Consider the following 141,456-nt stretch of genomic DNA (forward strand, 5'->3'; position numbering starts at 1 on the left):
CTTTGGGAATCAGAGGGTTTAGTTAAATCCCTGCTGGTCTCTATTCCAGCCAGGCTTGGCCTCAAGGATCTGGGTTGGCTATGGGGAGAGGGAATGTTGGTAGGGAGGTCGGCCTGCTGTTGGGAGGGAGACAGGAGCTGGTACGGGGCTGGGAAAGGCCATGGGTGAGCTGGGCATTGTGGAACTGTGCCATGCTAGACAGGTTCCTTTCTAGGCTCTGGACTTGAACTCCAAGGATTAGGCCGAACAGGCCCACAGAACAGATGAAAAGAAGTTTCAATTGTCTTGATTTCTTTCCACTGCTGCTTTACTGGTGGGAGGGGTGGAGGTGGGGCGGGGAGAGAAGGCGTATATAAGGTGTTCCAAATTGGACATGAAAATCCCCAAGAGAAAGCTGTCACTTTGCTTATTTATTCAGCCCACAGAAGTTACCAGGGTGGGACCCTGGGTCCCAAATGCCAGAGTTCGAATCCTGATTCAGCCACTTAAAATATGACCTCAGGCAACTTAAATCACATTTCTTGCTTCAGTTTTCTCATCTGTAAGTAGGGCTATTAATAGTACCTACACCATGGAGTTGTAAGAATTAAAGGAACATCAAAACATATCTCACCACAAAGTTGCCTACTTTATTTTTGCCAGTGACAAAGGCTGACGTCTGGGTTGGTCACGTTACCTTGGCAATGTTCCTAGTCCCCGTCCTCTGTGTGGCATCTGTCACCAACATCTTGCTGATCTATCTTTACAGTGCCTCTAACAGCCACCGCCTTCATCCATACCCACCATCTCCTGTTTGGGGCCCTCACTGTCTTTGGCCGAGACTGTTACAACAGTCTTCTATCTGGTCCCCCATCTCCATCCTTCACAGGGTTGTCAGATCATCTTCCCGGAACACCGTTCTTGTCCTGTCACTCACCTGCTGTAACACCTTCAGTGGCTCCTAGGGGAGCAAGTCCCAGGCCTTCAGTGCTTGTCCTCTGTCCTTTGCTGTACATCCCAGACCTTCCGGACCCTCTCTCCTCAGGCCCCTTACACCTGTGCACGTGGTTCCTCCTAACTCTTGACTGTTTCTCAAACCCTTCTTGCCGCTGTGTATTTGCCTAGGCTGCCTCCTTCCCAGACTGCCCTCCTCTGTGCTCAGCCACGTTCTACCATCCTTTTGGGTCTAGCTTAGCTTCAGCCTTCCCTGCAAGTCTGCCTGAAACCCAGCGTGCCCTGGGATTGCTCACTCTTTTCACGTGTAGCTAACCTAATTCTATATGTACATACTTCTGTGGCAGGGACAGGCCTGCTGAGGGCATATTCCCTATAGCCCTGGTACTGTGCCGGGGACAGAGAAAGGATCCAATAAATTTGTGTTGTTTGGTTGATGGTGAGATGCCATGCTGTCCTATGGTCCCATGCTGTCCGCTTGCCAGGTCCCTGAGCATGTCTTAGTTGGCACCTTCTTTTTATTTCTGGTTGGTTTTTTAAATTTATTTTTAAATCTCTGGGGCAAGGGAACCCTCAGCCTTTCTCCCTCTGATGAAGGAAGGGAAAGGATGAGATTTTGCTGGGAGTGGCACACATCTGGTCAGTGAGCCATGCACCTAATGCCTGTATGTGTGTGCTTGTGCATACTGGAGTAAGGCTGCAACCCTCTCCCCTTTGGTCCTTCTTCTTTTCTCTGCTTCTCTACTGCTCTTACCCTCCTGAGACTCCATCCCATAAGATGAGTAGGCAGGTCTAGAGAGATGAGGGCAAGGAAAGAAACGAAAGGCCTATAGTCTGTCCTCTTTCCTGGTCTTGCACATGACAACTCCTGGGTCTGTGATGGGGAAGGGCTGTCTTGGGTGGGCAGAGGCTCATCTGCTGGTGAGCTCAGGAGCAGCTGGGATGGGCTCTTGAAGGTGTTTTGAAGGATGTAGTACCTGAGGGCCTGAGAAAGTGTATCAGGGAACCTAGAGCTTTTGTTCACACCTCTTGACCCTCTCTTCTCCAGTGACTCCCTCTTGTAAGACCTCTTAAACTTGATCTTCTACCAAGTAGTCTCTATTTCTCTTGAACCCCTATAGCTTTTTCTCTCTGCCTCTTGGTTGTCACTTAGGTTATATGCTTTGTCATGGGTTCCCAATTTTTCTGGATTCAGGGGAAAGAGGAGGCATTTAATTTTTTTTTTTTTGTATTTTTCTGAAGCTGGAAACAGGGAGAGACAGTCAGACTCCCGCATGCGCCCGACCGGGATCCACCCGGCACGCCCACCAGGGGCGAGGCTCTGCCCACCAGGGGGCGATGCTCTGCCCCTCCGGGGCGTGGCTCTGTCGCAACCAGAGCCACTACAGCACCTGGGGCAGAGGCCAAGGAGCCATCCCCAGCGCCCGGGCCATCTTTGCTTTAATGGAGCCTCGCTGCGGGAGGGGAAGAGAGAGACAGAGAGGAAGGAGAGGGGGAGGGGTGGAGAAGCAGATGGGCACTTCTCCTATGTGCCCTGGCCAGGAATCGAACCCAGGACTTCTGCACGCCAGGCCGACGCTCTACCACTGAGCCAACCGGCCAGGGCCCAAGAGGAGGCATTTTATGAACAACTATTTATGAATAGGTGTAGCTGCTCACTGTAGAGTATTTAATCTAATCTCTACAAGGTTGGGGTTTTTCTAAAATCCCCATTTTATAGCCATGACAACTGAGGTTCAGCAAGATTAAATTGCCCATGACTAGTAGGTTTTTACCTGTGTTTCCTCCACATATCTTGGCATGGGCGGGGAGGAGCTTACACACAGATGCTCAGATATGGACTCTGCCATATCTAAGGGCAGCTCAGGTTGAGGGTTGAGGTTAGTAAAGAAGGGGGTATAGGGGAAAGCTTGTATAGACAGGTGGAAAGAAAGGGCCAAAGGTCACAGTGCCCCTGAGCCACAACATGATCAGTGTTGGTCTGGTTGGCATTGTCTACCATCCTTGTGAAGGCTGAGTGACCTCCAGTCCCTGAAGGGCCTCAGCCAGTCACTTTCTGCTACCAGATTCCTTCCCCCTCCACCAGGAGAAATGAATGAGAGCCGCTCCTGGGTGTCCCCTGCTGGTTTCTCAGCCCTTTCACTGGAAAAGGCTGGGGACTGGGCAAAGCTCCCATATATTTTTAGAGGGTTTTCCTCCTTATGCACTGCAAGGGTTAAAAGACATTTAAAACATTTTTGGAGGAGGGAGAGGAATGTGCTGAGCAGTAATTTTTGACCCTGGAGTAAGATCCTTGGAGAGAGAAGAGCTGTCTGGGATACAAAGTGTGGGGGTGGTGGGGCCACCAGGAGGTCCCAGAAGTAGCAGAGGGGAGGGAGAAAGTGTATATAGGGCAGGGTCTCAGCCTCTGGCCAGACTACTCAAGTGTAATTCTTGTCTGGTTCTAATCATTTAACCTACACTTTTCTGAATTTTCTGAACCCAGTTCCTTAAGTCGTCCAATGTTTGGAAAGAAGCCAAGAGACCTTGTCAGATGTGAACTCATTTCCTAGAACCAGAAAGAAATGATAGGAAGGCAGCCCGAGGGGGACTCTTCCCAGCTCCAATCCCCAAGCCCTCTTTTGTATCGGGCCAGAGCGGTTCCTTGGGTGGACACCATTCAGTGGCCTGATACAGAATGGAGCGCGGGCCAACGCCCCAGGATGCGCCAAAGGAGAAGAGGCGTTCAGCGGAGGAGACCCGCACCCGGCGCTTCCAAGGCTGGAGAAGCCGCGTTCCCGCCTAAATCCGCAAGATGAAAGTTGCTCCCTCTAGCTTTCCCACAAGCAAAGGCTGCTGATTTTGTGAGTGACTCCTGCCTTCACGCCCAGGTCGATTTCTAGCATTTACTCTTTGCCAGAGTCTTGCTCATTTTTAAAAATGCATTTAAAAAGGCACAGCTTAGATAGAGTTCAGATCGGGTTTTGGGGAGGGCGGAAAGTTTACAGGTACTACGCGTCCCCCACGGCAGCACACGGGGTGCGCGCGGAGCTGCAGGCAGGAGGGTGTGCGCCAGGGCCGAGGGATGCGGGCAGCGCTAACCGAACTGAGGCTGTCAGGAGGGAGCGTGAACCCGGCTGCCTGGCGTGCGTGGGTGTGTGCCCCCGTGTGTCCACCACCCCGCCGCCACGCCTTTTTGCCAGGGTGTGTCAGCAACCTCACCTCTCCTTAAGCCCTTTCCCAACCAGACGCTTCTTTTCTGACGTTTCTGCACGTTTACTGTAAATTCCGTGACTAAAATTTGCCCGTAAGCCTGGACCATTGACAGATGGATCAATCGCTCCCTTCCCGACTGAGGGGAAGGGGACCCCACTCGGAGTCTCGGAAGCGGGGAGCTGCCGGCTGCCTCGAGAGAGCTACCCAGGGCCCATCGGCCGCCTTGCGCGGGCCGCGAGCGTGGGGCCGAGTCCTGGACGGGACAGTCTCGGGGCACTCCCGCCAGGGTCAAGTGCCAGCCCTCGCCTGACCTCTTCAGCACGGTTCCAGCAGATTCGCCGGCCTCGGGGCGGCGGCGAGGGCGCCCGGGCTCGGCAGCCTTCTGCTCGCGCCGTGGAGGGGAGACATTAGGAAGGGGTCTCAAAGGGCTGTAACGATGGGTATACGAGGGGCGAGCGCGCCGCGGGGGTGCAGGGAAAATTCTCGAACTCCGCACGTGTATGCGTGCGAGGGGCTAGACCCGGCCCGGTGGCTGCTGGCGCCCAAAGGGGTCCTTCTTTTCCCTGGCGCCTTTGGGCAGACGCAAGCCTTCGATTTCCCGGTTAAGTACGCATTCGCCCACGAAGGGTACAGCCCCTTCCCCAGCCCCGGGCCACCAAGATGGGATTTTTCTGGCGCCCCTCCCCCAGCCCTTGGGATAGCTTGGGCGCCCTGGAGTACACGCCCTCCGGCCTCGGCTCAGCCTCCCCCGGCGTCCGAGGTCAGGTGGCCGAGGGGGCGGGACAGGGGCAGTAGGATTTGGTGGGCGCAGCCTTCCCGCCGCAGATGGCAGGGGTACGCAGCGGGGTGGGGGTGGGGAGGCGCGGAGTCGTTGGGGGGTTTGCGCCGCAGCCTAGGGAGCCGGTCAGTTTCTGGCTCAGGCAGCAGGTCAGTCCGAGAAAGGGCGAGCGGCCGAGCTCTCCTCCCAGCCAGCGTTTCCCGGCGCCACCGCCTTGCCACTGCCGCGCTGTCGCCGCCGCTGCAGAGTCGCTGCTCTGCCGCGCGCCCCGCGCCGCCAGCCGCCTGGGAGCCCGAGCGCCGAGCCCTAGGCGGAGTAGAGGGGCGCGGGCGCGAGAGCCGCGGCAAGGGAGCCGCGAAGGGGGAAGGGGGCGGGCGGAGGGAGGAGCGGGAGAGAGGGAGAGAGGAGGGAGAGAGGCGAGCGAGGGAGAGCTGGGGAGAGCGAGCAAAGAGCAAGAGCCGGGAGTGGGAGGAAGACAGACGCACGCCGAGACTCGGGCACCGGAATTCCATTAGAAAAAAGTGAGCCGGCCAAGGGGTAGCGGGAGAAAGGTTTTTGAATTTTTCCTTCGTCTTGGAGCGAAAGAAGCGACTCCGGTCTCTCGTCCTCCAAGATCCCGTTGGATTGTTCCCTGGCGCTTCCCCCCGTCGGTGGATTGCTTTCCTTTTTGCGTGTTTTTTTTTCTCCCTGACCCCCACCCTCGCTGCTTCCTTCCAACCCTCCACCCTTCGTCGCCTCTCCTTACCTCCCCAGGCCCCTCCGGAGGAGCGCAAGGGGATCGGACCTGCTGGGACCTGCGCCTCCCCGACCAGCGGAGGGACGGAAGAGCTCAGGACTGCTGTCGGTTGGGAAACAGACATCCACAGATATACCTGTGTATTTGGTTTTAGTGGGCAAGGGGGCGTCGAGAGGCGTCCATCGCCCTCCTTCCTTAACCCCCTCCAGCCAGAGGCGAGAATCGCAGGACTCAGGATCTTCATTGGGTGGACCAGCTGAGATCTCCGCATTGGATTTGGGGCTGATTATCACTGCTTGGCTATTATTATTGTTATTATTATTATTTTACCCAAGGGTGAAAGACAAACAACAATAATAACAACAACAACAAAACTGTGGGATTTATTTAACATGATCTTGGCAAAAGCCTTCTGCCTCTTCTTCTTTCTAGGTGAGTACCTGCGGGCGGCGAGGGAAGCGGGTCCACCAGCGCCGGGGACAGGGCGGCGAGGGCGGTGCGTTCGGGCGCATGCGAGCAGCCAGGGGCGCAGGGGGCGAGCGGGGCGCGGGAGAAACCAGAGGGGCGGCGGGCGGGAGAGCGCGCCGCGGAGCGAGCCAGCCGGGGCGCTGTCAGCCGAGTGGGCCGGGCGCGAGCCGCGGCTGTCTGGTTACGAGAGGGAACTGGGAAGGAGACTTAGAACACCGAAGCCATCCTTGCACACAGGCACTCACACACTCACACTCGTCATTCACACGCAGTGATTAACACTCATGTACCTCAAAATAATGGGTTCCAATTGCGGCAATTTAAGAAGAAAAAAATCCAACTCTTGATCTGGAAGAGGAGGGAGGAGAAAGGCTCAGGATTGGGAGAGAAAAATCCAGTCTCACCTTTCCTGGCTCCTAGAGTGGATTGTGGTGGAGGGTATGGGTTTCTCTAGGAGCTTATTGTTGGACATCTTTGTGGGGAGCACTGGCAGCCATCCCCACCTGCCAATCAACCCCTGTGAAATGCACCCGGTTCCAGCTCCCTGAACCCCTCCCCGCAGCTTTGCTCCCTGGAACACTTTTCAAGTTTTCCCCTCATCCTTTGCCCTCCCTGGCGCCCAGGCCCAGCCTGATGGGTAGGCGGGAGTAGAAGGTTGTGAGCAGTGTTCACTGTGTTTCCTTCCTCACCTCTGGGGGCCGGAACCCTGTCACAAGCTGGTGAGAAGAGAGGGAAAGGAGTCCAAAGTTTGTTTCCTTGGGTAATGGAGGAGAGAGGGGTGATGGAAAAAAAAGCAGATCTGAACCAAGATCAGTATTCTACTATAAGCCCCTTTCCCCAAGGGCAGGGAGGAAGGGCTGCCTGGTGCCACAAACCCTGGGCAGGCTCTTTCCCACCAAGACTTTCCAATCCTTGCCTCCTTGTATGCTATGTGGCAGCTCAGCTGCTTGGGAAATGGGTATAGAGAGAGCATTCTGGGAATGGAGGTATGGAAAAAAGGTATTTGTGAGACTGTGCTGACCTGGAGTCCTAGGCAAGGCTGCTGTCCCGGAGTAGGTGCTCCAGAGAGGGAGCTAGTGACTTGTGTGTGTGTTTGTGTGTCATATCTGCCTCAGTGCGGGTGCCATTGCTGCCACTCAAGCCTGCTGTGTAGATTGTGCTGAGACAGGCTGCCCAGCTGGGTCATGAGCGCACCCTGTTCCTACTGAAGGAGGGGAGAGGGGAAGGCCTGGGGAGAAGGGATGGTCTCAGGAAGACGTGGGTGGTTTAGTAAGTGCCTCCTGACTAGGAAGGGGTTTCAGTCAGTTGGCTCTGGGCCTTTTGTTCACCCTCCCACTTCTGCCCCCTCCCCTAAACATCAGTTCCTAGGGGCCCCTGGTCCTGCTCTAGGGTGTGGCTTTTACCATCCTGCTGCCCAAAGCCAGAGACAGTTTCTCTCCAGGATATGGGAGGGGCTGAGGTAAGAAGGTGGGAGCTGCTCTGGGCCCACTGAGGTCCTGCAGCTCGTCCCTGCAGCCCTCTCTAAGTGGACTTTGGTTCTGAAGGGGCTGTTATAAAACCTACCTTTTCTCCTACTAGTTTGGGAGAAATCCCAGCTTTCTGGGGCCAAGAAGAAACTGTATTTTATGGAAAAGCAGTCAGATTGCACACTGCCAAGCTGCACACACCCCAGGCTCCCAGGACTCCCAGAAGTGAGAGCCCTCGGAGGTCCTGGAATGGAGGAGAGTAATATTGTCCCCTCAGTCAGTCACCTTCAGGCCCAGACCCCCATGTTGCAGGCAAGCCTTGCCCAGCTGGGAGGGCTGAGGAGTTCACTCTGTTTTCATGGTACCCGTGTGGGTACGAGAGGGTGTGTTGGTCAGAGATGCCCGCCCTAGTGTCCTTGATGCTGGGGGCTAAGTGGTGAGAGGAGGGCATGAGAGCAGTCAGAGAGCAGGGAAAGCAGCCCCATCGGTCAGAGCCCTTCAGTTCCCTTCCCTCGAGAAGCCCCTTTCCAAAGTTGGGTGAGGAGTTAACTGAAGGACCACAGAACATTGCAAAGCTCTGGGCTAAGCTAGCCAAGGAGGAAGGGGTAGGTTGGTGTTAAGGAAACTTCAGCCCCTGGGCCCCTTTTCTGGCAAGGAGCCCACAGTTGGGAGTTGGTTGGAAATTCCACCGGGGGAGAGGTTTTCCTGGAATTTTGGTTGGGGGCATGGTAAAGTGTGTTCCCAGGAGCAGAGTCCTAAGGTTCCAAGTGAGGTCTGAGGATGGGGAGGCCTTACAGGCCCAGCCATCCTGCCCTCCAGTGCTGACATGCCCAGGGAGACAATGAGATGGGGAATGCCACTTGAGGGAGGGGGATCTGACCAGAGGGCCAGCTTCACATCAGCATCTTAGCTGTAGCAGGGACAGTCGATGCAATAGAGTGGTTGTGGTTCTGTGTAGTCACCTAGTCCCGTGTCTCTAGAAGCTGTTCCACACGTCTTTTCTTGATGGATCTGAGTTTCCTTCCGATCTAGAACTTGGATACGCCACCTGGATACCTTCTGACCTTTATTCTCCTAGAATTCTTGGCCCCGAGTTGCCACAATTTCTTTCTCTGGCTGGGCTTGGTTGCTTTTGGGAGTCATGACGTCAACTAGAAGAGTCAGAGACAGGTAACAGTTGGGCAGTTGCCCTGCCCTCTGCTAAGCCTCTCTTGCCTGGTCTCATGTGCTGGCTGGCAGGATGGGGAAGCCCTTGCTTTTGGCACAGGAGTCAGGGTTCTGTAAGGATCATCCCTGGGACTCTAGACCCCACCTGTAGAGCAGGCAGGGTAAATGTCCACATTGCCCCAACCCTCTGGGCAAATGTCCTGATCACCAAACCTGCTGAGGGTGCCCTTTTCTCAGTCCACCTCAAATACAGTCACGGTGGGGTGGGGGAAGCTGCCGGGATGCTGGGGTGATCAAAGTCAGTGGAAGGCCAAGAGCTGGGTTGGTCTTAAGGCTCCAGCTGGCTGGCTGGCTGGCTAGGTGGGGGCAGCAGGTGCAGGTGAGGCCATGTCAGCTCAGCTGCTCCTGGGTGGCCCAGATGCACCAAATCCTGTTTAGGGACCATGGAATTTGCTGAAACCGGGAAATAAAGCTTATGCTCCACTATCCACACGGACACTCCATGCTGGTTTCTTTTCTGATCTATCTCAGCCTGGCCACAACCTTCAGCTCTTCTTGTCCTGAGGCAGGAGTATAGTCAACGGGCAAAGGAAATGTCTATTGCTCTTGTCCTGGAGACCTTCTCCACTCCAGGCCCACACCCTGCTCCTCTTTTTGGGCTGGTGGGTAGGCCTGGTCCCTCCAGGAGCATCCCTTTCTCCTCCGTGGCTCTGTTGGGAGGGACCAGCTCTCAGCGCAGCATTCTGCCTCTAGGTGTCGCTGTCTCCCTGCGGTAGCTCCCCCCCTGAGCAGGGCCTCCTGCGGGGAAGGAGTGAGACCTGGCAGTCTGGGTAGAGATGGGAGGATTCTTTGGGATTCCAAGGAAGGGACATCTGCCACAGGATCATATTATGTTTTGGGGAAGGGTGAAGTGGAGGAAAACTCCCAGATCACTCCTTGGGTCTTGGAAATGGCCATCTTGGCTCTGAGCTTTTTCTAGGGCAGGATCTGAGAGGCTTGGAGGGGACAGGGAGACCCAGAAGATGTCTATGATAGGTGAAACCATTTTGGGAGTGTCACTTTGAAAGGATCAAGTGGACCTCTACCTGCCCTTCACCTCTGAATCTTCTTCCCTGATGCTCTCCCTCCTGAGGACTGTGAGTTTGGACCCTCTGGATGATGGATAGAGTGGGCCACCAGATTCCTACCTGTTCACTTTTGGAGAAGCTGGCCTCCATGTGTGAGACGAGGGCCTAGGAGGGACGCTCTTTCCCTTTTGCAATTGGCTTATTTGGCTTTTGGAAAGAAGAAAAGAAAGGAGAGACAGAGGGGGAGAAGGTTTCAGAGGAGGGGTGGGGAGAAAAGAAAAAGAAATAGGAAGGGGAAAAGAGATAGAGAGGTGAAAGAAAAGTGTTTGCTTAGAGTATTTTCTTTGTGGGGGGCTGGGGTGGAGCTTGTCCTTGGAAGGTGCCGTTTTAGGCTGTGGGTGCTGTGAAGTTGGACTGGGTGTGTGGAGGGGCTGGGCTGGGAACGGGGAGCTCTGGGCACCCCCAGCCCGGGGTCAGGCTTGTCTCCCAGTCATCTCTCTCTCTCTTTAAAAAAAATTAATTTTTTTTTCAATTAAGAACTCAGAATAAATGAGCTAGGGGTTTGAGGAGCCTTTTCAGCCTGTGTGTGACCTTGAGTTGTCATCTCCCTTCTTTGGGCCTCAGTTTCCTCGGTAAAATCTGGGGGCTGGACTCCGTGATGTGTAAGGTTCTAACAGGCTGTGGAAGTTAAATTCTTTTCTGCTGCTTTCCTGGCTTAAGCAGTGCTTTGTGGCCCTCTGGCCGGCACTGGAGCCGATAGGAGGACTGGGGGTGCGAATGGGCCCCCTCTGTTACCACAGCCGGCCCTCCAGCCCGCTGCCCGCCACGCTCTGCTCGCCACGCTCTGCTGACGCTGTTACGTATTTCTTGGGCCTTTCGGCATCTTCGACAGCCCGTGGTCTTGCTTGAGGGCCTTCTGGCTGGGCCTGGTGCTGAGGGTGACAGGTGGAACCGGAAGACAGCGTGATAGAGCCAGGGCAGAGTGGCACTTTGAGTGCTCCGTGGGGTTTGAGGAGGGATGTTGGTGTTTTGGGACCAGCAGCCTTCCCTCTGACCTGCTCTGTTGGAAGGTAGCATTGAGTGAGCCTCGATGTGCTTCGGAGGAAATGGGTGTGAGGTTTCAGAAGGGCCTGACCCGCAGCCCTGCATCCTGTGTGGGAGACCATGGTGGCCCTCACTTATGCTTGTCTTCCCTCCCCACCACCCAGACAAGACCCTCCGCTCTTTGGCCAGCCCTTCCTCCCTGCAGGGCCCTGAGCTGCATGGCTGGCGCCCCCCAGTGGACTGTGTCCGGGCCAATGAGCTGTGTGCTGCCGAATCCAACTGCAGCTCCCGCTACCGCACGCTGCGGCAGTGCCTGGCTGGCCGGGACCGCAACACCATGCTGGCCAACAAGGAGTGCCAGGCGGCCCTGGAGGTCCTGCAGGAGAGCCCGCTGTATGACTGTCGCTGCAAGCGGGGCATGAAGAAGGAGCTGCAATGCCTGCAGATCTACTGGAGCATCCACCTGGGGCTGACCGAGGGTAAGCCTGGTGGGGAGGGAGGGACAGGGGTGGTGGGGAGGGGTGCGGGGGGCCCAGGCTCAGGAGCAGACTCGGTGGTATGGCGGGAACTCACCAGCTTTCTGTCCCTCTTGGCTGGGGGAAACATGAACCCAGAGGAAGTAGCCCCTGCCCCAGGAGGGTAGCCAAGGAGGAGAGAAGGTGCGGCGGTGGGAGGGGAACAAGGCTGAGCAGGGGTGGGGGGACAGGAAATAAACCAGGAACAGAAGGACCTGGTCACAGGAGAAGGTGAGGCAGGTGGCCCAGGCAGATGGAGAAGTGAGAAGAGAGGAGAGAGGAGGACCGGTCGTGTGCAGAGCAGAGCTGTGAGTACATTGACTCCTGCTGCTCCCGCTGCCTGGGCACCGAGTAAGGGCTGGCCCCTTCCTGCTCCTCCTGTTCCCAGGAGGCCCCCTCTTCAGTGGCTTCCGGACCCTGTGGATGGCCTCGGTGCCTTTTATAGGGCTTGGAGCAGTGTTAGGGCAGCAGGTGCACATTCCTCAACAGGCCTGCCCCCAAGACCCAAGGCAGAATCTGCGATACTCTCTCCCTAAGAATATCCCTCCATTTCTTCTTCCTGCAGAGAGTGTGGACAATTTGCATATACTGTAGGAGGGCTGGCCACCTGGGTCAGATGTTTATTTTTTTAGTTCAACAGCAGTTTAGTGAGAGTTTACCGTCTGTTAGGCATTGTGGGAACAGTCAATAACAAGCTGGGGTAGCCTCTGCTCTCATGGAGCTCATAGTCTGGGATGCAGATAAATGAGGGCTCTCTGTCACTTGAGGGTATGAGTGCTGTGGGAAGCACTGGGTGCTGTCTAACCCCTTGCTGCAAAACCTTGAGAGCCTTCCTGGAGGAGGCAGCCTCTCAGCTGAGACTAAAGAGTGAGCTGCAGCTACGTGGTAAAGGACCATGGGAACATGGGAGGAGCAGGGAGGCTGGGTGGAGGCCTGCATGGGAGCAAGCTGAAGTTGCCTGGGGACCCGCAGGTAACTCAGTATGGAGGGGTGGAGTTGGGAGTGGGGTGGGGTGAGGACAGTGGGGCTACGTGATCTATTGGGCAGCAGGGGACTGGTGAGACCGCCCTTGAGCTCTGCATTAGGACAGTGTTCATGTGGTTCTATCATGGGAGCAGACTGAGAGATGGGAAGGCACATGTGACACAGGCCAGGGATCATGGTGGCTGAAGGAGAGGGCAGGAAAGGAGGAGGAGCTAAGGGCTGTACAGGAGGTGGAATGCACAAGTCTTGGTGAAGGGAGCAAAGAGTCAAGGAGAGCTCCCAGTTTTCTGTCTTGGAGACTGGCTGGGTGGTGGATCTGGTCACAAGAAGCAGCAAAGGTTTTGAGTGGGGGGAGGGCAGGGAGATGATGAATTTATTTGGGGACATGTGCCTCTCATGGGCTGTGCCCTGTGGACAGCTGAGTGTGCAGGGCTGGAGCTCAGGTGACAGATCTGAGCTGCTGTCAGCCTGTAGGTGGTAACCGGGCCAAGGGAGTGGGTGCATGGCCATGAGAGGAGGGCAGGGGCAGAGTCCCAGGACTGCCCACACTGACAACTGTGCAGGGGACGAAGGGGCCCTGCCAAGGTGTGACTGAGGAGGCCTGGCTAGGGACTCGCGATAGCGGAGATTGGGGGCAGGAGCTCAGCGTGCCAGCCTCCAGTACTTTAGGTCCAGCAGAAGTGGGTGGACAGAGGGTTCTCAGTGCCCTAGGGTGAGCTTTTGAGGCAGCTTTGGGAAGCGGAAATCTGGCTGGGGAGCGAATGGGAGCTGCAGAGCTAGTGGACAGCAGCTTTTAGAGCTCTGATGTGAAGAGGAGAGCAGAACAAAGGATGAATTTTTTTTAAATTTTTAAAGATGAGAGAAGGTTGGACAGCTTAGATTCTAAAGCAGGACAGTAGTGATGGACATGTTGAGGTGAAGGAGAGAGAGGGGGTGCTCTGTGGACAGTGCCTGGGTGAAGGGAGAGGGTGGGTCCAGGGCCTGGAGCGAGAGGAGCAATCCCTCCTCCGGGTGCTGGAAGGAAGGTGGACATGGATACAGGTGCGGAGGCCGGAGAGGATAGGAATAAGTTGTGCGTATAATTACTAATACCGTTACCACCATTAATAACAAAGTGATTCCTCATGAATCAGGTGGTCATTCCTCTTATTTCTAGCAACCTCGAGTTCTAGAATGAGAAGCTAGCAGAGAGAGAGGCCCACACGCTGTGTTTCCCGGGACAGGAGCTGTCTGTGCCCCGGGCCGGCTGTAGTGCACAAAGGTTAAGGTCCCGGATTCAGTGAGCTGGCGTGTTAGCTTCTCGCGTTCTCTCCAGCAGCCTTCCATTTCAGCCCAGGAGCCTGGGCAGCGGGGCGGGGTGGGCTTGCTGCGGCATGCACAGCGGGGGTGGGGGGGATGGGGGTGGGGACAGAACTGCCAGCCAGAGAGCCAGCAGGTGGCTGCCCGAGAACCTTCCCGTGTGAAGGGCTCCCTCTGACGTCACTGAAACTGGGGACTTTCTGATTGGCAGTGACATGTTTGGAGGGCAACAATAAACTAATGTGTTTCTGTCTCGGATTGCCCTGTGGTCTTCTAGGTCATTTTACCCAGAAATGCCTGGCTGGAGACAGTTTGGTTCCAAATCTTGAGCTGCTTTGTTGGTTCATTTAGTCACCAAACATCTGTTGAGCACCCACTGGTACTTCAGCTTACAGGAACCATGGTTGGTCTCTGTGCTGGCCAGTGTGTGGGTTGGGAGAACCTTGTCACTCCCCTTAACCCACCCCCAGGATTCCACAGCCCCTTCCCCCTGGCACTGGGGGGCCAGAGGTAGTTTTTGCTGAAGGCTGACCAGGGGAAGCCTGGAGGCCTTCTAACAGCAGGTAATGTTCCAGTGAGTAAGAGGAGCTACCTGACAGTTAATTATTCATGGTGTAGAGAAGAGGTCTCTGGGCACTTCCTCCCTGTTCCTTATAATATCCAATAATCTGGCTTGCACCTGGGGCCGGCTGGGAGGATTGGGAGGTGAGAGACCAGGGTAGGTCTGGACTTCCATTCTTGTCTTCTCCTTGGCCCCTGCTGCTGATGACAGTCCCCTGGAGACTTGGTCCCACTTTCTCCGTCTGCCTGAGGCTGAGGCCCTCAGCCAATGGAAAGAGCTGGCGGTGGCAGGAATGTGGCCTCTGCTGAGCTCCTGGATAGCCCCAACTGCAAGGATCTGGAGGTAGTCAGCCCCACCCCCATTCTGGTGGGAAAGCTGATGTGCAGGGAGGAGGGGTGGGACCCCAGGGTGCACAGCAAGCTAATGGTGGCCCAGGCCCTGGCTCCTTATCCAACCCCTTCCCACTGCCTCTGGGGAGGGCCTGTGGCATTGGACCTACCTTCCCCTTCCATCGTCACCACCACCATCACTGCTGGTATTTACAGGGTGGGATTGTTGCTGCTGGCTGCATAGGGGACTTGAGACCAGGCTCCTTGTCTTTTTCAAAGGTGACGGCGAAGTTCCGGGTCACCCTGGTCCTTCAGATGTGAAAAGCCAAGGCCTGTCCTATGAATCCTCTCCCAGGTCATGGCCCAGCAACCTGATGTCCTGATTTGGTTTCAGTCTTGTTCCTGGGGATGCCCGAGTAACCAGGCCTCAGGCTTCCTCTGGTGAATTCTGTTGACCTAAATAGATTGGACCCCTCCCAGCCAGTGCTGGGAGAGGCTGTTTCCCCAGAGACTCCTTAGTCAATCATACTGGCTGATGGTACCCAGGTGCAGAGCTGTACCAGATGCAGTAGTGAAGGACAGACCCTGCTTGGGATGACCAGTCCCGCTGGCAGAAGACTGGTCCATGAAGGGTTAAACCAGAGCAGTGCTTGCTTCAACGGTTTAGCTTCAGTATCATTATTTTTGCAGACTGCATTCTTAAGAGTTAAGTACCTGGACCCTGCCACCAACTGCCTGGGTTGGAAGCCTGGTTCTGCCGCTTACGCTTACCAGCTGTGTGGCCTTGGGCAAATTACTTAGCGTCTCTGTGCTCCAGTTCCTTATCAGTAAAATAGGGAGACTAACGGTAGCTACCTTATAGATAAATTAAGAGGATTAGATGAGTTAGTATATCTATAACACTTTTAGTAGGGGTGAGCACGTGGAAAGCACAGTATAGCATCATTTTTATTACAAAATTACTTTCTAAGTTTTTATGTTATTTGGCCACAACAACTAGCATTGGCTGGCAACACCTCCCCCCTCCCCCACCCACAGGGAGCTTCTCCAGGGCTGGTGGGTAGAGTGGAGGACACAGATCCCCCAGGCCCCAGGGGGAAGGCGGGGTCGGAGGCAGGCCTGAAGGGATGAGTAACATTTGGCTCAGGTCAAAGGGCAAATGCTAGTTAGGCACCCGCTATGCTTAAGGCTGTGCACTGGGTGTTGCAGGGCACGAGGGGAGTTCCTACGAGTTGAAGTGAAGAGACGGGCCGTTTCTCTAGCAGGACTGCGCTTCCCGTGTTATCTGGGGGTCTGCTAGTGCAGCAGACAGGAGGCCTTGCTCCGGGTACCAGCCTCGCTCTAGCCTCTGGGTGATCTCATGGGCCAGCCGACAGGGCCCCTCACAGGGGTTTCCCAGGCCCACATCTGGATGGCTGGCACCTCCCTGCAGGTAGCTCCCGGGGATGCTGCCGACATGGAGTCTCCCTAGGCAGGAGGTGCCTGCCCAGAACGCTGGGTCCTGGGTGGATGACGGTCACTATCTACCCCGCCCCTGAACACACTCGAACAGCCTGAGTGATTGGTCATTCAATGATTGCATCTCACGAAAATGTCTCGAGAGGATATGTCCTCTCTTGCCAGGCGCTGGCAGCGGGGCGGGAGTCTGGTGAGGTGGTCGAGTCTCGAGGGCAGCCCTGTGCCGTTTCTCTCCCGTCACTCCCTTTCTCTTCCTCTCACTCAGTCTCTGATGCACCTGGAGGTCTGAGAAGCCAGCAGGTGGTGGGGAGCCTAGGAGGGGGTCGGCCAACAGGAGTTGGGGGTCAGCAGGTCTTCGGTTTTCCAGCCAGATTCTTCTGGTGTCATGATGAGGAACGAGGAGGACCTTCTATCCCTTCAGGTGGCCTGGGGAGAGCCAGCCTGGTGTGATGGAGGGAATGCTGGTGTGGGGGCTGGGCGTCCAGGCGCAGTGCCGCCATGAGTAGTTGTGTGATCTCGGGCAGGTTGCTTCACCTCTCTGGGCCACCTCCAAGCCCCGTCTTGTGAAATAAGGATGCTGTACTGAATGATGGGACCCGGCCTTTCTCAGCCTACCATGTTTCCACCTTCCAGAAGCATTTAGAAGTCCTTAGAAGAGGGCAGGTCATGCTGGGATGTCACAAGGGATGGCTGTCAGGCAGCCTGTCCTGTTCTGGGGGCTTTCTGGTCTAGTTGCAGGAAATAACTCATCCATGTGACTGGCCAGCATCTCACTCATGACTTGCCCCTTCACTTTCCAAAGGGCACGTGTGCCTGATGGTGTTCTCTTTTCCAGGTGAGGAGTTTTACGAGGCCTCGCCCTACGAGCCAGTGACCTCCCGCCTCTCGGACATCTTCAGGCTTGCCTCAATCTTCTCAGGTAAGTGGGTTTGTGCTGGGATCTCGCGATTCTCCTCTGGTCCTGGCTTGGCAGACAGAGCCCTGGGCCTGGGTCAGGCATCCTGGCCTTGAGCCCAGCAAGCCCCCTAACGCCTCTGGGCATCAGATCCTGTCTCGTCTGTGAACACGGAGATGGCACGTTGACCCTGAGGTTGTGCATAGAGTGAAGCATGTATGGGAGTTGCCTGGCATGAGCCTGCCAGGCTGCAAGCCTTGAATCTGAAACTTGATGTCACTCTCCTCGTCTGTCACCCGTCTCGCCCTGATGGGTCCTTCCTTCTAGCTCCTCAGCTCTTCCATTCCAGTTGTTCAAGCTCTTTGTGCCTCAGTTTCCTTAGCTGTGCAGTGGGGAACATGCCTGCTCCGTGGACGGTCGTGAGGTCTGACTGAGGCAGTGGTTGCTGCAGGTTCAGCGTGCTACCGGGTGGGCATTCAGAGAGTACCAGCTGTGGTTGTTGGCATTCGTGTTGCTGCTGCCCATTCTGTTCTGGGTTCCCTCTCTGCTGAGGGCCTGCTCCTTGCAGCCCACTGAGGGGGCCTCTGAGGGTGCGCTCTGAGCCCCCACCACTCATACCTGCCTGCCCCAGGGATGGGGAGGCCCAGGCTGAACTCCAGCTTTGCTTGCCGTGGTCAACGTATAGGAGCCCGATGAGTTTTTTGGTTCATTCCTCTTGGCCTTGTGTTTGGGCCCTGGGTGGTCTGTGCCTGCTTGGACACTGGTGGGTGGTGGGGGGACGCTTCTGGCCTTGGAACCGCTCTGTGGGGGCTGGGGACCTCTTCCTGGAGCGGGGTGGGCTCATTCCCTGGGGTCCCTGTGCACAGGCCCTGGGTTCCCAGATGGTTTCATGGGCAGTAGGTGCAACCTCTCAGTTTCTTTTGCTCTAAACTGGGGTTTCTCAACAGCACCACTATTGATATTTTGGCCTGGGTAAATCTGTGGGAGGAATGGTCCACCCTGTGCAGTATAAGCAGCATCCCTGGCCTCTGACCACTAGATGCCAGGAGCATCCTCTCCCCAAGTTATGACAACCCCAAATGTCTCCAGACGTTGCCCGGGGTCCCAGTTGCTGTCAGTGGAGAAGCGGTGCTCTAAACTGAGACACGAGGCACTCTAGGGAGCCCCTGAGCCCTTTCGAATGAAGAATTCTCTAAGGACAGTGTTGCTCAAACTTTTTTCTCATTATTACTCCCTAAGGAGAAAAATTAATACTCTCTAGAGAAATACCGTCTTATTCTTCTTGGGCTGCCACAATGAAATAGCACAGAGTGAAGTGGCTTGAACAGTGTAAGTTTATTGTCTCACAGTTCCAGGGGCTGAAGTTCCAGGAGGAGCTGTGACAGGGTTCAGTTCCTGGTGAGGGCACTCTCTCTGACTTGTAGCTGGCCGCCTTCTCACTGTGTCCTCGCAGGCCGGGTGGGACAGGAGGTTGGTGAGGGGTGAGGGGAGGAAGAGAGATCTCTTTTTATAAGGCCACAGTCCTCTCGGTTTAGGACCCTGGCCATATAACTCATTCAACCTTAATTACCTCCTAAAAACCCTCTCTTCAAATAGAGTCACATGAGGGGTTCCAGCTCTCTGAGGGCCACAATCTGGTCCGTAGCCAATGTGAAGAGTCAAGTTTTGTTAGGTAGGGTTGAGTTTTGGAAGGCCACAAACCATGGTAATATCTACCTTTGTGCCGAGCCAGTTTTTGTTTCCTTGTGGGTGACCCGTCAGGCACTGGCTGAGTGCTGCTGTGTCGGCGGAGCCCCTGGGGTTAGCTCCAGTAAAGAAACAGCTTTGGCTTACTCACTGAAGGTCGAAGGTCAGAAATCTCCATTTTAGTCAGGCCCTTTGCTGCTTCCCGGACTCACATGAAGGTCCTTCTTAGCCGAAAATCTTTACATAATGGACTTGACACTCTGTGGGACAAGGATGTTGACAAGACGAATGAAGAAATGACTGGGTCTGTGGCTCACTGTCTCGGCTTCCTTCACCTGCTGCCCAGCCGTGACTGGGCGCACACGACCCTGGCTGCCTAGGCTCTGAGAGCTGCTCTTTGCTGTGAAGGCGAGGCTGCCGGGTCCGTGACAGTGCTGTCCTCATCAACCCTGTTGACCCTGCTCTACCCACAGCAGCCCTAGAGTTTGTGCATGGGAGGCTCTGGCTGGGGACACTTGGGCACAGAGCTGGGTGAGGAGGCTCTAGCCTGGCTGCCAAGAAAGCAAGTAGGCCACGGTGGGCTCACCAGAGAAGGCTGGACGGGGAGTCGGGACGCCCAGGTCCCGGTGCATTCTCTGCCACAAGTCAGCTGAAGGGCTTGAGAGGGTCACATCCTGCTCCAAACCTTACGTTTTCTGTCTGGAGGAAAGAGACACGAACTAAGAGCAGTGTTCCCCAAGCGCTCCCCATCAGGGCACCCAGATAACAGTGGCATTGTTTGGCATACTAGGATGAGCAGAGCAGCTTGGAGCTCAGGAGACTGTAGCACATGCCAGGGTGCCCTGCCAGCTGAGGGGTCAGCATCTGGGCACATGTGTCACCCCTGCAGCTTGCTGGTGGGAAGGCCTGGCCTGGATGACCCGAGATCTTACACTAATGATGCTTTGGGATGATAAGGGTGCTGCCCTGTTGGGCGTGGGAAGCCCCTCCCACTTGTACATACCTTTATTTGGCTGTATTCTTCCCCCTTTCTTGGTGGCCCTCCTGTAGGCCCCCCCCAGTGGGGGCCTCAGGGACTCTGAGGGGCGTGCTGCTGTGTCTGTGGGACTCAGTTTCTATTTTCTCTTTACTGTATGAAAATTCAGGGTCCCAGAGCATGTGTTCTCTTCACCTCTCGCCTTCTCTCTCTGGGGGGGGGGGGTTCTTGGAAAGTTCTGCTGGGGTTCTGTTGGCCAAGAAAGCTGCCAGGATTCCCCAATACTCTCTGATGCCAGAAGCCCTGAGGGAGGGCAAGCCCTCCTCTCCTCGCTGCCCAAATCAGACGCAGGCCCTGGGCTCAGGGATTGGGTCTGAAGTTCCTCATGTTCATGTAGTTCCAAGTCCAAGACCAGGAAGAAAGCAGTCTGGTTCTGCCCTGGACCAGGACCAGATGCTGCTGGAGGCAGCCAGTGTCCTGCCGTAGCCCTGTCGATGGGAAGGGAGATTTCATGGAGAAGAAGTGAGATAGACCTTATTTCTAACAATGCAAATTGCCCTTGGGAACATGAAGCGAGTGTTCAATGCACCAGCTGCACTGGAGCGTGGGAAGAGTGTGCGGGCCTTGAGCCACACAGTGTTGGGTTTGAAGCCTGACCCGTCCTCCTGGGGCTGTGTGGTTGCGGGCTTCATGTGGCCTTTTGGAGCTCTGGTGCCCATGTTTGCCAGATGGGAGTGTGATACCTGCTCCAAGGGCTGATGAGGAGGATTCAGCGAGGATGGACACAGGGAGAGGGGCAGCGAGTCATCCTCGAGGCCGGGTGCCTTCTAGGGGGATGCAGGGCTGGAGCGAAAGGTGAGTCCCCCTGTCCCTGAGTATCTGTGACCTTGTACCTGCTGCATCCCAGCTGGTTTTATCTGGGGAGATGGGAGAGAATGGAATAAGGTAGAGAGGAAGGAGAAAGGTAGAGAGGAAGGAGGAAGGCTTCTTAGGGAAGACTAGATTATCCAGGCAGAAAAAGGTCACTGAGGGGCCATGTGGAGAGTGAGGGAGCAGAGGTGCTCTGTCCACCTGGAGGGAGGTCTTCAAAGTGGGGATGAAGGACCTGTGTGGGCCAGGCAGTGGTTTTCCTCATAGCCACAGACCGTGCCTAAGGGACAGGGGTATCGACAGGCAGGTGGCCTGGGCTGGACCTTCAGCAGGCGCTGCTGGGTCCTCTTGGTGAGGGGTGGACCTCCAGGCCTCTGGCATGCTCTGTTGCAGGAACATGGAGCATGTTTATACGAACACGACCTCTTTTCTGTAGCTGGAAAGGAACCTAGAGATCATCTAGGCCCACCCCTTCCCCTGACGGAAAAGGAAACTGAGGCGCAGAGAGAAGGTACAGATGTAGATCAAAGTTCCAGACCAGCTCTGCCGCTGCCTCTTGTGTACCCCCGCGGGCATCTCACGTCTGAGCCCTGGCTTCCTCTTCCACAGTGTGGGGCTGATAGGAACGCTGCCTGCCGGGGTGTTGTCAGGATGCAGAGAGACCCTGCAGGGAGGTGCCTGGCCTGTATCTGGTGCATTGCACTAAAACGTGCAGCTATGCAGACTTTGTTCAGTGACTTCTCCCCGGTAGAATGGCAGGCTGTGGCAGTGCTGAACCCAGCACTTAGGAAAGGCATGTCTTCAGCTATGTGAGAGTGCTGGGTGGGGGCAGGAGTGGGAGGCTGTTGGGCGGTTTTCAGGGGACAGAGGGGCCCCAGGGCTCCTGCTGAGCTGCGGTGGCCTTTGTTGCTTTACTGTGAGTGGGTGGGGACACATGAAAGTTGACGTGAGGCCAGGCTCAGTTTTCTCGGTTGGAGGAAGTAGACAGGTGGTGTCTGCCTCAGTTGGCCCGCAGGCTCCTGGAGTGGGCCATCTTGCTTGGATGGAACTAGGAGAGGCCAGAGGTATTCTTGTTGGAGGCTCTGGTGGTCTCCTTTGTGGGGGCACAGGGCAGGAGGGAGCCCGACCCCTGTCTGGAAGCCCTGCAGATGGCCCCTTGAGAGGTGAGCCCTGCCCTGCCTCTTGGTGCCGTGGCACTTTGTCCTTTATCACAGTTCTCGCTGTCACCCGCTGGGGCGTGTGGGATTGCAGGTGCTGGTATCTGGGTCAGGGCTGTGCCCCTAACATAGCTCCATGGAGAATCTGGGAATAGTGGGGAGGATGTGGGCTTTGTGGCCTGCTGATCCCAGTTTTGAATCCCCGCCTGCCCTACCGCTGTGTGACCACAGGGTGGGTCACTCAAGCCCTCTGCATCTCATTCTTCTCATCTGTAAAATGGAGCAGTTCAGCCTGCCCAGCAAGGACTGGCGACAGTGTGTGCACAGCAGCTCACATGGAGGGGAAGCACAGGACTGCCAACACGGTGGCTGCAGTAGCATCGTCTGGCTGGGGGGTGGGGAGGGCTAACAGTTTAGTGTGAGAGTTAGCCTGCACTGGGAAGGTGACAGGAGGCCCGAGAAGGTGTGGGTGTCTGTGTGTGCCACCTCATAGGAGCATCTGAGGTTTAGAGAGGGGTCCTGACCATGTGCTCACAAGTGCCCACGGCGGGGCTGCAGCCGTTTCTGCAGGCACACGCTCTGTTCAGTAAACGCGGAGCACTCAGGGCATCCCACCTGAGATGCAGCCTTCTGTGGGTCAGACCCACATGCCCCTGTCCAGTGGGGCTGGCAGACACCTGCCAGGTGGCTGATTGGCGGTGTAGACGGAGTGCTGCCTCAAGAGTCCGGGGGAGGCTGCCGTGGGCCAGGCCCAGGGACATCAGGAAAGTCTTGGAAGAGGAAAGACTGGGATCTGGGATGACGTTGCTGGCAGCACCCTGGTGTGGAGCCAGACCGTGCTCCGGGTGCTGAAGGAGCCACACGTCCTCTGAACCTGGTGGGCGCAGGGCTCACTGAATACAGACCCTGTGGCAGGTGGGAGATAGGCCTCCCTGGGATCTCCTCCCTGGGGACTCCTGCCCAGGATTACCCAGAGGACAGAGCTCAGAGAGCACCTGGCCCTGGAGAGCAGTCGAGCTGCCCTTGGCTGGGGGAGGGCTTCAGTCCTCCATTAGAGTCATCTCCGTGGCTCTGGCAAGGGCTGGGTGGGAAGGGCTGGGTCTGGCTGAGCTCTGCTGGATGGCTAGGGGGCCCAGCCCTTCTGTGGCTTTCTTACAGGGGTGTCTGAGCCTGTGAGCCCCGGCTCCTCCTCCCTCTGGGTTGCTGAGCAGCCCGTGAGTGAAGTGAGTGAAAGCATTACCAGTTCAGCAGGTTGGTGGAGCCTATGGGAGACCCCTTTCTGGAGCAGCCCCCGCTGAGGAGGAGGTGGGGGGTTAGGGATGGAGGGAAGGGGAGAAGTGAAGGAACAGGCGGCTGCTCTCCCTGCCCCCTGCATTGTGGCTCCGGCGATAAACTGCTTATCCTCAGGTTGTCTCCCTGAGCTGAATGCAGAAACATGTTATTTAAATTTCAAAATCTCATTCTTCTTCGAACAGCTGTCAGAGACTCTGAGTGTCAATGAAAATTGGGCTTTGGCTGCAGCTCTGTCACCTCTTACACCTCCTCTTTCAGAGAATTTGTCCGATGGCCAAGGAGAGGTTGTGGCCTGGGGGAGAGGATTGTGGGGAAAGGAAAAGTAAGGTGTCTGGCTGAGTGGCCTCAGGGGACCAGTGACTCTCACCCTGCTGGCCAGCAGTTGGGACCAGCTGGGAGGAGGCCAGCTTTCCCATCCTGGGGTGCTCAGGCGTCTGGGGGAAACTGGAGAAATCTGCCTCCCCTTCTTCCATGCCGCGTCCCCTGCCCCGCTCTCATCAATGGCAGGACCTCTGCTCCTGTCAGTGGGCAGAAGAATCTGCTCCCACTAAGGTGTGAACAGGTGTTGGTGAGCTCATGTCTGTTTGTCATTATGTATAAGGGACAAATTGCTATAAAAAAAAGGAAAAGAGCAAAATTTAACCCCAAACAAGGCTTTTTAATAGTAAAATTTCAGGTGTCGTCATTGGGGTGAGGTTTTTGGGGTGAAGGTATTTTTGAGTACCCTTTAGATAACGTCAAGGGGCACCTGCTTGCTTGCCTGTGGCACATGGGACTGGCCGTACCGGCAGTGGGCGTGGGTGTTCTGAGCTGGGTGTTCTGCTCTTTGTAGCTCCTGACATGGCTCTGCAGGGTCTGTCCCCCTGAGCATGTGAGCGTGCTCCCGGCTCAGCCATGAACTGTGTTCCCCTATTTATCCAGATAGGAGGCAGGGTAAAATAACAGACCTGGGAAGACCCCTCCTCACCCTATCTGTCAGCATAACATCAGGGTGGGTATAGCGAGGAGTGTGTGTGAGAAAGGTCATAGTGTGTGTGTGTGTGTGGACTGTGTAGGTGGGCAGTGTAAGTGTGCTTGGTACATGCTTCTCTAGTGTGTGTGTGTGGTGGTGTATATGTGGTGGTGTAAGTGTGTAGGCGATGTCATGTGTGTATGTATGGAGGTGCTGTGTTTATGTGAGGGTGTATGTGGGGGTGGTGTGTGCGCTGTGTGTATGGAGTGGTATGTATGGTTTTTGTGTGTGTTGGGTGGTGTGTGTGGTGGGGTATGTGTATAGTGTGCCTGTGTTGGGTGGATGGCGTGTGTGTGTGGGTAAGGGTGTTTGGTAGGGCCCCCGCCGCGTGTGGATAGGGAAGGACAAGGGGCAGGTTGGAGAAGAACTGAGTGGTGAGATGCTGGAAGGAGCTATGGCCCTTCCGTCACGCAGCAGCTGTTGCCCTTCGCCCCTGTCTCACCTCTCAGGGAAGCCCTGGGAACAAGGCGAGGGGTGAGTTCCGGGGGGCATGAGAAGACCTGACGGCCATCTGCATCTGACCAAAGCATGAGGGCACTGAGCTCCCTGCGATCTGGGGCTACGTAACTGAACACTGAGTCTTAGACCCCCTCTCTGTAGAAGCAGTGTGTGCGTGCATGGGGCACCACATATCCACTGAGCGTCCCTCTCATGCCGTGTGCTGACCTGGATGCTGGGGACACGTCCACACACAGGACAGAGCAGTCTGTTGTGCTCATGGAGCTTATGTTCGATTAGCCTGAGACAGAGAAAACCAGAAAACAAGCCAACAAACAAAAGAACAACAATATAGATGTAACGTAGAGATGAATGCTAAGCAGGGAAATAAAATTAGGTGATAAGACAGAGGTGGCTGGTGCCGTCCTAGATGAGGAGTCCCAGCCTGTGACCTTGGGGAAGCGTCCAGCTATGGGAAGATCTGGGGAATGTCAGAAGGAACAGCCAGGAAAAGACCCCCAAGAGGGGTTGTGCGTGGTGGAGGGAGGGACTTCAGGTAGACCGTGTGGCTGGGGCCTGGGGAGTGCAGCCGAGGCCATGGTTTGGGCGGCGGGCACAGAGCCAGGTGGGCCGGCCAGATCACGGGTCTTGGGCCAGATGTTGCAGGCACGTGACAGAGTTTGAAGTTCACTCTAAGAGTGATGAGAGACCTTTGGCGGATTTAGACGCTCAAATAGCACTGTACGATTTATGAATTTGGAAAGATTACACCTGTACCATGGAGAGTGGCCCATGGGGCGTGAGGGCACGGCAAGCTGGGAAGCAGGAGAGCAGGTAGAGGCCGTCGCAGTGGTGACATCCCCGGGCAGCGGGAGAGGTGGAGAGGGGGCTTGGGTCTAGGCCGAGGGGAGAGGAGATGGGCTGCAGTTAAGAATAACTGATCATTTAGACTTGAACAACAATGGCACTGCTGAAAACTGGGATGGGGTGGATGAGAGAAGGAACCCGAGGGTTGATGCTAGTTAGATCCCCACCTGGAAGTGCCTAGTGGGCAGTTGGCGGTGAACCCGGAGTTTTGAGGAGAGGTCAGGGTTGATGGGTAGATTGAGAGTTGTTAGTATGCAGGTGGTGTTTAGAGTCATGAAACCATAAGGTCACCTACAGAGTGTGTAGAGAGAGAGAGGGAGACTGGGGCTCTCTATGCAAAGGAGCTTGTGTTTGATTAGCCCGAGACAGAGAAAATCAGAGAACAAGCCAAGACGAGGGCCAGTGAGGAAGGGGAAACTGAGACAAAGGTACTAAGGAAGGGCGCAGGAGAAGCATGGGTCTCCAGACAGGGAGGTGGTTGGCTGTGTCAGTGTGGCCCCAGAGGGTCAAGTAGGAGAAGTTTAGAGAAGTGACCATTGGATTCGGTACCATGTAGGTCACGGATGACCTTGACTGGAATGTCCCTTAGGGAGGTGGTGGGTCGGAAGCTTGATCTGTGTGGGATGGAGGAGAGAAGGTGAGGTGAGAAGGTAAAGATAGCAACCATAGATGGCTCTTTGGAATTTCTCTGTGAAGAGGACCATGAAAGAGGAGGATGTGGGGTCACAGGAAAGCTTTGCTGTCTTTGGTGTGTTCTGAGATGGGCAATGATGGTGGCTTGGTGGATGCTGTTGGGAATGTCCCACTGGTAAGGGAGAAGTTGAAGGGGCAGAGAAAATGGGTAATTTCAGGAGTGATGTCCTTGAGAAGGAGGATGTATGGAGCCCAGAGTACATGGGGCAAGGGTCCGGGGTCCTTCCTTCCCAGGAACAGAGGAGTAGGAGCCACTGAGAATGGGAGGAGAGGGGGAGGACAGGTGTGAGGTCATTCTTGAGGGCAGACAGTGGGTGTGCTGAGGTCAGTAGTGACAGTCTCAAGGAGTAGTAAGGTGGTGGACTAGTGGCAGGAATCCTGCCAGAGGAGAAATGTCACAGAGATGTTTGGTGAGGGCCAAGTGGGTCTCCTACCAGCCCTGGGCCCAGAGGGCAGCTGTTCGTAATTTTCCCAGTGGTCATTGCTTTTCAACTCGGTATGCTAAGTGACCAGGTCACCAATTTTACCAAATTTATTGATTCACCAAAACTTGTTTCTTTTGTTATTTTAAAAGCTTTCAGAAATGCACATGGAATGGTATTCATGGCTTCTAAAGATCTTTGCAAAAGGTTTTCATAACTGTATTTTAGGGTATATTGAGTGTTTGAGACCTAAGAGTCATGATTGATGTAGACTTCTTACGGCAAGTAAAGTGTATTGATTATCAGCAAACAACTTTTATATGATTGGTGCCCCAGTGCTACATCCATCCACACACGAAATGCAGATGAGGGGTTTAGTATCACATCAATATCAAGTGCCTCAATTTTGGTTTTTTTTTTCTTTTTTTCTTTTTCTTTTTTTTTTTTTTTTTGCATTTTTCTGAAGCTGGAAACAGGGAGAGACAGTCAGACAGACTCCCGCATGCGCCCGACCGGGATCCACCCGGCACGCCCACCAGGGGCGATGCTCTGCCCATCCTGGGGGTCGCCATGTTGCAACCAGAGCCACTCTAGCGCCTGAGGCAGAGGCCACAGAGCCATCCCCAGCGCCCGGGCCATCTTTGCTCCAATGGAGCCTTGGCTGCAGGAGGGGAAGAGAGAGACAGAGAGGAAGGTGCGGCGGAGGGGTGGAGAAGCAAATGGGCGCTTCTCCTGTGTGCCCTGGCCAGGAATCGAACCCGGGTCCTCCGCACACTAGGCCGACGCTCTAATGCTGAGCCAACCGGCCAGGGCCTCAATTTTGGTTTTGATGAATTGTTATAAATACAAAATTAATGTTGATATACCATTGTGGGAATTGGTGTGAAGATGGTAAAAATCCTATATCTTAAAAAGCCCCACCTAAACTATATTTAAAAAGACACAGAGCCCTCAAAAATGGCTGTGGAAGTTCCTTTGAATGTGAAATAATGATATTCTAATTGCTAAAAACACAAAATTAAGATGAATTAAGAACCCAGAAAGAGAAAGTAGGAGACAATTTCTTTTTCCTAATTCACTAGAATTGAAATACATTCTTTATAGAATTAAAAAAAAAAAAGAGATGAATACCCTTTTTGAAGAATTGGAAAAAGAATTTCGACAGTGGTTAAAATTTGACAAAATAGTGCTCACTTCGGCAGCACATATACTAAAATTTGACAAAATATAAAATGATGTTCAATAGTAATTTTTTTTCCCAAATTGATTTTCAAGGAATTTTCTATGTATTAGATTGACTTTTGGTGGGTTGGCCTGCTTCCAAAATGCAGGTGCCCCGGAGAGAGCTGGGGAGGCTGGGGGTGGGGCTGAGGGCGGGGCGAGCTCTAGAGGAGGTCCAGAACAGAGGGAGTCTGGGCTGCGGAGCCTTAGGGGTGAAGGCTGGGGTCTGTCGGGAGGGGCCCCTGTGCCTTGAGTGACTACAGAGGCCTAGTGGGCACAGCGTGCTGGGGCTGGCTGGCCACTCCTGGGGAAGCTGAGGCACCGCCTGATGATGCCTGGGGTTTTGGCCATCCAAGCTGAGAGAGGCCCCTAACACTCTGCTCTCTTAGGTTTCTTGGATGAACAGAGGGAGCTCCAAAGATTACCTCCTGCTCACGGATGGGGGGAGACAAGGGACCTTGTTATCTTTTGGGGTGTGGTATGTGAGGCTGCAGCGGCAGGTGTGTGGGACTGGCCTCTGCTAGCATGGCTGTGTGAAAACCAAGAGGTGGAAGGGAGGACCTTCTAGCCAGGAAACATGCTCTTAAACAAGCGTTTAGTGCACATGCTATGAGCTGGAACCCGTGTGAGTCTTTTTACCTACATCTTCCTGTGTAGTCTTTAGCATGGTCCCGTGTATAGGCAGGGCGCATGTTGTATCCCCATTTTGCATACGAGAAAACCGAGGCTCAAATAAAAAGTCACATACCTGTGTGTGCTTGCTTTGCTCCTCCGTGGCCCAGCCAGGTTCTCCGTCTCCCTGGCCGCTCCTGGGCCAGAGTCCCTGCTCTTAATCACAAGCCCAGTGCAGAGCAGGGCAGCAGGGATGCTTGTGAGGCCAGGCAAGTGAGCTGCAGGACCAGGGGAGTTTCCATTTGTTACTTGATTATACTGTCACTTACCCTGGAATGTAAGCTCTGGGAGGGCAGGGCATTGGCGGTTCCATTTGTGCCCCCCTGAGGGCAGGTGCAGTTGGGCAGCTACAGCCCAGCAGGGAGGGCAGGGCCCTCGCCCTTCCTCCCCAGCCTTCCTGCCTCAGTTCAGCCCTGTTAGGGTGTGCTCCGTCTGTACCCTATTGTTGATTGCTCCTCTGCTAACCCTTATGACCCTCATTATCAGGACTCAGTTGACTGTCCTTTCTGAAGCTCTTGTCTTGGTTTTCACAACACCGGTGGGTCCTGACTTCTACCACCTACCTCATGGTCCACTCCTTCTCGTCTAACTGGTGTCACCTGGAGCTCTGTCCTGACCCCTGCCCTCTTGCTCACCCTTGGCCGCTCATTTAGTCAGGTGGCTTTAAATAGCCCTTAGTCGGTTAGGCTCAGCCCTCTCTCCTGAACTTCAGAGTCGTTTGTCCTTCTGCCTTTCAACACCTCCTCTTGGACACCCAATGGGCGTCTCAGCCCTCATTCAGAATGGAATTCTCCATTTAGTCCTGCTCCTCCTTCCCAGATTTTTCTGTTTCACAAAAACGATTCCAGCATCCTGGTGCTCGGGCCCCAAACTGGGGACTTTTCCTTGAGTTCTCTCTTTTCATTCAGCATCTAAACCATTCTGTTGGCTTTATCTCTAAATACAAGGTGGGGCAAAAGTAGGTTTACAGTTGATGGTATGGGAAGTAATACAATGATTAATAAGCAATAATGCAAAGATACACTCTGTTTCGCACTCACGCTGTGAACGTGATTTTGCCCCGCTCTGTAGATGCAGAACGGGCCTGTGTCTACCCTCCCTGTAGTCAGCACTGCACGAAGCCATCGCCGTCTCCCCCCACTGCCACACAGCCCATGGATGCTTTCCTCTTAAGCCTGGATGCCTCGTGTGTCCTCAGCCTTCCAAATGGCAGCCAAAGTAAATGAGGTCAGGAGCTTCTCTTCCTTAAAATCCTTCAGGAACATTGCATCTTAGAATAAAACCTGAAGTTCTTACTCCACCCTGCCAGGTCCCCCATGATCTCCCCGACTGTTCTTCCTCTTCCTTTTGCTCCATTCAGGAAGCTCCAGCCACCTTACCCTTCCTTTTGCTTGTGAGCATGTTGGGCTCATAGCTGTCTCAGGACTTTTGCACCTGCTCTTCCTGTTGCTTGGGACTATCCTACCTTGATGTTTTGCGTGATTCACTCCTGCCCGTCATTCTGTCTTAACTTGAATGTCATCTCCTAGGATAGGCCCGCCTTCATTCCTCCCCCTGCCCTACCTCCAGTCATTCTCTTATGAATTTCCCTATTTTATTTTCTTCATAGCACTTATCACATTTTAAATCACCTTATTTATTTGTTATGTGTACATTGCCAGGCTTCTTCTCATGGAAATATGAGAGAGCAGGGACTCTGTCTTTCTAGCTCACAGCTTGGGTTTCTAGGGCACATAGTCAGCACATGAGAATATTTGCTGACCGACCGCTGGTTGACTGGCTGATAATCAGCAGGGACATGGATGCTGTGTATGGAGGAGACAGGTGTGATTGTGAGTGCTGCATGTATGTGTGTGTTGGCTGTATTTGCACAGGGCCAAGCTAGACTGAGCCTGCTCGTAGGAATGGGGTGGGACAAGGAACTTTCTCCCTGTAGCCGACAAAGTCTTGCACATGTGTGTGTGTATGTGTGTTTGTGTGTGTAGGGGAGGCAGGTGGGCAGAGAGTCACAGAATGTAGGAAGCTGTATAATTTCAGGGGAGGAAGTGAGATGCAGAGGGGGTTGGGCTTTGTCCGGGGTCTTGCACAGCCGGGAGAGGCAGAGGTAGATTTTGGGCCCTGGTCTCTGACTCCCACTCCAGTGGAAGAGCTATAGAGAGTATGGCCTGGGGGCCAGGTGGGCTCGGGGGTGGGCATTGCAGGTGGGAGTGTGATGAGGGCAGGCGGCCAGGTTGGAGGCTCCTGGAAGGCCAGAGGGGGGCTGAAATACCTGGGGCCCTGTGGGTTAGAAATGTCACAGATGAACTATTTTTGCTCCTGTAGGGAGAGGCCTGCTTGATGACCTTCTCAGTTGGGCGAGGGGCATGCTCTGGTGACAACATAGGCCACAAACTGCCCCTTTCAGAGGGTGGATTTGGAAAATTGTGTGCTGGGTAGGGTGTGTGCATGTTTGAGGAGTGGGCCTTGGGTAACTCAGCCTCTCCTCTAAGTCACTGGTTCTCCAGCTTTGGAGGGCAGCCTCAGTATCGTGGGGAGCTTGGGAAAGCCACGTTCCTGGGAACTGTCATGGAGCTTGGGTATGGTTACAGTGGGTCTGGGTGGGACCTGTGTGTCTGTGTGTGATTGACAGCTCTAGTGTGTCTCAATGCAGCCAACTTTGAGAGCCTCAACTTAAAACCAGTTACGTTTCTTCAAGTGCACGCCCACTGCTGCTGGGATGGACTGTGAGCACAGGAGTAAATTGTACTATAATAGCAGTGCATTTGAATACATAGAAAAATTCAGAACTAACATAGATTTTATCATTTAGGACAAATCTAGGTGGGGGTACTGAAAGATTTAAAAAGTGAGTCAATTGAAGATATTTAAATATTTCATTTAACTTAAGAAGTAAGGGATTTAGGCCCTGGCTGATTGGCTCAGTGGTAGAGTGTCATTCTGGTGTGTGGAAGTCCCGGGTTCGATTCCCGGCCAGAGCACACAGGAGAAGTGCCCATCTGCTTCTCTACCCTTCCCCCTCTCCTTTTTCTCTGTCTCTCTCTTTTTCTCCCGCAGCCAAGGCTCCACTGGAGCAAAGTTGGCCCGGGCACTGAGGATGGCTCCATGGCCTCTGCCTCAGGCTCTAGAATGGTTCCTATTGTAGTGGAGCAATGCCCCAGAGGGGCCAAGCATTGCCCCCTGGTGGGCATGCCAGGTGGATCCTGGTCGGGCACATGCGGGAGTCTGTCTGCCTCCCCACTTCTCACTTTGGAAAAATACCCCCCCCCCCAAAAAAAGTAAGGGATTTAAAGAAGAATATAATTAAATGCTAGTACAGGTGGTTCTGGAAATATGGCCAAAATGATACAGATAGTTAGTATCTGAGGGGCTGAAGCTCTATATATGTCAAACAAATATCCCGAGGATATCCAGTCTGAAGCTCTGGGGAAAGATGGTTCATTGGCTCAGGATAGCAGCCCAGGAGGGAAGAGGGGAACTGGATGAGGGTTGGCTGGGGTGAGGCTGGACCGCCCCCACTCTGATCACCAAGGGAGGAGAAGGGAGGGGATGAAGAAGCCAGAATGTGTCCCCAGGGACTGGAGCTGGCAGGTTTCGGGAAGTGCCAGGCGTGGTTGAATCCTACCTCACTCTCCTGGGGCAGCTGTTAGCCTTTACTCTTTGGTTGAAAGTGTCTGTCCATCTGGCTCCTGTCAGCAGACCTGGGAGGCCCACGTGGGTAGAAGTGGGAATGAGTCTGGAGGGTGGGTCTGCCCAGGTCTGGGATGAATTTGCGGCTCCTGAGTCCCTGGGAGCTTTCTGTGTGGTCTCCTTTGTTTACATAAGGACAGGGTGGAGTGAAGGAGGGTGTATGGGGGTTGGCAGGGGTCTCCATCCTGATCTTTGGACATTCTGGTTTAGGGGCTGGGGCCTATGTTGAGTGAGGCTGGTGTTTAGAATCCAGCACCTCCTCCTTGCTCCCCAGTGGGGCCTCTTGAAGAAGAAAACCAAGCTTGAGGGAGGCACCTTAGTGGGAAAGAGGCAGTGACAGGCTGGGGAGGGGCTGTCTGGGCCGCCTACCTGCCCCCCGGCACATGGCTCCTAACTTAGAAGGCTAGCCAGTGCCGAGGCTAGCTCCCTGGTAGAGTGGGGGCCCTGTCATTGGGCCCACTCACTCCCTGTACCACCCTGGGAGGATCAGAAAGGACATCTTCCTGGTAACTAGGCAATTACTGTTACTATTGCCACATTTTTTTTTGTTTGTTTCTTATATTTCTTTTCTCTAGGAAATTTACCAAGTTTTGGCCCAGGGATTTACATCTGCCACCCCCTAGCAGAAGCTTTCACTATTTAAGCTCCAAATGGAAGCCACTAAAGCTATAATTACACCGGGTTAGCTCAGAAACATGCTGAGAGGAGTGGCACGGAGCACCTGGGGAACCTAAGAGCAGCCGCGGGCCCAAATTAGCTGCTGTTCTGTTCGTGGCTGTCGCCCTGTCCCCCTCTGGGGCCCTTTCTGTCCTTGCTGTCCTCCACCCAGGCCGTGTTGCCTTTTCTTTCTACCAGTGTCCTGACAGGTGCACTGAATGTGGAAGGACCTCCTAGAGGCAGGGAGGTCCATGCCCGGGAGTCCATGCTCCCAGAATAGCCTTTGTGTAGACAGGCGCGTCCTCAGGTCCTTGGCTGGCCAGGGACAGAATGGTTTGACAGCAGCTCAGGGTAGGGGGGCCATGTGACACACCCCACTGTGGCGGCAAGTTGCTCAGCCTCTGAAGTCATCGCTGCTGGGTCCCTCTTCCAGTCTCCACCTCCAGGCCTGCTGAGTGCTGTCGACTCCTCCCCTGCCGTTAGTGCCCATGTCTGGGGCTCCCTCGCCACTCTCTTCTCCTTTGCTCATCCTGCAGGTCTCAACAGAGATCCCATGGCTTCTCTGGCCTGGTCTGGTCTGGGTAGGATGCTCTCCTCTCTGCTCCCACAGCACTTTGCCTTCCTCTGTGCACGGCCTGCTCTGTGTCCCCAGCTGTGTCTCTGGGGGAAATGCCCACACAGAGTAGGCCCTCAGTAAAGATTTGCTAATCGAATGAGTAGGAAAACAAACCTTGTTTTCCTTTCTGCTTTAATTCTCCTTTTGGTTTTACAAGAAGAGAGGGAGTTTGTTCTTTCTGCCCTGACAGGGCTGTTGTTGGCAAGGCAGGGTGTTGAGGTGATGGCTCAGTCATCATCCATTGACTCCGGCTGTCACTTCTGAGCACTTCAGGCTGGACTGCACACTGATAATTTGATTAGACATGGACTCGTATTGACCCCTGTTACCGACCCTCTGTCAACTTGGCTTCCTTAATAATGTTAACCAACACTTTTTGATCACTTATTATGAGCTGGATACTCTTTGTTATTATGAACTAGATACTGTTCTAAGTATATTTATTCTTTCACTCATCAAATGCTTGTTCAACACCCAGCATGCGTCAGGTGCTGGGAAATACGGATACAGCACAGTGAACACAACAACAAAGCCTTTGCCTCTATGGAGCTTATATTTGATACAAACTAAGGATGAGTAAGTGTATACAGTACTATGTATGGCAGATGGGGGCGAGTGCTGTGGGAGAAACCAATCAGAGTGGAGGGAAAGGGAGTGACTTGTTATTATGTATAGGGTGGTCAGGAAGGACTCACAGATAAAGTAACATTTGAGCAGAGAACTTAAAGAAGTGAGGAATGGAACTGTGTGGTCATGGGGGTGGAGGAGAGCCTTTCAGGCAGAGGAAGCAGCAAGTGCAAAGGTCTTGAGGTTAGGGCATGTTCCAGGAAGACCGAGGAGACTACAGTAAGTGAGCAGGGCACGGCGAGATGAGGTCATACAGAGTACTGCCAGCTGATAGAAGTATCGGGTGGGGCAAACGTAGGTTTATAGTCGTAAGTACTCAGAACAGAGTTTATTCTTCTACAATTTATTAATTATTATTTCCCATAAAAAGACAATTATAAACCTACTTTTTCCCTATCCTGTATGTCACATAGGTAATTTAAAATTTTCTAGTAGTCACATTAGAAAAAAAAAAAAAAAAAACAAGTGAAATTGACTTTAATAATATATTTATTTAACACAATATCTCCAAAATACCATCAATTCGACACGTGATCAAAGTAAAATATTGTTAGTGAAATGCTTTACATTATTTTCTTATTAAGTACTCAAAGTCTGGTGTGTATTTTCAAAACTGGCGTGAACATCTCCTTTTAGGCTGACCGCGTTTCAAGCCCAGTGGCCGTGTGTAGCTAGTATTGGACAGCGTAGCTATAGAGGGCCCATGGGTCATGCCAAGCCTCTGAATGAGATGGGAAGTCACTGAAAACTTGGGCCGCAAGATCCCTATCTCTCCACCTTAAGTTCTAGGAGGCTTGCTTTGTCTGTGATGAGAGAACTGTTTTGAGATGAGGGTTCGGTTCAAGGATGGAGCAGGGAGCCTGGCAGGAGGCCAGACCCAGTGATGGTGGCTTAGACCATGGTGGCAGCAGTAGTGGTGAGCAATGCTTGGACGCTGGATGTATTTTCAAGGTAGAACTGCCAGGTCTTCTGACGTGGCGTGTCAGTGAGAGAGAAGCCAAAGAAGCACCCAGATTTGTGGCCTTGAGATCTGGAAGGGTGTGGCTGTTCTCAGAAGGATGAGGAGACCAGGAGAGGGCACAGACACTAGGGGTGGGGGTATGAGGTTTAAGTCTGAGAGAGGGTGCCAGCCTTTCAGGTGGAGGGGTCTGTGGGGAGGTCTGGTTTGGGATATACATTTGGGAGTCATTGATGGCAGAAGGGGGGGCCAAGGGCCCTGGGGAGTGGGTGCATATAGAGAAGGGGCTGAGCCCTGGAGGGGAAGGCAGAGCCAGCGGAGCACAGGGTGGCAGAGGAGGACCAGCAGCCACAGGGAAGGGTGGAGAGAGTGCCCAGCTGTGTGCAGCGTGCCTGTGGCCCCCTGACCACTGACACGGGCGGGGGCAGACACCAGGCAGCGGCGGGCCCAGGAGAGAACTGGAAGGGAGAGAGACTGCTGAAACAGATGAGTTGTTTGAGGGGCTTTGCTTTAAATGGGAGCAGCAAAATAGGGTGACAGCTTAGCCACGAAGAGGTGGAGAGATCTCGGAGGGAGCCACCGACAGGGAAACTGAGGCAAAGAATGGTTCAGTAACTTGCACAAAGCCACACAGCTAATGAGCAGCAGGGCGAGAAGTGAATGGAGGTGGCGTATTTCTAGGACTACTGGTCTTCACCACTTTGCTCTTCTGCCTCTTGCTTTCCTGGCTTGATTTACGGGTGCCTGAGAATGGGATCTTCTCTTACCCCTCCTCATCCAACACAGCAAGCCCTCTGTCCACTCAGCACCTCCGTTTCCTTACCTGTGAAATGAGAAGGTAGGGTTAGATGATTGCCCATCCTTCTCACCAGCACGTCTTGAGGGGCATATGCAGACTGGAGTCCTGCCTCCTTCATCTTTTGGTCATCAGGATGGACAGGAGGCACTCCGGAGGTGGGAGTTGGCTGGCAGTGGAGGGCCAGGTGGTCCCTGTGCTGTGTGCTCCTCTTAGGATAGCTAACACTTGCAGTTGGGACAGCCACCACAGGGGAACCGACAGTTCCTGGGACTCCTCTGTGTCCACGGGCAGTGGCATGAATTTCAGTGCCATGCGCTGGCTCCAGAGTCCCCGTGTCCTGCACATCATCCCTACAGGTCTAGGCGTACCGTCAGCCTGCGCCTCACACTACTAGGTCCCCTCCCAGAGCTTTCTGTGGGTGCCAGTGGATTCTGACACTAAGTAGCTGCAGTGGTACCCCTACTCCGCCTCACCAAGGGGCATTTTGAACTGTGTGGAAACAGCTGCAGGGTGGTGGGAGGGGTGCTGTTTGGGCCTTGGCTGTTGAAGCTACCACATGAGCAGTGTCCTTCCCTGAATGCCGGCAGTGTCCCTGCCAGAAGCTTTGCTCACACATGCTCCTGTGGTGCTCATTGCCTGCCCGTCTGGGCTTGCCTGCCACCAGCTGTGTGACCCTGAGCCATGAGCCGCAAACATCTAGTTGCTCACCTTTTCTGCTCGTGATAAGTCTTTTTATTTTTATTTTATTTTGTGTAGTTTTCTGAAGTGAGAAGCCGGAAGGCAGAAAGACAGGCATGCCTGCCAGGGGGCGATGCTCTGCCCATCTGGAATGTCGCTCTGTTGCAGCTGGAACCATTCTAGTGCCTGAGGCAGAGGCCATGGAGCCATCCTCAGTGCCCGGGCCAACTTTGTTCCAATGGAGCCTTGGCTGCGGGAGGGGAAGAGAGAGAGAGAGAGAAAGGAGAGGGGGAAGGGTGGAGAAGCAGATGGGCACTTCTCCTGTGTGCCCTGGCTGGGAATTGAACCTGGGACACCCACATGCCTGGCCGACACCCTGTCATGGAGCCAACCGGCCAGGGCTGTGATACGTCTTAAGTAAGACTTGGGAGAAACAGCTCTCATCGTGGGAGCTCACCCTGTGTGCATACCCTGTGCACTTCACTCATTGACCCCTCACCACAACCTGAGGAGGTCGGGCCTGTTAGGTGACCCCATTCCACAGATGGGGAAGCTGAAGCAGAGCACAGTGAATGCTGGGAGGGGTCCCCAGTGAGGGGGCAGCGTGTCGTCCCCCCCGTGCCTGTGTGGGCCTCTGACGTCTCTCCCCTCCCCGTCCAGGGACCGGGGCAGACCCAGCGGTCAGTGCCAAGAGCAACCACTGCCTGGACGCGGCCAAGGCCTGCAACCTCAATGAGAACTGTAAGAAGCTGCGTTCCTCCTACATCTCCATCTGCAACCGCGAGATCTCGCCCACCGAGCGCTGCAACCGCCGCAAGTGCCACAAGGCCCTGCGCCAGTTCTTCGACCGGGTGCCCAGCGAGTACACCTACCGCATGCTCTTCTGCTCCTGCCAGGACCAGGCGTGTGCCGAGCGCCGCCGACAGACCATCCTGCCCAGCTGTTCCTACGAGGACAAGGAGAAGCCCAACTGCCTGGACTTGCGCAGCGTCTGCCGGACCGACCACCTGTGCCGGTAAGAGCGTGGGCGCCATGGCGTGCAGGGTGTCACAGGCAGGAGCCCTCCCCTCCTGGCAGGCCCTGGGTTGGCTGGATGATGATCCTGGGCCCAGCAAAGACTTGGACATGCGCAGAATGAGCATGTCCTACCTCCATCCCTCACAGGTTTATTGTTTGCCTTCTCTGTGCCCAGCCACATGCTAAACACTGAGGGGAAAACAAGACAAAAACCCAAGGAGCTTATAATTTAAATCATAAACCCCTAGAGCCAAGAAGAGGAAGGGGCCTTCAGTGAATGCAGCCGCACCTCTAAAGGAAGCCTTTCAAAGTCCCCATGACGTTGTGTGGTCTTCAGAAAGGGGTTCTCATAGGCACAGAGCAAGGTCCTTTTACATTAAGAGCTGAGCCCATCGAGTAGTGGGGTGGAACTCAGGTCTAGAGTCTGATAGCTCTGGGTTCAAATTCAGACATTTCTACTTCCTCTTGGTGTCACTTGGAGCAAGTTTTTTTTTTTTTTTTTAATGTCCCTGTTCTCCATCCCTTTACCTGTAAAACAGGGATAAAAATACCTGTATCCCGGGGTTACGGGGATTACATAATGTGTGTCCGTAGCTTAGCACTGAGTCCAGTGATTAGTATATGTTTAAAAAGTGTAGCCTAATGATCAGAAGGTGTTTTTCTTTTTGTTGTTGTTGTTTTTCTGATAACTTGAAATTGGCTTCTTTGTAATTCTCTTGTTTATTTTGTTTGTTGCTAAGCAGTGATGGAGCCCCTCTCGCTCCAGGGCTGGGTTCTCAGGCCCGGTGGGAGGTGAACGCGATGCTCTGAGAAGCGTCCAGCCCCGGGAGGAAGACAAGGACAGCAGGGATCCCAGTGCAGCAGGACAAAGGCTGAGGGCACCCTGAGTGGGGAGCACCAGAGGGCCCCTGCCTCAGCCTGGAGTCCAGAGGGGAGGAGACTTGAGCTGCGCTTTGAAAAGCCAGAGGGAGAACGCCAGGGAATAAGCCAGGGCCAAAGCCTGTGCAAAGGCTGGAGGGTGGGAGAGAGCCTGGATAGGTGGTGGGCACATACGGAGTGTGGGCCACGAGGTGTGGAGGCCCACGGGAGGCCACTGGAGAAACAGGGCTCACAGCAGTGCAGAGAGAGTGCTTACTGTACACCAGACACCCATCTATTGTATGGTTTATCTAATTTGATCCCTGCAACAAGATTGCAGATGAGGTACTGCTATTATCTCTGTATTCTCCATGGGGAACCAGAGATGCAGAGGAACCAGCCTGGGGTCACACAGCTCATGCACTTCAGAGCTGGCATCCGGTCTATACTGCTTTCTTCCCAGGATAGCACACTGGCCTTGACTAAGATAGCGGGTGTAGGGACGAAGAGAAGTGTGTCATTTCAGAGATGAATGGTAAGTAGACCTGTCAGGACTGGATGGCTTGTTGAAGTTCCCTGGAGGCAAAGCTTTTCCGTTTTGTAACTGCACACCTTGTTCTGCCCACAGAGCCTGGCACGTGGGGAGCATGGCACAGGCATTACTTGAATGAACACATGTCTGGTGGCTGCCATGTTTACTGGTTGAACAGCTGCAGGTGATGGAGCTGCACAGTGTGTGTGTGGGGGGGTGTTGGAGGTACTGGGGACCCCTGTTTTCCCCATGGCAGTGTCTGGGACACCTGGATTGTGGGCCCGGAGCTCAGCGAAGGGGCCAGAGTAGGGAAGTGGGTTGGGACTTGTTGGATGCCCTAGTGGTGATTAAAGCCACAGCAGTGAGTGAGGTGGTGTAGGAAAGTGAACGGATTCTAGGAAGGAGATGCCTGCAGGTTGGGCATCCTCAGTGGTTAGAAAAGAGAAGCTGTTGGTGTGAGGGGGAACTCTGCTGGAAACACCAGGCCTTAAGGGAGGGACTTCGGGGTTTCGAGGAAAACCAGGGGACAGAAAGGATTCCTGAGGGAGTGAGTGATGTGAGGCCTCACAGAGTGTGTGTGTGTGCATCAGGGTGTGTGTATGTGAGGCAGTGTGAGTGTGAAAGAATACATATGCATGCATGTGTGAGGGAATGTGAGTGTGAGAGTGTGTGTGTGAGGGTGGGAATGTATGAAAGTGTATAGGTGTGTGTGTGTATGAGCATATGTGTGAGTGTGTGTGTGTGTATGTGTGAGATGAGAGGATATGAGTATGTATGTGTGAGTGTGTGTGTGTAAGAGGGTATGAGTATATGTGTGAGTGTGTATGTGTGATGAGAGGGTATGAGTATATATGTGTGAGTGTGTGTGTGTGTGTGTGAGAGAGAGAGACGGTATGAGTATATATGTGTGAGTGGGTGTGATGAGGGTATGAGTATATGTGTGAGTGTGTGTGTGTGTGTGAGAGGGTATGAGTATATGTGTGTGTGTATGTGTGATGAGAGGGTATGAGTATATATGTGTGAGTGGGTGTGTGTCTCTGATGAGAGGATATGAGTATATATGTGTGAGTGTGTGTGTGTGTGTGAGAGGGTATGAGTATATATATGTGAGTGGGTGTATGTGTGTATGTGTGATGAGAGGGTATGAGTATATATGTGTGAGTGGGTGTGTGTCTCTGATGAGAGGATATGAGTATATATGTGTGAGTGTGTGTGTGTGAGAGGGTATGAGTATATATATGTGAGTGGGTGTGTGTGTGTATGTGTGATGAGAGGGTATGAGTATATATGTGTGAGTGGGTGTGTGTCTCTGATGAGAGGATATGAGTATATATGTGTGAGTGTGTGTGTGTGTGAGAGGGTATGAGTATATATATGTGAGTGGGTGTATGTGTGTATGTGTGATGAGAGGGTATGAGTATATATGTGTGAGTCGGTGTGTGTGTGTCTGTGATGAGAAGGTATGAGTATGTGTGTGTGTGTGTGTGTGTGTGTGCAGGGGGAAGTGGGAGGACTGGCCGGAGGCAGGAGTGAAGGCTGTGGGTCCTGACCACCCTGTTGAGAAGGACCAGGCAGGCAGGCAGGGATGGGGCGGCAGAAGAAAGGGAGGCCTCTCTGTCCCAGGGCAGCGCTGGGCTGTGTGCACACGGAAGGGGTGCACTCCCTTGTTTGGGAATGGGTGCTGCTGCTGTTGAGAGAAGGGCTGATGCCCATTGCTGGCTGCAGGTCGCAGGAAAGCCAGGAAGAAGGGGGATTTTTTCTTTTGCTTACTTAAAAAATATACCTTATCACAAAAGAACCCACAACAGATTGAGGCGATTGAAAATCACACTATAGGCACTGGGCAGTTGGCTCAGTGGATAGAACATCAGCTAGGCTTATGGATGTCCTGGGTTCAATTCCCGGTCAGGGCACACAGGAGAAGTGACCGTCTGCTTCTCTTCCCCTCCCTCTCCCCTTTCTCTCTTTCCTTCCCGCAGCCAGTGGCTCCATTGGGCCAAGTGTCGACCCTGGGTGCTGAGGATAGCTTGGTGGATTCAAGCCTTGGCCCCAGATGGAGGTTGCCAGGTGGATCCTGGTTGGGGTGCATGTGGGAGTCTCACTATCTCCTCGCCTCTCCTCTCACTTAAAAAATAATTAAAAAAATGAAATGAAAATCAGACTCTAACCCAGAGCCTGGAAACACCATGGGAGCATGTGCCGCAAGAGCTCTGAGCTCCCTGGTGCCTGGGGAAGAGCAGTCTTGATGGGCAGCTTGACTCCCAAACTCGGACACTAATTCTTGGATCAAGATGCATTCTCTCCTTGTTTATTGTTTTTTTTCTCTCCTCATTTAAATGCTGAAATGATGTTGTCAGGCCGTCTCACACACAGGTGGAGGTGGAGTGACAGATTGGATGAGGAACTGGGCCTTGCAGGGAGCTGCACGGCCAGCCTGAGGCCAAGCCTAGTGATGGCAAGGGGTGCTGTCAGGCCCAGTGCACACCTGCAGGCCAGGTGCTCCCCCAGGGCCAGTGGGCTCAGGGTCTGGAGCCGAGCTCACCCAGTGTCCTGAGGAGTCCTGAGCAGAGAAGCAGCCTGAACACCAGCGTCCCGTGCTTCAAGGAGGGACGGGACTTGCGGCTCCTAAGGATCTGCGACCCAGAGTGAGATGGGACAGTTTGGAGCAGACTGATTCTGGTGGCTTGTAGAACATCTGTGTTTGTTTAAAGAGCCAGAGGGGATTTTTATTTGTTTGTTTTTCTGGAGGGGGGAGGAGCCACGAATAGGAAAATTGGGGGATGAATTTCGTAACGTAGAATGAGAAAAGGTGTTTAGATGGGATTCAGTACTGGCCTCTCAGGGGCTAAGGGTGGGCAGTGTCTGGAGGCGCTGTGCCCAGCGGGTGCGTGACTTGCATTGGGACGTAAATCTAAACAGCCACGGCAGGACCCATGAGCAGGATGATCTCTAGACTTTTGAATTGGGTCCTGTATAGAAGTTCCAAGTGCTATGGCCAGGTGAGCTCCTGGTCTAGAATCAGGGCATTTCTCCAACCTGTTTCTTATCTCCAACGTGTTTCTCATTTCTCCAACCTGGTCCTGCAGGTGGTGAGGCAGGGATGAGGGCAGAGCCAGCATTTAGGACGAGGCTGGTAGGACCTGGGGGGTTGTGGCAGCGTGGCTAAGTGTCCCTAGGGAGCTTTGCTTGTGACGCAGAGTTGAGGCTTGAGGTGGGTGGCAGAGGTGCACCATGGAGAAAGAGAGGTGGGTGGTGGTGGGAGGTGGTTGCCATGGTGACCCTGGAGCCAGGAGACCCGTCTTCTGTGCTCACTCTGCTCCTGTGTCTCAAGTGGTTCTGGATGGGCCATTTTACTCCTCGTGGCCTCAGTTTCTTCATTGATCACACAAGGATGCTCACCCATCTCCAAGGACCCTTGCAGGTCTATGGCTGAGTCAGTTGAAGCAGCTCTCCAGCCCGCCCTCTGGCCCTGCTTGTCCACTTGAGATCATGTATCTGGAGAGATGAGCTCTGGGTACAAGAGGAAATGCAATGGGGCTGGGGCTTGAAGGAGAGGCACTGACTTCTTTCCAAGTGCTTGCGTGGACCCTGGGGCACCCATGGAGGAGCCTAGGAGGTGAGAGGCACCTGGAGAACAGGCTGTTCTTCACTTTCAGGAACGAGCACTCCCCCTTCCCTTCCAGCCTTGGCTTCCTCCAGGTTTCTCCCCCTACGCCAGGGTGGGTGCCACAGGTGGGAACCTTTACTGTGGACATGGGAGAGCCCAGTGCCGTGGTGTTTGGAGCAGGAGCTTGGGATCTCCCAAACCTTCCTTTCCTGGGTACTTTAAAGGACGAAGCTGGCCGTGAGGGGTGGCGGGAGAGCCTCTCTGGCTGACCCTTTGGGAGTGTGGCCCTCATCCTTGGGCCTTTCCTGGAAGGTCCCCCACGCACCAGTGCTGCAGTGTCCAGCCTGCTTGGTCCCCTCACCCTCCTGATTGAGGAATTGGCCTGGCTATGCCTGAGCTTCTTTCCTGAGTGAATCTTGGCCCAGAATTCCTGGGGAGCAGCTCAGCCAGTGTTGGCTCACCTCAGCTGGCATTGTGTGGAAGCAGGTGCCTGGCTGTGCCCTGCAGCACCCCAGTGGTGGCTTGTGTGTCCCCACTGGTCTTTAAGCCCCTGTGCTGTCTTATGAGATGTCCCAGACGACACAGCATGGGGATTTGAGGAAGTCTTCGGTTACACAAGACTGTCTCCTTGCTGGGGCCCCAGGTTAGTGGAAGCACTTCCAAACACCCATCTTTGGACTGGCATCAGTTTGGGCTGAGAGTGGGAACTTCTGCTGTAGCCGTGGAAGGTACAGCGGGCGCCCAGGCTCTGCTTTTTGCCGTTGTCTGGTTCCCAGCCCGCGAGCCTTCAGGACTGTGGGCTAATGACCAGGACAGATTTTTTCTTTAAAAAGTTCTGATGCGGAGTGCAGAAGGCCTCGAGAGCCTCTTGGAATGAGTCCCTGGGATTTGGCTGAATTCTCTTGCCCCAGCTCCCCAATGGGCTGTGACCTACTTTTGAAGTTGTTTTGGTTTCTACTCTCTCAGCTTACATTCATTGCAAGGGTGAGTGTAGAGGTCTAGATTGTGTGTGTGTGTGTGTGTGTGCGATGTGTGTGGTGGTTAGGGGGCTGTGGGAAAGAGGGTTTTGTTGCCCTGAAAACTGTGTCCCTTCTAGGTCTCATTGGAAGAAGCCCTTTGATGCGCCCTGCTCCTCTTGGTCTGTCAAGAGGATATAAATAACCCTGCTCTGGCCCCGTGCCATAGTCTGGGCTGCAGTTTAACCTCTGGGTGCTGAGGATGTGTATAAATAGATTCCAGCCTGGGACTGCTCTGACTGCCTGGCCCCTTCATGTAGCGGACACTGTCCTTGTCCGAGAGGACTGCTGAGAAGGCAGGGGGTTTGGGGTCCCCTCCCAAAAGGGTGTCCGCAGGGAGCAGGAAGAAATCCCTGCAGCAAGCCCCGTCTTGCCCAGCTTGGGGCATGCCCAGTGTCTGTAGACAGTGTGGACGTGCCGGTCTGGGTTTGATTCCTGGCTCCTTGGGGCCGACCCTCAGCTTCTTTCAGACTGTAGAAGCTACTGGCTGGTGTTTTTAGCAGGTTGTCTCTATAGATAGCAGCAGCTGGGCTGTGGGGCTTCCAGGCCTCCACTTCTTTGAAAGGAGAGTGTCTTGCCCTGCTGGAATCCAGCCAGTTGTTCCTGAGGCCAGTGGGTTACCTGTTGCAGGAGGAACGAGGGTCTTGGGGCTATTTCTTTGTTCATTTACCAGCTGTTTATTGAATATCCATTCTGGGCCACACCTTCTGTTGAAATTGGAGAGTTAATGAAGTAGGGCACTTATAGTCTAGTGACAGGACACTGTGTTTATTGCCTCTACAATTGGAAGAGAGCCACACAATAAACTAGATGGTAGTATTTCCACTCAGGTTCTCCTGAAACCCAGCTCTAGTTTGCTACCTACCAGGTCTTCCTGGGCCACTCTGGTGGCACAGGAGAGCAGCTCCTTCTTGAGGGGGATGAGCCTGCCTGACTCCGAGCAGCACTCAGAGCCCGACACCCCGTGCACTCTCAGACAAAGCTGTGGCCAGTCCTGCCACAAGAAGCTCCAGCCTCCTGAGGAAATCCTAAGCTGCAGGGGTGCCAGTGGAGAGCTATTCTGTATGTGGAGAGGGTGCTGGGATCCTCTGCGCTGCCAGAGACCCTCAAGACCCGTCTTCCTGTTGGGGGTCCCATGCTGGCTTCTTCCAGTCGGGGCCTTGCTTACCCTTGAACTCTGAGCCAGGGTTACTCAGAGGACTCCTCTTAGGATTTCCTGTGGCAAGTTGAGATAAGGCTGGAATGTTGAACATTTCTTTACTAAAAGCCCTGGGAAAATAAGCACGGAGAATCTGCAATCTCGATGTCTAGTTTACAACAGTGGTCCCCAACCCCCGGGCCGCGGACCAGTACGGGTCCATGGGCCATTTGGTACCGGTCCGCAGAGAAAGAATAAATAACTTACATTATTTCCGTTTTATTTATATTTAAGTCTGAACAATGTTTTATTTTTTAAAAATGACCAGATTCCCTCTGTTACATCCGTCTAAGACTCACTCTTGACGCTTGTCTCGGTCACGTGATACATTTATCCGTCCCACCCTAAAGGCCGGTCCGTGAAAATATTTTCTGACATTAAACCGGTCCATAGCCCAAAAAAGGTTGGGGACCACTGGTTTACAAGATCTGGTCTCTGCCTCTTCCTGTTCTGGCCTCTACAGGGACAGCTTGGCTGGGTAGAGTGCCTTTAACCTTAACCATCTAGGCTACTCACTGGGCATCTGGGCTCCACAAAGCTCACACTCACAAAGGTGACGTGCACCTACTTGTGGAGTTCTGTGTGACGACCCCCTCTACTGGGTGAGTGGCAGGAGGACTGGCCTGTTGGAGAGCTGCCATTTATGCAGAAATAGTCAGAATACAAGTCAGGTTTGTTCTGGCCTGAGGCCAACTGTACATCTCCCGCACGGGGGCAGGCACATGCCTGTTTACTCTGATCTTGCTCTGTTCTCTGGCCACTTGGTGCCGTGGGCTCTCTCCTTGCTAGAGTCTTAGTCTGTTCAGCTGCTATAATCGTACTGTAGACTGGGGATCTTAAACAACAAGCATTTCTTTCTTACAGTCCTGGAGGCTAGAAGCCCGAGATCAGGGTGCCAGCAGAGTTGGGCTCCTGGTGAGGGCCCTCTTCACAAGGCCTTTCTCAATGGGTGCATGCAGGGAGAGAGACCTGGTGGCTTTTCTTCTTTCTATACCTGCACTAATTCCATCACGGGGGCTTCCCCGTAATCTCTTAAAGGCACCACCTTAAACCATCACACTGGAGGTTAGGGTTTCACATGGAAGGAGTAACACGTGCAGAAGTTTGGAGGAGGGACGGGACTTGGCATAGCTGGGAAGTGACCAGAGGCCCCTGTGGCTAAAGCAGGGGGGACTTGGGAGAGGGTGTAGAAAGAGGTGGGGGGGCAGGCAGGGCCAGGTCCCACAGGGCCTTTCAGGCCATGGCAAGGAGTTCGGAGTTATTCCAGGTGGAGTTAGAAGGAAATTTCTGAAGCCCACTAGTGACATTTTAAAAATTGTAGTATAAAAGGATTACTCTGGCTACTGTGTGGAGAATTAAGGGAAGAGGCAAGAATACCTCTAAGAGATGGGGGGAGGCTATTTTTGTGTCACTAGACATATCAGAGATGATGGCAGCTCTGGCCGGGTGTGGTCATGTAGAGAAAGGTAAGTCGGTATGTTTGAGGTATTTTGGAGAATGGAAATGATGCAACCCGAAGTGGGAGTGAGGGACGGAGGAACTCAAGAGTAACTCGGAGGCTCCTGGCTTGAGCAGCTGAGTAGGTGACGGTGCCATTTTCTGAGCCAGTGAAGGCTTGGTGGGGGGAGGGTAAGTCTGGGCTTCCACTTTAGGCATGTTAATTTTGAGATGCCTTTGAGACATTCCTGTATGGAGCCTGACTGGAGCTATACACTCTGGGGTCTGTGACTTGTGTACGGGCGTCTATGGCTTGGGAGTGGTAGGATCTCCTAGAGAGAGGACACACCGAGGGTGTTGCTGGCCCCGGAAGCGCCCGGAACGTGTTCAGTGATGTTATTATGGTGCCTTGGGAGTCGAAAGGAGATTTCTGAAAAAGAGGGAGTGGACAGCCATGCCGGCCACTACGGAGAGATGCAGATATGGGGGTGATGGGGACCGTGGAGCAGTGAGCGGTGGTGACCCCTCCACAGCAGTTTTGATGAAATGGTGATTACAGAAACCCGATCAGAGGGAAAGGGATGTTGTTAATTGGTCAGAGCTTCCTGGGAAAGGTCCTCATGGAAAGGGAGCTTTCCAGGGTAGAGAAATTGCTCACCTGTCCCCTCAGTGCCAAAAGACCAAGGAGAGCCCAACACTGACTTCGTTTTGGGAAGTGTGGGGTGGGAGTGACTCACTGTGGGCTATCCTAGGTGTTCCACCATGGCTCTGCAGGGCCTCGGGTCACACCCTCGGCCAGAGTCAGTCTGTGACCTGTGGCCCCAGCCTTGGGGGCAGTCCACGGTGTGGGCCACGTGTGCCTGCCGGTTTTCGATGCTGACCCATAAGCTACAACATGAGTTGGGCCCCAAACACCCCTGCCTCCCATGTCCCTAGGCTCTGAGGAGCCACGTGCAGTGGCCCCTTCTCCAGCCACAGCCGGAAGAGTCCCTGAGCTGTGGGAAGAGACCTCTCTCTAGTCGCTGTGCTCTCTGAGCCACTGGATGGCCTGCCCTCCCAGGGGAGACAGCCCGGACTGCCCAGAGCAGCCTTGCTTGTCTCACCTTCTCCGCTGAGGAGGCACTTAGAACAGTGCTGAGGTGGCTTGAGAGGCGCCCTGGGGCCACCTGCACCGGGCTTCCTGGCCCTGGTGTTCCAGGGCTGGATGTGGAGAACGACGAGGGTGTGGTCTTCGTCTTCCTGGGGCCGAGTCCGCAGAGGGTGGCAGGCCGACTCCCTCGCCTCTTCTTACACAGCATCAGCCTGGCCTCTCGGAGCCGGCTGCCCTCCTCAGGGCCCTTTCAGGCTGTCCTGGAAGACTAGGAGACCTGTGAGGAGCTCTGCTATCTGGGGTCTCTGAGGCAAGCAGGCCTGTCGGACCACTGGCGCCCTCCCACCTGGAGAAGGCCAGAATGTGGAGTTAGACACGGAAGAACAGTGAGGTATTTGCTCCTCATGCACAACAGGAGGGGAATTCCTGAAGAGCTTCCCACAGCCTGCTTGGCTCAAGGCCTGGCTTGTGTTCACACCCTGCATTGCTCTAGCATGGAAGGGTCCTCCTGAGTGTGCGAGTTCCCCTCCCTGGGCCCAGGGACGTGCTCCCTGAGCATCGTCATGTGCTCAAGGAACCCCACCCCCCACCCCATGTGTTCTTCAGAGGGTGCACGAAGAGGCTGGAGTCACAGTCCTGGCTTCAGATGCTCGCCTCCACAGTGCGTGAGCATGGGCCGGTGCTCTCCCATGGCGGAGCCTCTGTGTACCTTGTCAGAGTAAGGACAGAAGCCTGGTACCCCTTCTACAGAGCTGTCATGGAGCTCAGGGTCAGACCCGAAGGCCTGCCCTGAGTAGCCCAGAGGTTGGTGTCACCTAGGAGGTGGAGGCCAGCTCCAAGAGGCTGGCGGGGCTAGGAGCAGGTGGCTCGGAGGAGAAGTCTGGGCTCGGTGGAGGGGAGAAGTGGGGGAGGGGTAGAAGATGCCCTTTGTGGTCCTTGCAGAGGGAATGTGTGTGTTAAAAGAGGGGGCTCCAGAGAGGCAGGGGTAACCAGCTCCTAAGACCTTTGTACAGTTTGCTGAGGGGTTTGATTTTCTCAGGAAGAGAATGGGGAGCCACGAAGTAGTTTAAGCAAGAGAATGACTCTATCCAGCTGGTGTTTTGTTTTTATTTTTTATTTATTTATTCATTTTAGAGAGGAGAGAGAGAGAGAGAGAGAGAGAGAGAGGGAGAGAGGAGAGAGAGACAGGGGGGAGGAGCTTGAAGCATCAACTCCCATATGTGCCTTGACCAGGCAAGCCCACGGTTTCGAACTGGCAACCTCAGCATTTCCAGGTCAATGCTTTATCCACTGCACCACCACAGGTCAGGCCCAAGCTGGTGTTTTAGAAAGACCCCTTTGGCTGCTGTGTGCGCCGTGGTCAGAGGAGAGGAAGGCTGGAGTTGGGGAGTCCTTCTGGGGACGCACTGTGATTGGGCTGAGGCAGGAGATGGGTGAGGAGGGCCCTAATCTCAGACACCTGCAGACGAGGTCAGATCCTGGGGACTTACACGGTGTGTTGTACGAGGGAGGGAAGGAGTCCAGGGTGATGCCAAGGTCTCTGGCCTGGTGGCTGTCTGGCTGGTGAAGTCATTACATGAGAGAAGGCAAGAGGAGGAGGAGGAGGAGGAGAGCACAAAGGGAAGGTGTTTGGATTCCAAACAGCCTTTGAAACACATAAATGTAAATGTCAGGAAAGTATTTGTATATGTGAGAGTTCAGGAGAACTGGGGCTTGCGATGGAGATTATAGGATTAAGCGAACTAAAGCAGGGAAAGCAGTGAGCATAGGGACTGGCACATGGTACAGGGCAAACATCACTTCCTTCAAAGTGCTTATAATCTCATTTGGGGAGGCGAGGCTCACCCGTGTGGCAACAATAAATGCTAAGAGGAGGCCCTTCTTAATTAAGTGTTGTAAGGATTAAACTGCTCGCTGTGGGCATTCAGGGAAGGAGAGCCTATGGCTGGAAGAGCCACGGAGGGCGCTGGGGAGACAGGGTGGTCTTACTGCTAGCGAGGAGGAGGGCAGGGCACCCTAAGAGTAGAGCCTTCCAGGAGAGGGGACAGGAGGGGGAGACAGGATTGGCCAGGGCTTATCCCATGCAGGGAGGGATGTCGTGCTTGGAGCAGAAGGTACCAGGGAGAGAGAGGGAGGGGGGGAGGGAAAGACTGGAGTTTTGAGATGATGTGGAGAGACACAGAGCAGACAAGGTCTCCCCCACCCTCCCAGCCTCCTGTCGGTCCCCATCCCCAGCAGATTTAGGGTTTTCCAAGCCTGGTGCTTAATAAGAGGAAGACAGGAAGTCAGGTAGGAAGAGTCCTGGATTAGGAGTTATACTAAACTCATTTATTTATTTTTTGTTTGTTTTCTTAACTGAGACGTGGGGAGACAGAGAGATAGACTCCTGCATATGCCCCAACCGGGATCCACTCGACAAGGCCGCTATGAAGTGATGCTATGCCCATCTGGGGCCATTACTCTATTGCTTGGCAACTGAGCTATTTTAGCACCTGAGGCGAGGCTATGGAGCCATCCTCAGTGCCCCGGGGCTAACTTGCTCCAACTGATCCATGGCTGCGGGAGAGGAAGAGAGAGATAAAGAAGGGGAGGGGTGGAGAAACAGATGGTCACTTCTCCTGTGTGCCCTGACCAGGAATCGAATCCAGGACATCCACACACTGGGCTGACGCTCTACAGCTGAACCAACCGGCCAGGACTGGAGATACTGTATACTAAATCTTAACACTACCACTGTCCTAATACTGCCTCTGCCTATAACTGACTCTCTGGCCTTGTTGGAGACTGGAATGAGTTGCCTTGTTAGGTAGTGAGTTCCCCATCCTCAGAGGTACCAAGCAGAGGCTGGAGGCCCTTTGCCAGGCCTCAGGTCAGGTTAGTGACCTTTTTAGGTCCCTTTGAGTAGGTGTAATGTGGCTGTCCTCTCAGGCGGTCAAGTGAAGGGAAGAGATTAGCGGCGTAGGATGTGTCCTCTCCCGTCCTTTCCCTTCCTTCTCCTCTCTCCTCCCCTCCCCTCCTCTCCCTTTCCTTCTCCTGTTCTCCCCTCTCCTTTTCTTCCCTCCCTTCTCTTCCCCAATAACCCCCAGATCCCTTCTCCATTTTCTCTTTCCTTTTTTGCTAATGGTCACAATGAAATTCAGTTTATCATGAACATTGTATGTGCTCACTGTAAAACGTAACTCAGGCAAGGCCGGACGGTATACGAAGGCAAGAAAAAAAAAATCACTCGCAATCCTAACACCCTGAAATAAGCCAGGGTTAACATTTTGGAGACTGTGTGTACACTCTCAGACTTTTAAAATATGTATGCCCAGATTTGAACAAAAGTGATGTCATGCAGTATAAGCTATTTTGTGAGCTGTACTGTTCCCATTTCAGTCTTCGTTAGCATCTCCACACATACAGGTTTGCTGGCTCTTAAGGGCGTTCTAGTTTTCCCCGCGGTCTTGCGTCCCTGTAGGTAGGTAGCCTGCACAGCTTGTCTTCACACATGTTCATTCACTCTTCACATGGAGCTGGGAACAACTTGTGTCTGGACTGGAGCCTGACCGGTGGGGACAGCACCTTCTAGGCCCTCAAGGAAAGGGCACATTCAGGTAATGAGACCCTCAGAGAGTTTGGCTCCTGCTTCTGCACTTCCTAAGGGGAAGGGGGAGGAGGCTGGGAAGGTGCAGTGTGTTCACAGGGTTGGGAGTGTTTCCTGGTAGTTTCCACTTGCTGGTTTGGCCAGGTGTTTAGCAGTGTGGCCTGTTTCCTCTCCTGTCTTACGGAGCAGACAGGCGGGCACTGCAGTGGAGTCAGTGGGTTTTAGAATGGAGTGTTGGAGGTTTCCTTAACAGCCACCTAGATACAAGGAAGATGATGCCCAAAGTGGAAAAATCTCAGGAATTGATATATGTGCTGGCATCATTAAAATATAAGCTGGCTGGTAACGTTGAGAGTGGGGGCCGTGGGCACATTGGAGCGTGTTGGGGGGCTGAGCCTGGAAGGTCTGGGGCATATTCTCTCTCTGTGGTTTTCCTCAGTATGTTTCTCTGGGGGAGTTTTAAGGAAATCAAGCCGGGATCATTGTCTGCTGCCTGCTGCTCCTCTATTTCTGGCAGGGACAGGTGGGAAAACCAGCTAGTAGCTACCAGGTGGCAACCAATGAGCTCTGAAGACTTGAGCACTGCGGCCCGCAGTCCATCAGCTGCTATGGATGGGGTGTTGATCGGTGCTTGGAGGACAGGCGGGCTGGGCATGGAGAAAGCTGGGCAGGTGAGCAGGTGTGGGGGATCTGGTAGAGGGGCCTCAGAGAGACAACCAGACAGAGCACCTGCATTGGGCCTGAAGGTGGGGAAGGGATAGCCTTTGAGATCCCCGCCCAGTTGCCCGAACACGTCACTTTCCCTGCACTGTCTGAAGGAGTGTCCCTGGTGTGATGGAGCCTTGAGCTCTGTCTCCAGTGTGCCCGGATGGGAGTGAGCTGTGCTGTCTGAAATGTGGTGGCCAGGGGCAGAGCAAGATGTCATTGTGCTTGAGAATGTGTCTGGGTAGGACCCCAAGGGTCCATGATTTCACTTTGAAACAGAACTGGAAGAGATCTCGAAGCTCATCCCAACAACATTCATTTGTAGATGGAAGCTGAGGGCCCCAAGAGCTGGAGTTACCTGCCCAAAGTCCCACAGCCAGGGAGTGGTAGGACCCAGGCAGAAGACCAGGCCTCAACGCCTGGGGCCGTGCTCTGTTCTGAGAGGCGGCTTGGCATGGCACTGGGTGGATTGGGTAGGGGGTCAGAACCAGAGTCCCAGACTTGGGACATGGAACATCTCTGAGCCTCAGCTCTTTAAATTAAAAAAAAAAAAAAAAAAAAAAAGGCCGAATCCTATCTGCCCTGCCTGCCTCCTGGGGCTGTTGTAGAAAACAAGATCCGTAAATGCTACAAAGACTTGCCCCCCCCCCCCCACCCTCCTTCCAGAGTTTCAAAGTGTGCTGTTCCCAGCAGCATGCTGGCCTGTGGACCCGGTGGACAGGTGGGCAGTGGTGGGTACAGCGCCCAGAAGGGGACAGGCAGAAGGTCAGGGAAGGCTTGGCACTTGAGTACATGCAGGGCCCTGGAGGTGGCTTTGGTTTCTGGCCATGGACGGAAGGTCTAAGCCCAGCTGGATCTCAGGCTAGACCAGACCTCTATTTCCTTCTTTCCACCTCCTTCCCTGGAGCCTGTCAGATAGTCCCAAGCCTCAGTGGTCCTTTTAGGCCCAGCCGGTCCATGGGTGGGAAGGAGGGCATCACGGGGTCCCCAGTCCAGAGACTCTTTTGTTCCCCCTTTCTCCAGAAGGGCTCACACCTGCATCGCTGCGCCCTGCTCCTGACCCTCCCTCTCTCCAACCCCCCAAAAGTCAGTGGCAGAAAGGAGGGGGGAGAACAGAAATGATAACTTTGATTTTTCTTCTGCTGGAGCCTGGGAGGGTGGTTGTTTTGCTTCTTGGACCTCAGCGGAGAATTTTCTGTCAGACAATCATCTCGGCATTTTCACTGCTTTCTGATGCTCTGCTAACTGCACAGGGTCGGCTATTAAATGGTCATCAAACCTCAGCCTCTATCCCATCAATAGTCATAAAGTTGGGGAGATAAAAGCCATCAGTTTTCCATTATAGCTGAAAGCAATACTTTAGATAGCTATTTTCTGAATGCTGCAGATAGATGTATTTTAACTAGATCAGGGTTTCCAGGGTCCCCAGCTCCACCGTAGGCACTGCTGGCCTGGAATCACCTGCCAGGTGGTTAAAATGGAGGAGGGCCATGCTCTCTCTTCCTTTGCCTCCTTTCTCTGCAGAGCAGGGAAAGGGCACATCCTTAGGTGTGGGGTGCTGGGTGGAGGCTGGTGCTGGGACTGTGGGCTTTGCGGGCTTCATTCTAACAAGACACGGTGCATAAATGCCAGGGTTGTAATCTGCTCATTCTGAAATGACTCTCACCCCTGATCTTGGGCTGTGTGCGGGCCAGGGTCTGGGCCTGGGGTTGGTGCCTGGTGATCGAGGGGCACCAGGGCCTGCTGGCTGTGTCCTGAGAAAGCTGGGAGACGGATGTGGGCCGTAGGGAGGGTGTCTGCCCTGATGTACAGTCCCTTTAGCCTCTCACAGATGAGCTGGCCATTTGGAAATGGATTTTGTAATCAAATGGTCCACAGTGAGCACCATTAGATAAGTCCTCAGAAGGAGCTTTTCAAAGTGCTCAGGCCCAGGATCCTCCTGCCTCTGATTCCAGAAGAATCTGGGGTCCAAGCCCCCTGTCTGCAGCTCCCTACCCTGGACCCCTGTCTGCAGCACCCTGTCCTGGACCCCCGTCTGCAGCTCCCCGTCCTGGATCCCCGTCTGCAGCTCCCCGTCCTGGACCCCCGTCTGCAGCACCCCGTCCTGGACCCCCGTCTGCAGCTCCCCGTCCTGGATCCCCGTCTGCAGCTCCCCGTCCTGGACCCCCGTCTGCAGCTCCCCGTCCTGGACCCCCGTCTGCAGCTCCCCGTCCTGGGCCCCCGTCTGTAGCACCCTGTCCTGGACCCCCGTCTGCAGCTCCCCATCCTGGACCCCCGTCTGTAGCTCCCCGTCCTGGACCCCCGTCTGCGCTCCCCGTCCTGGATCCCCGTCTGTAGCTCCCCATCCTGGACCCCCGTCTGTAGCTCCTCGTCCTGGACCCCCGTCTGCAGCTCCCCGTCCTGGACCCCCGTCTGCAGCTCCCCGTCCTGGACCCCCGTCTGTAGCTCCCCGTCCTGGACCCCCGTCTGCAGCTCCCCATCCTGGATCCCCGTCTGCAGCTCCCCATCCTGGACCCCCGTCTGTAGCTCCCCATCCTGGACCCCCGTCTGTAGCTCCCCGTCCTGGATCCCCGTCTGTAGCTCCCCGTCCTGGACCCCCGTCTGCAGCTCCCCATCCTGGACCCCCGTCTGTAGCTCCCCATCCTGGACCCCCATCTGTAGCTCCCCATCCTGGACCCCCGTCTACAGCTCCCCCCTGGACCCCCGTCTGTAGCTCCCCATCCTGGACCCCCGTCTGTAGCACCCCATCTTGGACCCCCGTCTACAGCTCCCCCCCGGACCCCCATCTGTAGCACCCCGTCTTGGACCCCTGTCTGCAGCCCCCTGCCCTGTACTCCTTCCTGATGTGTGAGCTCAAGACTTCCCAGGTATGTCACTTGCCTCTGCTTTTCCTGCCCCAGGGCTCTGCAGAGACAAGCCCCCTGCCCGAAGGAAAAGTGCCTGTTCATGGGAGAAGACCCGCTTCGGTCAGCACCTCTCCAAAGCCTGCCTTCCAGGAAGGTGTGCTCTGTGCCCTGCCCCCAGCTGCACTTTGCCCCAGCCCCTGTCAGATCTGTTCTTAAGATGACTGCACTTGTGAAATGCATGGACTCCACTGCACCGCTCTCTGGGGTCAGATCACATTTCCTAATTTTTCTAAATTGGTTACTGGTTCGCTCTTTCTTCCTGGCCAGCAGGAAGTGTGATCCCAGTGGACTGAACTTCTCCTGGATGTGGTCTGCAGGTTCCAGGCTGTCAGCAGGGGAAGCCTGCTGGGGCTGGGTTACTCCTCTGACAGTCTCACACTGGGGCTGGGGCCCTCAGCATCTCTGCCCCACAGCCTTCAACTCCACTGACCCCAGACTGGCCAGAAACAGCCCTCAGCCCAGGGAGACCAGGCAGCCACTGTGAGACCAGGTCTCCTCTCCGCCCAGTGACTGTCTCCACCCTTTCCTGCTCCACGCCCTGGCCGTCTCCAGCTATTGACTGGCATTTGTGAGGCTTCTGATGACAAGGCCTCTTCTCAGTGGCAGGGATCCCCATGTCTCCTGGCCTCAACAGCCCGCTAGCCTTCTAGAAAGGACACATGGGTGGGAAGGGAAGAGGAAGTAAAAAGACCTCTCACCATTTGAATCCTCTCTCATTCTGCCCCTTGAAGAAGGTGAGACAGCTGCTTCTCTGCCAGATTACCTACCTTGTAAGCCTTGTTTGTTCTCGGGTTACCCTGCGCTTGCCCATTTAACCCTGCCTCGTGCCCAGGCCTGGCACAGTGTAGGGGCTGAGAAATACCCGTGGATTTCTTGAGTGCTCTGTCTCCTTAATGCAGAGATGGTGGACAGTAACTGAACCTTTTCTTGGTGACACAGTGCTGTCCTCGACACCCATTATATCACACAGGTGGCGGTGGCTGTGACTTCCAGTGATACTCGGAACTGTTTGCCCCACAATACCTAGCCCCAGAGTCTGAGAGTTTGGAGTCTCCGTGTTGTGCTCTGTTAGCGTTTCTGGCTCCTTCACTGTGTTGGCCGTCGCTTGCTGCTGAAAGGTCTGTCTGCCCTTGGGAGTTTCCGTCTGTCTCCCCCTTACGCTGGTTTTCCGTGGAAAAGAGGTGGAGTGCCTGTGTGTTAGATCTGGGCGTACTCAGCGGCCACGGGCCTTTCAGTGAGAAGAGAAAGGGTTTCCTCAGGAGTAACACACCCATTTCAGGGTACACACTCTGTACTCTGAGCGGGTGACTTCCTCACTCTTGGCAGGCTGCCAGATGTGTGACCTACAAAAGTGCTGTTTTGCTAGAGCCCTTTTAGATTAAAAAATATATTTTTAAAATGACTTTGGAAAAGGGACAAGAGAGCATATTAAGGCCTTTTGGAATCAGACTTGGCTATTGAGATGGATAAGGATAGGTGGACTTTGTTTTCTCTGCAAAAACTGAATCCTTATGATCTTCCGTTTCTCTGATGACTTTAGGTCACAGTACAATTACCATGATTTTTTGTCACTGACCGTGGGCCCAGGGATTCAGATGAGGGTGGTTTTGGTCTCAGGGTGGCTAAACTCATCCTGGAGCCTCACTTCATCACCGTGTGACACTGAGCGGCTGGTGAGTGATGGGGACAGTCGTCAGCAGAGGCACTGTGAGGACGAGGTAGGAATAACGCACAGTGAGGGCTCCTCTGAAATATAGGGAGGTGCGGGCTGGGACAGCGGCAGAGGCCGATGGAAAGGGTGAGCCAGGGCCAGAATTTCTGGGTCCTGTCCCCAAGTGGGCCCCTTCTCTCTGGGAAACTTCAGGAGCACTCTTGGGGTTTGCTCTTTATCTGAAAACAGAGGGATTGAATGAGGTGATACTTGGCCCAACTTCTGTGTTTGCTAGACTGTGACTTGCCTTATTTTTGGAATTTGGGACGGGGGGGAGGTAGGATATGATCTGCGGAGAACCGTGGGCTTGGGACACTCACGAAGTTCCCGATGCTCAGCCAGGTCAAGGAACGAAGGTGTTCACTCTTTGTCGAATGATTCAGTAAACGTTTGTGTGAGAAGATGGGGTGTGTGCGCTTGTGGGTGTGGCACACACGCATGGGGCCTGGCTGAGTGAGGCATGGGGGTACAGAGACAGCATGCGGACAGTGCTGATGGCTGAGCTGTAAGAGGAACTTGCACATGGTGTGGATGTGTGCGTCTCCCCGTCCCCCTCCCTACTCGGGCACACAGAGAGGAGCCGGGTGGGTTATGGGTGACCCCGTCCTCTCTGGGTAGCACCTGGGCCACAACACTGAGAGCTCTTGAGAGACCTTTACAATCCCTCCCCCCAAGAGAGGACGTAGGGGTGTGCCTGGCTCGTGCACCCCTGGATTCTTTGGTGTGTGGGGAATTAGTGAATGACAGTTCATCTCTCCAGCGCACCCAGGATACTGCACCTTTCTAGCTTTCCGAGATATGCCGGCAGGTCCGTGGATTCCTGGAGTCTTCTGTATGATGTTTGGGCTTCCCAGGCCCAGAAACTTGGGGACCAGGCAACCAGGTGAGCCATGGCCTCCTAATTCCTGTCGTCAGAAGAGCAGAAATGAGAGTCATTCCTTGGTGACCGTGCCAGGTCACTGAGCCTCATTTGGGGTGGCGGCAGAGGAGGGGAGGCTCAGAATATGTTCTTCAGGGGATGAGTGTGCACTCACACAGTGCTGTAGGGTGAGTACATGTGAGCACAGCCACGCAGGAGGGGTTCTCTATGGGAGAGGGACTCCGTGCTGTCTATGCATTTTGTCAGCATGCCCCGCCCCCAGTGTGTCTGAGGTATAGGTGCTTAATCTATAAATAAACTGCCTTCTTCTTTAATAATGAGGAACCCAGTTTATGCACAGTTGTAAGGGGGGGGGGACCTCTATTTGAAGGAAGGACAGGCAGGCTTTCCCGGCTCCAGTCTTGTCTTGGGGACCTCTGCCGAGAGGGGATCTGACCACCACTACTCCCTGTGGGCCAGAAGGCACGGCCCAGCCCTGCTCCCTGTTAGACTCAGGCTCCAGTGGGAGTGCCTTTCCCCCAAGCACAGCCAGGGTCAAACCAAGATCTTTACTGACACTGAAAAATGCTCAGGGGAGACAAGGGAGATAAACACAGGGAAGTCTCTGCTCTGGTGACCATCCCCGGACCTGCTACCTCCCTGAGGCGAGCCGGCCTGTCCTGCTCTGACCTCGGTCTGCCCCATGTGGTGGGCGTTACTGGGATCTATAGACATAAGTACCTGACACTTTGCTGTCCAGACCCCAGAGACCAAGGCTGCTAGGTACTTGTCCCTCCCGCTGTGGTTGACCCTGAGAACGCTCCCCCCCCACCAGGAGGCAGACTTGCACAAAGGGACGGTGCCTGCCAAGGCAGGTGACACCGATGGAGCTCTCCTGAGGTTGCCACCTTGTCCCTGACAGGAATTTCCATGCCTGACCTCTCATGCTCTTTACAACCCTGTAAGGTAGGCACTGTTGTTATTTCTTTGTGTTCATGTAAAGACACTGAAGATCAGAGGTTGTAACAAGACAACACAGCTGCTGGGAGGCGCAGCAGCCAGAGGCAGGGCTGGCTCGGGCTGCGTCCTCACTGCTGCTCTGCACTGTCTCTGCTGTGGCTCTGTCAGCGGCGGGCTTAGTGGACTCTGACCCGAGTCCCTCCTAGAACCCACTGAAACAGAGCCCCCGGGTTTGGGGCCCAGGACTCCAGGTTTTCCCCAGCTCCCTGGGTGAGCACAGGGAGGGCTGAAAACCCAGGGGTGAGCACACTGCGCCTGGCACTGGGGCCCGTGCCTGGAATCAGCACGGAGCAGGGACCTGGCGAGAAGGTCCTGGAAGGTGTGGCCTGACGAAGGAGTCTGCTTCTTGGATCTGCCTGCGAGGGGGACGCCGTTTGCTGGTGTCCCCACCTTTTCTGCATTCTTGTGCCTCTTTCCAGTGGGAGACAGACTGTGCCGGGCTGGAGAGTGGCCCAGGTTTGTCTGCCGTGTGCTTGTGTGGAACAGCCAGACGCTTCTATTTTAATATCCCGTTGGCACGTGTGCTGTTAAAATGACCCCTGCTTGTTTATCCTCTGGAAACAGTCACAACATTTGCTGTGAATCCAGACAGTCATTGGAAATGGGCCATCAGCGTGGAGAGACCACCGTGGTGTTTACAGAGCAGAGGGATGGGCCTGACCCCCAAGGACCGAGTGGTTGGGCAGGGAGTGGCAGTGCTCCTGGGCAGGTCTGGCTGCCCCCATTACAACAAACTGCCACATGCAGCATCCTGCGTGGACTGTCCAACTCCTGTTGGGGCACACCTCGCCCTGGGTGGCCTCGGAGTGGTCTGGGACCCTGCGGTGGAGGCAGAGGCCCCCCAGTTGTCCTGGCCTGCCCTGTCACAGGGAGGGGAGAGCACCATGGGGCTTGTTCTCCCAGGGCAGTCATTGTGACATTCAGGCCTGGAGACCTGATGATGGAAGAATCGTCATCCCCTTCCCCAGGGCAGCCCAGACGACCTACCCAGAGGAGGCCCTGTCTCCCATGGGGAGCCAGGGCCAGCACCAAGTGAGCAGTGGAGATGGAGACCCTGGAGAGTGAAATCCTGTCTTTGGTGCAGTAGCCACCCCAGCTGGACACACAGAGGGTCTCAGCCCGTGTCTCAGCCCAGCTGGGTGGGCCTGGGGTGAGGTCACATGCCTATTGCAAGGAGGAGGCTGTGGATGAGTGTGAGTGGGTGGAACAGTGTCTGTCCAAGAATTTGTGTTCACCCAAAACCTCAGAATGTGACCTTATTTGAATAGGGCCTTTGCACATATAATTAATTGAATCGAGATCATACTGGAGCAGGGTGGTCCCAAATCCAATGACCAGTGTCCTTATAACAAGGGGACAGCAATCACAAAGACACAGGGAGAAGGCTGTGTGCAGATGGAGTCAGAGACTGCAGCGCTGTAGCCACAAGCCCAGGAATGCCAAGGCTGGTTGGGAGCCAGCTCCTGGGGAAGAGGCCAGGCAGGCTCCACCCCGGGCACCTGCAGAAGGAGCACGGCCCAGCTGACACCTGGACCTCAGGCTCCTTATCTTCAGAATGTAGGAGAATTAGTTTCTGTTGTTTTTTCCTCTATGGCAGCCCTAGCATGCTGATACACTGGGGAGGCCTCCCTACTTCCCAGGGGGTTCGCCAGACAGAGAGGGGTGGTCTTGGTGCTGCCACTGCTGTCCCAGGGACGGCAGACTCTACAAGGTTTATGATGGGTATTATCCCATGAGAGGCGGGCAGGAGGGGCTCAAATGCACAGACACTGCTCAGGTAAGGCTGGGAGATGCTAAGGGGGCTTTCTGAGAAAAGGGAAGGAGAGAGGGATGATAGGTGCTGGGCTCTGTGGGGAAAAGATGGGCTGGGGTCTTCTCTGGGGTGAGAGAGTGCTGTGGTGTCCTAAGCAGAAGAGCTAAAGAGAAAGACCACAATTTTGATGGTAGAGACCAAGCTGTACAGTAAGTAGGCTTGAGAAGGGCCAGCCTTCCACATGACAACAAAGCCCAGCATCCTCGGGGTGGAGCCCGGATGACATTCTCAAGGGGAAGAGGGGCTGAGGGTGTTCAAGGTCAGGCAGCACTGGCTCTGCCTTTGTGAGTCTCACCCCACCTTTGGGCCTCTCTTGGATTCTGTGTGCAGATGGAGTCTGTGTGCAGATGGAGTCAGAGACTAGCTCTGCTCTGAAGATGGAAGCTCAGATAACAAGTCTGTTCTCTTTTGTGCCTACTGCTGCCACCAACAAATCCCAGAGGGCTATGTCCATGTCACATGGGAACAGTGTCCCAAACCTGTTTACACTACTGCGAGGCCGGGTGGCCTCGGGCCTGCACCACCACAGACAGGCCTGGGCTCAAGGCCCAGCCCCGGTACTTCCCAGCCAGGCCACAGTCCCATCTTCTCTCCAAGCCTCAGTTCCCTTTCCTGTGAAGTGCAGAACTCCGTGCTACCTGTCTCAGGGTGTTTGTGAGGACTAAATGTGCTAATGCTTTTAGAGGTGCTTGTCGGACACACAAGTGAACACAAAATTCTTAGCTCTTATTATTTAGTGTTGGTTTGGTAAGGTCTCAGTAATGCAGAGGCAGGGCTGAAAGGAAATAAGTATAGAAACACGAACAGGATCCAGTACAGCTTTCCATGGTACAGGTTTCAGATCCTGAGTGTCTGGGCAGACTCAGCACCCTAGCAGCTCTCCCCCCCCCCTAGGCTGGGCTGTGTCTTCTGTGCAGGGTGTCATCCCTGGTCCCTGCCCGGGACCCGTTCAGTATCACCTGTCCAGTCTCCTGTTGCATGCAGCAGCAGCAGCTCATTTCCTGGTAGTGGGAGCACAGCTGTGGGTGTTGCTGTGGGCTTTGCTTGGCAGAGGCTGGATCGGAACAGTCTAGCTCTGGGGTCTCAGTTTTGGGAGAGGCTCAGAAATCTCCTTTGGGATGATCAGTCCTTGACTTTTCAACCTCTCCAAGCTGACTAGCTCTGCTCTGAAGATGGAAGCTCAGATAACAAGTCTGTTCTCTTTTGTGCCTATGGCTACCCCTCTGCTCCCTTTCAGAGCAGGAGGGGTCAAAGGGATGGGTTTAAAGAAGGTCTTCTGTATGAGGGTGAGCGGGAGTATGTGCTAGCCCGGAAGGCTGGTCTTCGGTGGATGTGTGTGGACCTTGACTCTAGCCATTGCAGCTTTGTCCAGACATTGACTATGTCTTACTCCATGTGGTCCCCTTACATGTGCCCCTTTATTGAGCCCAGGGTGGGTCAAGGGACCAAAAAGACAATTGCATTTTATGCCAATTCCTGAATGCCCCCTGGCATGTAATTATTATTATTTTTTGGTTCTGTTTATGTTCAGTTCTGTGCACACAGACTTCCATTGTCTTAGGGTCCTGGATACCTTCATTAAAATGTAAGCTGTCACCCCTTGCAGACCCTTTGCTGTCAGATCACCAGCCGCTAGATCTCACCCTGCCATTCCCAGTTTGCTTCCTGGTTTGAGAGGGTTCTGTTTTAAGGCCTTCCACCAGCATACACTACAGAAGGGTGTATCAGCAGGGTGTTCAAAGGCTAGCTTCCCATCAGCTACGCAGCTAGTCTTACCATCCTCATTGCCACAGATTCGCATCCATCAAAACTCAGTCAGTGTACCCCATTCCAGTGCAACAATAGAGAGTACGCTCTCTTCCCTTTGAACACCAACATCTGCACCACGAGCAAAATCTAGGTGAAATTCAGGTTGCCAGTAAGGACTTCCAGTGCATATCCAGTAGGCCAAGAGACAACGAGAAGGAACATCAGAAAACACCAGGCCCCCATGGAGGACCATCCACTGGGTCACCTTCCTGTGTAGGTAAGACTGCTCTTTCGGGCACGGGTTCAGATGTCGTCAGCCTGATGGGCTTTTCTGCCTTCAGGCTCTGTACCTCTTGGGATATAGTCTTCTTGTGTTTCTCTTTGAGTAGAACTTGACTGCCCATGGCCCCTCTTGTTTCCTGATGGGTCTGGGCCATGGTTTGTGGCTTTCCACCCACTGTCCCCCACGAGCCTTCCTTCTGCCGCGTTTGACTCCCTGCTTCGGGGCCTTGTCTGTTGAGTCAGCTCTGCCTTCTTCTAGCTGCTGTGTGTGCGGTTCCACCTTGGCTGCCATCTGAGATACTGCTTTCTACCTTATACCCCAGAAGTACCACAGGAGTGGGATTAAGACACTAGAGTTTGTTTTATAGGAAGTACTGGACATCCAGTGGTATTATAGCCAAATCAGTTTCTAGCTTACAAGGAAGAGGACTACTGAGTGAGCAATCTTGGGGGGCCTACTTCTACTTCATACTTTAGATTTTCTTGGGGAGCTGAACGTTTTCACAGTGGATCCGGGAGTCCTTACGCCCACTAGAGTGCAGATTGGCAGTGAACTGTGTCTCAGTCCACTTGGGCTGCCGTACAGAAATACCATGGACTGGACAGCTTATAAACAGCAGACATGTATTTCTTACAGTTTGGAGTCAAGGCTCCAGCACATTCGTTGTCTGGTGAGAGCCTGTTTCCTGTCTCACAGAGTGCCGTCCTCTGCTGTGTCCTCATGTGGTGGGAAAAGGCAGGGAGCTCTGTGGGGTGTCTTATATAAGGGCCCTAATCCCTTTATGAGAACTCCACCCTCATGACCTAATCACTTCTCTAAGGCCCCACCTCTGAGTACCTACACATTGGGGACCAAGTTTTGACGTGTGAACTTTGTGGGGACACAAACGTTCAGTCTACAGCAGACCCCTCTGGGGCTTTCTCCTGCTCAGGCTGGAGCACAGGTGCCCTGGAACGGCTTCTGTCTGGGCGTCCAGACTCTGCGGCAACACTCTAGATTCCACCTCAAGAGCCTGCTCATTTCTACTCTCCTGTGGCTGAGTGTTCTTCTTGCCTTCCATAGCACCATTGGCCATCATGGCGCTCCCTCTCGCCCTGGGTTGGCCCCTACCTGTGTCTTAGTTTCCACTCAGGCTTGTCTTCCTTCTGTATCTTGGACTCTGTGGCTGGCCCTGGGGGGGGGGGGGGGATGTGTGAGAGACTCAGTGTAAACAGTGAGGAACTTGACTGGGCCCCAGAATCTGCCTGTTCTAAGATAAATGCATTCAAACACTTGAGCCTGGCGGTAGTATGTCAGATGGGAGTCACCATCTTTTCATCAAAAGATAGGAGTCACCATCTTTTCCCTGCCCCATGTGAATGGCCTACTTGCACACTTGATCCTCTCCTCAGTCGAAGCCAGAGGCTCCAGTTCAAGTTCTCAGAAGCTCCAGGTCCTGACATTTCATTGATTTATAGTAGAGGTTTTCAGTGGGCTAATGACCAATCTAGTTACTCAGTGGCCACCTGCTCTCCCTGAGTGGGTTGCTGTGTGCCCTCTGGTTTCTCTCCCAGCCCACTCCCCGTGGGAGGCACTGGCAGAAGCAGACCCTCTGCAGCATTGTACTTCGTGTATTCAGTGCTGGTGCAGCACCAGGCCCTACCGGCCCTCGGATTTCAAAGGGATACCTGAAGTTGTGGCCTGCTTTGGAGTTGGAGAGTAGAAACAGGGAGAACCCATACGAGATTCAAGACCTAGGGGAACGGCCTGTGATTGAGGGCACGGAGGACTCCCCCTCAGGGGCTGGGTAGCCTTGAGCCTGTCGGGGTGGCAGAGTCTTCATCTGAGCATGTGTGTGGGAGCACATGTGAGCGGGCTTCCTGCTCACAGGTGAGATGGACAGGTCATGTTCCCTCCTCCCCGAGAGCTGCTTCTGTGTGCTTGACCGCAGCTGATGGGTTGGAACCCCTTGTTTATAGATTGCACTTTTGTACAGCTCTCTTTGTGAAACACTATCCTCAGTGAAGGTGAAAGAAGGAAGAAAAAGAAAAAAAGCTGCAGTTCGCTTTATTTTTCATCTTGCCTCAGCAGGTTGGGGCCACAAATAATTGGGTGTTATATGCTTCAGTGATGCTGCTGCTCAGACTTCACCCTCTTCTGGAGAGAGCCTGTCCCTGGGAGCCCCCCCCCCTGCTTGCAGGTGGCCCTGTGGCTAGGGCTGGGGTCTGAGTGAGGGACCCAGACGGTGGGGACCGTGGTAGGGAGGGAGCGCTGCCCAGCAAGGGGGTGGGGAATTCATTTTGGAATGTTTCTGAAATCAGCTAAATATTTCCTCTTAACCAGTTTCCCCAGCCTCACATCCTTTGTTAGTTCAGGAAAAATGTCATTTATAATGGATGTTGCCTTGATGAATGGCTCCGGAGAAGCAGTGTTCTCATTAGTCTATATAATGAGAAAGGCTCCTGGTGGAGGCAGAGCTGCCTAGATAGTTGATAGGAGGAATATTGTCTATTTGGTCTGTCGATTCTAGAAGGCTTGGAAGAGAGGCTGAGGGGCCTGCGGGTGTGTTTGCCTAGTGCTGCCTGACAGCAGACCCCACCCACACCCGAGCCTTCCTGCTTCCTGTGGGTCCAGCCTGTGGTGTGCAGTTTACCTGCCTGCTGCACCAGCCTCGGGTCCAGGCTCTGGCTCCCTGCGCCGGAAGCTGCTCTGTCCAGTCAGCTGGAGAAGGGAATGTGGATGTAACAGCCCTGCCTCGTTCTCTCTCTTTTTTATCCGTAAAGAGAAAAAGAATAAACATGTAGATGGTGAAGTCTGTTTTTCAAGAGTCCTTTTGCCTGTGTGTTCTCACTGTTCACTTTTGCATGTGTGGTTTCACTCCACTTTTCTGTGTAGGGATCAGCGTCAGGTGCTGAGAGGTATGGTGACATTTCTGAGGTTCACAGCTTGTGAGCAGTGGCGGTGTGACTCAGATCCTCTGGTCTGTCACAGTCTCCCTCTGCTCTCTGCCTCTCTGAGAATGGACAGTTTCCCAGCCTTTCTCCACGGGAGCCCTGTGGTCCTCAAGGCACTTCTTTATCTTAAGAGTGGTACTTAAGGATGTGCATTAATTCTTGCAGGCCCCTGGGGCCTCCTTTAGCGAATGGCTATTACCAGAGAGAGCAAAGATACTTTTCCAAGCTCCCAACAACTGCCAGGAGTGGAGGAAGACAGGCCCGCAGAGGGCACTGGGGGGCTGAGCCGTCTTGGCACCCAGGTCGATGCAGTGTTGATGCATTTTGTTGTGGTGCTGGCTGGAAGTCTGCTTATCATTTTATTTTTCAGGATGACAGGTGCTAAGACAGTTCTTCACTTTCCTCCTGCTTAGAGGAAAGTCTTATGTGCTTTTGATGTAGTCCCCATCCATCCATCCATCCATCCACCCACCCACCCACCCACCCACCCACCTATCTACCCACCCACCCATCCATCTGTTCTTTCTCCCATCTCCCTTTCTCCTTCCATCCAGCAGCTACTGGGATCCTGTTTGGGGGTCAGGCAGAGGCAGATTTAATGGCAGGTGCACTGGGCATGCGCCCTGGACCCTGACTTCTGAAGGGCTCTGCAAAACCACACCCAACTTTACACTTTTTCTAATGACAAGGAGCCCAATATTTTCTTCTGTGCCCGGGGCCTCAACTGACCTTAACTTGCCTCTGGCGTTAAGCACTACTCTGGGCACTGAAGATTAAACGCAAATAAAATGGTTTCTTCTGTTCTGAATGATCGTTCCTCCCAGTTGGGAGAAACAGATATGAAAAATATAAATCATGATATGGTTGGTGGTGCTAGTGCAGTAATTGGAGTTTGTGAAACATGTTCAGAGTTGGGGCAGGCATTCAGAGAAGGTTTTCTGAGAGAGCTGGGACTGGAAGTGGGTTTAGAAGGGTGAACTGGAAGAGATTTTGAAGAGAACATGGTCTGGGGCAGGCATTCTGGGCAGCAGTAGCCCTAAGGGATAAGGATCTGAGACCTCATGGTTGGGAATGCATGTGGTTTGATATTGCTACAGGGTTTGAGTGGGAGAGAGGAGGAGTGTGAGAACAGATGAGACAATAGAGATCAGCAGGGAGCCAATGATATACGTGGGGGTCAGGGTGGCAAATTATGGCTGTCAAAGCCCAGGGAGTCCTCCTTTGGGAATGTTAGTAGTCAGCAGAGTAGCGTGGGCGCAGAGCTAGGTGCTGCATGGGAAGCTTGGTTACCCCTGCCCGAGACCACTAGACCATTGTTATGGAAGAGAACGCTCACAGAGGGTAAGTAACTTGCCTGGTGTTGGAGCTCTGTAATTGCAGAGTTGGGATTTGAATGAGGTGGCTTGGTGGCTGGAATTTTTCCCGTAATCACCGTGCCTCTATTGTTGCTCTGCAGTTTAGGCTAAGCATCCAGCTCTGGGTTTTTCCCCCTGAATGTTATGTTTCAGGAAATGTGATTTGATGTAAGAACCTATCTGAATCTCTGTAACAATATGCCATAGAGTAATAGGGTTTGGATGGATTGCGAAGGCTGAGAAGCACATTCCCTGGAGGTTGGAGGGAGGGGAAGTGCTGGGAATGACAAAGGTGGGGAGGGAACTGGCTCTTTGAGTAGGCGGTCCCGGCATTTGGCACAGGAACAATTAGGTCAGAACAGCTCGACCTAAGAACAGAAAAACGGAGCTAATGAAAGCTCCGGGTGTCAGAGGTGTGGGACTAATGACCGGCACCTTGCCCACTCCTTGGCCATCACAGGATCACCTGTTACCCCTGACTTGAGGACAGTGGACCTGGAGCTTTTTCCACTGCAGCCAGTGGGGAGGGAGACAGGGAAGAAACGGAACCTCCTACCACCAGCAAGAGCCATATCAGCATTCAGAGAAAGTTGAAAGAAATATTTCAGCTGGCTGGCTACCTTGCTCAAGGCTAACCACACTCTTAACACAACAATAAGTCAATCCTTACTGAATAATTAAATAGAGAGCCTTCATAAGTATTGACTTAATGTGACAGCAAGTCTATAGTGACTTGGGGTTTGCTTATGTAAACACAATCTCTTGTTCAGCTTACTTAGCAGTTCAATGAAATAGAACAGTCCTTCAATTAAAATCAAATGATGCATACATTTAATTCTTTTCTTCTCTTAGCAGGTAATAATACGTTTGGAACACAGGTGAAGGGATGGGGGAAAGATGGAGAAAAGGATACCTGCCTGCATGTATTTTCAGAGGACAAAGAGGGAGTGTACTCAGTGGTGGTTTCCAGAAGGAAGTTATCTTGGCTCCCAGCTCTGGGTCCTGGTGGAAGAGCCACGTGGGCTAGGCTTGACCTCTGCCCAATCCAAACTCTCTTGATCCTCTCCCAACGCAGGCTTGGGTTGGCCACTGTGGTTGCTGTGTCAGACTCTTGATGGTGGCCAGGGTCTAATTGATTGCTTCTGGTCAGCTGGGGTCCAGTGGCTCAAACCATGGCCCTCCTCAGGTCATTGTCTGAGATGCTGCCATGGCTCCTGTGGGGAGAGGGGATGCTGGATGAGCTTAGACTGGATGGCAAAGAGGGACAGAGGGGGAAGGTGGCTCCCTTGAATGGTCCAGAGGAGAAGTAAGCCTGCCCGGTTCTGTGGCCACTGTGCCGGAGTTGGGGGACAGTGGTGGGCTGGGGTAGGGGTCCTGGGGGAGGGCAGGGCAGCACAGTGGTAGGAAAGCCCACGCCTCTGCAGCTAAGGTCTGGAGCTCAGGCTTTTGCCTTGCTGCTGGGATGTTAATTGAGTTCATTAACCTGTCTAGGCCTCTGCTTTCTTTTCTGTGAAACAGGGCAGGGATGCCCCCTCCAGAGACTTGTCAGAGTAAGACGTGGTGACGTCAGTGGAAGCACTTTGCACGACACTGTATAAATGCAGAGGTGCTTGTTAATAGGTCAGAGATACTATGTCCTTTTGTCCTGAAGAGAGAGCTTCTGCATTCTCCACAGTGTTGCATGCTCAGGATGGTTAGGGGTGCCCCGTAATCTCAGTCACAGAGGCAACAAGTGCTGATGGGTACCCGCCCACCACCGGGCAGTGTCCAGGCATGCACATATGTTTGCTCATTGGACACCTCCTTCAGTCCTTCTCATGGCCTTGTGAGGTCCGTACTGATATGTTCTTACCTCCATTTTGCAGATGAGGCAACGGAGGTCTGGAGAGAGCCACCCACCATCGAAAGCAAACATATTATTACCTGCAAAGGACTCACTCAGGGTCATACAGCTAGTGAGGAGCTGAGCCAAGGCTCATAGCCTATCAGCATGACCTGATGTCAGGAAGTGGACCTCACAGTTAGATGTGCTTCTGTGGAGGGTTTGGGCGGGGAGACAAGTTCTGGAGGAATTAAGGGTCTCCTGGGAGTGGAGATTAAATGTTTCCATGTGCAGCAGCCTGCCTGCCTGGCGGTCTGGGTCATGTTCAGATGGGGTCAGTCTGCATTTCCCAGTAAGCCGTCAGGCTGTCTGTCTGGCCTGCCACCTCCTAGGAAGCCGAGCTGCCCCAGAACGAGGAGCCCCTTCTCTGAGCTGGTAGCTTTTCTCTCTCAGCCTCTTTGTCTTGGGTGGAGAGTCTGTTGAATTTGCCGATGGTTCTGGAACTGGTAATGTTTGCTCTAACTGAGGCTTAGAAACATCATTGTCTATAATCAGCCCTGCCCACTTAAAGGAATAATTACGGTATTAAAGCAACTTTATTGAAAGAGAACATAACAAACAGTATATCGCTTTAGCATCTTTTGAAATTTACTTCTGGGTCCTGACATTTCATAGGCTCACCCTCCCCCCCCCCCACCCCCGTTTGTAACTGGAGTCCATACACTGACTTGTCTCCTGCTTTTTATCCCTTAACATGATTTCATGTTTGAATTGTCATATATTGGCACAATCTACATCCTTGTCATTTTTTTTTTGATTAAGTGAGAGGAGAGGAGGCAGAGAGACAGACTCCCCCGTACACCCCGACCGGGATCCACCTGGCAAGTCCCCTACTAGGTCATGTTCTGCCCATCTGGGGCTGCTGCTCTGTTGCTTGGCAACTGAGCTATTTTAGTGCCTGAAATGAGGCCATGGTGCCATCCTCAGCACTCAGGGCCAACTTGCTCAAACCATTCAAGCTATGGCTGCAGAAGAGAGAGAGAGAAAGAAAAAGAAGGGGAGTGGAGGAGTGGAGAAGCGGAGAAGCAGATGGGCACTTCTCCTGTGTGCCCTGACTAGAAATCAAACCTGGGACATCCACATGCTGGGCCAATGCTCTACTGCTGAGCTAACCGGCCAGGGTCCATCTTTGTCATTTTGAACAGCAATGTGGCTTTCTGTGGTGTATGCGTCTGAGCCATTTGTCTCCGGTTGAGCCGGGACAAGCACCCCAGGCCAGGCATGCCTTCTTTCTAGGATTTTGCCGTCATGCATAGTCTGAGTTTCTGTCCCTGAGGTGCTCCTGCACTCTGGCGTTTTGCCTGGGTTAGTCAGACCCGTGGTGGGCTTGGCTTTCAGTCTGTGTCCTTTCCCGTGTGTGCCTTTTCTGGTTTGCACCTGGACAGAGAAGATCACATCAAGTCAGAGGGCGAAGATAAGTGGTAGTCATTTTATTTGTTTTCAGTGACAGAGACCCAATTAGCTTAAGAAAAATTAAAAAGGAACTTACTGGTTCCCGATAAAATAGAGAAAGGGGCAGGAGAGTATTCCAGGACTCAAATACAAGTAGGTCCCTTTCTCTGTCTCTTGTTTTTGCTTCTCTCTTCAGTTTAGCTGCTTGTTCTTATTGTACTGTGAGGCTAGAACTACAGTCCCAGTTTCTCTTGGCTCACATCTGCGGTGTCTCATAACCAAGAAGAAGAATGCTCTTCCATTCCTGCTCCGTTAGCAAGACCTCAGGGCTGGGTGCCGCTTGGCTTAGCTTACATTACTTCCTTTTCCCTGGCCCAGTCAGAGTGCCTGGGAAAAGAACTGTGTGGTTGGCCCTGCCTGGATCATGTGTGTTCCCTGCTGCCCAGGAGGGTGGAGTACCATGGTTGACAGCCTGGCCGAAGGGGAAGCCCCCCTACCCACTCCTAGGAGAGCAGCTCTTTTGGGCACAAACAGTAAGTGTACTGTGTGCACTTTCAGGATACATGGGAGGGAAGGAAGGCCAGTTGGTTCCTAATGTTATGAAGTGAGGGGTGGGCAGTGTTCTGAAGGGGCAGGAAAGGGTGAAGGAGAAGGCTGCCCAGTGAGTCCTGGAGGTGTCAGAAAGCAGCCGCGTGGGTGAAATCCACTTTCCCCTTTCTCAGTGTCCCATAACACCGAGTCCGCTTAATGGGGCCCTTCATGGCTGGAGGGGACCTCAGAAAGCCATTCCAGAGGCACATGGGCCCATTAAAGCCATTATCTCTGTATTCCCACAAATTGTCTGTGAAGCCCATTATGAGTCATTTGCTCTTCTTGGGAGCCCTTTTTTGCCTCCATGAAATATTCAAGTGCCCTATTGGTTTGTGTGAAGCAGTGCTGGTGTCTACTCTGTTAGCAGTTGTGGCTCATGGCAGCAGAGCCCGAGAAAGGACCCTGCCCTCAGTGGCAGGTGGTGGCCTGGGAGTGCTGGCTGCAGGGCATGTATCTGTGTGTCCTGCCTCTCGGAGCTACCCTGTCCTCACTGTGAACTCTGTCTGCTTCACAGGGTTGCACAGAAAATGAGAGAACAGTGTCGGGTACGTAGTAGGTCCTCAGAAAACATTAGCTCCCTTTCCTCTTTCTCCATGTCTCCAACCAGTAGAAACCCATTGGTTTTCTGTAAAAAGGGGAACTTTGGGAAGTATACAACTTCAGACCAAAAACCCCATGTACTGGCCAAGCATTGGAATGTTTGGGGTTCTGTGGAAGCAATCCACCTCAGTGTTACATGAGAGCAGACAGCTTTGAGAAAGTACAGGTGTTTGGGAAGAAGTTCACAGTTTGGATCGTGGAGTTTCTCGCTGGTGACTGGTGACTGGTGCCTCTGTTTGTTTTTGGCTAAGACCAAATCACGGAACTGAGAAATATGTGTCCCAGGGTAACTGTGTGTGTGTGTGTCTGTGTGTCTGTGTGTGTGTGCGTGTGTACACGTGTACTTTCTACCATGTAGCCCTGAGCTGTGGCCTGAAGCATCACTTTCCCCATTGGCAGGGCCATGAAGTGGGGATAGTGGGAGCCGATCCAACTTTGAGCCTGTGCCTGTTGCCCTGTCCCCAGACTGTGACCTGATTGCCTCCAGATCACCTGGTGGGCTTGTGAAAGCATGGATTTCTGGACCGTGCTCTGAAATGTCAGATCAGCTAGGTCTGGGTTGGGGCCCAAGAATTTGCATTTCTGCCAAATTCCCAGCTGATGCCAATGCTTTGGTCTTGGGACTACACTCTGAGAACCACTGATGCATAGTAAGTCCACCCCCCCCCCCCAGTTAGCGTGATTTCTGCTCGTGAGGATCAGTCTTCACACATCCACTTGCTTTTGCAGGAGCACAGCTGCCCATCAAGCGGGGTTGCTGGGTCTCATGAATAAGAACACAGAATACCCAGTAAATTTCAATTCCAGATAAACAACAGAAACTGGTTAATATTAGTATGTTCCAAACGTGGCACTGGACATGCTTATACTATAAAAGTGCATTATTATTTATCTGAAATTCAAATTAAATATATGTCCTGTATTTAATCTGGCAACTGTTTAATCAAATTGGGAGTCAAGTGTCTCTGCCTCTTGCTGCTTCCCTGTGGTTGAACAGACTTCAGCTGTGATGGGCGGGCCTGAAAGGCTCTGTGTTTTCGGACAGACTCCTGGCTGCCCTGAGCTCCTAAGCGTCTTCACTCCACCTTGGTGAGGGGGGCTTGACTCAGGGTCTTACTGGTCTCTTGTTTCTCTCTTTTTTTGGGGGGGGGTGTCTTTTTCTCTTTCTCATGCTTTCTTTTGTGCCATCTTCTCTCATGGGAACTCTTAAAGTAAGAAATCTGAGAGGTGAAGGGGCTGCTCTGGAAAAGTTTGCGCTGGCAATGAGCGCAGTTCCGAGAGACAGGTGACCTCGGGGCATCTTCAGGGAAGAGTGCCATCTGGCCCAGCTGTGGCGCAGAGATCCCCAGCTGCAGAGGGTAACGTTGGCCTCGGAAGCTGCACCCTCCAGGCTGGGCGGGGTGCAGTCACACGGCAGGTGTGTGTGCTGGTTGGAGTTGAGTGTGTCGTGGCTTGAAGGAACTTGACCCCGCATTGTCTCTGATGCTGACAGAGGCTCTGGCTGCTATAGACTTCAGAGTGTCTTGAGGAGTGGAGAAGGCCTAACAGTCAAAGGCCTCCTGGAGACTTGGACCGGACGTCCTCCTAAACGGCCCGGTTTGTCACTCCTGCCTGCCAAGGCCACCTGGACACTGAGAATAGAGAATGGAGGAACAGAAGCTTAGCCGCTGCTCCTCCCCTCCTCCTCCCCTCTGCTGTCTGCTGGCCTGGGCCTGCTTCCTTCCCTCCTTGTGTTCCAAATAGAACTGTGGGCCGGCTGTGAAGGAAGGAGGCCACTGCCTCGGAGGAGCAAGGCTGCCCTGCCACGTGGGTCACTCTGGGGCCTGGCAGAGGGGCCTTGTGCATGCTGTCCGGCTTCGGGGGCCTGTGCTCCTCCCTGTGTCCTCATGGAAAGTGATGTTGGGGTAGGAAGGATGTCATTCACCTGGGGTCTAGCGTGGTGACTCTGAAGCCTGGTGGCGAGGGAGGGATGAGGGAGCTCTCTCCCGGGTATGTTCAGATGGCCTTGCAGGGACTGGATCCACCACGGCGGGGTGACTAGACACGGGGAAAGCTGTCCCCTGCTTATATTTGCCAGTGGCAGGCACAGTGCTGGAGTGAGACACCTGGGTGGAGAGGGAATGTGAGAGTGACTGGTGCCCTTTTTCTGTGCCCCACTTGTACCATGTGCCCCATAAAGGAGGCAGGCAGGCATGGCTCACTCCTTCAGAAAACTGGGGACCCTGAGTACAGATTACATCACGGGCCCTTGCCTGTGGGACAGAGCACAGCTTCATGACAGACCCTCTCCTTTCCGAGCAGCTGAGTTGCCCCCCTTTTCTCCGAGGGCCCCACCTCGTGTGGGAGCTCTGTCACCTCTGTTCCCTGGCTTGCTTCCTTCCCAAGCCCTCTCCTCTGATTGCAGCCTCGTTTCTCTTTGTGGGCTGTTATATTTTCCTATTCACGCTTCCACTCCTCCAGCCTTGGGGCCCAGTGGTGAGGCCAGCTGGATCTCAGAGTTCCCAGAGTCAGTGACCGGGGCAGGACTCTGGAGGGATGTGAGGCCTGCGTGCTGGGCACAGTGGTGCTGTCGGGAGGCTCCCATGCCTGTGCACGCAGACACTCCCGCAGGACCCCTTCCTGTTAGCTGGGAATCCCTTTCTGACAGTGCAGGGGCACGCGTGCCATTCCCATCCTCAGTCTCAGGCACGTGGCGGGGACACAGCACAAACTCAGAGAAAGGGTAAGTGGATATCTACCATCTTGTCCAGACCCACGGGATTTGGATGGAGATATCGGCAGCCTCTGCCTCCGGGAATGTGTGTCCCAGTTAGAGAGATCACACAGGGGACAGCAGAGTCTATGCAATGACGTGTGCAGTTGCCCAGTCCAGATCATGTCTGTGGCTGGAACACAGAGAGGGGAGAGACCCCCGTGGGCTGTGGTCAGAAGGGCTTCCCAGGGCAGGATGGCAGGATGGCAGGATGGCAGGATGGCAGGACGGCAGGATGGCTGGGCGGATGCCCAGGCGGGCACTGGGGAGGCTGCAGGAGGGAGCGGGGCCGTAATGTAATGTGAGCCAGTGGTGTTGGAACGGACCCCTGTATTTGCGCTCAGCGATGATCTTTGGGTGTCTCCTTGGTGGCAACTTGAACTTGTGGCTCAGCTGGTGTCCGGCAGCCCACATCTTGTGGGAGTGCAGCTCCGGCTCGATGCTGCTCACCTGCGGTCCTCCAGTGCTGGGGCCGAACAGACCCCTCCTGACTGGGGGAGACCTCGGGGTGGAGCAACAGTGTGCTCTCTGAAGGTGCTGCATGAGTTTCCTGGGGCTGCTGGGAGAAAGTGCTGGGGCTGGGTGCCTTAAAACAACAGAAACGTATTCTTTCACAATCCTGGAGGTCAGAAATCGGATGTCAAGGTGTCCTCAAGGCCAGGCCCCTCTAAAGGCTCAAAGGAGTGTCTGTTCAGGGCCCTTCTCTCAGCTTTTGGTGTTACTGTGATCCTGGGTGCTCCTGAGCTTGTAGGCACATCACCCCAGCCTTGGCCTCTGTCTTCACACCCTGTGTGTCTGTCTTGTCACCTTCTCTTGTAAGGACACTGGTCACTGGATTAAGGGCCTGCCCTACTCCATGGCTATCTTATCTGGATTATATTTTCAGAGAACTTATTTCCAAATAGGGTCACATTCACAGGTCCCCTGAACCTATTAACATCTCTGTCTCCTCTCAGGTCTCTGCAGGTCTGGGGTGTAGGCAGAGACCAACCCTCTCACCCTTTGTGGCACCGTCCCTCGTTTGCTGGTGGTGGAGCGGGGAGGGCGCTGGTCTTCCCGTTGGAGACGAGGTCGTCTTCTGCGGGGGCTGGAGGCTTGGCTGGAAGAGCTGCTTCTCCCTATTTGCGGGCTGGGGGGTGAAGAGCTGGACGGTGTATTTATGGGCAGGGAGGAGGGCAGAGATAACGACAGATCCTCCTTTTTTTTCCCTGCAAAAGACAAAATACATTTATGGTGCCACAGAGTGCAGGTTCTGGGAGGAGCTGAAGGACTTGCGCACTGGAGCAGTGGGACGGGCAGCAGGGGAGCTGCCCGAGCTGGAGGTTGGGGACACAGGTTGGGCACCCCGCTCAGCAGCTCAGGGACGTTGGGCAAGCTCTTCAGCCTCCTGAGGCTCGGCCTCCTCCTCTGTGAAGCGGGATAATTAGGGCGATGGCTTGCCAGATCTCACAGTGTCTGCGAGGGTTCAGTGATAAAAGGTGGCTGTGGAAGTACCTTTTCTGAAATCACCTTTTTATTGTGGTGAACTACACAACATAAAAGTGACCATTTTCAGAGTCCAGTTCAGTGCTTTGATGAAGAGGAGAAGGCCTTCCTCAGGGCATCTCTTTCTATGGTGACTCTTGTGCCTCCCTGGGCGGCTCCTTGGACTTCAGACACTTCCTGCACAGTAGTAGCTAGGGCAGGGTGCATGTCCCTATCCTGCGGGTGGGGAGAGCGAGGTATGGAAGGACTTGGGCAGGTCACCAGGAGGATGGCCAAGCAGAGGGTGGGACCCAGTTTTCCTGCCTCGGTCTGGGCATTTTTGTCATACCTGTTGTGGGTCCTCTGTCCCTCTGACCAAGCGATGCATCCACAGTGGACCGTGCCTAATCTGTGTGTCTGTTCTCCAGGAGTCCTGTCCTCCCGGAGCTCCCAGCCTCGAGCCCCCACGGCCTGGCGACCCCCACGCCTCCTCTCCCTCTCTCTGGCTTCCTCCACTCCAGGAAGCTGAGGGAGGAACCCCTCTGCCGTATCAGAGGCGGGAAGGCAGCCATCGTAATCCCTTCTCTCCCAACACCAGGTCCCGGCTGGCGGACTTCCACGCCAATTGTCGTGCCTCCTACCAGACACTTACCAGCTGCCCAGCTGACAATTACCAGGCGTGTCTTGGCTCCTTTGCTGGCATGATTGGTAAGCCATCCCCCCATGCCCAGGCTCACCGTGACTCCGGGCTGCCCCAGTGTCCTTGGGCAGGGGCCTCTGTGGCCGTTTCAGATAGAGCTGCCAAGGAAACCAGAGGCGAGGTTGGCGCTTCATCATGGGAGAGGAGGCCTCAAGGACCTTATAAGGCTTTCAAAATAAGAAGGAAAAGTAACAGTGATGGCATGGTCTGACACTCCAGGTTCTGCGCCAAGCACTTTACTTGACTGTCTAAATCCGGGGAGGTGCTGGGATTCCCATTTTTCAGATAGGAAAGCTGAGGCTTAGAGAAATGGACTAACTTGCACAGGTTCACCTAGTTAATAAGTGCTTGGCACTGGGCTTCAAGTCCAGGAGGTGAGCCTAATCATTGACTCCAGAACGTACTCTGCTTGGCGGCCGAGGAGAAAGCAAGGGCCATGCTCTGGGAGGGGCTGCAGGTGTCTCTTCGGCCATTCTGGTCTTCCCTCTGTGCCGATGCCCTCTGTCCCCTTCTGAGGCCCCTGGTTCCCTGGCATAGTGACGCTCAGAGTTTGGACTGTGGGTTGGAATGTCTGTGTATTTAGGGCAGGTACAAAGGAGGGAGAGTCCCCAGCCTCTTGTCTGTGATGCCTGAGGTCTGGAGGCCCAAAGAGAAAGTCTTACTGCTCCTCTTTCTCTGCTTCCCTTTCTCCCTGCCCAGGGTTTGACATGACTCCCAACTACGTGGACTCCAAGCCCACTGGCATCGTGGTGTCCCCCTGGTGCAGCTGCCGTGGGAGCGGGAACATGGAGGAGGAGTGTGAGAAGTTCCTCAGGGACTTCACCGAGAACCCCTGCCTTCGTAAGTCCTGCAGCATCCCCTCGTCCCCGGGAGCCCCTCACTGACGGTGCGTTCCAGGGTGGTCCGTGGAGGGCTGCCCGAGCCGTTCCCCTCCTCTGCCGCTGGGACGGCCAGTGGACTCCAGCGTGGTGTGGCCTATGGAGACCTTAGTTTGGGCTCTTGGAGAGTCACACCAGAGCAGTCAGTGGGCCAGCCTCAGTTTACCACTGGGGGCCTTGAGCCTGTGCCAAGTAGTGGTTGAAGGTGTGTGGCTTGCTATGCTGACAATTTCAGACAGGTCCCTTTGGGGATAGACCTGTGGTGAGGATCTCTGCTGTCTGTCACTTCTCCCTCTAAAGGTCTATTTTAAGGACCCCACTGGAATCAGTAACTTGTTTTTCCAAGTCATCAAGCTCCTACTCCACAGGCCGGAGAGCAAGGGGAGCCACAAGCCATCTGCCTCCATTTTCTCAGACACAGCCTTCGCTGCCCACAGCCCCCTGAAGGTCCCCTCCCCTTTCCTTTCCTTCTATTCTCCCTTCTGTCACCTGTCCATGTTTCCTTTCTGTATGACCCTGGGAATTCAGGGATACAAATCATAGTGCCTGTCACGGACAGCTGGCAGCCTGACTGAGGCGTGTGTGGTCACAGTTTGGGATGAACGCACTAGGGTGAGGGTGGAACGCCCTGTAGGAGCCCTCGGAAGCTCTCGGAGGCTGACCCACTGAGGGGGCGGGACAGCGGTCAGCTGAAGAGGCGGAGAGAGCATGCCCATCCACCCTGGGCAGAGGGAGTTGTGAGAACCGCGGACCACTGAGCCTTGCTACAGAGTATGAGGCTGCCTGGAGTTGTCTGGACAGGAGGAGAGTCCTCGTTCTAACCGGGATCTTGTGGTCCCTGCAGGTGTCAGGCGGTGGTGTGGGCCACTGTAGGGGGTCAGCCTCAGCCCCTGGTGCAGCGGGCAGATCTGCATCTCGGAGGGCTCACTCTCTGGTCTGGTGTGGAGAGGTGGAGATAGGGATGTGGTTTGGCGGTGACTCACAGGTCTACTCGGAGCGAGTCGTGGCTGTCATGGGAGAAGACAGGGACAACTGTGAATCAGCACAGTGTCAGGGAGCGTGGAGGGGAGCGATGGAGTGGAGAGATCTGTAAGAGGTGGGCTCAAATGATGGCAAGTGTGTGATCAGGGAGGCCTACCAGGTAGGGAGAGGTGAAGCCTCCGAGCCTGGAAGCACAGGGAAGACAGTGTTGAGATGTAAGGAGTGATGCCTAGTTCAGGTGCAGACGTGGTGAATTCGAGGCTGTGGAGGCAGAGATTTCTTTAGGTATTTGGCTATAAGGTCAAGTCTTTGGGACAGTTTTGTCAAAGAAGTCCCATTAATTTAGTGAATTAGTGCTAAGTAATGGTGTGGGATTTGCTGAGGGCACCCAGGGATGAGGGCTGAGTCTAGAGCCCTTGGAATGCCAACGGTGGGGACCTAGAAACAGCTGAAATTGCGAAGGAGCCAGGAGACCCTGTGCTGCGGGGGTGGGGTGGGGAAGCTCTGGAGGGCGTGTGGTCTGCACCACTGAGTCTGAGGAGACTCAGTGCTCGCTGCCCTGGGCATGGCCAGATCCTCCTTCCCGGCCTCCCACACTCCCAGAACCCTCCTCTCCTCCTCGGCATCCCTCATCACCCACATTTCTTTCCGTTCTGGTCTCTTGTCTTTTTCAAGCTCCCTCTTGCTATTTTCTTCAGTGCATGTTAGACCTTGGATCTGAAGGGACCTTCAGCACAGTGAAATCCTGGCTCTGGGCGATGACAGGGGACACAGGGCTGAGATGGTGAGGGGCAGGAGTGATGAGTGGCCCCTGACATCTCTGTGTCTACCTGCTCTCTCTCAATCCAGGGAACGCCATCCAGGCCTTCGGCAACGGCACAGATGTGAACCTGTCCCCTAAAAATCCCTCGTTGCAGGCCACCCAGGCCCCTAGGGCGGAGAAAATGCCTTCTTTGCCAGATGATCTCAGTGATAGCACCAGCCTGGGGACCAGCGTCATCACCACCTGCACATCTGTCCAGGTGAGGGGACACGGCTTTGCAGCTGGGGAGTGGAGCCAGGGCAGGCTGAGGGGCTAGAGAGGCACCGTGGTGTCCGAGGTGAGTGTGGGGAATTAGCAGACTGGGGTGCAGTTTCCTCCCCTGGATCAGGGGCCCAGGCTGCAGGGAGCCTCTGGTGGGGCTAGCTTCCCATATATTGCTTCACAAGGCATTCACCTTGCAAGTATCCCACTCCTGTTTCATCCCGGGGTTGTACTGGCCGCATGGCTGACAGGAGAAGTGAAACAGCTATATGTCAGCCATCTGCTCCTCCCCAAGTACGTGCCAATGGACTCTGAGTTCTCACACAGCGAGGTGTTGGCGTTCTTATTTTACACACAGAAATGGACCCAGGAGGCTTAGGCGATGTGCCCCAGGTATCAGCTAGTTAGAGGTGGCCGAAAATTTCATCTACACCTGACTCCAAAACCCATCGTGATCATTTCTCTTGTCTGTCCATCGTCCACTTGTCTATACTACATGTGTTACGTGTGCACGTGTGCGAGATTTTATGTGAGACACCAGGGAGGGGTCAGTGAGTGAGTTTGACATAGGCCTGGCTTTTGTGGTGCTTATGGTGTTGTCCAGAGTCAAACAGTTCAGCAGCATTAGACATGGACTGTGGTCAGTGCCACAGCAGGGTTACACGGGTGGCACTATGGAGGCACATCACAGGGCTCCCCACCCAGCTTCTCGCTCTGCTGACATACCCTCAGGGCATCATACCAGGTACTGCAGTAGGTTCTTTGCTTAGGAGGTGAGTCTAGTCAGAACATACACACATACTCACATACAGTCGTGCCCACACACTCATATTCTCTCCCTCCCTTCCTCTCTCTCTCTCTCTCTCTCTCTCTCACACACACACACACACACACACACACGTGCACACACACACACTCGCACACACGCACACACAAAAGGAAAGTGGTAGAGGTGTGAAGTGCTGGGTATGTTGATTGGCTTGTGGTGACTATTTCTCAGTGTATCCGTATGTGTATCGGGTCATCAGGTTGCACAACTTAAATATACAGGGTGGGGCAAAAGTAGGTTTACAGTTTTCAGTATGTGAAACAGTTTATTCTTGTATTATTTATTAATTATTGTGTTGTTTTCCATACAAACAATGGAAAACCTACTTTTGCCCCACCCTGTATGCAACTTTTTTTTTTTAAGTTGTGAGGAGAGGGGATAGACTCCTGCATGTGCCCTGACCACAATCCACCTGGCAACCCCGTTTGGGGCCGATGTTGGAATCAACTGAGCCAATTCTCAGCGCCCGGGGCTGACGCTCAAACCAATCAAACTGCTGTCTGCAGGAGGGGAAGAGAGAGAGACAGGAGAGAGGGAGGGGAAGAGAAGCAGATGGTTGCTTCTCCTGTGTGCCCTGACTGGGAATCACACCTGGGATGTCTGCACACTGGGCCAATGCTCTGTTTACTGAGCCAGCTGGCCAGGGCCTATATGCAACTTTTGATGGTTAATTATAACCCCAGTCAAGCCGGGATGAGAGCTTGAGCAGGGAGGGGGCTGGTGGAGGTGTTAAGCTCCCTGGGCACCCACTGCACCACAGGGACGAGTGCTGGTGCCATTCTGGTTGGGAAGTGCACCCCCATTCCTGCCCAGTGGGTTTCCCTGTGCCCACAGCTGACCTCCATGTGCCTTCCTGTCGTGCTCAGCATGGGCCCTTCCATGCCGTGCTTCCCTCCATTGGGACTCCCTCCTGATTTGGGCTGAGGGGCCCATGTCACCCTTGGGCACCTCCTAATTACACTGAGCATACTTGAGCGGTGGCTGATGGGGTGTCGGAGCCTGCTGCACAGTCACCAGCTCAATTTCATGCTAGCATGGTGGGCAGCTCAGCTGGTCAGGGCTGTGTCACTTGTCAGGTGATCGTGCTCTGACATGGTCCACATGTCCCTCTGGGCACCGGCAGCCTGCATGTGTCACCCTACCTCCCCTACTCCATCAGGGCAGGTTCACCCATGGTGATACGGACTTAGCAAGCGGCTCTCCATGTGATTGGTGGTGAGTGTGGAGAATTCAAGCTGTGTTCTCCGCCCCACTGCAGCCCCTCAGTGCCCGAGGACTCCGACTCACTTTTTTCCTCCAATTCACCTTAGAAGTTTGCTAACTCGTTGCCTGGTTTCTTTTCCCCCAGCCTGATTTTCTGCAGCCTTCCCATCTGGGGGCTGGTCTTACCATTGGTCTGGTTCCAGTGGAGTTAGTGTCCAGTCCGTATGCGAGGTGATGGACATGAGGGTGTCTGTAGACTAAACACTGTAGTTGGTGTCCTGAGACCTGGGGGCTGGGCTCGGGAGGCTGCCTGGCAGGGGCTCCCCAAGGCCGGGCCCCTGTGACACTCTGTTTGAGGTCTGTTGATTCTGCCCCTCTGGACAGGACAGCTGGGGACAGCCATCCCAGGAGGAGAGGGAGAGAAGCAGACCCTCAGAAGCAGCCCACCCACCATCAACCCTGGTTCTTCCTCACAGAAGCCGAAGGGGAAGGGCCCCTGATTCTGTTTCATGAGCCTTTTTAATGGACACCTGCTACTCCATACCAGGTGTGGACTGCAGGTGATTAAGTGCTCTCACGTGGGCAGGAGGCTGCATGGGCAGTCTGTCCCTTCCTTAGCCTGGGCCCCCTTCCGAAGCTCTGCTGGCTGGGAAGGGCTCCATGGTGGCTATTATGAGGCCTTTGGGAAGACAGCAGCCCATGGCTACAGAGGGAGTCCCTGAGTGAGGGCAGAGCAGAAGCTGAGGTCAGGGTGGGAGGGTGTGGGGGAGGCTGTGCACCCCAGACACCCCCTGTCCTCCTCCCCATCCACAGGCCTGGGCCCTTGGGGAAGCCTTAGGTGGCAGCCTGTTGGGGACCCACATGAATGAGTGGATGTTAGGACGGGATGGCACTCTGAGATCTCCTTCAACCCCAAGGGACAGAAGCCCAGTGAGGACAGTAACTTGTTCAGAGTCCGCAGCCCCCAGCTGTGGGGCTGTCTCCTTCCGGCTGCACCATGCTGTTTGCTCCCCCAGGGACTCTCCCACCGTGGCCTCTGCTCTGGGACCCGACAGACTCTGGTCCTCATGATGGGACTGCTGAGCAGACATGTGGGTGTCCACAGAGCAGCGAGGAGGCCCATGACAGCCCTGTGTCTGGCTGCCTGGTGCTGTCTCCAGCCCTATACTCCCACCCCTGACTGTGCCCTCACCTGGAAGCCCTGCCCAAACGGGACTTTCTAGAATGTGGGAAAGTGTGGCAGAGTCTGCAGAATAGCCTCTACTCTCTCCCTTCTGGCCCTGCCATGCACGCACACATACACATACACACCTGTGTGAGTTTCCCCTAAAGTAGAGAATCTGTAGTGAACAGACCAGTCTTGACCCTCATCCAAGGCCCGGCTTCTGAAGCCCCAGTGAGTCCACCCCATGATGTGGGTGTGAAGGCGAGGCAAGCAAGATGCTGGCTGTGCCCTTGTCAGTCCTTCTGAGCAAGGGTCTTCCCTTCTCCTCTCTGCACCCCTCTCTGCCTGCGTGTCAGCTCAGGGGGTGGTCTCCCTGACTGCTCAGACAAAGCTGCCTTCGCTTACTCGGGGCTCCCGGCTGAGTATCCCCGGGAGACTGGCTGCAGCTTGCCCCCACCGTCTATCTCTGGGTAATCAAGTGCCTGGTGCGTGGCATTGCATAGTACTCCATCCAGGGAGGGAAAGAACCCCGAGTCCCCAGACCATTTGCTCTGTTGGAATGTCCTGCCCTCCAGTCTAGAAAACGGCCTGTTTTACTGCTTGTGGGCAGCTCCCTATTCCGCTTTCCTCCCTCTCCCTGATGCCCCTATGTGGGGAGTGTATGGAAGGGAAGTCCTTGCATTGAGAATGCAGGGAGGTTGGTTAGAAGGTCCTTTCGCCATTTGATGGGCCTGGACCAGGGAGGCGCAGTGTGGATGGGGGAGACTAACAGCAGATTTGTGCCTTTCCCTGGTTTGTTCCAGTGGCCTTGGCATTCCCCCTGGGTTGCTTTGGACCAGTTTAAAGGGCCCATCAGATCAATTGGAGTCTCACCCTTCTCTGGGCAAAGGGGCTCCAGCGACACCATCTCCTTTGCTTTCCGGGTCTACACCAGCCAGTTTCTGCTCTTACCCTTGATACTGCCCATCACATCTGGGGGATTAAAAATGAGTTGGAAGGGGTTGCCACAGCCCCCTCACCACATACCTGCACGGGCTCAGCAGCCAGCAGCCACCACCTCTGTCTCCTCCTCCTCCTGCCTGTTCCCTGGTGAGTCTCCTACCTGGAGCCTAGGCCTGTCTATCAGGCAAGCATTTCTGATTTATAAGTATGGCTTGTTCCACAGCTTTGAGAGACTTGTGTGCATTCCTTCTTGTCTTCCTCCCTCCTCCCTCCCTCGTAGTCATTCATTTATTCACCCATCTGTGCATTTGTGCATTTGTTCAACATAAATTCTGCCTGCATGGCACTGTGTTCCGGGCACTGAGGCCGACCAGCTTCTAGACCAGTACCATTGTCCCATACGGCTGGGATGGACATGCTCAGGTAATCATGGAGAGTAAGTGGTTAGCGCACCAAGGGGACATGTCACGTGCTGTGGGATCCAGAGGAGAGGGCTGCTCTGGACTGGGAGGAGAAGCAGAAGACTCGTGGACAAGGTACACCGACTGCGAGGCCTGGAAGGAAGGGACTGACCATGTGGAGACATGGAGTGGGCTGGCCTGGGGGAAGGCGCCCCAAACAGAGGGCCACGTGAAGCAAAGTCAAGCCCTTGTCAGCACAGACAGCAGGGTCCGGACAGCACGGAGCAGGTTGTGTAAGGGGTGTGCTGCCTCTTTGGAGGAGTTAAGTTTTGTTGGAATACCACCACACCCGATTATTTGCACATTATTGTCCGTGTGCACGGGCAGAGCCTAAACGTTGCTTGCGTGGCTGACAGAGCCTAAAATTATTATAGTCTGGCCCTCTGCAGAGAAGTGCCAGCGTGCTCAGGGTCTAGAGGGACAGCAGGTGGTGGGTCATGGTGGAGCATAGAGTGCGTATGTGGAAGGTAGGGGTTAGGCTGGAATGAAGCCTGATGGGCAGTTGAAGTGGTGAGTGTTGAGAGGCCACTGAACGCTTCTGGACGGGGAGTCCTGTGAGGAGAAGATAGAACTGTGATTTGGGAGACTGACAGCGGGTGGAGGTTGGTTGGCAAGGAGGAGAGACTGGCTGTAGTCAGGTAAGAAAGGAGGGGTTGAATTAGGGGTGTGGCCAGGAGCAGAGGAGGGAGGAGTTGTGAGTTACTGGGGTGGGTGTGTGCAGCAGGCAGGTGGCCAAAGGCACTGAGATTGGGGATGGGGCCTGGAATAGAAGGAGGGACACAGGAAAGAACCGGCCAGCCCCAGCCAGCAATTTTCCCACAGATAATGGCCAAAGCGGGACTTGGTCCCAGTGCCTGGGCCAGACACACAAGGTTCTGGGACTGCCGGAAGGTGGTGGACAAGGAAGAGGAGGAAGATGACAGTTTCCTTCCAGCTTTCTCTGGGAGGAGTTTCTGGAAGGATAAACCTTGCCTTTGCTGCATGCTCCCTCTGTGTCCTGTCCCCCAGTTCAGGTCCCCTGTGCCATCAGCTCTTTTCATGCTTCTGGTGGCATCCCACAGGGTAGGTCAGCTCTTCCCCCAGTCCCTGTGCCCAGCTCTGTGTCAGAGCTCTGCCTCCTACTGTCCCAGCAGCCCAGGCCTGTACCCTTTGGGTACTGCAGACTCATAGACCCTGAGCTTGCCTTGGAAGTATGAGAGGCTCAGAGTACGGTCAGGGGCAGGGTCAAGGGCAGGGGCTAGAATGTCCCACCTCTGTTTTTTCTAGACTGTTCCATTGGAGTCCAAGCAGTGAGATGGCCGTCCAGGGCAGCCTGGGTGGGGGGCATGGCCATAGAGGACAGCCTGTATTCTGGGGGGTCGGGAAGGAAGCAGCCTATTTCCCCCTCCTAGTTATTGACCTGGGGTGTAGGTGACTGTGTGGATGTTTATTTCTCTCGCGGGGGTGTAAGCAGGGCTGTGACCATTCATCTTTGGAACCCCTTGTGGGAGAGAGCACTGAGGGGGAGTTAATGGTGAGGAGGAAGGCCAGGAATTTGAACTTCTTGTGGTTTTTGAATTAGGTAATGCGACTTCTTTCTGTCTGCACACCACCTCCTCCCATGTGCCATATGTAGAGGTCAGCTGCTGGGCAGAGGCCTGCCCTGTGCTGTTTGCTGAGCCCAGATCTGGAGGGACTTATGTGGGCCTCAGGCTGGCCCTAGGAGAGGGTGCATGGCCTTCACCACCTGCTCCGTATTTTCTGGAAGTCAGGCGGTGTCCACCTTACAGCCTTCTTCCTGTCTCCGCCTCATGAGCTGCCGGGTAGAGGAGAACAGCAGGCCTTCCCTGGTGTCTCCTGGCCCTGCCTTAGGAGGCTGAACTAAGCTCTGCTCAGCGCCATGCCTGTGGAGTTACAGAGTCCTTAGATTGTGCAGACTTTGCTGTGCCTTATGTCCTCTCATATATCGTCACATGGGTCAGTGAAGTACATTTGTCCCATCTTACGGATGAGGAAATGGAGGCTCCAGCGGATGAAGAGACTTGTCTCAGGTCGTTGGCTGAAACGGACTGATGCCCTTCCCTCCTTTCCTGGGTCAAGGGGCGAGCCCAGGGGAGGCTGGGATCAGTCTAGAGGCTGAGGGGGCCGAGGGCAGATGTATGCACTGGATCTTACAGCGCTTGCAGGAGGAACTGTGGGACAGCCGGAGGGAGCCGCCGTGTCACCTGCTCTCAGCAGTCAGTGTGGCCCTTGTCCTGGAGCCTGCAGGACCGCAGTGTCCCTGGTACAGCAGGGCTTCAGGTGAAGGCTGTGGAAGGTGTATCTATGAATGATGGGCGCTAATGGGGTGTGGGGAGGGGAGGGTCCTACGCCTGATCTTCAGGGAGGTCAGTCCTTTTGTCCTCAAAGTCCTTGAGACTCTTGTCCAAGCCGGCAGCTGCACTGGCTTCCCTTGGGGCTGGCCCAGGGTGGTGAGGGTCAGGGGAGAGGCTGAAGGGGCCTCCTCTGCGCCTCTTCCTGTGTCCCTCCCCCTCCTCTGTGACCCTCCCACTCCCCTCTGTTCCCTGCTCTGGGCTCTTTGTCTCTGGGTGCTGCTTCCCCCTTTTCTGCCTCTTCTTCCTTTCTCCTCCCCCCGCCTTTTCCCTCTTTAATAGTTGACAACACTCCCGCCCTCTCCCCTCTTAACAAGAGCCTGCCAAGTCCTGCTCACCCTGAACTGCCAAGTCCAGCCATCCTCCGGGCTGCTGCGGAGTCCACACCAGACCAAACGTCATTGGCTCAGCCTGGCCCAGACCTGGCCCAGGGCTCCTGCGCTTCTCCGTGGGGCTGGGCCTGGTGCTGCTTTCAGAGCCCACAGTGCTCAGGGCCCTGAGCTCCCCGAGGGCTGGCGTCTCACGGGAGAAGGTTGTGTGGCCAGGCCTAGAGGTCAGCTAATTCAGTAGTTTTCTCAGACCTTATTTATTTTTAAGCAGTAGACTATTTTTCAAAACAATTTTGTGCCTGTGTCCAGTATATAAAATTAAAGTGGAGCTGCCTTGGTTGAGGTGAGGATAAGTACATGAATCCCGCTGTGTAACTGCACGGGGTCCATATTTAGTGAGCACCGTGGGCAGGGACTGCGGAGGGAGACAGAGCCACAGAGCCGCCACACCTGGGACGTGGGAGCAGGGAAGGGTGTGGGAGAGACGTGCTGGGTGTGCTCCCTCGCGTGACAGGCCCCAGGCCATCATGGGAGGGCAGCCAGCAGGGGCTGGAGCTGCTCAGGGGAGCAGCCAAGTGAAGGTGAGGGTCAGGGCAGTCAGAAGACAGTGGTGATGGCACCATCTCGGAGGTGGGGTGTGTGGGTCACTCTGGCAGTGGCCTCCCACAGCTCTGGCTGGGGCTGCACTTGGTCCTGGGCAGTAGAATACAGTCTTTGGGCCAGAGAGCCTTAGAGCACATCCCGTTTTCCAGGGAGACACGTTGGTGGCTTGGCTGGGCTGGACCTTGGAACCTGGGTCACTAGTGCTATGGTCTTGAATAGGATCCCCTGGGTCTGGTCCCTAGTTTCATTCCTGCCACACTGTCACCACCATGGTCACGTCTCTGCCGTCGGCAGTGATAGCTCTTGGTGGGACCGGTGTGTGACAGCTGGGGCTTTGTTTAGCTGACCAGATGTCCTGGGTGTTAGATTGTCCATGATGTCCGAGGGATTGTTGATACTTCTGGCCAACAGCCGTGATTTAGGCAGAATTTCTTGGGCTTCCCAGTTACTTCTGGGGGCCAGAGATTCCCCCAGGTGCTTTGAGAACCTAGTCCTCTGAGGCCAAGACAGAAGTAGCACATCCCCCAGCTGGTTCCCCTGGATCCGTTACAAGGATTATAACAAAGGATGTTCTTCATGCACACCACACTCTCTGGTCCTGCATGCACCTGCTCGTGCCAGGGGTGCAGACCCTGAGTCATCCCCACGCTGGCTGTCCTTTCTCCTTCCTCGCCTGGATCACAGAGCTCCCAGGTGGCACACATCTGTTTCTGTGGGAAGGCCAACACCTGGCACTGTTGCCAGATACCCGCCTGACACGCATTGGGGCAGACATCACTAATCAATCACAGCTCTTTCCCATGAGCCCAAATGCTCTTCCTGGAGCTGGCACTCAGATGCCAGTTCTGACCCATGGCATGCATTTATTCATTCATGCATGTGGTAAAACACCGCTGTGGGCCAGACACTACCCAGTGTGAGGAGAGGAAGATATGGTGTTGACCTTGTCGAGGGAGCTCTGACATGATAGAAAGTTCTGTGCATGGTGCGTGGCTTGTTTCTCTGTTGTGTTGGAAGTTGGCGAGCACAGTTAGAACTCTGTCCTTCAGGAGCCCAGAGGAGACAGGACCAGGTTGCTGAGGATGTCAGAAAGGGGCAGGGTCTCGTGCTGCACGGGATGGAGCCAGCACTCTTCACGTGTGCCCTCTGCTTTGTGATGCCAACAGCGGCTGGCAGGGCTACAGAGGGTTGGACCTCCTCCGAGTGACAGGACTAAGCTTGATCAGAGACCCCACTGCAGTGACCTGTCCTAACTAGTGCCTTATCTCCTACAGGAGCAGGGGCTGAAGGCCAATAGCTCCAAGGAGCTGAGCATGTGCTTCACAGAGGTGAGTGGGGCACAGCGGGTACTGCAGGGGACGGGCCACAGGGGGCTGTTCCCAGGCGAGCCTCAGACTCACAGCCCGCAGATCCCATTGCAGGCTGGGCCAGCTGAGCTCCTGGTTGGCCTGGACCTGGGTGGGCACACACTGTGCTGGGGAATGGGTGCAGAGGCTGCAGCTAGGGCCCTTGGCTGTCTCTTTGAAGGAGACACAAGTGCTGCTATGAGCAGAAGCCTTCCCAAGCCTCCCTGACTCTTTAAAACAAGTGTTCACAGTACGTGTTCTGTGCTGGTTCTGTGATCTGGAGGAGATGGAGATGGAGAAAAACACCATCCCTTCCTAGAAGCTGCCCCCATGCACGAGTGTATCTGACTACATACATAGTCTGTTTATAGCCTAGATGAGGAAAGAGGCCGTGCAGGAGGAGGAGCAGCAGTCAGAGCTGTGCAGGGGGTACCACATGGGGGAGGAGGGGTTTGACCACATTTAGGAACAGCTCAAGGAGGTCCTTGTGGACCCTGGGAGCTTCTTCTCCCTGAGATCTTTAGACCACCTCCTCCATGCTGGCCTGCACCTGCAGACCCTCCTTATTGGGCAGGGTCAGCCAGGCTGTCCCGGGGGCTATGGCCCTGCCTCCCCCAGCTCCCTGGAAGTGTGGCTGTCTCCAAGTGAGAGCACAAAGGCATGTCCTCCTGGGAGGGCAGGAGGGCAGGGCAAGGGGACTCCTTTCCTCTGCCTGCTCCCAGCCCTGCTGACTCTGCTGGTTTGTCTTTCTTGTTCTCTTTGCTCTGTCTCCCTTTTGGCCGTGGCCTCAGCTCACCACCAACATCATCCCAGGGAGTAACAAGGTGATCAGATCTCACTCAGGCTCCTGCAGAGCCAGACCGCCGGCCGCCTTGACCGCTGTCTCCTTTCTGCTGTTGAAGCTGGCCTTGTAGGCACTGGGCCCCACGTCTGGAGATTTCTGAAAGCTCTGTGGACGAGAGCACCCGCCTGATGAGATGGACACACACACACACACACACACACACACATACACCACACACACACACACACACACACACACACACCCTTGCAAAAAATGTTTTCCCACCTACTTTCTGAACCTGTCTGCTCCCAGGTTTCTTCTACCAGAGAAGTTTTCTAAACCAAACAGCAGGCGGGCAGCCTGTGAACCCCCTGGCAAGGGTACCCCGGTACTGAGGGGGCTGGTGTTTTCTCTCTGGACCCTGCTGCTGGAAGAACCAAGATGAGACCCTGTGGTCCGAGGGACTTTTGGCTGTGCCTGATGTGGTCTGGGGCAGGACAGTGGCCGCGCTCTTCTGAAGTTGCCTACTCTGGGCATCTGCCAGGGGCTGGCAGGGAGCGTCAGGTGGCAGAGCAGTGAGGCTGGCCCTGGGGATCCAGTCGGGCACCTATAACACCTCCATTTGGCTTCAAGGGTGGAGTTTATTTTGCCCTCCCTCTGTGGGCCGGGCAGGTCTGCTTCTGACCTGCAGGGGTAGTGACCTGGAGATACCTGCCCCAACTGTAGCCAAGGGGGCACCTGGGAGACCCCCTGGGGCAGAGGGAGCAAAACCAGCTCAAGGCTGCTGCTTCCTCCTTGGTGGCAGGAATTTTGAAATCAAAGAGAAGTTCTTTTGGTGGTCTCTTTGGAGAGGGGGCTGCTGAGAGGGGCAGAAAGCACCACAGTGGGATACCCACTGCCCCACCCTCTGCTCTCTGCAGCTGTTCCCCTCCTCCACCTCATCTTTCCTCATCCAAGACGTACGCCAACTGTATGTACACGTTTCCCTTCTCAACATATATGTATATACACATCCATATACATATATCGTGTGTTTTCCCTTTCTTTCCTTTTTTTAAGAAACAAAACTATTGAAATAATACCCCAACAGATGAGCGAAATGTATTACTGTAAAGTTTATTTTTTTTATAACATTGTCTATAATGGGATCAAAGGAGATGGATGCCCTGTGTCACGGCTGGTGGGGCTGCTGGCCGTGGCTGGGACTCCTGATCGTACTCACGCTGGCCCAGGCTCCAATAAATGTCCTAGGAAGCAGCTTCTTCTCTGCCTCGCTCCGGTGTGCCTTCTCCCTGCTGGGCTCCTGGCCCAGTGCTGCACCTGGCTGCTTACCTGGGGCTCCTGGCCCAGTGCTGCACCTGGCTGCTTACCTGGGGCTCCTGGTGGGCCGCCTGTCACGTGTGCTTGGTGTGGGTGGCAAAGCTCCATTAGGAGATGGTTATATGCTTGGTGAGTCTGAGGGTCCCACCGTGCTGAGTCTCTGGGCCACTCACTTGTCTGATCAGTGCCGTGCCCTTTGGTGGTTGGTCCCAATCTGGAAGGTAACACAAGTTTCTGTAAGGATTAAGGTGGGGAGACAACTTGATGTCATACATTGAGTATGTTTTTGTCTTAAAGCTGTCTGGGTGGCTCTGTATGTGGCCCTGTTAGTCTTATGTACTGGGGGCTGGAGTTTCCCCTCTGGGACTCCTAGTTTATAGAAGGTACATGATTGTGAAGGCAGGGACCTGGCCTCTTGGGTCCCACCAGGGAAGGAAGACACTCGTGGCCCATCCCTTCTTCTTTTCCCCACTCATCATACAGCCTCTACCAGACACCACCACGCTCTCCTGGGGAGGACCAGGAGGACGCCTGCTAGCAGAGCGTGTGCACGTATATGTGGGCTTGCAAGTATTCACACGCGTGTGCCAGTGCACACGGCAGCAAGGCGGGGAAGACTGTCAGATGAGACATTCCACTGTCACCATGGCCTTCAGGACTGCACGTGATCCCATCCTGTTGCCATAGGGAGCGCGGAAGCCATTTTCTACTCCCAATCCTGGGTCATTCCAAATGGCTCATTTCTGGTCACACGTGCACCATGTCCTTGGCAGTGTTCACAGTGACAGACTGTGTTCTACTGTGATCTACGTCGAAGGGCAGTGAGCCCGCCAGCCCTCTTCCCCATCATCACTGGCCTGATGGTGCGTGGAGGCAGCTGTGGGGGCCGCTCAGCATCCATGTTTTTTGTAAACATCGAAGTCTGGCTAACTTAAAGGCTTGTGGGGGAGGTGGCTGACAGCATCAGTGGGGGTAGAAGTCACCGAGGCTAGGATGGGTGCCAGAGAACATCTGTGAAGGCCTAGAGGGAGGACCTATAGGGTCAGCATGCTGCCTCCTCTGTGAGGAATGACCACCACCTGTGCCATCTAGCTGGCAGCACTGGGACCCTGTGCCTACCTCCTGCCATTCCTGGGTGCGAGGATATATCATGTCTGGCATTGCTAATGGGAAACAAGTCCTTGGATTGCGTAATGGGGGAGAGGAGATTTCCCAAGAAGAAACAGAGCTGCCCTGAGGAAGAGGGGAATGGATTCTGGGCAGCTGTCCTCTGCCTTAACACATCTCCCGGGCATCACGTAGCTAAGATTTTACCACTCAACAGTCATTCCTTTGGTTGAGGTGACTCCTGTTCTCTGTGACCCTCTCAGAAACATGTCAATAAAACTGGGAAGAGTAAAATGTTACTATTTTAATGTTAATTAGCTTAATAGTTTGAATGAGTCTTAGTAACATTAAGACATTTGGGCCACACTGAGATTGGGCTTGGGGGACAGAGAGGGGAGAGGAGCAGGAGAGAGACGGGGAGACTGGCGGGGGCTGCCAGAGGTGGGTCACATTATTTTGTAGTTCTTTTGGGAGAGGCCCGCTGCTCCTTTCCCGCAGTCAGCAAGTCTGTGAAATGAACCTTCTCTGCCGCCAGCCCCGGGGGAGTCCTGATCTGGGGCACGCATTGTCTGCAAAGTGTGCTCCCCTCCGTTTCCTAGGCTCCAAGTGTCTGTCAGGTCGGAACCACATAGGGATGCCTCTCCCCTCGCTGGGAACGCTTCCACCTGGGATGATTTTATTCAGCCAAGAACATCAGCTTCCCACCTGGCTCTTGCCCCCTCCGTCCTACTCACAATGCAGCTAGGACCACTTGGACCTGTCTAAAGGCCCAGCAGAGCTCCCAGCCCCATCCCTTAGCAGCCAGGGCTCGGAGGAGGCAGGTTCAAGCGAGCTGTGCCCCCGTCCTGTGCCCCTGTCCTGTGCTGACCTGGTGGTGGGCTTCACAGCTGGCCTTACTTTAAGCCCAGACATGGGGCCATTTTCTCAGTTCCCTGTGCACCTGTCCCTGCCTTTATAACCTGCTTGGCAACACAGGTTTTCCAAGAGAGTCCAACCCTGCTCTTGTGAATCCTTCCAAGACACAAGCCCTGACTCAGTCCTCAGGCCCTAGATGAGCCCTGCCATCTCCACCAGACCGTCTTGATACTAGGCAGCTCCAGGCCTGCCGGCATAGCCACTTCTTGCCTGCTGCCTGGTGTGCACAGGCCTGCCTGTTCCTGGTCCCCAGCCCTGTCCCCCTGACAGCCAGTGCCTGCGTGGGACAGACCCTCTTTTACTAACCTACGAGTGAACCCCCTGTGCTGCCTGCTGGCTAGAGAAATTCTTTGCCAGCCTTTTCTAATCTCTGACAGGAATTTAAATTGTACCTTTCCTCCAAGTGGGCCAGGATGCTACCTGAAAAAACTGGCCAGATAATCTGTGATAATACAAGTAAATATCTTCACAGCCTGGTGCCCATTCTTATAAGTCTCAGTGCAGGGGGCCGGGTGTGTGTGTCAATATTTGTCTTTTAAAAATGGACTAAAAGTTTGGTAACATTCTTAGTGGTCAGTTTTGGTGGTGGAGAAGCTGGTTTCTAGCCACCTGTCCAACTTTGGCTAGCTGTCCTACAAAGTTATATTAGATGATGATTAAGGTCTTTTAAAACTCTAAACAGGCTCCAGAGGAAGGAGAGGAGAGGGGAGAGAAGGGAGACACAGAGACAGGCAGAGGCAACGCTGCGGTGGGTACCTGCCCAGAGCCTCCTGTCTGAATAATGGGACCCGGGCCTGCTAAGGTGACCACTTGGAATTTCTAAGTTCTGATGTGTTTCTTAAAAATCCGGCTATATCACACCTATGTTTAAAACAAGTGAGTATTACCCTGGCTGGATAGTTCCACTGGTTGGAGTGTGGTCCCCAAGCACAGAGGTTGCTGGTTCAATCAATCAATAAAAAATGTTAAAACAAGTGAGTACCTGTTTACTCTATTGTACTGAAATCTTCACGAGCGTGCTGTGTGCAGGCCATAAGTAACCAGAACATAACTTGCCGCATTCCATTTCCAGAACAAGTTGTTTTTTGTGCTGTACTTTCCAGAGCAGAAAGGGGAGTGAGCATTTCAGAAGGTTTTTCCTAGCATGACTGAAAGCAAAAGAAAATGTAGATATAGCAAAATACGTATATTTAAGATTTAACTAATGCTTCCATATAGCCCTCACCCTGTGTCAGGCACTGTTTCAAATTGCATGGATATTATCTCCTCTCATCCCACTGGGGGGCGGTCAGGTTGGCCCTGTCCCTCTTCAACAGAAAAGCAGACTGAGGCATAGATAAGTCACTGTCTTGCCCAAGATGGTACAGAGAGGAGGTGGCAGCAATCCGACGCAAACCCAGGCAGGCTGGCTTGCAGAGCTGTGCTCTAAGCACCACACCAGGCTGCCAACCCTAAGCTGCCATGTTGTGCCCTGCCCCGTAGCTACCCCCCCAGGGGTGCCAGTTAATGTGGGCTTGATTGCTTTGCTTTCCTCTCCCTCCCCAGCCTACAAGGCACATGGTGAGGGAGTTCTGTAAACTAGTCTATTCAGTAGAGTGTGGCGTGGACTCAGAACGGAGAGACATGCACAGAACATGCCGCCCCAGACGTGGCCCTCGCTCCAGGCCTTTCTTGGGCAGTGGAGGATGAGGGCGGGCATTCCACCTTGGTGTCTGCTACCCCGATGTTCCCGGGATAGATGACCCTGTTGGAAAAGGGCTCTGGCTGGAAGATGGCCTTTCCAGGAAAGGGACTGACTGTTGGGGAACCTGCCCACTTGATTCTGGATTGCTCTTGCCTTGGAAGCACCAAGGTGGTGAGGAAAGAGGATACATTTGGGGATTAGACAGACCTGGGTTTGAATTTTGAACCTCTTGTTGACCAACTGGTTGACCACGTCCAGTCTGGGTTTGGATATTTTCATCTATAAATGAGGATGACAGTCCCTGCCACATAGGACCGCTGTTGAGATTAAAGTGTCTGTCCTGCCACGCCCTTCCCTTTACCCTTTGGTCGTGCTACCCTGGGCCTCCGTGGAGTCTTGGCACCTGCCTGGTTGGCCAGGGTTCCCACACTTGGCAGTGGGAGGAGCCCTCTGGGTTCTATCTGAGCTTCTCCCTTCCTCCTCCTCCTGTGCCCTTGGAAGTTTTCACGGATTCCCTGTGGAAGACACAAGAACATGACCACCATCAGGCCCTGGACTGTGCTTCTGGGAGTATTGCCAAGTGGAAAAAGGGGACCTCCTAGTATTTATAAATCATAGTTGATTTGATCTGCCAGTTGCTGGGGACAGTGGCTATAGAAGATCCAGATGTCATGTTGTCTGGAGTCCCTTTGGTTAACCACCCTGTCACTACTTGTGAAAACAGAGGACACGCCACTGCAGTGGGATACAAGCTCAAAGCTAGAGTAGGAGGCCTTGATTGGCCCCGGGAGCCAGGGCAGTGTTAGCACTGCTGGGAAGCATCTAGTGCTGGTGTTGATCCCTGTAGGGTCCAGGCAAGAGCAGAGTGGCTTAACCACCACAGGTTCTTTCTCCAGGAACTTTTTCAGGAAGTTTCTCCAGGGAAGGAGCCTCAGGCCCCCCAAACCAGCTTTTGGGAATGAGTTCAGAGTCACCTCGATGCTTTCTGAGCAGAAACACCTCTCCCCTGTGATTTCCTACAGAAAAAGGCTGGTAATAAGCTGAGCATCTGATGACAGGTCCAAGTTCATTTACTTTCTGCAAGAAGTCTTGAGTGTACTGGAAATAATGTCAGGGCACCTGGGCTCAAACTCTGGCTTGGCCATTCATCAGCTAGTGACACTAGTTAGTCACTGAACTTTTCTAGGCCTCAGAAAGGTTGCCTTAGTTCAGAGACTGGCAATCCTTTCCTGTGAAGGGCCAGGTAATAAATATTATAGACTTCGTGCTATTTTGGTTGCTGCTGTCAACATGGCAAATGTAGCATGAAAGCAGTCGCAGTATGTTAATAATGGGGTCTGTTTGTGTCCTAGTAACACTGTATTTATAAAAACAGGTCCAGGCAGACTGAGCCTCTGGGCTACAGCTTGCCACCCCCACTCTCGATGATCTTTGAGACCAAGTTTCATTCCCAGTCTGACCACAGAGCTTTGGTGGTGGTGATGGAGGACGGGGCTGAAGTTGTCCTCAAGTTAGAGGACAAGAGAGAGCAGGTTGCCACTCTACTGGGCAGGGTGAACTCGCAGATGAGTTGGTGGAGAGAAAGCCGGGAGGAAAGGCCCTACATTGGGAGAAAACCCGGCAGCCTGTGGGCCACACAGACGTAAATATGGTCTGGAGCATGGGGGCAGATTCATTGTGAAGGTGGGGTCTGTCTAGGGGCTTCAGGCTAGAAGGCGAATGAGGCTAAAATTCAACTGTACCCACCCAGGGCCTCTACCCTGAAGAGGGGACATTGTCCTCTGGTCTGAGTGAAGGCATCCACATGTGTTGGAGCAGGACCATGGCTGAGAGCGAGGAGTGGGCCAGGAGAAGTGCCACTGTGCTCACAGAGAAAGTCGAGGCGCGGCAGCACAGCCACTGAGAGCCCCTTTGTGCCTGCGCCCCACTCTTCTCATCTGCAAAGGGAAAGACGGGTCAGAGGTGTTGCTCTCCAAGGTGCTTTTCCACCTTGATTCTGTGATGCTACGACTGCCAGCTATTTCTGAACTCACCAGCCCAGCCCAGAATGACTTGGAAGGAGATGCAATTCATTTCTTTCAATAAACAGCACTAGTGTCTCTGCAGAGCTGTGGACTGTGGCTGTGGGCTCATTCTGCATATGGCTCACAATAGTGCCCCTCGTTCTCTGTCCATGCCTGCTTCTGGTAAGATAGCATTTCCTGGAAAGTCAACACCTGCCAGGACACATGGAACAATGACTGACCCAGGGGAAGGCACTCTCCAGTTACACATTTTTTTTTTGACAGAGAGAGAGAGAGGAGAGAGAGAGAGAGGGGGGGGGGACAGGCAGACAGGAAAGGAGAGAGATGAGAAGCATCAACTCACAGTTACGGCACCTTAGTTGTTCAATGATTGTTTTCTCATGTGCCTTGACCGGGGGACTCCAGCAGTGTGAGTGCACCCCTTGCTTAAGCCAGCAACCTTGGGCTTAAGCCATTAACCATGGGGTCATGTCTATGATCTCACGTTCAAGCCAGCGACCCCGTGCTCAAGCTGGTGAGCCTGTGCTCAAGCCAGATGAGTCTGCACTCAAGCCGGTGACCTCAGGGTTTCGAACCTAGGTCCTCTGTGTCCCACTTCAATGCTCTATCCACTGCACCACTGCCTGGTCAGGTTCTAGTTACACCTTTGATTTGGTTGCTGCTCATGGTACCTCCTACACTTAGACCACCCAGACTGGAAGTGATGAATTCTCATCTAACTTTCCTGCAGGAGTTTGCACAACCGCCATGGCCATCATGATCCAGGATTCCAGGAAAACCTCCCTCTTGATTTTTCTTGGGTCTGCACAGTGGATTGCTCCTACCCTCCCCCACCCACCTACTTGCAAGAAGTTGACAATTTTAAATACAGGCATAGCTCTCACCTTACTCCATTTAAAAACCAGAGTCCAGCCAAGCTGGCCAAATTAATCCTTGTGGGATGACACTTCTGGCCCAGGCCATCTTTCACTTACCCTAAGTGGAAGATAAAAGGTCTTTTTTCAGGGACCCTAGCAACCTGAAATCACTTTTCTGTGTTGTAAAGCTGGTGAGTGCGAGGCCACAGTGACCCAAATGACTCATACTAATTTTCCAGGAAGGGTGTTTATAACATTTCTATCTGGGGGCTGTGGACATAACCTTCTCTTCTGAATGGAGATGTGACTTCTTTTTTCAATGTGATTGATAATTAAAAATGGGGAAGAGATGCTGTCATTCTGGGTGACAGGGATATCCTCTCGCCAGACCCCCAAACTTGCCCAAACTTGTGTGTCTCACTGTCTGGTCCAGGGTAGCCATGTTGAAGACAGGTCCTCTGCCATGCAGTCTGAACAATATCTGTGCAAGCAGACACACTGCTGGGTCTTTGCTTGGGAATGGGACTTAGTGGGTGCTGAGGGCCACATTATTCTTTGGCAGGATTCTTCATATCACCCAACATGTGCCCTCCTTTGGCCTGGGCAAAGGACCCACTCAGAGAGCAGCCCTACCTGGGGCTGCCCTCCCCATGCATGGGGGGTATAGCTCAACCTGGGCGTGTCCATGTAGACTGGTGAGTTCACAGCTTCAGCATGACAGCAACAGGAGAGAGAGAGAGGACTCTGAGAAGTGCCCTCCTGAATAATTGTGATTGGATGCATAATTGATTTCCAGTGGAGAAGGGTATTGCCAGGGGATCTCCTCAGGTCTTCTCCATCCTCGCTCCTGTCAATCAATGACCAAGGATTGTTTTGGCCAGTTCAGACGTCAACAAGAATCTCCAATTTGGGGAGCAGTGATGAAAAAAACTATATAGTGCCAACAGCTCAAGAATGCTAGGTCAACAGTGCTATATAGCTCAGTGGTGCTACAGCGTGACTGTGGAAACAGCAGGGGGTGAGACTATTCTGGGGCCAGGAAGCTCTGGGGGCCTGCGGCTGTTCATTTGGGTAGCTTTGCAATAACAGACTGCTCTGGCCTGCTTTGTGCCTGAGTTCTCCTCTACCTTCTGCTCAAGCAACATTTGTTTCCCAGCCTCAAGCTTAGGTGGAAAGTGTGCTACAGAGCCAGAGGGGAGCTGGTTTACGTAGACAGAAGTCTCTGGCCTTGGTCCCTGATTGGTCTCTCCTCATGCAAATGAGGATGACTGTCCTTATTGACCAGAATAGAGCCTCTCTGATTGGTTAGAGCTGTACAGCTCTGATTGGATGGGGAAGGCCTCAGTCCTATTGGTTGAAATAGGACTCCAGCAGCTCCTTCATAAGGACTGGCTCAGATGGCAGGAACACAGTGCAGTGCAGGCAGTTGAGCAGTGCAGAAGCAGGGAGTTTAATGCAGAGGCATCTCCCCAAGATGCCCGTGTGCTAGGCTCTGTTATTTTTATTGTTGTTGTTGTTGTGTTTTTTTTTTTTTTTTGTTTTTTAATTTAAGCCCAGTTAGCCATCAGGAGCCTTTCTTAGTAAATATTTTCCTGCCCCTCCACTCTCCCGGGACCCTTCAGGGCTCACAGTTTGAAGTATAGAGCCAAATTTATCTTTTTTCAAAAAAATGGCTATTTTGTTGTTCCAAAATCTTTTCTTTAAAAGTCATCATTTCCTAAGTTCTTACATATGTTCTGGGCTTTTATTGGGGCAGTCCTGTCCCATTGGTCTGCTAATCTGCTCCAGTAACACACTGTGTTCATCACTGAGGCTGTACACTGTTTTCAGATTGTCTGGCAGGGCTAGTCCCTCCTCAGTGCTCTTTTTATGTTTTGTTTTTAAATTATTTCTCAACTTTTATTTGCTGGTTCATTTTTTTTTCTTTAAACTTTAAAATACCAGGTCTAGTTTCAGGGAGAAAAACAAAACCCTCTGGTATATGATTTAAATTGTATTCAATGTATAAATTAACCAAAGGAGTGTTGACCTTTTCATGACATTGAGTCTTCCCATCCAAGGGCACAGGTGGGGCTGGGGTGGGGGAGGGAGAAGGAGACACAGCTGCAGAGTCTTGAGGCGGATGCTCATTAGCATGGCAAGTCTCAGTGTTGAGTCTGAAGTCACCATGTCCCCCCCCCCCCAGCCACTCCCCAATTGTTCCCAGTTCACTCCTATTATTTAAGATTTTATGAAAGAACATAAGTGGCACTGAGGAAGTTTATCAAGATGCACTAGACTTGTGACCTCCAATGCTCTGGACAAGGTATCAAACCTCCGTTAGCCTTCGTGTCCATTCTTGTAAAATGCACAGAGTAATGATACCTCACAGGATTATAGATAGGATTAAATAAGATATCCCAGGTAAAATGCCTACAAGGCACTCAATTGATATTCGTTACTCTCATGGCCACTAATAAGATTTTAGTTAATGAGGTTTGAAGCCTGAGCCGTGCATTTAACAAGAGGATTGAGGGTTGGGCTGTGGCTCACATTTTTTATAGGAGAATTATTTCTACCATACGCAGCCCCTTCCAATTGATGGTCCTACTCCAACTGAGGTTTGAGCTCGGTGTGCCAGGCCTGCCTGTGGACTCAGACAGCGTCCCAGTTGAGTGCCCTTTGGAGCAGCTGTCTTTGGCGACAGACAGCACCAGCACAGTACAAAGGCTGTGCAGCCAGGGTGAGTGCCCCTGCGGCACTCGGAGCCCAGCAGGGCAGAAGCACAGTTAGAGCTCTATGGGCTTTGCAGGGAATTCATCAGAAATGCTTACTGAACACCAATCCCCGACTTTACATAAGGCCCCATCAGAGAAGCGCTGACAAAGGCCCGGTTATGTAAGCGAGACAGCAAATAATTAGCACAAATGCTCCCTAACAGCAGTAGAGGAGACACCCCGTAAGGCCCCAGTCATTCTCTGGAGGGAGACTGCAGAGAGAATGGCTTACATTAGCCCAAGTATAGGGAAGGGGTTTACCTCCCTAGAACAGACTTCAGTGAAAACCTCCAAGCCAGACTGCTGACCCAAAGGAGCAAGGCCAAGGCCTGGGGATCTTCCCGAGGAGCTGCCAAGTCTTTCTTCGCTCCCTGGGAAAGTGTGGGGAGGGGGTGGGGGGGACGAGAGTTGATGGGCGCCAGTCACCCACACATGGTAAGGGGAAGCCCACACTGCTGTCTGGCCTATCAGGGACTTTTTAAGGCAGTTCTTCCTCGGGCTCCCCTGTGGTCAACATGTGGTAGGCTCTGGATAAGTGGTGTTGATGAATACATTTGTCCTGCGTTTCAGGCTCTAAGCTCACAGGGATTTCCAGAGAACCGGTAGAAGTAGGTCATAGGGTGGAGGGGAGGGTGCTCAGCAGGTCACCTCCCCCTTCCAGGTGCCCACTGCCTCCTTGAGTCAGCAGCAGCCCTAGGCCTCCTCCGTCCTGTGGGTGCGGGGAGCTGAGCCCAGCGCTATCCAGGGAGAGAAGGGTTTGTTCTAGCTAAGGGTTAACCCTCAGCCCTCAGCAATGCGGAGCAAGTAACCGCATAGATGATAAATTGGCAAGGGCTTCATAAAGAGCTGCTGAATAAATAGGCTTAAATGTGAAATTAATTTTATATTGCGATTCACATTTTCAGAGTTGCTAAATGCCAATCATGCGTGTGTCTGGCGACTGCGGCAAATGGAGGCATGTGTGTGTCCATGGTGCAGGTCCAGAGGCCAATGTCGCAGCCTTGGGGCTCCACACCTGGCCCTCCCTCCCTCACCCTTACCATGTGAGTAATGCTGTCTTTGGCCAAGCTGACTGCTGGAGCTCTTAGCTCTCAGCCTAGCCCAGGATACCAGTCAAGACCTTCAAAGTTAGTCCCTGGGCTTCCCCTGATTCCATCGGCCCATGGAAGCCACAGGCAAAGGCAGCCTCAGCCAAAGCCCAGACCCTCTTAGCTCCCACGGATTGGACTCAGTGGGATTCAGACTCTGACCTTCTCCAGAGCAAATTTGAGAGATGGTGCCAACTTCCAGACACAGCCCCCGGGACATTCCCACTGGGCACAGAGTAAAGAACACTGCTCCTATCCCAGCTGGGCCATCAGTGATGGAGACTGAGGGCCACTGGTTGGGCCAAGGCCCCAGGAGCAAAAGCAAAAGTTTCCTCCACTTCCAGTCAGGGGTCCCAAAGCTGATAATTAAAAGACAAGGAAGAAGGGAGGGGCCAGGGAGCTCCACCCATCCCTTAATCTCTCTAGTGCTCAAGCTTCTCTTAGAGTCCAGATGAAAACACCTGTGCTTGTCTCACATGGTTCCTGTGAGGGTGCAATGAGATCATGGCTGTGAATAGCACTGTGGAACGCTCCACGTCTGTACCACGGCTAATTACTGCAGCTTTAAGACAGTGCCTGAAGCTACCTCCTCAGGGGGCTGATACCCTGGGCCAGGCTGTCTGTCCCTGAGCGCATCTCTGCCAATAGCCTGGAAGAGCAGTATGACAGGGGACCTGATATCAGGAGCCCAGGGTCCCCGCCAGTCTTGCCACCCAGCACTTCCCTAGACCCCAGTTTCTCCCACTATAAAATGCAGGCCAGACCACCTAACCTCCATGGCCCCTCCCATATCTATGGGCTATGAGTTCACAAACCAGATTGATATTTGCCTGGACACTCCCTCTACTGATGTTCAGAAGTTTATTCCAAGACTTGCAGAGCCCAGCACTGAGTCAGGTTTACGCAAGAGGAGCATCAGGCAAGGTGCCTGACCGCGGGGAACTTAGAGTTAGACTGGCAGGACACTTTCTTGTGTCAGCATTCACTGAGCACTTCCATGGGCCACTCCCATGGGCCACTTCCATGTCTGTCACTCACTTCATTTACCAGGTCTTGTTTAATCTTCCACTAGCTTATGAGGGAAGTTTCATTATCTCTGTTTTTATAAGTAAGGCAGCAGAAGGTCAGAGAGGCAAAGCAACTTGCCAAAATTCACACAGCTATTAAGTAACCTAGCCAGGGAAACGTGTGTCCTGCTTTATTCCCAAGTCCATGTTCCTGAGTACAAGGTGCTCGCTGGCTGCAGCTGGCCAGGAAGGCTTCAGGGAAGGGATGCCTATTTATTTATTTATTTATTTATGCCCCCACCCCTGTAATTTCAAAAGGTATTAAGTTTGTGCTTATAGTAAAAAGTGCAGTAACTGTAAAAGGTCAAAATGTAAAAGATCAAAAAGTAGAAGGGGAAGAAATTATATCTGATACCCAAACTAAAATGCTTTATTTGCCCCTTTATTCATTCCTTCATCTCTCTGTTCAATGAACATTTATTGAGTATCTCCTAAGTTTCAGACACCAGGTATTCTGCATGTGGTGTACACACTCCCTGGTTTTAAGTGACTTAAAATTGTGTGTGTGCCTGTGTGTGCATGTGCATGTGTGTTGAGAGAAGGGAATGAAATAGTGTCCTGTTGGAGGTCTCTTTGAGAGGTGTGTATGAGAGGTGGAGGGATACCATATTTCAGATATTATAGATCCTAAGCATAAAATTTAAATGAGTTTTCTGGCTACCAAGGCAAACATGGAAAACGATCTCTTCCCTAGTGGTCTAATATCAAGAAGACTTGTTTCTCCTGTACCAAAAATCTCAGATCAGGCATACCCATATCTCAGGGACATTGTCTATAATGGGCAGTGTCTCCCAGAATGGGTGTGCAGACAGTGCAAACCTTCATCAAATATCTTTGACTTCCAGCAATAATCCCCTGAGACAACTGAGAGGAGATGCTAGAATGTCCCTCGGCTCATTCATTTATACAGGGAATTATAACAATGCAGCTGCCTATGCGGTTTCCCAATGCTCAAATTTGGTGCAGCAATTAGCAGGAAGAAGGTAGGCATGGGCAGTGCAGAAATAAGGAAATGAGAAGGAGACCTATTTTATTAAGAGCCCACTATGTCCCAGGCTCTGCACTAGGCATTTTACATACATTAGCTTATTCAGTACCCCCAGCTCTTCCAAGTGTCACTTAACCCCCTTTCCAGGTGACAAATTGAGGTTTACAGAGGCTAAGGGGCTTCCCAAGGTCACATAGTGGAGCCTAGTATTGAAGGACTTAGAAAGTCAGTGGGCTCACACTGAGCCTATCTGCTCCAGTTGGCCACCTGCGGCTCTCACTCATTCCACTCATTCTAGATTGCCTGATTGCTTGGTCCAAACCACTCATGTGACAAAAGAAGAAACTGAGGCAGGCATGAGGCAAGTGACCTAGACCAGGACAAGGACCACAGCCATGCTTTCCTGACTCTCAGGCAGACAGGTACCTTCTCTGTCACACCTTTTCCTTCAGGCCCAGCAGAAGGCATTGCCCTTATGACTGACTACTACTCAGTGGAGAGAAGCTTGTTAGGACTCCTCTGTCCTTTGCCTGGCCACATCAGTACAGCTGCACAAAATTCCCCAAGGGGGGCACACATCCTGGCCCTCATCCACAAGGATACAGTGTCCAAAATCCCATCCACTTTTTTTTTTTTTTTAAGTGAGAGGAGGGGAGATAGTGAGACAGACTCCTGCATGTGCCTTGACTGGGATCTACCTGGCAACCCCTGTCTTGGGCCAATACTTAGTACCTGAGCCAACTGAGATACCTTCAGTGTCTGGGACAGACACTTGAACCAATCAAGCCACTGGTTGTGGGAGGGGAAGAAGGAGAGAAGAGGGAGAGGGAGAGAAGTAGATGGTCACTTCTTTTGTGTGTCCAGACTGGGGATCAAACCCAAGATGTCCACACACCATGACAATGCTCTATCCACTGAGCCAACTGACCAGGGCCCCGTTCATCTTTTATCATAAGGCCATATCCACTGTGTACAGGGAATCCAAGAAAAGCCAAGACAAGCATCCTTTGTGGATGCCTCTTTCTTTCTGTCCACTTGGACTTTGATTTCTCTTAAGTTCATAGGCAAATAACATTTTTCACAATTTAACTTAGCGACATTTAAAAAAAGCCAAATGAGGGACTTAGTAAAATTCATCATTAGTTGCAAATTATTACAGGAAGAATGCCATCATGGGGCCATTGAGAGAAGTGGCCCTCAATAAGACTGACAGGCTCCCAGTCAGAGTTTGAGACAGGAAGGCGGGCAGATAGGCAGCAGGTCCCACTGGCAAAGTGGGCTTCCCCCAGCCCACTGCTAGGCCCAGCTGTGATCCTGTGGTCACCTGAGTCCATAAGCAGCTGGGTCGATGCAGGGCAAGGTCAGGGAAGTCATTTCTATGGTCATTTCTTAGTCTACTTTTCTTTGGTTTGTTAGTCAGTCAGCTTCCCACACAGGAGCTCAGGGTTTGGTTTAAAGAACTGTGAAAGAGTAAACAATTTCATTCCCTCTGAGTTCTGCAAACCAGAAACTTTTATGTGTGTGTGTGTGTATGTACAAACCCACCAGTATGCACATACACAGGGAGGGGACATGGATGTGTGTCCCCCCACCCCACCCGTCCTAACAACAGCTCATCTGACCTGTGGCCCTCCAGCAGGCAACATCACGGTGCAGTCCTCTTAGACATGCCCTTCCCAGAGAGGACCTCTGGGGTTTCAGCTCTTAACCCTACTGCCCTGGGAGGGGGCAGGGCCCTTTGAAGACGTGGACCAGATGGTGGGGAGAGTGCAGATGGCTTGATGACAACGGAACTAGAGGGCAGCTGGTTTAGGGATTTTAGGTGGACAGGTTCCAAGCATGGTGCTCAGTTAGGTCCAGCCACTGAGAAGAAGCACAGCTCAACCTGAAGCAGGGGATTCGGAGGAAGAAAGGTCTTACTCCTCCAAGGCCAACACATGATGGACAAAATGTCTGGACCAGAAAGTGACACTGGAGAAACCCAGCCAGGCAGAGACGGTTTGGACAGAGGAGGAGGAATGATGGAGTTCCTGGAAGAGGACTGTAATCCCAAGTCTATGCCATGCAGAATACCTAAGAGAACACAGCTACTGGACCACAGTTCACCTGTAGGTGCGGCCAGAGCCACAGGCAGAGCCCTCACCTGTCGGCAGAACTCCACCCTGGCCTGCCTGAGGTGTAGGCTCTGGATTGGTTCAGCAATGAGGAAGGTGACCAAGGCCACAGCCCTAGCCTGCCAACAGAAGGTGGAGCGAGAAGAGGACAAGAGGAGGGTCTCTGGGGAGTGTAAACCCTGAGGGAAAAGGACACCTACTAAGAAGGGCTCCTGGTGGCCACTTGGGCTTAAATTAAGAAAACGCGCATTGCACTTCGCAGAGAAACCTCAGAACAGCTAAACTGCCTACCTGCACTGTGCATCTGCCAGCTGAACTAATCCTTATAAAAGGAATTCCTGTAGTCTTATTTCAACCAACAGGACTGAGGCTTTCCTTATTCGAGTAGCATATAGGTCTCACCAATCAGAGCCGCTCTGTTCTGACCAATCAGGAATCGGGGCGGGGACTATATAAGCCAGCTTTCCTCATGATGAGTGAAGACTGGCTGGAGCAGAGCAGAACCGAGGAGCTTCGCGGAGGTGTGAGGCTGATGAGTGTCTTGGGTCCAGGGCTGTCTGTCTTGTCTAGGAGAAGCCTCCCTCCCCTGCTATTTCTAGCCCGTGCTCTAATACCCTTCAGTTATTTGCACTAAATAATTTCCTTCACTGCTGCACCCCAAATTGGGGTTTTCTGTTGGCGTCTGAGCTGGTGCCAACAACCATGTGTTGACAATGCTGTGTATTGTGCAACTCTCCAAAGAGAGCAAAGACTTACATGTTAAAAACAAACATCAAAGTGCTGTAAGGGGCCCTGGCCGGTTGGCTCAGCGGTGGAGCGTCGGCCTGGCGTGCGGGGGACCCGGGTTCGTTTCCCGGCCGGGGCACATAGAAGAGGCGCCCATTTGCTTCTCCACCCCCCCTCCTTCCTCTCTGTCTCTCTCTTCCCCTCCCACAGCCGAGGCTCCATTGGAGCAAGGATGGCCCGGGCGCTGGAGATGGCTCCTTGGCCTCTGCCCCAGGCGCTCGAGTGGCTCTGGTCGGGGCAGAGCATCGCCCCCTGGTGGGCAGAGCGTCGCCCCTGGTGGGCGTGCCGGGTGGTTCCCGGTGGGGCGCATGCGGGAGTCTGTCTGGCTGTCTCTCCCCGTTTCCAGCTTCAGAGAAAAAAAAAAAGTGCTGTAAGGAAACATAGGGTCCCCTGGATAGGGACAGGCTTTTTAACTATAACTCAAAATCTAGAAGCCAAAAGAAAGATAAATTTGATTATGTAATATAAAAAATATTCTGCCTGCCAAAAAGGCAAGTGACAAACTGGGGGAAATGTATCTACAATGCACATCACAAAGAGCGGCTTCCTCTAATATAAACAGAATTTGAAATAAAGCAGATTCATAATCCAACAGAAAAGTGGGCAAAGGCCATGAACATTGGCTTCACAAACAAGGAATGCAAATGGTCCTGAACATTTTGAATAGGTACGCAACCCGTTCTCTGTGAGAGATGCAAATGAAAATAACATTGAGAGATACCAGTGTTCTCATGGTTCAGATTCAGTAGAAATCCAAAATCTTGACAAAACACTGTGTTGGCAATGTTGTGGGAAAGCATGTAGTCTCTGCCGGCACTGGCAGAGTGTGAGGTGACATAATTCCGTGGAAAAAACACTGGTGATGTTTGCCAATATAAAAGGGTGTGCCCACCTGACCTGTGGTGGTGCAGTGAATAAAGCCTCAACCTGGAAGTACTGAGGTCACCGGTTTGAAACCCTGGGCCTGCCTGGTCAAGGCACATATGGGAGTTGATGCTTTCTGCTCCTCCCCCTTCTCTCTCTCTCTTCCTCTCTCTCTCCTCTCTAAAATGAATAAATAAATTAAAAAGTGAATAATAAAAAAAAGGCATGTTCACTTCTGAAAATCTGTCCTACAGGTACTCCTGTGCAAGTGTGAATCACACATGTATAGTTATTTATGACGTTGTTTGTGATAGCTAAAGACTGGACACAACCTGGAGTCTGGAACAGTGGCTGGATGAATACAGCATGCACGTGGACTTAGTGGAAACTGCTGCGGTGAGACGGGGAGGAAACTCCATGCACGAATACGTAGAGGTCTCCAGGACATTTCTGTTACTGAAGAAAGTGAGGTACAGAGCATGTAAAAAGATTTTCACAAAAAAATCTTTTGGCAAAGAATGGAAAGAAATAAGATATACTCATTTGTGCTTATATTTACATAAAGAAACTTTGGAGAGACAGACAGGAAATGGATCAGAGGGTTCTGTGTGGGGGGAAGTAGGGAAGCGTCTTAGTGAGGCTTCTGTGGAGATACCTTTTTATTTAGTTTGGGCTTTTCATGAATTCAGATGTATTTACTGACTTGTCCTGGAAGTTTGTATGTCCTGATCTGGCCTGATCATAAGAACTACTTGGGCTTCTTGTTAAAATTAATCCAGGTCCCAGGCCCCTCTCTGTGTTGGATCCCGGGAATGTGTGTCGTCAGGCTATCCTGCGAGGGGGAAGTTTGAGAGAGTGCTAATGCGCATTCTTGACCACAAAGAGCTAATTAGATGAGACTGTCCTTATGAAGGTCCTGTTACACAGGGTCACCACAACCCAGGATCTGAAAACACAGGTCCAGTGATGGGGCCCCTGTGCTTCTGCTCTGCTCCCCCGCGGGGCTCTTGTCCCATCTTGCACAACCACCACACAATACGATGCCTGTCTCCAGCCACAAGGAACATGTTGTTGGATTTTATTTTCCAAGATTTGCCTTATGAAAAAGACATAAATTTATTATTATTTTTTAAGTGAGAGGAGGGGAGATAGAGAGACAGACTCCCGCATGTGCCCTGATTGGGATCCACCTGGCAACCTCTGTCTGGGGCTGATGCTCGAATCGACTGAACCACTGGCTGTGGGAGGGGAAGAGGGAGGGAAGGGGGAGAGGAAAGGGCAGAGAAGCAGATGATTGCTTCTCTTATGTGCCCTGACTGGAAATTGAACCCCGGATGTCCAAACACTGGGCTGACGCTCTATCTACTGAACCAACTGGACAGGGCCTCTTATTTTTGTTTTTAAGAATAAAATTATGTTACACTTATGAATATACCTTTTCAAACCATTTCAAACTGAATATACTTCTTCTGCCCTGCCTCATTCCCCGGGAGATTCTGAGAGCTGATGGAAATCTCTGTCTACCAATCCAGAGATACCCTCTCTCACCTTCTTTCACAAAGCACAGCTGATGGAAGATGCTTCAAAGAGCTCCCTCTGGTCTGCCTCTCCCTCCAGCAATCATTCTCTCCTCTCCTGTAGAGGTGATATCACAGATGGAGACCAAGTCCTGAGACGTGGGCTCAGGCTCACGCTGAGGGTTTCTTGCCTGCAGGCCATCTTCCCTTTCCCTCCTTCTGGAGCTGTCTCCTCTGTCCTGTGGGCTGTGTGTCCCCTGGGCAAGTCATCATTTGTGCTGCTGGAGTTGGGCACATTCGCCTTTTTCCTTTTAAGGGTTTTAAGGCTAATCTTCCCAAGGGAGCAGCAGGAAGTAACCAAGATAATGATGGCGCAGGGGTGGGGGGTAGGGTGGGGTGGGGTGGGGGGAGTGGGGGGTGGGTGTGGGTGGGTGCAGAGGCTGTGGAAATGGTCACAGTCTTGGTCCTCAACAGTCTGAGGCTGTCTTTGAGATGTTATCTGGAAGTTGGGGGGGCTCTGGTGGGTGGCTTTCCAGCTAGGGCTCTGTGGGCCCATAGCAGTGACAAAGCTCGGAGCTGAGCTTTGAGGGCTGATCAGCCTTCACAAGGGCAGCAGCGGACCTCCGCCCTCTCCTGGCCCCTCTTCCAGCCTTTTCTCTTTTTTTTTTTTCTTTTTTCCTGGGATCAGGAAGAAAAGTCCATTTTCTTCCTGTTTCTCATTGAAGTCCACAAGGACTTGGAAAAGCTTGGGGTTTTGATTTGCTGCTGACAGAAATTGTGAGCCGGAGATATCGGGCGGGAGGTGTTAGCCAGAGCAGCTGAGGCTTCCCAGCACCCAGCCCTGCCTGCCTCCCGCCTGCCACCCTGCCCTGCTGGGTCTCCTGCCGGAGGGAGGAGGCGCTGGCAGAGGGTCAGCCCCTCCTCTGCAGCCTCAGGTTCCTCCTCAGTGAGATGGGTGGCTGCTCCAGGCCATCCCAGAGCCCCACCCCGCTGGAACTCACTTTCTTGCCTGGCACCTGTCCTGCACGAGGACCTCTCTGCAGCAAACACTGGGGCAAAGGGAAGCCCCTCTGAGGGAGTGTCTCTGGCCCCTTTGCCCTCGAGGATAGAGCAGCTTTTGTTGACCTTCCTACCACGGCAGCTCCAGTTTGGTTTACATTGTCAGAGCAAAGAATGGGTGACAGGAGGTTAAAAGGGCCCCAGGCTGACAGTGAAATGTATGTGGGGCAGCCAGGCCATGCTCCACCTCTTCTGTCTGTTTCAGTGAGGCTTTGCTCTGCGCAGGAGGGAGAATCGACTACATGTCAAATCTTCAACCCCATCTGGCAAGAGACGTACCCCATCTGGCAAGAGACGTTTGTCCTCTCTCACTGTTTTTTTTTTTGAATTTTGCAGGAGTCCAGGCCCCATTTCTTGCCTCTCCCTCAGACTCTCTGCTGGATAAAGAGCAGCCTGTTTTCCAGGGTCCTGGAGCCAAAGCATTGGCGGGGTGTTATTAGGGAGGAATCCAGGCTGAGGAGAGGGGCACTTGGTTCTCCAGGGGCCCAGAGTGGAGCGGGGTCTGCCATGTCCACCCTTTCTATTCCAGCACGAGTGGGCAGCGGTCACAGCACCTAGAGTCTGGAGAGTTTCCATAGAGACTGGAGCTGTTAGGAAAGTCCTCATACTTACTGTGACCCAGACAGCTCTGGAATAAAAAACGGACCAGCAGGTGGGAAAGGTGTTTGGAGAAAACTGCTGCCCACAGGGACGATTTCGATTTCAGGACTGCTAAGGATGTCTTTGGGACATGTCTACTTTCTTTTGTGAGTCTGTCCCAACTTCTTAGGGTTTCCTCTCTCTTTGACCCCCATCTTTACCTCTCACACTTATTGATACATGCTTCCTGTTTCTTGAGCTCCCCACCACAGAACCCTACTCCCAGGTGTGGTGTGCTCATTTATTCTTCTAATGAACTTTGATGGAGTGCCTGAGGCACACTGGGAACACAGCAATGGGCACACAGCTGATGGTGAAGTGGAGGGAAAGACGCCTGACAAAGTGATGGTGCTGAGCACAGTCCTTGGTGTTCAGCAAAGGTTGCCCTGCCTCTCCCTCCCGCTCGTCTCGTCTTCCTGCAGGAACAGCCTGTTTGCTGGAGGGCAAATGAATGGGAACATTCACACTGAGGGGGGAGTCCTTACTACTTCTCTCTGGGACAACATCCGTGGAGCAGGGGAGCTTGTTACCCCACCCTGAGCATAGCCTGACCGTGACTACTGTGGTTTCTGCCGTCTGCATATCATCAGTCCGCACCTCACTTCTGAAAAGCGGCCAAAATCTCATCTAGATGATCAACATATGGTGTGTGCATTTGAGCACTATTTTTGGAAGGAGGCTGACATTGGGAGTCCAGAAACGTGGATTTAGATGGCTGTTAATTAGCTTTGTGACCTGCGGTGATTCATCCCACCTCTCCGGACCTCACTTTCTTTATAAAGGAAGGTAACACTATCTGGCCTGTGTGCTTCATGAAAAAGCCACTGGGAGAGGATTAGATAGTATCTGTGTCGGAATTTTACCAGCGTTTGACAGGGACCCCTCTAGATACGAGGGATCGCTCTGGCTTTCCCTGCATGCTCAGTAACGCAGGCCTCCTGCCACTCGGCAAGTCGGAACCAATGAGGCGCTGCGGTTCCCTTGTATCATCCTCTTCTATGAATGCTTCTGTTTGTCTGTGGCTCAGGTGAGCTTAGTTCCCAATACCTGCCCCTGAGGAGGATAGCCCTGGGAGCCGGAGCTGTTTCTTAAAGTGCCACCACGGTGCCAGGGAACCACCTGCCTCCAACCCCCCGGTTCTTTGTCCATGATGGGAGTGTACGACCGAGCTCCCTGTTCTCAATGTCAGGATATCTCAGCTGAGGAACTGACCCCGAGGAATCCACTGAGGTCACCTTCCTGAGACTTGGCCTGAAGCCCTGCTGCTGGTGCTGGCTCCTCCTCCTTACCTGTTCCTCCTGGGAGCGCTTCCTTAGTAAGTCACTCCCACATGCATCCTGGCTCATAATATCGGGGTCTTTGTCTGCGAAGCTTGGCCTTGGGGAGAATCTTTCTGGAGATACTAAGATGATGAGCTGTTACACTTCAGCAGGGAAGAAAGAGTGAAGAGGAAGGAGAAGCTGTTGAGCACCTAGAATATGCCTGGCACTGTGCTCAGTGTCTAATATTTCACCCGATCCTCAAAAAATGATCTGAATGAGTGTTGTACTTTCCATTTTATAGTTGAGGAAACTGGAGCTCAGGAAGGTGAACTCATCCAGGTAGTGAGTGAGCAAGTGACATTTGAATTCAGGTCCCCCACTCTTTCTGTTTCATTCTGTGACCTTCTCGGGGTGCTCTGCTGTCGGGTTGTCTGGGGCCGGCTTTGGAGGACACCTGTGAGCAAAGCAGTTCCTTAAGCCTGAGTGCAGCACCCCCCCGGCAAGTCCCTGAACTTGGGACAGCCTGGGGAGCCTTTTGTTTCCCCTCTGGAGATTCATGTGTGTGTATGTTTGTGTATGTGTGATGTGTGTGTGATATGTACATGTGCATATGTGTGTATGTGTAGAAGCTGAGGCTGATGAGGTGTCCTTCTACCCATGCAATGAGGTTTCACACCAGCTGGCTTTCCAGGGCTTTGGAGGCATAATCTGGGGATAGAAACTGGTTTGTAGAGTATAACCCACTCTAATGCCAATCAGATGCCTTTGATGTCTCTCCATCTTTACTGTTAATGGCCAGTTCTCACCAGCAACTGGCCACCACATGCTGCTACATCTCCAGCCAGCTGCAGGGGTTGAGAGGGAGACAGCTGTTCCCTTTTTTCTGGCCTACCCTGCCAGAATGAAAAAGGTGCGTCTCCTGGGGCCCAGAACAAACGATGGACGAAAGCTATGTGACACTGAATCACTCTCTTTCTGCTATCTGGTTCTGTGTCCCTGTCTGTGAAATGGACATGATCACAGCTGCCTGGCTGTCTCCGTGGAGCTGGCTGGGGAAGGAATGAGAAAGAGGCCCCAGGATCCTCAGGGCGACGGCCCCACGGAAAGGCCAGGCACTTCCGCAGCCCTTTGCACAGCTGAGGATGTGGACCTCCCTGTGGGGCGGGACTTGGTGTCATTGTCGCTGGGGTGGGCCCTCCAGGGGACAGGGCGCCTCGGCTGCTGTGCCATCACTGCGTGCCCTGTAAATTGCCTGGGCTGAATTCTACACACACCTCAGTGGAAGGGGAATTGTTTGCCAGATATACAGTGTCTGTGAAAAGGGTTTCTTATGAGTCAGTGTTCAAATATGTTACTGGCTCAATAAATAGAGATTTGTTGTAAATTAAGGAAAGGAAGCGAGGTGCTTGCAACAGCCCTTGTTCATCTGTGTTTTCTATTAGCAACACTTTCCCCTAAGTGGTGCATAATTCCTTGGGAGCTGCTGGGCGGGCACTTGGAGGGGGTGTAACTATATGGCAGTTGTTAGGTAGTTAGAGCTGTGCAGTAAGGTCAGGAGAGGGACAGAGCAGCCCTGGGTGGCTTGGTTGGGCTCCCTGGACAGGACATGGGTTTGGGGTGGTGAAGGTCAGTTGGGGTTGGTGCAGGGAGGAGCAGCCAAGGCAGGGGCAGAGGCATCTGGAGAGCAAGGCTCATCACTGGGACGAGGCGGGGTCACTGGGTCATGCCCTGTGGGTGGCAGGCTGTCGGTAGGCATGGCTGTTGCTGACAGAGATAGAAGGTTGTTACTGGGCTGCTGAGACGCAGGGTTGAGCCTGGGTGAGTGAAGCCTGGTGGAGGTGGTGGGGGCTTAAGGCAAAGCACGCTGGAGGGCTGAGGGGAGCCTGTGCCAAGAACCCTGCCAAAGTCCATCAGGCTGTGACCGCCTGAGAGGAAACTCTCCAGGGATCTGGCTGGCTGGTGAGTCTCACCCTCAGAGGTGTTTTCTGGCATGTTTCACTCCTGAGCTCTGTTCCATCTGGCCCTATGGGGCCCTATCCCACCCACGGCCCCAGATTCTGAACCGGTCCTGCCTGAGGCGGGCAGGATGTATGTGTGCCAGCCTCCATCTCCCTCCCAGCACCCCAGCCCCATGGGGCTTCAATAACCCCCTCATGCATGAGGTCCCAGGCTCTTGAAATGTTGTGTGGAACTGTGGGGTGGGTGCAGAATGGGGGAGGGGCAGCCCACCTGGTCTCAACACAGCACTCAGCCAGGCATCCACTCAGGTGTCACTGTCCCCACCATCCCTAAGGACCCGTCTGCAAAGCTGCTGCTAGGGTGCCCCTTTTCCCACCATCGGCCCGTCCACAGGCATCTCTCTTCTGTCCCTCAGCTGGGTGAACATTAGAGAGGAGGAAGGAAATCTTGAAACTCTCAGCCCCTTAGGCAAACCCAAGGTCCTCTCAGGGCCTTCAGGATGCACTACAGGCAGGGAGAGGTGCCAGGGCAGTTTGTGTGTTCTTTCCTTGGGACAATGGTTGAGGAAAAGGCTAAGAGTCAGGAGGGGAGTACAGGGTGAATGGAAAAGGGTGTTGACAGTCCATAAACTTCCCTACTGGCGTAGAGAATGGTGGACTCAAGAGGGACCTTGACCAGCTTCTGGTCAGCCCCACAGTGTATAGAGACCAGAGGCTTCTTAGTGACAGAGGGTGCCCCTCTCCTGGCAGAAGAGTTTGCAGCTACACACAGGCATGTACCTGGCATGTGGTAGGTGCCCAATACATTTTAGTTGAATGAATGAGTGGATGGAGGGTGGAGGCCTCTCATGGTGAGCAAGGGGGAGATCTAGACAGAGCCCCAGAGCATCCTCTCCTTTCCTTCCTTCCCCTCCATCCCCCCTTCTACCGTCACGGCACATAGACAGTGCTAACAGAGGTAGCCATACTAGAATAATGGGGAGCAGCTTCTTGCATCCAGAGGCCAGCTTCTGCTCAAGTGTCATGAGGGCTTCAGGGATCAATGCCTCATATGCCTGTGACTCACCCCTGCCCCACCATTGGCGGCAACATGTGGATTGGGAAGCATTGGGACTGTGGAGCTGGCCAGAGCACATGCAGGCCTGCGGGGTTGGGGGCCTGGCCCCACAGCAGGAGGATAACTGGGAGTTTCTACCTGGCAGAGATGAGTTTGGCTCAGTTAGTCACTCAGGTTTGTCCCACTGCCGACCATGATCACAACTCCTCACTGGAGCAGCATGCTGATTAATTGCCTGACTGGTCACTTACTGAAAACAAGCTGCATGCTTGAGGGGGCCCTCTTCAATGTTGCCCTTCTCTCCTGTCCCCCACCCCCGGCAGTAAAGTGATATGGTTCCGGCTCCGCTGCTTTGAGTGCAAACAGTCCTCATTAGGGTAGGCAGGAAGGAATGCCCAAGTTTAGGGGACCACAGAGAGCTCACCTCAGTTCAGTTGGAGTGGGGGAAAGCTTTTTGGAGAACTTTTGATTCTAGAAGCCTCTGTCCAATGTGCAGTCCTGTCTTCCCGTTGTAAGTCTGCTAGATTCCAAGTCTGCATTTCCTCTGGGCCTCCTTTCTGCTTTCACCCTAATTGAGCCTAATTTTCTCTGCACCCTGGTGCCCAAGGAAGCAGTTTCTTGCTTACAACCTCTATGTCACAGAACTCCAGGGAGCACTGCTAGCCCCCTACCCCTCCACTCTCAGCTGGGCAGCATGGGCCTGTCTCCAGGGCTGGTCCTCCAGGCCTGCCTGTCTCTTGGTGGTAAGCCTACAGCATCCTCAGTAAATTTCTCTAGAAGTCGCTGACTCCCCCTTTTCTCCTGCTCTATGTGGACCATGTGATACAGTGGGAAAAGCAGAGGCCCAGGACACATTTGGAACCTGGGTCTATGGTGTGCTCTTGGGCAATTCAATGCAACCCTCTCTGTTTTTTTTTCTTCTTTTTTTAAAATTTGAAATAGATAAAATTTACTTCACAGGGTTGGGGTAAGGATTACAGTGCCATCTGTTTGTGAAGGTACTTTACAATGTTCTAAACCACTCTGCAAGTGTTGGTTATAGCTGTTCAGATGGATCCTGGGATCTCATCCTCTTAGTTAGCATTCAGCCACCTGACTTGCCCAGGGCAGCAGACTGTGAGGACAGACCTTCGCCTTCCCACTACAAATCCCAGCTGAGGGTGTATTGCAGTGGGGTCTTGGGAAGCCTCTAGGATGAACACCCTGGCTTTCACTTGGCCTTCGTTGGTGCATACATCACAGATACTGAGTACTTACTGCAAGGATAGGTACTCGGGACACATCAGTGGACAGACGCATTAGTGCAGGTCTACTGAGAAGATGCCACAGTGGTATTAGATTTACCAGGGAAGAGGCTAGGAACGTCAGGGAGAACCTGTGCTGATACCTGCAGAAGAGGAGAGGAAGGGGAGAGGCTTGGGGTAGAAAGAGCTTTCGATTGAAGTGCAATTCCAGGAATGGTGTGGCCCAGCTAGTGGTGCGTTTTTGAACATTGTTGCCAGATGGGGACTGCCTCAGTGGCTTCTGTGCTTAGGCACTGGCTGGGAGCCGCCCTAGGGAAGTGTTTGCTTCCACATGAGCCTGGTGGTGGGTCCCAAAGAGTAGAGCTGGGACTGTTGGTCACTTACCTCTCATAGCAGAGATCTGAATCACATTTTTTGCGGCCACACAGACAGAAGTTCTGTGTGGAAGAAGGAAGACAGAAAATACCCAGTAAACATAATAAACAGGCAAAATAAAGCACTATGATAGAAGTTAGTAAGTCATATGCAAAAAATGGGGTGGCATAAAGGAGATTGGGAGTGCCAGGGTGGGGAGGCTTGCAAGTTAAGATAGGCACAGTCAGTCTCCTTGAGAGGGAGACACCCAAACCAAGCCCTATGTGGATATATGGGGAGAGTGTTCTATGAAGAGGGAATAGCTAGTGCAAAGGTCCTGAGGTCAGAGCATGCCTAGTGTATATGAAGATCAGCAAGGAAACTGGTATGTCCAGAGTGGAGCGAGCTAAGCAGAGATTGATAGAAAAGAATCTCTGTGAGGAATGGGCGAATAGGCCATTATAAAGACATAGCTATTACTCTGAGTGACATGAGAAGACTTTGGGAAGGGTTCAAGAGGGGAGTGACATTTTAGAAGGACCAGTCTAGCTCTGTCTTGAGAATAGATTCTAGGCAGTTATGATGGAAGATGAAGATGAGTTAGGAATCAATGGCAATTCAGATGAGATGTAGCAGTGGCTTGGAGTAGGGTGGTGTTCATGGAGGTAGCGGGAAGTAAGGAGTCAGGTTCTGGATATCCTGATGGACAGGTGACAGATAGAGAAGACCGAAGGGCAGAAGGGTGACATCAACATTTGTGGCCTGAGTCACTAAAGGAAATTAGTGCCAGAGCCATAAACATAGAATGTAGAGTTTTCAAACCAGCAGAGAAAAATTTTATCTATCCAGTGGGAAGGAGGAAAGAGTATGGAAAATGACAAATGCAAAACAAAACAGCAATCATAATTCTTAATATAACATCAATTTGCAGTGATATGAGTGAATTAGACTCATAAGTCAAAATAAAGAGAATTTTAAGTTGAATTATAAGCACAAATTCAGGAATATAATTTTTATAAAAGACACAATAAAAGGATGAGAGCAAAGGGGTAGAAAAAGATACAGCAAGATAATATGAGCAAAAGAGAATTTAGAAGAAAATAAGAAACACTTCAGTAAGAGGAATGGGTTCACAAAACTATAAAAATCATAAAAGTATATACACAGAATTATAGGCACAGAATACTCTTAAAGCTATTATGCCTCAGCCTTAGTCCCACATGCAAGAAACAGCATGAGATGCAGGGCCAGACAGACCTGAGTGCGCATGTCAGTGTCTTCTTAAAAAAATACCAAGGTCGAGAAAGACAAGATGGTGATGGAGTAAGAGGATGTACCAACTTCCACCTCCCAAAACCAAAGTGGATTACACACTAATTTTTAAGAATCATCATCTGGAAAAACCAACTTTGGACTAAACTAAGAGGACTCTTCAACCAAGGAACACTGAAGAAGCCACACTGAGACTGGTAGGAAAAGCGGAAACGCGGAGAGGGCTGCCCAGCTCCCCGGAGGAATGGCAGCCAGGAGAGAATTGCGTGGCGGGAAGTGAGTTTAGCAGAGAGGAAAGGGTCCTGAATCCCAGGAACAAAGCCCCAGAGCCTAGAAGAGGCATATGGACAGTATTTAGCTGGAAACAAGACAGGATACTGTTTATGAGAAAGTGACTCATTTCTCAGACCCAGGATTCTTCTTAAAGGGACCGCACAGAAAACCTCTCTCACAACCACTCACCCAGGGCTCCTGGGAATGGGGAGAGAGGAGAGGACCGGAGTAGCAGGAAGAGAGTGTAATCCAGGAGGCACATGGAGAAACATTTTGAGAGACAGCCACCCTAACCTCTGGGATGAGTCACTCCCCAAATCTAAATTGAATATTTCCCCTGGAAACAGCAATACCAGCAAAAGGAAGCAGGAGAGCAGCCAAACAAGCTCTCCTGCAGCACTCAGAACAGAGTTGCTTAGAAGGAGGGAGCTTTCGAGACTATAGTAGGGAGTGTTAGGGTCTGAGCTGCAGTGCCCCCACCCACACGGCTGAGGACTTGCTTGAGTGTGGGTGGCGGCAGGACGTAGAAGCATGGTTCTGTTGGCAAAAGCGGAAGGCAGCTGGCCACCACTGAGGCCCAGGTGTGAGCTCAGTCTTGCCTGGCTGGGGAGGAGGGGACATGCAAAAGTGGTCAAGCCCAGCTGTGGGCCACCTACAATCCAGCCTGTGGGGGAAGAACAGGAGCCCCAGAAGGGGTGGAGACCTGCCCTTGAGCAAGGGCGCAGGAGCACAGCCTTGCCCCGCATGCGGAACCGAGGCTTGTGGCTTGACTTGGGAACGGGCTCCTCCATCGGGGGTGAAGCCAAAAGCCCAGAACAGGCGGAGTCCTGCTACTGAGTGTGGGCATGCAATCCTGCCCAGCCTGTGGAGCCAAGGCTTGCAGCCATCCCATGAATGAGCTCCTCCTGCAGGGATGGGGTGAAAGCCTGGAGTCAGGCGGAGACCTGCAGCTGAGCAAAGGTGCTCATCCCTGCCCTTAGGGCCGAGCATAACACCACCCGTGGGGGCGGGGCGAAGGCCAAGGCCACCGAGGCTTGTACACCTGAGCACGTGATCACAGCCACTCCTGTAAAGGAGAGGCAGAAACCATAGCAACAGCCCCAGTGGGCAGGCACCGGCAAAGCCCATACCTAAATGCCCTAGGCAGCCACAGCAGAGGGGGTGGTGGGCCTGCAGACAGACCACACCTAGGGAACACAGAGGCCACACCCAGTGGACTCCAGTGGCCAAAACCTTCTTTTACACAGACAAAATGAGAAGGCAGAGAAATGCAACACAAATGAATCAAAAGAAATCCCCAGAAAAGGACCTAAATGAGTCAGATATAACTAAATTACCAGATGCAGAGTTTAAAATAACGATTGTTAGGATGCTCAAAGATATTAGAACAACAATAGATGGTCACTACAAACACCTAAATAAAGAGATAGCAAATATAAAAAGGGACATTGAAATAATAAAAAAGAATCAGTCAGAAATGACAAATACAATATCAGAAATGAAGAACACAATGGAAGAAATTAAAGCAGGATGGATGAAGCTGAGAATCGAATCTGTGAGTTAGAGGACAAGATAAATGAAGGCACGGAAGCAGAGCAGAAAAAAGGAAAGAGACTCAAAAACTCTGAGGAAACTATAAGAGAGCTCTGTGACAACATGAAGAGAAATAACATCCACATCATAGGGGTTCCTGAAGAAGAAGAGAAAGAACAAGGGATAGAGACTTTGTTCAAACATATCATAGCTGAAAACATCCCTAAATTAATGCAGGAGAAAGTCTCACAATTTCAAGAAGCACAGGAGGACTCTTCAACCAAGGAACACTGAAGAAGCCACACTGAGACTGGTAGGAAAAGCGGAAATGCGGAGAAGGCTGCCCAGCTCCCCAGAGTCTAGCAGAGGGGGAAGGGTCCTGAGCCCCAGGAACAAAGCCCCAGCCTGCAGCCTCAGAGCCCAGAAGAGGTGTAAGGACAGTATTTAGCTGGAAACAAGTCAGGATACTGTTTGTGAGAAAGAGTCTGATTTCTCAGACCCAGGATCCTTCTTAAAGGGACCGCGCAGAACATCTCTCTCACAACCACTCACCCGGGGCTCCTGGGGATGGGGAGACAGGAGAGGACCAGAGTAACAGGAAGAGAGTGTAATCTAGGAGGCATAGGGAGAAACATTTTGGGAGATAGCCACCCTAACCCCTGGGATGAGCCACTCCCCAAAGCTGAAGTAAATATTTCCCCTGGAAACAGCAATACCAGCAAAGGGAAGCAGGAGAGCAGCCAAACAAGCTCCCCCACGGCACTCAGAGCAGAGTCGCATAGAAGGAGGGAGCTTTTGGGTCTACAGTAGTGAGACTTATGGTCCGAGCTGCAACGCCCCCACCCACGCGGCTGAGGGCTCACTGGAGGGTGGGCAGCAGTGGGAGACAAAAGCGCGGTTCTGCTGGGAGGGGCAGAAGCCAGCTGGCCACCACTGGGCTCAGGTGTGAGCTCAATCTTGCCTGGCTGGGGAGAAGGGGGTGTGCAAAAGCGGTCAAGCTCAGCTGCCGGCAGCCTGTATTCCAGCCTGCGGGAGAAGGGCAGGAACCCCAGGAAGGGTGGAGACCAGCCCCTGAGCAAGGGCAGAGGAGCACAGCCTTGCCCCGCCCATGCAACCCAGGCTTTCAGTCTGACTTGGTAGCTGGCTCCTCCTGCAGGGGTGGAGCCAAAAGCCTAGAAGAGGCGGAGTTCCGCTACTGAGCTGAGCTTGGGCATGCAGTCCTGCCTGGCGGTAGAGCCAAGGCTAGCTGCTGTTCCTCGAGTGGGCTCCTCCTGCAAGGGCAGGGTGAAAGCCCGGAAACAGGCGGAGACCCGCAGCTGAGCAAAGGTGCTTACCAGTGCCCTCAGGACCGAGCATAACGTCACACACAGGGGTGGGGCAAAGGCCAAGGCCACAAACACTTGTGCACGAGTGCTTGATCACAGCCACTCCCGTGAAGAGAAAATGCAGAGGCAGAGAAATACAACACAAATAAACCAAGAGAAATCCCCAGAAAAGGACCTAAGTGAATCAGATATAACCAAATTACCAGATGCAGAGTTTAAAATAATGATTATTAGGATGCTCAAAGATATTAGAACAACCATAGATGGCCATTACAAAAACCTAAATAAAGAGATAACAAATATAAAAAAGGACATTGAAATAATAAAAAAGAAACAGTCAGAAATGACAAATACAATATCTGAAATAAAGAATACAATGGAAGGAATTAAAAGCAGGATGGATGAAGCAGAGAATCGAATCAGCGAGTTAGAGGACACAATAAATAAAGGCACGGAAGCAGAGCAGAAAAAAGAAAAGAGACTCAAAAACTCTGAGGAAACTCTAAGAGAGCTCTGTGACAACATGAAGAGAAATAACATCCGCATCATAGGGGTTCCTGAAGAAGAAGAAAAAGAACAATGGATAGAGACTTTGTTCAATCATATCATAGCTGAAAACTTCCCTAAACTAATGCAAGAGAAACTCTCACAAATCCAAGAAGCACAGAGGACTCCATTAAAGAGAAACCCAAAGAAACCTACACCAAGACACATCATAATTAAAATACCAAAGCTAAATGATAAAGAGAAAATATTAAAAGCTGCTAGAGAAAAAAAGACTATCACCTACAAAGGAGCCCCCATAAGGATGACTTCTGACTTCTCAACAGAAACACTTGAGGCCAGAAGGGAATGGCAAGAAATATTCAAAGTAATGCAGAACAAGGACCTACAACCAAGACTACTTTATCTAGCAAGGCTATCATTTAAAATTGAAGGGGAAATAAAATGCTTTAGAGACAAAAAAAACCTCAAGGAATTCACTGCAACCAAACCAAGGCTGCAAGAAATGCTAAGGGACCTGTTGTAAACAGATCAAAGGAAAAAAAGAATATAGCAAAAGAGAAATACAGTTTTAAAGAAAAAAATGGCAATAAACGATTACATATCAGTAATAACCTTAAATGTAAATGGATTAAATGATCTGATCAAGAGACATAGGGTAGCTACGTGGATAAAAAAATAGGACCCATACATATGCTGTCTACAAGAGACACACCTTAAATCAAAAGATGCACATAGACTGAAGATAAAAGGATGGAAAAAAATATTTCATGCAAATGGAAATGAAAAAAAAAAGTTGGGGTAGCAATACTTATATCAGACAAAATGGACTTTAAAACAAAGACCATAATTAGAGATAAAGAAGGTCAGTACATAATGATAAAGGGAGCAATCCAAAAGGAAGATATAACAATTATAAATATCTACGCACCTAATATAGGAGCACCTAAATATATAAAGCAGACTTTGATGGACTTAAAGGGCGAGATCAACAGCAATACTATAATAGTAGGGGATTTCAATACCGCATTAACATCATTAGATAGATCCTCAAGAAAGAAAATTAACAAAGAAACAGCAGACTTAAAGGACATATTAGATCAACTTGATTTAATAGATATCTTCAGAACCTTTCACCCTAAAACAGCAGAATATACATTCTTTTCAAGCGCTCATGGTACATTCTCTAGAATAGACCACATGTTAGGGCACAAAAGCAGTCTCAACAAATATAAGAAGATTGAAATCATATCGAGCACTTTCTCTGATCACAATGGCATTAAACTAGAAATCAACCACAACAGAAAAGCTCAAAAATTCTCAAACACATGGAAACTAAATAGCAGGTTTTTAAATAACAAATGGATTAAGAATGAGATCAAAGAAGAAATAAAAAAATTCCTAGAAACGAATGATAATGAGCATACAACAACTCAAAATTTATAAGACACAGCAAAAGCAGTACTAAGAGGAAAGTTCATAGCACTACAGGCACACTTTAAGCAGCTAGAAAAAGCTCAAATAAACAACTTAATCCTGCATCTAAAAGAACTAGAAAAAGAACAGCAAGTAAAGCCTAAATGTAGTAGAAAGAAGGAAATAATAAATATCAGAGCAGAAATAAATGACTTAGAGACTAAAGAAACAATACAGAGGATCAATGAAACTAGGAGCTGGTTTTTTGAAAAGGTAAACAAGATCGATGAACCTTTAACTAGACTCACCAAGAAAAAGAGAGGACTCAAATAAATAAAAGTAGAAATGAGAGGGGAGAAATAACACCTGACACAACAGAAATACAAAGGATTTTAAGAAGAACTGTATGCCAAAAAACTAGACAACCTAGATAAAATGGACAAATTCCTTGAAACATACAATCTTCTAAAAATCAATCTGGAAGAATCAGAAAACCTAAACAGACAAATTACACCAAATGAGATCAAAACAGTTATCAAAAAACTCCCAACAGAGAAAAGTCCTGGGCCAGATGGTTTCACAAGTGAATTCTACCAAATAGTCAAAGAAGAACTAACTGCTATTCTTCTCAAGCTATTTCAAAAAATTCAAGAGGAAGGAAGACTCCCAAGCTCCTTTTATGAGGCGAGCATAATTCTGATTCCAAAACCAGGCAAAGACAACACAAGGAAAGAAAATTATAGGCCAATATCCCTGATGAATATAGATGCTGAAATCCTCAACAAAATATTAACAAACCGGATGCAACAATATATGGAAAAAATCATACACCATGATCAAGTGGGGTTTATTCTTGGGAGGCAAGGCTGGTACAATATTCACAAATCAATTAATATGATTCATCACATAAACAAAAGGAAGGAGAAAAACCACACGATAATGTCAATAGATGCAGAAAAAGCATTTGATAAAATCCAGCACCCATTCATGATCAAAACTCTCAGCAAAGTGGGAATACAGGGAACATACCTCAACATGATAAAAGCCATCTATGACAAACCCACAGCAAACAGCATACTCAATAGGCTAAAATTAAAAGCAATCCCCTTAAGATTAGGGACAAGGCAGGGGTGCCCCCTTTCACCACTCTTATTCAACATAGTCCTAGAAGTCCTAGCCATAGCAATCAGACAAGAAGAAGAAATAAAAGGCATTCAAGTTGGAAAAGAAGAAGTAAAGCTATCATTATTTGCAGATGACATGATATTATATATAGAAAATCCTAAAGTCTCAGTCAAAAAACTACTGGACCTGATAAATGAATTCAGCAAGGTGGAAGGATATAAAATCAATACTCAGAAATCATCGGCATTTTATACACCAACAATGAACAGTCAGAAAGAGAAATTAAGGAAACAATCCCCTTTACTATTTCATCCAAAAAAATAAAGTACCTAGGAGTACATTTCACCAAGGAGACTAAAGACTTGTACTCAGAATATTATAAAACATTGATAAAAGAAATTAAGGAAGATACAAATAAGTAGAAGCATATACCATGCTCATGATTAGGAAGAATAAACATCATTAAAATGTCTATATTACCCAAAGCAATTCATAAATTCAATGCAATACCAATTAAAATACCAATGACTTACTGCAAAGATATAGAACACATATTCCAAAAATTTATATGGAACCAAAAGAGAACACGAATAGTCTCAGCAATCTTGAAAAGGAAGAATAAAATGGGAGGTATCACACTTCCGGATATCAAGTTATACTACAAGGCCATTGTACTCAAAACAGCCTGGTACTGGCATAAGAACAGGCATATAGATCAATGGAACAGAACTGAGAACCCACACTTTAATGGACAACTGATATATGACAAAGGAGGTAAGAGTATACAGTAGAGTAAAGACAGGATCTTCAACAAATGGTGTTGGGAAAATTGGACAGCTACCTGCAAAAAAATGAAACTAGACTACCAACTTACATCATTCACAAAAATAAACTCAAAATGGATAAAAGACTTAAATGTAAGCCGTTAAACCATAAGCATCTTAGAAGAAAACATAGGCATTAAGTTCTCTGACATCTCTTGCAGCAATATATTTGCTGATTTATCTCCACAGGCAAGTGAAATAAAAGACAGGAGAAACAAATGAGACTATATCAAACTAAAAAGCTTTTGCACAGCTAAGGACAATAAGAACAGAATAAGAAGACAAACTACCCAATGGGAGAATATATTTGAAAATACATCTGATAAGGGGTTAATAACCAAAATTTATTAAGAACTTGTAAAACTCAATACCAGGAAGACAAAGAATCCAATCAAAGAATGGGCAGAAGAAATGAATAGACACTTCTCCAAAGAGGACACACAGATGACCAGTAGGCATATGAAACAATGCTCAACATCACTAATCATTAGAGAAATGCAAATTAAAACCACAATGAGATATCACTTCAAAGCAGCCAGGATGGCGCTCATCAACAAAACAACACAGAGTAAGTGCTGGCGAGGATGTGGAGAAAAGGGAACCTTCCTTCACTGCTGGTGGGAATGCAGACTGGTGCAGCCACTGTGGAAAACAGTATGGAGATTCCTCAAAAAATTAAAAATCAAACTGCCTTTTGACCCAGCTATCCCACTTTTAGGAATATACCCCAAGAACACCATAGCACTGTTTGAAAAGAAGAAATGTACCCTCATGTTAATAGCAGCATTGTTCACAATAGCGAAGATCTGGAAACGGTCCAAGTGTCCATCAGTGGATGAGTGGATTAAAAAGCTTTGGTACATACATACTATGGAATACTACTCAGCCATAAGAAATGATGACATTGGATCATTTACAATAACATGGATGGACCTTGATAACATTATACTGAGCGAAATAAGTAAATCAGAAAAAACTAAGGACTATATGATTCCATACATAGGTGGGACATATAAATGAGTCTCAGAATCATGGACAAGAGTGTGGGGGATTCCCCTCCTGCAGCCAAGGCTCCACTGGAGCCAAGTTTGCCTGGGCGCTGAGGATGGCTCTGTGGCCTCTGACTCAGGCGCTAGAATGGCTCTGATTGTGGCAGAGTGACGCCCCAAGATGGGCAGAGCATTGCCCCCTGGTGGGCATGCCAGGTGGATCCCAGTCGGGCGCATGCGGGAGTCTGGCTGAAACTTTCCGTTTCCAGCTTCGGAAAAATACAAAAAAAAAATAGTGTGGGGTTACGGTACGGGGTGGGGGGAGGAGAGGAAGGGTGTTGAGGGAGAGAGGGGCACAAAGAAAACCAGTTAGAAGATGACGGAAGACCATTGGACTTTGGGTGACGGGAATGCAGCATCATCAAATGTCAAAATAACCTAAAGATGTTTTCTCTGAACATATGTACCCTGATTTATCAATGTCACCCCAGTAAAATTAATAAAAAAAATACGAAGGTCAAGTTCACAGTTCTCCATTCTGTGGGTTGCTCCTGTAAGCTTGGGTTAGGCATCCTATCCAGAGCCGGGAAGTTCCCTTTGTGACGGCTTTAAGAGTATTCTCTGCCTAACACTATACCATCAAACATATGTGTGTACTTATACACAAGGACACATATAAACATTGTTGTAGCTACATAGGTAGAAATAGATAAGTCAATCATTTTCATAGAATATTTTAATATATTTCTTTTAGGAGTTATTGAGCAAGCAGACAAAATTTATTAATATACAGACTTGAAAAACTTGTTTAATAAGCTTACATGTGTATATAGTCACACACATATACATGACTTTATACCTAACAGACAGAAAATACACATTCTTTTGATAGTATGTAGAATATTCACAAAAAGGACCATAAATCTGTCAATTCTAAAAGATTGACATTCTATAGACTAGTGGTCCCCAACCCCCAGGCCATGGACCAGTAGCAGTCCGTGGGCCATTTGGTACTGGTCTGCAGAGAAAGAATAAATAAATAACTTACATTATTTCCATTTTATTTATATTTAATTCTGAACGATGTTTTATTTTTAAAAAATGACCAGATTCCCTCTGTTACATCCGTCTAAGACTCACTCTTGATGCTTGTCTCATAAGTTTGACAATTATATTTAAAAATACCACAGTTTTTACACCGGTCGCATAATTTTATTTTGTGCATTTATCTGTCCCACCCTAAAGGCCGGTCTGTGAAAATATTTTTTGACATTAAACTGGTATGTGGCCCAAAATAATTTGGGGACCACTGCTATAGACCATATTCTCTGACCATAATACAAATAAACTTGAAATAAGTAAAAACCAAAAATGACACACCAAAAACAACACTGTTAAAAAGCTTTTGGTTTAAAGAGGAAATAAAAATGACAGTTGCAAAATATGCTGAACTAAATGAATGAATAAGCCACATGCAAGCTTTTTGGGATACAGATAAAGCAGCATTTCAGAGAAAACTATAGCCTGAAATACATGAATTAGTAGACAGAAAACAAGTGAGCAAAGCACCTATCTTAAGAGGCTAAAAAAGTAGTGATAGAGTAAGCTTCAAGAAAAAGAAGAGCCTGACTAGGTGGTGGCACAGTGGATAGAGCATCGGACTGGGATGCGGAGGACCCAGGTTCAAGACCCTGAGGTCACTAGCTTGAGCGCAGGCTCATCTGGTTTGAGCAAAGCTCACCAGCTTGGACCCAAGGTCGTTGGCTCGAGCAAGGGGTCACTCGGTCTGCTGTAGCCCCACAGTCAAGGCACATATGAGAAAGCAATCAATGAACAACTAAGGTGTCGCAACGAAAAACTAATGATTGATGCTTCTCATCTCTCTCCATTTCTGTCTGTCTGTCCCTGTCTATCCCTCTCTCTGACTCACTCACTGTCTCTGTAAAAAATAAATAAATTAAAAAAAGTAAAGAAAAAGGAGAAAATAATAGCTATAAAGGCAGAAATAAATGAATAATAGATTACAATGAAAGATCACAGAAGCTTAGGAAATACTCTGGCAAGACTGCTTAAAAAAAGAGAAATATAACAAAATAAAATTGAATGAAAAAGGAGAATGGCAAGCACAACAGGTTTAAAAATAATAAGCTAAAATAGTATTGTGAACACATTTTATGAAACACCAATAAATTTGAAAAATTAGATGAGTTGGATAGCTTTCTGGGAATGTGAGTAATGCCAAAATTGGCAAAGAATAAAAAGCAAATTCAAAACAGGCCACTAATGAGTAAAGAAATTAAAACCCCAGCCAACACTTCCATTTAAAGCCCCAGGCCCACACTGCCTCACAGCTGAGTTCTACAAAACATTTATGGAGAAATAACTTCTGTCTTGTAGAAGTTGTCCTAGAAAATAGAAAAAGAAAAAAAAAGACTGTCTAATTTAATGGAGGTAGTTTAATTATTACTCTTAAACTAGACAAGGATAGGAAAGAAAATCATAGGCATATTTCACTTGCAAAAATAGGTGAAAACATACTAAAGAAAACATTTGCTATCTGAATTGGTAGTGTATTTAAAAAAATCACCAAAATCATATTGGGTTTATGTGAAAAATGTGAGGGTGGTTTCACAGCTGGAAGTGTAGTGATTTGCCACATTAATGGACCAAAGGAGAAAAGAAATCACATGAATTGCCAAAAAGCATTTGATGATGTTCAATATGTATTTATAAGGATAATAATAACAAAAAGATGAAGTTCAATAGCCTTTTATAACAATAATCATCAATATGATGTTAATCAGGAAACAAGGCACAGAGGGAACTTCTGGGCTCTGGATAGGCTGCCTAAACCAAGCTTTCAACAGGAGCAACCCACTGAATGGAGAACTGTGAACTTGATCTTTGTATTTTTTTAAGAAGACACTGACATGTGCACTCAGGTCTGTCTGGCCCTGCATCTCATGCTGTTTCTTGCGTGTGGGAGTAAGGCTGAGGCTTGGATGGCTTTAAGAGTATTCTGTGAAGCAAGGTTCCTTTGGATGATTATAACAGAAACTCAGTTCTGTGAAAAGTGAGAACTTGATCACAGACATGACAATGATAAAAGTGTTTAATTATGTCTCAACCTGTAACGTGCCTTGCCTATGAGCACACGCCCATCAGTCCTCCCATTGGCTCCAGGTGGCACTGACTCAGAGTCAGTGGGATGAATGAATGAGCCACGCTTTCTGGGCGTGAGAGAAACAGTGCTGGATTCCGCAGGAGAAAGGATGTGATTCTTCCCAGACACCAGCTGGAAGCTGTCAGGAGACAAAAGGGGAAGAGGCCCTGGGAAGAGCTGAGCAGCACCCTGATGTGTGGGACTCTGAGAAGAGACATCATTAAGAGTATTTTTAGAGAGTTTTGCTGAGTGTTAAATGTGTGACTTTGTTTTTTCAATGTGTACCCATAATAAAACAGGAGTCAAAAAGCCAAATTGTAGTTGGGCCACAGAAAGATGCAGGTTCTCCTGGATCGCAGGGGCAGAAGTCACAGCCTGGATCAAGAGTGTGGTGGTGGTCCACCTCTTGTCCCTCCCTGCCTGGAAGTCAGCTCTGTTCCTCTGTGTCTCTCCTGACATTGTGCCCACTCTCCTCCCTCTCGTTCTTGCTCTTCTTCCTCTAATCCCTCCAGATTCATGAAAACTTGGGAGTTGTGAGGCAACTACCCTGTGCCAAGTGCATGAAAATTTCACATCCTTAATTCCAGGGACTAACAGGGACTGGCTGATGCCTCTGACCCAAGTTCAAATTCTTGTAAGAGGGACTCTGATTGCCTTAGCCTGGGTCAGGTGTCTTCCCTGCTCCCACCTGTGTGGCCCGCGAGGGGCAGTGAGAGGGGTGGGTGGCACAGGTCACTGGCGCACCCATGACAAGAGGGGCTCATTGCTAGGGGTAGAAGTTTGGGTCTCAGAAAGGGAGAGGTGGGTGGGCTTGATTCCCCAAGTTCACACTGTATAAGTCTCAAAACACAAAAAAGAACAAAAATTTCAAAGCCAGAGATAGGCTAAAGAAGGTAACATGTGCCTGTGCATGTGAGGTGGCCCTAAGACAGCTCCAATGAAGATAGAAGCAATGTCCAGTTGTCTGCCTGGTGGTTTCTGAGGACCCAGAGCTAGTTCTAACCAGGAAGAGCAAACACATAGAAGAATTCATGCCTGAGCAGGTGGTGGTGCAGTGGATAGAGCATTGGACTGGGATGCATAGGACCAAGGTTAGAAACCCCGAGGTTGCCGGCTTGAGTGCAGGCTCATCTGGCTTGAGAGTGGAGTCATAGCTATGACTCCATGGTCACTGGCTTGAGCCCAAAGGTCACTGGCTTGAAGCCAAGGTCGCTGGCTTGAGCAAGGTATCACTCGCTCTGCTGGAGACCCCGGACAAGGCACATACGAGAAAGCAATGAGCAACTAAGGTACTGCAATGAAGAGTTGATGTTTCTCATCTCTCCCTTCCTTGTCTGTTCCTCTCTCTGACTCTCTCTCTGTCTCTGTCAAAAAAAAAAAAAAAAAAAAAAGAATTCATAATGGCTTGACATAATGGGGTTCTCCAGGCTGAACCCCATGATTCTGTTTGTATGTGTTCAAGACGGGGAAAAAGTCATTGCTAATTCCACAATCACTTCATTCTGGAGAACTTGTGAAAAATAACTTCAAGTGTGAAATATTGTCTTCTAAAGAATTAACTTAATAGATCATTTGGATTCAATTATTGGCTCAATGCTAAAATTTGCTGGGAAAAGCACAGGCAATATGTTCTGACTGTCACATGATACAGCGATTGTGAAATTAGTTATTAATGACTTATAAGAGAGACACTTAAAAAAAGTCAACCAGGAGAAGAAAATTCATCACTTAGGCATTTTATAGGGCAGGCCAACATGGGGGAGTCTTCTTGCTCCATTTCTCAAATGATTCCAATTTTGCTGACTGAACCTCTTGCCCTGGCTTCTGTCTGTTCTCTCCCCATGTGTGTGATTCAGGACTCGAATCATACATGAATTTTTTTGGAGCAATTAGAAGCTGAAGGTTGCTGCTATTCATCATAGCAAGGGGGCCGCTGTCTCCCCTTGCACTGAGAGCTGGGGTGACCTCTTACCTCTGCTCCACACCATCACTTATCTCTGGGCAGCGTGGTGTCAGCACCAGAGGGACTTTTAAAACCAGAACCAACTGCAGGTGGCTTATAACCATTACTTTTCACCTATCACCTGCTTGCTAGTCAAAGGGGAAATTTTGTTGAGTTCTCCTGGATTCTCTTTGGGAGGTGAAGATGATATACCAGTAGCTTCATCAGCTCTTTTAAAGTTATTACAGAGGCTACCTTCTAAATTCAATTTAAAGGACATTTGTTCTTTGGGCTCCTGCTCCCTGCCAAGCATGGTTGGGGCATGTGGGGGGTAGGAGAAATGTTTAAAATTTCCTTCACTCTCAACGGAGAGAGCCCAGGTGTAAGGGATGACCCACGAAGCAACATGGTGACAGAACTTTCCAAAACGGGGAAGCTGTCAAACTGCATGGCTGGCGTGATGTAAGGGACAGAGAGGGTCTGTCCAGAGGAGCATTGTGGGAAGGCCAGCGTCTGCATACCATGCCGAGAGCAGAGTGAAAGGGAGACTCATTCCCACCCCAGACACCGCATTAGTTCCACTCTGTGCCAGGGTACTCGGTGCAGAACTGGGTACTGGAGACACAAAGCAGACCAAAGCCTGTGCAAGTCATGTGTGTGTGTGTAATCAGTACATGTTTAATAAGTAAATTATGTAGCATATTAGAGCATAAGTGCTCTAGGAAAAAGAACTGCAGTGGAGTGAGAGGGATGGAGGTGTGGATGGGGGGGTTGTTGGGTACCGTTTTCAATAGGTGACCAGGTGGGGCTCATTGGGACAGTGATAGATGAACAAAGAGGTTCAGGAAGGAAGTGGGAGACTTAGGTTTGTGGCTTTCTGGGGAAATGTCTTTTTAGACAAAGGAATAGCCAGGCCCTAGGCCCCAAGGCGAGCGAGGGTCTGGATGTGGTCCCGGAGTGGCAGAGTGGCTCTGTGGCGGAGCAGAGGAAAGGGTGGGTAGATGGAGATGGAGATGGGATTGGGGCACTGTGGGGCCAATCACAGGGTCATCTTGTAGGCCATTGTAAGGACTCGCCTCCCTCTCTGAGTGAAGAATAGGAACATGGGATGTTTTTGATCAGAGATGGAGAATAATCTGAATTACATTCTGAAGGTGTCTTCTGCTGGTGGCATGGTGACTAACTGCAAGGGCTGAGGCGGGAAACTGGATAGGTGGGACAGCGGAGTAGGCTGTGTGGAGCAGTGTGGGCGGTGAGAAGTGGTCAGAATCCGGGGTTGTCTTGAATTATTAATGTGTGGAAGAGGTGAACGAGAATTCTAGGTTGGCTTCCTTACCCACCCAGGAGCATCTGGGGTTGAAATATACCTACCTGAGGGAGAGGCACATGCATCAGTGGAGACATCGCTGACTGCAGTGGGGGCTGTTGTTGCCTCCCGGAGCCCCTCACGGACCGGTGCACCTGCTCCCAGCTGCTGTGAGTGCTGGCCTGTCTCCTTTCCCAGGGAGCTGCCTTGGCCATACCCTCCACCCCCCATGATCACGTACCTAGGGACCCTGTCTCAGGCTCTACTTCTAAGGACTCTGAATGTAGATGATAAACTCTGACAAAGTGAACTCATTTGTGTCACCACCATCCACATCCAGAAGCAGACCCTGGTCAGGACCCCAACGGCACCTCCTGCTCCTCCCAAAGGCTGCTTGATCCTGAATGAGAACATCAGAGATACGTTTTGTCTGAGTTAAAACTTTATAGACATGCAATTGTATGGAATGTCCTCTTTCTTGTATAATAGCCTCTCTGAAGTGACCTGTATTTGTGAGGGTGCATGTAGAGAGATAATTTGCTCCCCTTCATGCTGTGTGGCAGGGTGTGACCACACCACAACGTCCAATCCAATCTGATGTCGGTGGACATTTTGGATTCTGGTCCAGGTTTTGGCTATGAGACAAAATGATGCTGTAAATGTTATTGTGTGTGACTTTTGTTACATATGCAGGCATTTTTTGTCGGATTTATATGAAAGTATGGAATTTCTAGGTCATAGGGTACCCAAATACATTGAATTTTAATAGAGAGCGTGAAGCAATTTTACAGAAGTGTGGGTGCCAGTTTCCTCCCTGCCAACAACGTGTTGAGTGTTCCAGCTTGTTCTGCATCATTAGTCACATCGGGAATTGTCTGTTTTTTTCATGGTAGCCATCCCGCTGGCTCTGCAGCAATGTGTCATTGAAGCTTTAGCCTGTATTTCCCTGATGACTAATAACATCGAGCAGGCTGTTTATTGGCCATTTGGATGTGCTTTTTTTTTTTTTTTTTTTAAAGTTAGAGTAGGGGAGATAGACAGACTCCCACATGTCCCTCAACTGGGATCCACTTGGGAACCCCTGTCTGGGGCCAATGCTTTGCCCATCTGGGGCCGTTCACACCGAGCTATGTTTAGCGCATGAGATGGAGGCTAAATGAAGCCATCCTCAGCACCAGGGGCTGACATGCTTGAATCAATAGAGCTATTGCTGTGGGAGAAGAAGAGAGAGAAAAGGGGGAGGGGGGAGAAGCAGATGGTTGCTTCTCCTGTGTGCCCTGATGGGGACTTGAATCCGGGACTTCTACGCACTGGCTTGATGCTCTACCACTGAGCCAACCAGCAAGGGCTGGATGTCCTTATTTTTGTAAGATGCCTGTTCGTGTCTTTGGCCCATTTAAAAAAAATGGATGGGCTGTCTTCCTTTCTCTACTTGACTTTTGGGTGGTCTTGAAGTATTCTGACATAAGTCATTTATTGATTGCATACAATGCAGATATTATTTCCCATCCTGGATCATCTTTTTCTTTCTCAGTTATTTTTTTCTTAAGAAAAAAGTTCTTATTTATAATGTTATCAGTATTTCCTTTATGGTTAATGTATTTTGTACATGTTTAGGAAATCTTTGCCTAACCCCAAATCTTGAAAATATTCTATTTTCTTCTAGAAGCTTTATATCTGTTTCTGACCCAACCTTACAGTTGACATGGGAAGGACTGAGGGTGATGAACTTCTGAGCTGGGGAGTACGGTTTTGGGTGTGCTAAGTTTGAGATGTGCTAAGTTTGAGATGTGTATTCCAAGCGGAATTTCACATAAGCCCTCATGTATTTGGACATATGAGGATGAGTTCAGGAGGAGTTAGGTGGTCAGGAAGACAGTCTGAAGGCCTTAGAAAAGAGGCCAACCAAGCACAGAGCCCTAAGGCAGACCATATTGTGAGTTCAGAATGAGGAGGAATTGGAAAAGGAGAGACTGAGCAGAAGAATCCCGCAAGATTTGAGGAGAGATCTGGAGTGTGGTGATCTGAGAACTGGACCAAGGCATGGTCAGTATGTAAAATGCTGCTGAGGGGTCATGTGAGATGAGGATTGGAAATTGAATCTTGGATGTAGCAATGTGGAAGTCATTGGTGACAATGACAAGCACAGTTTCAGAGCAGGGTGTGGATGAAAGCCTGATGGAACACGGTTTAGAAGAGGAATGACCTGGCTCAAGTAGAAGACCACCCCTAGCAGCCCTGGCTGTGACATTTGAGCACAGGCAGTTCAGTAATCTAGAAGCAAGGAAGGTACCTGGAATTCAGGGCAGCAGACACAGCAGTGAGCCAGTTTCCCCGGCCCGCCCCCAGAGCTGTTTCTGTTAGCTGCCTGCAGGCCCCAGAAGTGATCCGGTCCTGGCCCACACCACGCTTTTTGCATGGCACACCATACAGTGCTTCTTACGACTTGGTCTTTGTTTGGCTGTCCCCTCATCCCCTCCTTTGTTGCTTTCCTTGTTCTTTGAACATTGTCCTATTGCTTCAGCTGCTTTGCAGCTTGAGCTTTCATTTAGTGTGCTTCCTTTCCTAGACTGTCCTGCAACCTCTGCCTGACTGGTTCCTACATAGCCTTTTAGACTCAGCTAAGGTATCACCTCTTCCAGGAAGTCCTCCATGATTATTTAGCATCCAGCATCTATTTCCTTCACAGTACCTTCCTCACTGGGTTCAAATGACCTCTTTATCTCTGTGTCAGCTATACAAGATGCTGAGTTCCTTATGGGTTACGACTCATGCCTTGTCTACTTCTGTCCTCTGTATACAGTGCTGGCATAGAACAGGCCATCACATGGTTTTGACTGGGAACTTTACAGAGGCACTTGCACTCTAGGTAGGATCTGATTGGCAGACAGGTGGGGGGTGGGGAATGGCAGCCAGGCAGACAGTTACCCAGCAGTGCAGTCATGGGTGTGGGATGGGAGGTGGGAGCCTGAGAGGGGTCTGGCTGAGGCTTTGACAGCTCAGTGAGTGCCGGCCACATGCCAGCAGGCAGCAGGTGTGTATGTGTGTTTGTGAATGGCAGGTGAGTAGAGCAATTATGAACAACAGATCAAGCTAATTTACATGGATTAGTACGGCCAGTGAGGGTTGGCTTTGGGGGGGGGGTGGTTTCTGATTTATTTAGGGCAGGAACCTCCCTTAGGTGAGTGAGTGGCAGCATCACAATCTACAATTCGCAGTCTGTATAAATCCTTCTGCTGTCAGCCTGAGTTAAAGCCTGGTTACTCTGTTCAGTGCCCGAGGAGGGAGTATTACAGCCATTTCAGAAGTGCTTTTAGAGAGAGGGGCCCCTCCCCCTTTTCTCTTTCTGCAACACTGGAGGACTAATCTTTTATAAATAAATTTGCTTGCTTTACATCTCTAATTATAAAAGTGAAATATGTTCAATATACAGAACGGTATAAAGACAAACAATAAAATGACCATAATTCTACTGCCCAGAGATAACTACTATTAACATTTTAAACAATTACTTACAGTTGTTTTTAATGTATAAATACCCCCCCGCCAGAATTCCTTACTTATTACTTTCCCAGTTGTGATTTTTAAACGTTAAGATTATAGTTTGAGCCTTTTCCTGTGCCATTGATCTTAATGACTATAATCATCCACCTTGTGGGGACACTATAGTGATTTTGATCAGTCCCCAATTAGTGAACATTAGGGCTGTTCCCAATTTTTTTGTTCTTGTAAACAATACTGCAATAGAAAACATTGTTCATAAGTCTTCGCCTATATCTCTGATTATCTAGGATACAGTCCCAGAAGTAAGAGTCTTGTTATATATTGTAAAATTACTTTCCAGAGCATTTGTGTGTGTGTTCTGTTTTTTCAAAAATCAATTTCTACTGCTATCAGCAATGATTGAGGATGATCATTTTATGGCACTAGATATGATTATTAAAAATGTTTAGCGGCCAGTTGTATTTTTATGTGGTACTCTATATCCTTTGCTTACTTTTAACTGGTGGGGTTTTCTTCTTTTAAAATATGAGCTCCATTAATAATATAAAAAAGGATTGTTTAATTGTATCCTTATTTTATTTTACCTATTTGTTTATAATAGGGATTTTGACATGTTAAAAGTTTAATTTTACATGTAGAACATTTCTCAGTCTTTCTTTTTATGATTAGATGGTCTTTTCTGCCCCAGGATGAATGACTTTTTCATCTATACTTTCCCTACTTATTTTATGATTTATGGGCTATGCAATTTGTCCATCTGGAATTAATGTTGCTGAAAAAGTTTTTTTTCAATTATCAACCAAATAACCAAATACCTTAATCTTTTTTGACAGATTGATTATCCCTTCTACTTTTAAAATAAATTCACATCTGTGTGTGCATTTATTTATACATTTGACTTTTCTGTGAACTTGGTGTCGATTCTTCTGTCAGTTTCATGGTCACTTCATCCCTGCAGCTACTGTCAGTTAATACCTACTCCAGCAATGGCCACTGTCACTCTTATTTTTTGTTATATTTTTTGGAAGTAATGCATTCTTATGTTCACGGGTGACCACTGAGACCACCTAGTTAAGCTTTAAGAAAAAAAAATTCCCTGGGAGTTTTGATTGGAGTTGCACTAAGTTCACAAATGAACATGTGAAGAACTGAATATTCTATACAATATTCCACCTTCCCATCCAGGGATAAACTATCCCTATTCAAGTTTTCTTTCAATAGAGTATTGATTTGTTTATAGAGGATTGGGGTGGCCCTCCCGGCTCACCAGGAAGATGGGAACAGGAGAAAGAGGGTCAGGAAGGCAGGGACGCTGGTGCAGATGATCACCATTGATGCTCAACTCTGAACACACATCCTCTCCAGGATCCCTTTCATGGGGGGGGGGCACTAGGGTCTGCCTAGAGGTCAGGGCCATTCACATGTGGTCTGGAAACCTGCATGTTTTTGCCTCTGTATCTAAATCTGTTTGTCTTGTTTTCACTCGCTTCATTTCTGATTGTTTACCTGGCTCTGGGTTTATAGTTTTGCATAGGTCTGGGCAGATGGGTGATTAGCAGATACTTGCTCTTTTTTTTTGCCATGGAAGGACATTATCATACGTGTGAGGCTTATTTGGTACACTTTCTATCTAAGCTGGCAAAATACAGGGTCTGATTGCCCAATAGATGCCCAGCTATAATATTTTGGCTCTTGGTTCTCCTAGTAAGTTGCAAATCAAGAACTCAGCTTATTCCCTGACCACTGCTTGTCATCTAAATGTTTAGACTACGTTTTCAGTCTCCTCTCTTTGAGTAAATAGCTCATTCTCACTGGAGCCGAAGGCTTGTATTGAAATGAAGCAGCAACAGGTTGGGCATTTGGGTGAGAAGATTATTCTGGTCCTGGAGGTTGTCTTGAGACTGAGGCTGGTCCCAGCAAGCATGCAGGCAGTCAAAACTGTCCTGGAATTCCAGGCTGATAAGACCTTAACTTACATTAGACCCGAATAACCAAACCCCTATACTCCAGGCATCTTCACTATCCTGATGTATTATATAAGGTTAGGAAGGATTCCCAGGACTTTCTCTGGACCAGAAGGACGCACCGGCACTCCGCTGCTGGTGCCATCCTCCAGCCTGCGGTAACCTGATCTTAACTGTCACCCGACCTGAGGTCACTTTGGGATGGTGGTTGGGATGACTGTTCCTGCTTGGTGTTCAGTCTGTTCGGGGTTACCTGGTCTTTGCAAGAGGGAAGAGGTGGAGGAGGCACACGAGCACGTGGTGCTCCAGGTCAGCTTCTTGAGTTCTCATTACTCCGAAGACAGCTTCTCGAAAGGGTTTGCCCCTCTGAGATGCAGATGGAAAGGACTTCTCCAGGTACAGGGAGGGAAGGGGGGAGGAAGGAGGAGTTCCCTGCTATTTATTCCTATTCTATTTATTCAGAAATCTATAATGTAAATTTCTGGTTTCAGTGGGACTTTCTTGTGTGGAGAGAAATATTTCTTGACTCATGCTCTCTGTCCACCCATCTCAGCCCTTCCTCAGGCATTCCTGGCTTGCTTCTTGGCAACTGTCCTCTGGTCCTTAGACCTCACCTTTTGTCTCCTTGCGCTTCTCTTGCCGTGGGTCCCCCACACCTGAAGGGCACCCCTCACCTCTCTCCTATTTCTCTGGAGAGTTGGGCTCCATGTCAGAGTCACATAGCATAGTCTAATTATAACAGATTAATCCATTAGGATTTATGCTTTTCTATTTACTGGCTGGAACTATCCATTTCACAGCTGTGGCTCCCACATCTAACCAGCTAGCAGGCAATTTAAATATAGAAAGCAATTTAACCTAGTTGGATACCGAGGCATCCTGCTTAATGCAGTGCATAAATTTCGGAGTGCTTTGCTCTCAGCCCTCGAAAGGGCAGCCAATAGTTTCATGTCCTAAAAAGATTTGGCTTTTCAGGGAATTTATGCACCGAGAAGGGATCCTGGGTACTGGATTAAATAAAGAAGGAGTCTGTAAATGAGGTCAGGGGTTGTTTTCAGGCCGGTTCTGCTTTCCCTTTTCTTCTTCTTTTGGAGAGGACAGTCTCTGCTTTTCGGAGTTTTCTGGGAGTCTGACATCTATGGGAGGGTATCTTATTGTCCTCTCTCTTTAACTTTCATTTGCTGGTAAAGTGTTATGCCGACACTGTACCAGTAGTCAGGGTCATCCCATCTGTGCAGAGTTTGTAGTATTATGACAGTATGTCTTCATCCTCCAGGTTCTTCTGGCCCCTGTCCGGTACCTAGCTTTCAGTGGACTCTCAGCAAATGCGTCACAGCTGGGAAAAGAGGGGAGGGGAATGACTGTGTAACCTGACCAATCCAAATCTAAGCCCAAACCAGAAATAACAGTGATCAAAACACAGGTACCATGTGAAATTCTTCCATTATGTGAACACATGGCATCTTCCTCTTAGGGAGGAGATGAGCAGAGAGGGACGTTTTGCTGAGAAAAGAGAGGTCTTGGAGGGGCCTGGCTTGTCTTCAATTTGTGGAAGAACTGCCAAGGAGGTGTGGGATTGGATTTCTGTCTTTCTTCTCTACATAGCTCTTGAGGGCAGAAATATGAGACTAATAGAGGAAGGGGTTAGAGGAGAGTGAGACTTGACTTATTTATAGAAAGAATTTGATATTGATCAAAGTTTTTTCTTTTAAATGGAACCTTCAACTTAAAGAGGTAATTAACTTCCTACAACTGTCTGTGCTGAAGCAGAGACAGGACAAGCACGGGCAGGCGGGCTGTACAAATATTGATCGACTTACGATCTATGCAACTTACGACCATTCGACTTTACGACCACAATCGCTAGCCACAACTGCTCTGCGTCTGGCAGCGCAAGCGTTGCCCAGCTGGGCGTAGGACAGTGCTGACCAGCTTCTGGCAGCACTACCATCTCCGCGTGCACCATTTCAACTGTTATCCCAGACTTGGTACAGCAGTTTGTGTTTTGTGTCTTGGATATTTTTCATCAAACCCCTCCCAAGATGTCTACCAAGAGGAAATTGTCTTTGCAAATATTAAACCAGTTGTACTGGTAATGCAGTGTTTTACTTAAACCTGACGAATGTAAAAATAAGAAACAAAATGGTGTAGAGGTGATACAAATGGCATAAAATGAACAAAGAAAATTATGATATATAACAATAATGAAAGAAAATTATGATAAAATATGACTTAAAGATTTTTATAACATCATTTCACAGGACTGTACGGATAGCCTACTCAACTTACAACCAAATCGTGTTACGACTGGTCCGTCAGAACCAATCATGGTCGTAAGTCGAGCACTAGCTGTAGTGGCTTTAGCACCAGACAGGACCGGAGGCTGGAAGATGCTGTCTATTGAGCTGTTATACGTTGGCTACGCCTGCACCTGCCTATGAACTGTGGGTGTGAAATGCAGACTTTCTCTACTTCTGGCCGATGCGAAGAGAGGGCCACAGATCTTGAGGGAGGCCGGGAGGTTGCTTAGCTCATGGTCTCTGAGCCAAGAAAGAAAGTGTAGGTTTCCTCTGTCCCCCAGGGCAGAATGGCAATGGAGGCAGCTTTGGGAATGTGAATCACTTTCCTGTGGCAGCCATAACAATGTTCCACAGACTGAGTGGCTTAAACAACAGAAACTTATTGTCTCATCTGCTGGAGACTGGGTGTCTGAGATCCAGGTGTCAGGAGGGCCACACTCCTCCTGAAAGCACTGGGTACCTCCTAACTTCAGGTAGTTCTTTGGGAGAGACAGTGTAATTCTCACCCTCACACTGCACTCTTCCTATATGAGTATTTGTGTCCAAATTTCTGTTTTTTTAAAAAAATAATTTTATTTTTAATGGGGCGACATCAATAAATCAGGATACATATATTCAAAGATAACAACTCCAGGTTATCTTGTTGTTCACTTATGTTGCATACCCATCACCCAAAGTCAGATTGTCCTCTGTCACCTTCTATCTAGTTTTCTTTGTGCCTCTCCCCCTCTCCCTTTCCCTCTCCCTCTCCCCCCCAAATTTCTGTTTTTTTTAAAGGACTCCAGTCATACTGGTTAGAATGAGTGGTTTGATTGTAGGACTCAACAGGGGCTTTAATTTTTTTTTTGATAAATGTAAAATAACTTGTCTTCTGGGCGAATCAATCCGTAAGCCCATCACTCTGCTGTTTTTTGAACTGAAATAGTATATAGAGTCAGTATCACAGCTTAGCCCTTAATTATGTCTTTATACTATTTGATTTCATATTAAGAAGCATTATTGAACACCTACTGTATCCATGAGGCATGAGATAGACATAAGATTTCAATCAACCATGCCTCTGTAAAACAGATACTACTCACCTCATTTGATAGGTGAAGAAACAGGTGCTAGAGGATGTTCTGAAACTTGCTCAGGGCCATACTGGCAGAAGTGAGACTTGAACCCCTACCTCTTTTTGCTCCTAAATTTCTTTTCTCTTTATTATACCACACAACTTCCAAACTTGCTTTCAGGCTCCTCAAGTGAACAGGCTTCTCACTACCCAGACTGATTAGAATTCCTTGTAGACATCCCTTATAGTTCTTGGTGGTGAAGTGACCAGGTTTTGCTGGATGATCTCTAAGTCCCCTTTAGTTCTAACACTCCATGATGAATGAATGATGCCCTTTAGACTGATGCAGTGGTTTACTCGGAGTCAGCTCTGTGATGCTCACAGAGTTGGCCTGCAGTGTAGGGTAGTGCAGAGCAGGAGCAGTTCATGAGGGTGGCCTGCTTCGGGGCACCTGTGGGCAGCCTGGGTCTTCTGTTTTGATGTCAGAAGCTCTGTATCTTTATTTCTCCAGGGGGCACAGGCCCTGGTAAATAGATTTACACTCAATTCACAGAAGTCTTCTAGATAAGCCAGAATGCTGATTTATTAGTATATAATGAGATACAGTTGCCAAGAAGACTGAGTGAGTATGGCCTTCTCTCCTCACTCTCTGAGAAGCCTGCAAGTTAGTAAACATTGACAGAGACCAGTGTGACCGAGGCATTTGTGAGGGTTTATTATCAAGCTGCCATCACCTGGCCCAGTCATTTCTCTAAGTTTTGCCTACTATGTAGCCAATGCCTTCAGGCCATAGGTCAGGACAACTTCCCTGGCATGCTCACACTCACGATCCTGCTCTGCAAACAGTGGGGTCACGACCCAATGGGATTGGCTACAACCAGCTTTCCTTATGCAGCAAATGTCATGGAGTGGAGGACACAATTCTCATTTTAGGTTGCCTGCCTCAAATAACCATTATTTGTTGAGTACTGATCATAAGCTGGGTGCTGGGCTCTGCATGGGTGGGGGTCGGGGAGACAATGTTCTCAGGTTGTATGTAGATGTCAATATAACGGTGAATCACCGGTGGGGATAGGCATTGTATTTCATGGAAACACTGGGAGGCTGGAGCTTTGGGAGCGCCTCCAAGGAGAGATGGTACAGGAGTTGGCTCTTGAAGAGTGAGTAAAATTTAACCAGGACCAAACTGAAAACAAAATAAAGAAACAAAAAACTGCCAACCAATCCTGGCAGAGGGAAAAGTATAAATAAAATCATGGATGAATAAAACAAGATGTGTGTGTGTGTGTGTGTGTGTGTGTCTGTCCAACAGAGGGTTGGATTAGAGTTACAATGGTGTGCGATGAGTCAAGTGGCCAACGAGTCATGGAGAGCCGTCTACTCTGGGTTAAGGGGCAAGGACTTACTTAGCCCTGTAGTGTAGACGGTAGCCCCACTGAAACATTCCCAGAGAAGAAAGACGTGGTCAGATGGTGTTCTCTGGATCTGGCTGTGCAGAGGATGTCCTGATGGGATCCCTGGAGACCCCCTGATCCCACCCATGGCTGGAGGGGCCACTCCCGAGGGCCTTCTTCCTGGGTCCGCAGGACACGGCTCCTCTCCCATCTTAGTCATCAGTGCCAGGGGAGAGCAGCTGCTGCATTTTCAAGTTCATTTTCCTTGGGCGAGTCAGAGTCCTCCGCTCTGAGTGCATTGTGGACGGCTGAGAGCTGCGCCAAGGCTGGAGGAGCGGTGTGTGTGTCTGTGCACGGGTCCCGCACAGATGTGAGATCCATCAACCGAGCAGTGCCTGAGTGTTCTCCCCTCTCTGCTCACTTAGTGTCTACTGAACTAACTTACTGTACTGTGTACAATGTATCTACAATCTTTTTCTGTCTTCCCTACTTGAGAGTGGGCAGAGACCATCTTCATCATGTCAGAGATAATCCTGGAATGTGATAATATTGTTCAATGGATGTTTGTGCAACAATCGAGGAAAGGGGAGGATGAGGGTTTCAGTGGTCCTTTGCAAAGGCCCTGGCCTGGGGTCAGCAGATAACATGGAGGGAGGCACCACAGGCTGCCCTGGGGCTGTGCCAGGCAGGATGCCAAGGGCATTAAGTGGCCTTAAGTAGAGGGCAAGGTC

General features: G+C 51.5%; 1 protein-coding gene across 3 annotated transcripts; it reads left to right on the forward strand.

The window, feature by feature from the left end:
- Window positions 1–4,907: 4,907 nt before the first annotated feature.
- Window positions 4,908–88,401, forward strand: GFRA2 (GDNF family receptor alpha 2). 3 transcript variants are annotated; one of them, XM_066268060.1, is made up of 10 exons: window positions 4,908–4,962; window positions 5,660–6,074; window positions 11,019–11,333; window positions 16,837–16,920; window positions 36,886–37,240; window positions 75,180–75,289; window positions 75,981–76,121; window positions 77,990–78,162; window positions 87,322–87,375; window positions 88,185–88,401. In XM_066268060.1, the coding sequence occupies exons 2-10, from the start codon at window positions 6,035–6,037 to the stop codon at window positions 88,305–88,307; spliced, it is 1,395 nt and encodes a 464-aa protein (XP_066124157.1). In that variant the 5' UTR covers window positions 4,908–4,962; window positions 5,660–6,034; the 3' UTR covers window positions 88,308–88,401. The 3 variants fall into 3 exon arrangements, with proteins under 3 accessions (XP_066124157.1, XP_066124175.1, XP_066124166.1); XM_066268078.1 differs by lacking the exon at window positions 4,908–4,962 and adding an exon at window positions 5,026–5,055; XM_066268069.1 differs by lacking the exon at window positions 4,908–4,962 and adding an exon at window positions 5,358–5,427.
- Window positions 88,402–141,456: the final 53,055 nt, after the last annotated feature.

This window comes from Saccopteryx bilineata, chromosome 1, assembly GCF_036850765.1.
Source record: "Saccopteryx bilineata isolate mSacBil1 chromosome 1, mSacBil1_pri_phased_curated, whole genome shotgun sequence".
In the NCBI taxonomy this organism is placed as follows: domain Eukaryota; kingdom Metazoa; phylum Chordata; class Mammalia; order Chiroptera; family Emballonuridae; genus Saccopteryx; species Saccopteryx bilineata.

What these genes read in the sequence shown, in the direction of transcription:
- GFRA2 (XM_066268060.1), top strand. Translation starts at nt 6,035, where the DNA reads ATGATCTTGGCAAAAGCCTTCTGCCTCTTCTTCTTTCTAG. An exon ending in CGGACCGACCACCTGTGCCG is followed by an intron (nt 37,241 to 75,179) that starts GTAAGAGCGTGG and finishes TCCCAACACCAG; the next exon opens with GTCCCGGCTGGCGGACTTCC. An exon ending in TGAGCATGTGCTTCACAGAG is followed by an intron (nt 87,376 to 88,184) that starts GTGAGTGGGGCA and finishes CCGTGGCCTCAG; the next exon opens with CTCACCACCAACATCATCCC.